Source organism: Ochotona curzoniae, unplaced genomic scaffold (genome assembly GCF_017591425.1).
Source record: "Ochotona curzoniae isolate NIBS_2020 unplaced genomic scaffold, NIBS_Ocur_1.0 contig_3622, whole genome shotgun sequence".
Taxonomy (NCBI): Eukaryota; Metazoa; Chordata; class Mammalia; order Lagomorpha; family Ochotonidae; genus Ochotona; species Ochotona curzoniae.
The window spans coordinates 20118483-20256534 of NW_024465926.1; the positions used below are offsets into that span (position 1 = coordinate 20118483).

Sequence of the window (138052 nt, forward strand, 5' to 3'; positions counted from 1 at the left end):
ATTTATTTGAAAGGCAGAGTTTCAGAGAGAAAGGGAGAGACAGAGGTCTTCATCCAGTGGTTCACCCCGGTGGCCCAGTCACTTGGGCCATCCTTCTCTGCTTTCTCGGTGCATCATCAAGGGAGCTGGATCAGAAGTGGAGCAGCCAGGACTCAAACCGGTAGCCTATGAGATGCTGGTCCTGTAGGCAAAGGCTTCACCTGCTATGCCATAGCTTTGGCCCCCATTGCTCTTATATTTGCGAAAATTAAGCAGGTTTATTTGATGCAGTTTTTTTTTTTTTTTTTAAATTTTGATTTATTTGAAAGGCAGAATTGGAGAGGGAAAGAGAGATCTTCCGTATACTGGATTGCTCCCTAGATAACTGTTGTGGCCAGAGCTGGGCCAGGCTGAACCCAGGAGCTCCATTTTTGTCTCCCATGTTGGTGCAGTGACTCAAGGACTTGGGCCATCTTCCCCTGCTTTTACAGGTGCATCAGCAGGGAACTAGATTGGAAGTGCAGTAGGCAGAACTCAAACCAGCCCGTATATGAAATGCCAGCACTGTAGTCAGTGGCTTAACTCACTATGCCACAATGCTATCCCCTTGATGCAGCATTTCAGCCTGTTGAGCCTAGGCCATTTTGCAGGACACATGGTGTTTATATCTGGATAAAAGGGGTTTTCCAGCCCATGTGTCCTTTGGTGTACATCCATACTTTTCTTGGAATGGTTATACTTATGAAACGAAAAGTGCAAAGTTGACTAAAGAACAAAAGGCTATTCCAGATCTGTGCTGTCCCCTGGCCCCACCCTTCTGGGTTTGGTATCATTCCACGGCAGTGAGGTCCGAACAGCCAGCCCCAGCCATTGGCCACTTCCTTTAGAGGTGAAAAGACCAGGTATGAGGTCTGCTGCCATTCTTGCCACCTCCTGAGAAGTTACGTGGCAGTGAGCTGCCTGCCCCCATGTGCGCACTCAGGGTAAGGCAAGTCTCAGCAGAGGTCCCGCGAGCAGGGGAACAAGTTGGTGTGTGACCCCACATGATTGTCACTGTGCATTCCTTTTTCTGCATCTGACAAGCCAGGTGACCGCCACATGTTCTGTTGAGACAACTTTCCCAGTGAATGGGGCACTGTGACATAGTGGGTTCAGCTGCTAGCTGTGTGACCCCTACATCCCATAATGGTTCATGTCCCGGCTGCTTCACTTCCCATTCAGCTGCCTGCTTGTGGCCTGGGAAAGCAGCAGAGGATGGGCCAAAACCTTGGGATCCTGCACCCACATGGGAGACCCATATAAAGTTCTAGGCTCCTAGCTTTAGCTTGGCCCAGCCCCAGGCACTGCAGCCATTTGGAGAGTGAATCAGCAGATGGAAAATCTGTGTGTGTGTCCTACTCTCTGTGTATAGCTGTCTTTCAAATAAATCAGTCTTTTAAAAAAAGACAACTTGCCCCTCTGGACAGCCAGACTAGAGCCACCTGTTGTGCAACAGAGCCTGCTCTCAGGGCTAACCTGCGCAGGTCTAGAATGCTCACAACTCTGTCCTTCCACATGCCATAGCCCATGATTTGGACTCTAGAGGCTTGTCTCCACAGCTTTGTGGGGTGCAGCAGAAGTGCTAAGTGATGAGCTAGAGTCTGCTGTGGGTGAAAGATGCCTTTGTGGTGGCCAAGCGAGCCAGGCTGGGCTAATTTCATCTCTGCTTGGTGCCAGCACATCCGCAAAGCACTCCTGGAGGTTCAGAGGAAGACAATGAGGCTGTCTCCACACAGAGTGCCTTTTACCCCCGGGCCTCCACCGGCCACACTATGTATAGGGATGACCTCACCACGGGTCCCCTCTGGGGTGGCAGTCAGCAGCTGCTGGTTTCCCAGATGCTTTGCATACATATCCATCTGGGAGGAAATGAGGGGATGTCCAGGATGACCGACACGGTGTCTTGAGCTGGAGCTGGGCCACCCCAACCTCACAGCCTCTTGTCTTCAGCTTCCCAGCCTCTCAAGATGACAATTGCAAGACAAGGCTAGAGGAGATGGGCTGCTGGAGCTGAGATCGGCCTGTGGACTACTTGCTCTGTAGCCAGACTAGAAAACGTTCCCCATCCTGAGGTAAATTGGAGGTGAGTGAGCAGGTTTGCCAGAAAACAACCCCAAACCAAAAGCACCTCAGTGGCTCCAGCCAAAAGCTTTAACTGATGGAATTGACTGCGAATATCCTGTCTGCACTCCAACCTCTCACTTTGTAGATGAGGACTGGCTGCTCCCAGACCCAGAGAGCAATGGGCCAGCCCCCCTCTGAGGGTCATGGTTTGTCTAAGGCCCTAGGGCACCTGTAGGAGTTACACACCATCTCTCCCCTTCTTCCTGTTGGTGTCCCCATTCCCTAATAGCTCAGGAGGGTCTGGCTTGGCAGCGAGGCTGGGCGTGTGCTTGCTGAACTCCCAGGGCCATGGGCGCAAAGCTGCAAGTTGAGGCTGTGTGTCACTAAGGGATCATTGAAGTTATACATGCTCAGGGTGTATCCAAAGTGGATGAAGAATATGGGGGAAGCCTTAAACCTGACTCCAGGCCTGATGTGGATGGATTTCACTGCATTAGTCAACTTCAGTCACCCTCTGCTGCCTTCCAGATCCCTGTTGCCATCACTCTTGTCTCATAGGAGCCTGGGGAGGCTGAGTGCTAAGGAGAATGTCTTCCTTTAATGAAAAAGATTCATTTATCTACCTGAAAGGTAGGGTGATAGAGGGAAAGACAGAGATTGAGGGAGAGAGCTTCCAGGGAGTTGGCCTTATAGCATAGCAAAGCTACACTCAGCAACCATGGCGTCCCATTTCTGGATGCTGATTCATGTCCTGGTTGCTCCATTTTCCATACACTTCCTGCTTGTGGCCCGGGAAAGCGGCAGAGGATGGTCCAAAGCCTTTGGGACCCTGCACCCACATGGGAGACCTGGAAGAAGTTCCTGACTACTGGCTTCAGTTCCTGCTCTGGCCATTGTGACCATTTGGGGAGTGAATGAGCATGAAAGACTTTTTTCTCTGCCAACTTTCTGTAAATCTGCCTTTCCAATAATAATAAAGAAATCTTAAAAACAAACAAACAAAAAAAACCTGGTTACAATGCTTGTGTCCTGCCTGTATCACCATTCTTGGGAGGCAGCCATCGTAGCTCAAGTGCTTGAGTCCCTGTCCCTTACAGGGGAGACCTGGCCTACATTTGCAGCTCCTGGCTTCTGGGAGCCCCTGACATTGCAGGCATTTGGGGAATGAACAAGCAAAGAAAAGGCAAAGTAGAAAGGGGAAAAAAGGCTTAGTCATATAATCCCATCTGCAGAAAGTTTTAAAACAGCCAATACAGTGCACAGCTGTAGGACGCAGGGGGCTTCTGAAGGCAGTGATGAGAGGTGGGACCACAGCCAGGGGACAGCCTCTTCAGTGGGTCCCCCCATGTCACAGTCCCCCTAAGATTTATTGGAAAGGCAGAGTTCTAGGAAGCAAGAGAGACAGAAAGATCTTGTATCCACTGGTCACCAATCTGATGTGAAGCTGGGAGCTAGGGATTTTGTTTTGGGGGGTTCTACCATGCAAATACAGGTTTCCAAAACTTTGACCCATCCTCTGCTCTTTTCCCAGGCCATAAGCAGGAAGCTAGATGGGAAATGGAGCATCGGGGACACAAACCAGGACCCATATGGAATGCTGGCACTGCAGACAGTGACGGCTTTAGTTGTTATGGCATAGTGCTGGCCCCAAAATGACAGTTTTTAAAGATGAAATGCAGATTCCTGAGCTCTAGATTGTTCGGTTAAGATGCACATTCCTCTGCTCTGGAAACAATAGTCTCAATCTGTCTAAGCCAGCCTAGGAACCTGCTGTGAACCCCTTCTGGTGTTTTGTGGTGACTGTCAATTTGTCATGTGAGCAAGTGGAGGCAACAGGTCTGAGGATAGAGAAACAGGTGCTGTGGAAAAAGGGACACAGTGGCTTGTGTCCTCCCGCAAGATTCTACTGTGTAGCTTGCTTCCCTCAGCCTTCTCCAAGACCTGAAAATGCAGGTCCCATGGCACAAACCAGCAGCATGCCCCCCAGGCTGCAACATGGTGTTCCCGGGCTAGAAATCTGCAAAACATTCCACATCTGGACAGAGCGTGAGCCTTGGAAAAACCATGCCTCTTGGTCTCCATGGCACCTGCAGCAAAGCAAAACAGTGTGTGAGGGGTGGGCCGGGAAACTGAGCCCAGCCCCTTGTTAAACCGGTGTAGAATGTTGGCTGTTTTATTGCCTGGGAGGAATAAGTGCGTGAAAGAGCTTTCGTGGGTTCTCTCATCCCTGGACTTCTTCCAAGCCTGGCTTCCCTTGGGTCTCAAGCTGTGAATCCTCCTGGTATTTGGGAGGGAATACAGTCACATCTGTAAGTGCAGTAAAATCCATCCATAAACGCTGGCCTTTGGTTCCAAGTCTTTTCCCCTCCTCCAGGATGGCCCTCGCACTCCCTTAAGCCCTAACTGGCCTTCCACACCTGGGAACTCTTTTCTGGCCTTGGAAACTGTCCTGAACCTCCAGCCCTGCAAGATAGAGAGTTGTGGTTCTTGCTCTGAGCCTGCTCCTGGAAGGCATGCTACTGGGATGGAATGTATTAGTGTAAGAATATGCAGTTGCCCCTGCTCACTCCTATCCCTGAAGCACAGAAACGGGGCCTGTTGATGTCCTCCAAACAAGTGTACATTCATTCCATGACAGAAAGAGGCAGACAGGACCAGCAGGGTGGCAGGTTAAGCCACTACCATCTGTGTTGCCAGGATACAATTACTGATTCAAGTCCAGGCTACTCCAGTTCTAACCCAGCTCGCTGCTAATATGCCTGGGAAGGTAGCAGAGGATAGTTCAAGTCCTTGGGACCTTGCACCCACCTGGGAGAATTGGATGCAGATCCAGATTCCTAGCTTTGGACAGGCTCAACTCCAGCTGTTGCAGCCATTTGGGAGTGAATCAGCAAATGGAAAACCTATCTACCTCGCTGTCTATAACTGCCTTTCAGATAAATAAATAAACAAATAAATAAACCTTAAAAAATTAATAATTCAAAAATGTAGTTGAGTGGTCTTAATGGGAAATCTCCAGTAGGATGTTTCCAGGCTACACAGCTTCCTGTACCCACCTCCCCACAAAGGCCGCTTTGCCATGGGGATAACCTCATTGCCTCCCGCATGTTAGGAAGGCCTGACTCCCTCTTGACAGTCAGTGTCTGTCTCCCATTTATTGTCTTATTGTAAAAATAAGGAAGTAGAGGTTGTTCCTCCCTTGGAGCCCCCTCCTGTCACAATGACAGGAGACTTCTCTTTTATTCTCTCTTGCTTTGCACAGTGGGGAAAAAAAAAATAGGGAAGGGGAAAGACCAGTGCAGTAGCTCAACAGGCTAATCTTCAGTCTGCAAATGCCAGCATCCCCTGTACCTGTTTGTGTCCCAGCTGCTCCACTTCCAATCCAGCTTCCTGCTTATGGCTTGGGAAAGCTGTGGAGGATGGCTCAAGTCCTTGGACCCCTGCACCCATGTAGGAGACCTGGAAGAGATTCCTGGCTCCCAGCTTCAGATCATTTTTGATCTTGCCTTGCAGCCATTTGGAGAGTGAACCAGCCAATGGCAGATTTCTCTTTCTGTGTCTGTCTCTGTGTAAATTTGCTTTCCCAATACAAATATTTTTAAAAATAGGGAATCACAAAGCTCTGGTATTACTACACCCCACAGAAGTGTCTCCCAGGAGGTGGTTGGACTGTAGCTGTGATAGCTGAACCCAGCAGGGCACAGCTTCCGCATCCCCTCTAGCCCCTTTTTCTTTTTTTAAAGATTTTTTTTTTAGGTATCTCCTCTCTCCTTTTGAAAGGCACCCCACCTCCCAGGTTTTCTCTTGGAAGGTGCTTTCCCCTTCCCTCTTCTTTCCCCCACTCACCTGGTCAGTTTGCAAATAATTTTCTTTGTCTGTAACCAGTAAAACCAAATATTTATTTTTCTTGGAAAGGCAGATTTACAGATAGGAGAGTCAGGAAGATCTTCCATCTGCTGGTTTACTACTCCCCAAGTGGTTGCAATGGATAGAGCTGATCTGATCTGAAGCCACGAGCCACAAGCTTCTTCTCGGTCTCCCATGTGGGTGCAAGGTCCTAAGGCTTTGGGCATTCCTTTACTGCTTTTCCAGGCTACAAGCAGGGAGCTGGAAGGGAAGTGGAGCAATTGGGATACAAACTGGCGCCCATATGGGACCCTGGTGCTTGCAAGGTGAGGACTTTAGCCATTAGGCTACTACACAGGGGTCCTGGGCCCTTTTTGAATCTGGGTGGAGTCGACCACCAGTGCATAAGAGGTGGCAGGTGTAGTGGAAGTTATGCCAGGTCAACTCCTGGCTAAGCCTTAAGGAGCCTCCATGGCTTCAACACTTGTGTTCCTGCAAGGCCTGAGCAGCTGCAGATCAGAGGGATCCTGGCAGGAGGCCCTGAGGAGAGATGCTGAGAAGCAAGCCCAACCTTGGCCTTGGCTTCCTGCCAAATGCAGCAGCGCTGCCCCCACCAGCCACAGGGCCGGCCGATTGTTCAGCCACAGAGGGAGGGTCCAGAGCAGATTAAGCAGTGTGGTTTCAGCCATGAAGCTTGGCAGGGGGATTGGGGTGAGGAAGGCGTTCCTTGGGTAGCCACTGATCACCCAAACCTAACACAGGTCTTAGTGGAACACCGAATCCCTTCCCTGCAGCTCCCAGGGAGATGGTAACTTCATACCTAACAGTAATATTTATTCATTTTTTAACAGAGGTCTCCTCTCCATTCCACGAAGGCTGAGGTAGCTTACCAAAACCACATAAAATGAAAGGCTATCTTAAAAGCTGGAAGACAGGGCCAGGCCCTGGAGAAATGGGCTAAGTCTCCACCTGTGGTGCTGGCATTCCATATGGGGGCTGGTTCGTGTCCCGGTTACTCCATATTCATCCAGCTACCTACTTGTGGCCTGGGAAAGCTGTAGAACATGACCCAAAGACTTGGGACCCTGCACCTAGGTGGGAGACCTGGGAGAAGCTCCTGGTTCATGGCTTCAGATCAGTTCTGGCCATTGTGGCTATTTGGGGAGTGAAACAGTGGACAAATAGATCTGTCTCTCCCTAACTCTCCTCTCTGTAAATCTGCCTTTCCAATAAAAATAATAACTAAATCCTAAAAAAAAATATATATCATTGCCATGCCCATGTCATCGTGCACTTGTCTTGATTCCAGCCTGGCCGGGCTCAGACTCCAGCTTCCCACTAGTGCACAGTTCAAGTACTTGAGTTCCTGTCTCTCATGGGGGAGACCTGGCCTACATTTGCAGCTCTTAGCTTCTGGGAGCCCCTGACACTGTGGGAATTTGAGAAGTGAAAAGCAGATCAGAATTCTTTCCAACAGTAAAGAAAAAAAAAAAAAAAGACAAAGTAAAAAGAAAAAATCACCCACATAAAAGTCCCAGCATCTGCACTGGGGACTGGTTCTGGTTCCAGTTACTGCTTCCTGTTAACATACACAGGCAGCAGGCGGAGGCTGGCGGGTCTGGCTCCCTGTCACCCATGTGGGTGACCTGGATGGAGTTCTCAACTCTGGCCCACCTCTGGGTATCGTAGGCATTCGGGGAGCAAAGCAGATAATGCTGTTCTCTGCATGTCTCTGTCTCTCTGCCTTTCAGATAAAAATGAGAGAAACAATAGCAAAAAAAGAAAAGCTGAAAGGGCAGTCACATAGGCTATCCTAGGTAAAGGATAGCAGTGTGAGCATCCCCGGGGTCTACTCCCCTCTAGAAGAAGTCCAGTTGCAGACTGGGGGTGTGTGGCCCAGTAGGTGCCTGGCCGTGTGCAGGCCAGGGCAGGGTGCTGGGTTAGAGGTCCCCTCTACCTTCATGTTGCCCTTACCCCTGTCCAGTTGCCAGGAAAGGACCTTGTTCCCAAAAGCCCTGTGCATGCAGGGGTGGGGTGGGCCCTTTGCCTACTGCCTGCTATCACCACCTGCCCCATCTGGCTGTATAGGGTGGGGAAGGCTGGTGGAGGGGAGACTGCTCCCTCCACTCCCCACCCCTAATCCCTTGCAGCTGCTGTCCTCCCCAGAGCAGACAGTTGTGCCAGAGGGAAGGGAAACTGTTATTTCCAGTTGATCCCTGGCTTGGGACCAGGAACCCTGGGTGGCTGTGTTGGGCCTGGTGATGCGATGGAAGAGCTGGTCCTGGGGGTGGCCCACACCATAATGGGGGTGGGGAAGTAGAGTAAGAAGATCTGGGAGGGGATGGGCAGCAGGCAGGGTGGGAGCTGGTGTCCAAGGAACTGAACAAGCTAATGGGTGTCCACTTGGCCTGTTTTGTCCCTGAGGTACCTGTAACAGCAGAGAAAGAAGAAGCAGGACCCTGTGGCTGAGATGGGGGATTGTGGGAAGTGGGGACAGGGACACTGTTCTAGTCAGGCAAGAGCCCAGTGCCTTCTAACAGACCAAAAGTCAGCAGCCACCAGAAGAAGGAAGAAGCTAATGGCAGTGGTGGCACCAGGGAGTGAGCTTGTCCGTGCACGTGAGCCCCTGGTCATTGCACAGGAGTGAGGCAGAATCCTGCTCACCAGCCATGATGCCTTGGAGTGACTTGTCCAACTTGCCGTGCCCACCCCTGTCCCTCTTACAGACCTGGGACCCTGGCACTGTAGCTGTGCCTCCTGAGAAAGTCTGCAAGGGGTTGGGGTACCCAACACCTGGGAAGCACTGCCATAAAATAGAATTGTTCCCAGCAGCGATGTCCTGTATGGGCTCCTCCCACCCTTCCCCGTTGCTTGCAGAGTGGATGCCAAGAGGGGGTTGCTGGGCAGGAGAGGCAAAATGCTGCCATCTCCCACAGAGACTAAGACTCCATCCATGGTGCTGGATGGAGACAGGGATCAGGGTGGGTACAAGACCATGTGTCCTGGGAAGAATAGGGCCCACCTCTGCTGTCTTCCCTGGGTGTCCCCAGCACTTGGGACAGCACCACGCATGGAGATGGGGCTCCAAGTGCCTGTGGAAGGCAAGAATGAATGGCTGAAGACAGGTGGAAGTCACATCTCTGAGGTGGTCAAGCGCCCAACAGCATGTGGCTGGTGGATTCCAGTTGGAACTAAGACAGAACTGGATAGTGGAGGGTGGGGGCAATAGCATCAGGGGCTAGAGAAGCAGAAATGAGAGCCGAGGGCAAATTGGCACTCCCATTCCTCCCTGCACGGCCAGCCCCTCAGCTGTCTGCAGTGGCCACGGCGGGGGTGTGGGTGTGGTGGGATGCAGGAGGAGAAATTGTTCCCACATAGAGACCCTCCATCATATGGAGCTCATTCCCCAATCTTTCACAGGTATCCTCACATTCAAACTGTAGGTCCTTAGCTGAATACAGGGCTGTGTTGCTGGGGACTGGGCTGAGCCACAACGCAGAGGAAGCCTCTGAACCCAGCCTCCAACAGGTGGGTGGAACAAGTGGGAGTAGGCTTGGCAGGAGCTATGGCTCCCACGTGTGCTGAGAGTTTGGGGATAGCATTCAGCAACCAGGGAAACAACTTCCCAAGCCCGAAGACCAGTATAGGCGGAGACCCAGGGCTGGAGGAGCCCAGCCGATTTGCAAGCTGCCAGGCTGAAGCAGAGGGTAGGGATGGCATGCAGGGATTAGAGGCGACAGAGTGTGAGAAATGGGGCAAGAGCAGAGCCAAGTGCCAGGCCTTGTGGTCCTGGTCGCCCACTGCTGCTTCTGGGTCTCTTTCTCCATTTGTATAGTGAAGGGGCCAGCTTGCTGTCCCCCAAGGTCCTGACCTGGGCTCAGAGGAGACCTAAGGGGTGTAGGGAGGCAAGAATGGTGAAGGGCATGGCAATCTGTAGGCTGATGTCCAATGTGGCCTTTGTGAAGACACTCCTTTTCCAGGAGCTCCTGTCCAGTGGAGGCTGCATATCCAGGCTCCTCCACAAAGCTCCTGGCATCACGGCGTGGCTCTCCTCTGACCCCACTCATGGAGGAAGCCCTAGGCTTCCCGCCCCTTCATCCCTGCTAGCTTTTCAGGGAAGACTGACTCATGGCCTTGGCAGCCCCTAGCTCAGCTTTTCCTCCAGCTGGGGGTTGGGGGTAGAGGTATCAAGCATCCTCTCCCCCTCCCCCCACTTCAGCCAGACTCAGACCTTTACGGAGATGCAGACTTGGGGTCTGATCCCAAAAGCCCTTTCCTGTACCTTGTCACATGTGTGGCTCCCAGGTGCACCTGCTGGGCAGGATTCTGTACTACAGGTGGAGGGGGTGGGGTTAAGGAGCCTTGTAGGTGGCTCAATGAGACAGGGCAAGGCACAGGGAGTGATGCAACTGTCCACACCTCCCTCCTGGAGTCCATAGGCAGGAGGCTGAAAGCTGGCCTGGGCTCTGCCTGCATACGTGGCATTGGAGTCTGTCCAAGTTGCAAGGAGTGATACAAAGAACATCCACAGCAGCATGGTCCAAGGGCTGGGAGAGGCAGTAGGAGCGGGGTGTGAGGTGCCTGTTGCCAGGGAAGTAGGCAGCATGTTGCCAAAGGGGTTGGATATATCCCCAAATAAGAATACTGGTTCAACCTTGTTCTCCTGTGTAACTTGGGGAACGTCTGGCAGTCCCCAGTCTCTGACTCAAGAAAGGCACTGTGGTGTGGTGAGTTAAGACACCACCTGTAGCATCAGTATCGTAAATGGACTCCAGTTTGAACCTTGGCTGCTCTGTTGTAGATCCAGCTGTCTGCAAATGCATCAGAGAAAGCAGAATATGACTTGAATGCTTGGACCTCTGCCACTCACACGGGAGACCCAGTGGAGCTCCTAGTTTCTGGTTCAGCCTGACCCAGCCCCAAGCTCCCATTTGGGGGAGTAAACTAAAAGATGGAAGATATCTTTCTTGGGAGCTCTGTCTTTAAAAAACAAAGCAAAGCAAAACAAAACAACAACAACAACAAAAGCCCATTGTAGCCTAATCAACAACACAGTAGGCTGGAATGTGACCCAGGAGAGGAGATGGGATGGGTATGATCGGAGTGGGCCCCTGAGAAGAAGCACCTCAGACACTTCAGGGAGGGGCATGGTAGGTGCGAAGGGCATCAGGTGCCAAGACAAATAGTGGGGATGTCCCAAGGAACTGAGGATCACTTAACAAAAAAGCAAGGTGGGGATGAGGACTAGGTCAGTAAGGATGGCAGGCCAATGTTCTGCAGTGGGCAGGCAGGCTGCGGGCCCACCCCATTCCCTCTTGCTACCATCAGTGCCCTTCCTCACTTCCTGCCATCACACGGCCCCTTCCTGAGGGTCTTGAGCCCAAGGCTTCACCCACCAAGCCTGTGACCCCAGGGCAGAGCCCTGGAGCTGCCTGCAGCCACTGCCACCACTACCTCCTCTCCTGGGGGAGGGCTCTGTGTCTGCCAGAGCCTCACAAAGGGCCCTTTCACCAGAGGGCATTGTCGGGGGACTGGGAGTGGCTGGGTGCCCTCTTGCCCGTGGGCATAAAGACCCTCATTCTCCTCTGCTGTGCTCACTCTCCATGGGCAGGGGTAGGCCCCAGAATAAGGAGATTCTCCTTGTTTCTCGTCCACTGCCTTGGCGAGCTGGTGGCCAAGCCAGTTGTGTCAGGCATTTTCAGGGGTCAGGATTGGGTGGCCCTGACTGGCCTACAATGCCTTGTCTCACAGGGATCCCCTTGGCCAAAGAGCCTAGCTCAGGGATGTGTGCCCTCCCAACTCTAGGTCTTGTTGGCCAGCTTGAAGTCTTGGGGTCGGGGGCAAGGCTAGGCTGGACTGCTGATCTCAGCTCACAGAGGAACCACACTGCAGAGTCTGCTTGGACCCCAGCAAAGACTTCCGTGTGTGTGTATTGATGTTCTTGCTAGAATGTGGTGAGACCTTCCATTTGCTGACTCTCCCTGCCAGTATCTACAATAACTGGAGCTAGGTCAGGCCCAAGTTAGGAACCCAGTACTCCACCTAGCTCTCACACGTGGGTGGTAGGCATGTCAGTCCTTGGACTGTCACTTGCTGCCTCTCAGGGACATGAGCAAGAAATTGGGTCAGAAGCTGAGCCAGGCTTGGCGCCCAAGCATGCTGATACAAAGTACAGGTGCCTCAAGCAGTGGCCTAACCCACTAACTACAGCGCGGCTGCTACCAGAATTCAATATATGAAGGGGCAGGCTCATGAGGGAAGGGGACTAGGTAGGGGCCAGGACTAGGAGGGGCATGGATGGCATCGCATGTCCCTGGCTGACTGGACCCTCAGTGGAGGAAGGTGGCACTGCTCTGTGATGCAGAGGGGAGCCCAGTGACAATGGCAGGGTGAGGTGGGACCTCTGCAGCCCAAGCAGGGCTGGTGAAGTCCCTGTGGTGACCAGAGAGCCTCCCACTCCTCTCCAGGCCCAGCCTTTGTTCCAGGAAAAGTGGAAAAGCAGCTGGAGGAGAGGGTGGAGGTAGGAGCCGGCTGAATGTTTCCAGGGAAAAAGTGATCCTTCCATGGATGGGCAGCCAGAGCTGCCACCCCCCTAACTGGCCCCCTCTCGCATCCAGCCCATTTGCACCATCACTGCCCCAAATCTGCCCCCACCCCCCCGCTCTCTGGTATGGAGGGGCACTGCAGCTGGAAAACCAGGTCCTTCCAGGTCCCACTCTCAGCAGTGCTAGCCCTCAGGGTGCTTGTGGGTGGGGCAGGTGTGGGAGTGCATGGAATGTACCGTATGCCTGTGTTCATGAGAGTATGTGAGTGTGAGCAAATGTGGGTATTTATGTGTAGGTGTTTCCCTGCAGGTGCATGTATGTTGTGGGAGTGCCGTGTGTGTGTAGAACAGCTGTGAGACTGTGTGTGTGGCGTGTATAAGTGTGTTCACAAGTGTGTATATTGTGAGTTGCTAGAGTGTGTAACTGTGTGCACACACAACTATAGCTGATGGAGCCCAGGTGTAGGTGAGACCAGGAAACATACCTGGACCCAGTGGGGTGGAGGTGGGAGAGAAGCAGGTGTGCCGAGGGGGAGGAGCCCGGTGTGAGTTACATCTCAGTTTTATCACCTGAACCTTGACTGTGGCCCTTGTCCTACTCACCTATGACTGAGATAAGGGCCATGGAGGAGCCAAGGGAGAAAGGGCATGTTCCCAGTCCCCTGCTGTCATGCCACCATAAATGTCCCCCACCCAATAACCCACAGCTGGTAAGTGACTGACCAGCTGCCGGGCCAGGAAGTGGCAAGGACTGCTGCCCCTCCCCAGTACCACCTTTCCCCAGTGCCCAACTCACTTCCTCCCTTCTCCAGAGGCCTCTTCTCCCCTTCCCTCCACAATGGGGACCTTACTGTGAGAGTTTGTACCAGGAAGCTAGAGGACCATGAGAATAACCAAGAAGCAGCTACTTGTGGCACAACAGGTTAAGTCATCACCTGTGAAGCCAGCTGGTTCAATTCCTGGCTTCTCTGCTTCTGATCTAGCTCCCTGCTAAGAATGTGTCACAATCAACTGTATATCTGAATTTTAGGGACTTGGACTTCAAACATACAATGAGCATGAAAAAGCAATGCTGGATGGGAAGTGGGGCCACTGGGGTTAGAACCAGCACCCATTTACAAGGCAAGGACTTTAGCTGCTAGGCTACTGTGCTAGACCTTTGATTGCGTTTTCTAATTCCTGCCTGCTCTGATTGCTGGGAATACGGAGAAGTATGTGAACCAGAAGCATGCCACAAGCAAAGGTCCTGGGGCAGAAAAAGGCAGGGTTTGTTCCAAGAAGGATGTGGCCCTGCAGCTGGAGGGCAGACCTGTGGGAGGATGATAGGAAGTGGGATTAGAAAGAAAGCTGGACTAGGCCTAGAGTGAGAGCTCTGCTTACTGCGGCATGAGCAAGGCCAGCACGTTCAAGGTCACTCACCACTCCTCTATTTTGCCCATGTATGTGGAAGAATGGAATTCAAGCTACAATTTTATTCATTTTTTTTTAAGATTTGTTTTATTTTCAGGCCCGGCGTGGTGGCATAGTGGCTAAAGTCCTCACCTTGAATGTCCCATACGGACTCCGGTTCTAATCTTGGCAGCTCCACTTCCCATCCAGCTCCCTGCTTGTGGCCTGGAGAAGCAGTCGAGGATGGCCCAATGCTTTGGGACCCTGCATCCACATGGAGACCTGGAAGAAGTTCCTGGATCCTGGCTTTGGATTGGCACAACACCGACCGTTGTGGTCACTTGGGGAGTGAATCATCTGAGAGAAGATCTTCCTCTCTGTCTCCTGAAAATGAATTTATTTTATTTATTTATTTATTTATTTATTTATTTATTTATTTATTTATTTTTAAAGATTTATTTTTATTATTTTTTCATTGGAAAGGCGGATATACAGAGAGGAGAGACAGAGAGGAAGATCTTCCGTCCGATGATTCACTCCCCAAGTGAGCACAACGGGCCGATACTATGCCGATCCGAAGCCAGGAGCCAGGAGCCTCTTCCGGGTCTCCCACACGGGTGCAGGTTCCCAAAGCTTTGGGCCGTCCTCGACTGCTTTCCCAGGCCACAGGCAGGGAGCTGGAAGGGAAGCGGGGCTGCTGGGATTAGAACCGGCGCCCATATGGGATCCCGGGCGTGCTAGGTGAGGACCTTTAACCACTTGCGCCACCGCGCCGGGCCCAATTTATTTTATTTTTATCACAAAGTCAGAGAAACAGAGAGGAAGATCTTCTGTCCGTTGATTCACTCCCTAAGTGACCACAACGGCTGGTGCTGTACCGTTCCAAAGCCAGGATCCAGGAACTTCTTCCAGTTCTCCCACAGCAAGGCTGCCGGGATTAGAACAGGCACCCATATGGGTGAGGACTTTAGCTGATAGTCCACTGTGCCAGGCCCCAATTTTATTTTAATACAAAAAATAGATAATATGCAGAAATGCGTATTATGGAAAAACTATGCATGAATTTCAAAATGTCTTACACCAAAATAAAACTCATGTCTTTAATGCCATTTTCCATGAACTGTTGGAAGTCCGCCAGGCACAGTCCTGACGGATGGCCAGCCTGTCTGACACCTTCTGGCTGAGCGGCACGAGCTACCAGTCTGTCCAAGTGAGCGCACTAGATGACAGCCCTCACTGCCTTTACCCGGTGCCAGTGCAGGCTTTGACGGCATGTGCTTTCTGCAGGTCCAGTCTGGAGGTCTGTGGTGCCTGGGCTGTTGTACAGTAGGGGCTTCCCTGGGGATGCAGCCATTGTGGCCCATAAATAGGTTAGGTGGCCAGGAAACAGGAAATCCTGCAACACAATAAGGCCTGATGCGTGGGGGTTTCCTGCAGGTTGAGGACGCCTCTGGGGCCAAGAGCTTTGCTGCCACAAGAAACTCCCTGACAACTGATTGCTGGCCCTGCCTCCCAATCCAGCTCCCAACGCTGGGACAGTCCACCGGAACACCTCAGGGCAGCTCAGGACAGCTGGGGCACCCTGGCTGACAGGCCTGGCTGTGGCCCAGCTTTGACACTAGGTGCCAGTGGTGGGGGCTGGTAGTAGGTGTTCCCACTACACCATTCCTGGATACTAACCGCCAGGCCCCCTGACCCAGGAGCCTCCAGTGTCCAGGAATTCCTGCAGAGCAACCAGCCCCATGCTGGCCCCACCAACAGGGATTTCCTGTGAACTCTTGCTAGAGTACTCAGCAGGCCACAAAGCTGTGGCTAAGAATTTCATTAGCTACAAAAGACAAGGCTAAATCCTGCTTTGCACCTGGTGGGATCCCATGTGAGCTCCAGTTTGTGTCCTGGCTGCTCCAGTTCCCTCCTTGTGGCCTGGAAAAGCAGTCAAGGACAGTCCAAAGCCTTGGGATCCTGCACCCAGGTGGGAGACTTGGAAGAAGCTCCTGGCTTCTGGCTTCCGATTGGCTCAGCTCTGCTGTTGTAGCCACCTGGGGAGTGAATCATCAGGTAGATCTTGTTCTCTGTCTCTCCTTCTCTTTGTAAATCTAATTTTCCAATAAAAATAATAAGTAAATATTTAAAAAAATGACAAGGCAAAAAACACAAAGTCCTAGGAGCTCAGCGATGTTAAATTACAGCAGCAGAGCCACTGCTTGAGATGCCAGCATATTGTAATAGAAGGCCCGTGTTTGAGTCCCAGCTCCACTTCTGCTCCAGCTCCCTGCTGATGCTCCTGCTGGAAGGCAGCAGGAGATGGCCCAAGTACTTGAGTCCCTGCCACCCACCAGGACAATCCAGATGGAGTCCTGGCCTCTGGCTCCAACCTGGCCCAGCCTTTGTGTTATGGGACCTTTGGTGAGTGAACCAGTGGATGGAAGACCTTTGTCTTTCTTCCTTTCAGGTAAGAGTAGAAATAAATTATTAAACAGATGCAAAGATAAATCAGTCTGTATGTATGCCTATACACACAGAGGCATGTGCCCAGGAAAGGCAAGAGAGAGCCAACAAGATGCCATGGAGGAGAAAGGACCCAGAAGTGCTTTTGCCTACTGTGGTCTTTTCCAGACTTTCTAACTTTTCTGTCACAAGCTCAAATCCTACAAAACTTGCTTTCTTTTCAATACAAGATGTCCAGAGTTTCTAGAGCAAGTGGGGAGATGGTGATGACTTAAAGCCCTGGAAGCAGCTCAGACACTGTGGACACCACAGGTGAAGCCAACAGACCTCAGCTCGCACGGTGGCTCAGTCCCATAGTGGACGATACCTCCAGGTCTGAAGGGGCAAGGCCGGAGACCTGGTCTGCCTGGTGTGTGGGAGGAGGCTGTAGGGAAGCTGGTGGTGGCTCGGGGCTTGCCCTGGGCAGGAAGGCCTTGGGGAGTGTGGGTTCCGTAGGCTGATTGGGCTTCCTCTCTCTCTTTCCTGCTCTCACTTGATTGTCCCCCCCACCACCTTAAGGCCTCAGCCAGAGCCTGAACCCGTGAAGCTGCCTGCTCCTGGGTTCTTCCTGAGGAGCCCCTCCCCAGTATTTCAGTTAAAATATCAAGGAGCTAACTGATAACGTTGCCAAGTCCCCAGAAGAAATCACCCTTCTTGTTCTTCCATCATAGATTGGCTTGGCCTGTTCTGGAACTTTCTGTAAATGGGATCATACAGTTTGGATGCATTTGTATCTGCTTCTCTCATTCCATGTTATGCCCCTGAGATTTATCTGTGTTATTGCAACAGTTAATAACTTTTTCTTACTGGATCATTGTCTGATGTATAGACACACAAGTTGTTCACTCCCTTTGGCCATGGATTCGTAGGTTGCTTGTGTTTTTACTTATGAATACAGCTGCTTTGAACATTGACGGGGATGTCTTTCCATGAACACATGTTTTCGAATCTCGTGGAATGCAATTTCTCCAGGAATGCAATTGAGCCAACCTCTTTTCATGTCTGTAAGATGCTTGTGTCTCTTTTTCTCTTGCCTGTATTTTGATCTTTTTCTTATTGGTTTGTGGGAGCTCTTTGATTGCCCATGCTGGCCCCTAGAGATGCAAAAACACTTAAGGCATCCTCTTCCACTTGGCACGTGGTTCCAGGCTTAGACACAGACAGAACTGAGATGTGATATGGTGGCTGCTATGCATTTGTTGATTCCTCTGTTTATTGATCTCATCTCTCATGTGCCCAAAACTCTTATAAAAGGTGCTGCCCATTTGGCACAAAGTCCAGCAGCGGAACCCCACGGGATCACATAGACTCCAGTGCCTGCAGCCTCACCTCTCTCCGCCCCCACATCCTAATCCTCTCCAGCTGCTCTGTTCCTGCCTCTTCCACAACCCGTTGAGCACCACGCCCACCCCAGGGCCTTTGTCTGTGAGAGTCTCTCTGTGTCTCAGAACATTCTCCCCTAGATTTCCACACTGTCTTCTTCCTGTGTTCCACATCACTAATTGCCATACCCTTGGTGTCTTGAACAAAGGAAATCCACCCTTGGGACTGGTGCCATGGCATAGTAGTCTAGGTTTCCTGTATGGGCGCCAGTTCACTTCATGTCCTGACTGCTCCACTTCTGATCCAGCTCCCTGCTTATGGCCTGAGAAGCGGAGGTTAGCCCAAGTCCTCGGGACCCTGCACCACAAGGGAGACCTCAGAGGAAGCTCTTGGCTCCCAGCTTTGCAGCTATATGGGGAGTAAACCAGTGGATGATCTCTCTATTTATATCTTCTCTCTGTATAACTGCCTTTCAAATAAAGTATAAAATAGATTTTTAAAACATTTATTTATTTGAAAAAAAATCACTCTTACAGTTCCGGCAGTCAGGGTGTGATTTTTCAGTGAATTTTTTCATTTTAGTTTCCTCTGTACTCCAGATGGACCAAGAACATTCTAAATCCCAAAGTGCTGATTCCTTTGGCTTAACAGTCCCTGCCTCAGTTTCTTTCTTTTTGTTCCATTCATTTATTAGAAAGGCAGAGTTCCAGAGAGGGAGAGGGAGAGACAGAGAGAACTTCCATCTACTGGTTCATTCCCCAGATGATGTCAATGGCCAGTGCTGGACCAAGCCAAAACCAGGAACCAGGAGCTTCTTCCAGGTCCCACATGTAGGTGGTAGGGGTCATCTTTTGCTTCTTTTTCTGGGCAGTTATCTGGGAGCTGGATGAGAAGTTAAGCAGCTGGGACCCAAACAGGTGCCCACAGGAGATGCTGTCATCTCAAGCAGTGGTTTTACCTGCTACACCCTAATGCAGGCCCCAGTTACTTTCCTTCTTTTCAATTTGACTAGCAGAGAGAGGAGACATAGAGCTCTTATCCACTGATTCACTCCTCAGATCTCCATATCAGCTAAGGCTGGGCCAGCCAAGGTCAGGAGCCAGCAACTCCCTCTGGGCTTCCCACACGGCTGGCAGAGACTCAAGTAGTTGAGCCATTACCTCCTACTGGCTCCCAGAGTCCGCACTGAACTGGGGCTGAACTCAGGCATGCTGATCTGGTTGGGCATCCTCCAGGCATTTTTATTCACTAAGCCAAACACCTGCCGGCTCCATTTACTTTTTGCATCCCACATTTTACTATAGATAGATACTGGGGGCATTTGAAGAGTGAACTAGTGAATGGGACATCTCTCTGTCTCTCCCTGTTTTTTTTTTTTTTAATATTTATTTATTTTTATTGGAAAGGCAGATATACAGAGAAGAGGAGAAACAAAGGAAGATTTCCCAAGCGGCTGCAACGGAGCTGAGCCAATCCCAAACCAGAAGCCAAGAGCTTCTTCCAGGCTTCCCATGTGGGTGCAGGGTCCAAGGCTTTGGGCCATCCTCTACTGCTTTCCCAGGCCACAGGCATATGCGATCCTGGTGCATTCAAGGCGAGGACTTTAACTACTACTCTATCGCACCGGGCCCACCTCCCTGTTTTTTCAAATGAATAAGTAATTTAAAAGGGTAGTGTGGTAGGAGGGGAACAAATTTTACCTACCCATCAGCAGCAGCAAAAAAAAAAAAAAAAAAAAATCTGCCTATTGGGTCACATAATCACCACTGAGCCAATCACATCACTCAGAGACCACTCTTGGTCTCTGCTGATTGGTCAGGCCTGAGTCATATGACCAGTCCCGGCACTGAAGGGTAAGAGGGCACGAGTTGTGAATCTGCCAAGAAGAGTCCCAGAAGCAGTTGTGAGAAGAAGATGATATTGGTTTTAGTAACAGGCGTGACCTCCAGGTCTGTGGCAGGTGTGAGTGGAGCTGCTGGAGCCCAGAGCTCCCTGTGCCAGCCTTGGCAGTCTCTGCCTCTTAGACCCTCGAGGAGACTTCTAGTGGAGGAGGCAGGATGGTAGGGTATGGTGGACAGTGTCGGCCCTTGGCCAGGGCAAATCTGGGCATGTGGACCCACCTAGCCCCTGCTTTTGGCCTCAGGAGTAGGCAGTATCTGTTGTCTCAAGGGAGGGGTCCAGAGTGCACTCCCACTCCCCAAGAGCAGTGGTGAGTGGGGAGCTGATGTGTAACACTAGAGGTAGAGTGGCCTGAGAGAGGGATCCGCACAGCCCATTTCCGGGCGTTCCTGGGCTTAAGTCTTGATGGTATGTATGCCCTTGGCAAGTGTTTCCTGCCTTCCTCTCCAAATTTGTACCTGTGCACTGGAATTCCTAGGTCGCCCATGGCACATAACCTACAGCCGAGCTCCTGGTCTTGGGGGTCCTAGCAGAACCCATAGTAACACATGGGAAGAAGCTGGCAGGTGCTTTAATGGAGTTTTCAAAAGACAAATCATTGGACAACATCTGAGACATGACACAGCATTTACACCAGAGAGCCTAAAACAAATGCCCAGGCTGGGGAGAGACTATTGGGGAAAAATCTTTTTTGGCTGCCTTGGTGGATGATAGCATTTGGCAGAACCTCAGGAAGGGCTGCAAATGAGGCTCTGTGTGTGACCTAGAATAATAATGGAGGCTGCCTCACCCTCCTTGTTGACCCTAGAAGGGGTGGTAGCCTGGGGAAAGCAGGATGCCAGGCAGTGATGGGGCTCAGGTGAGAACTGTGTACACTGTGAAATGGGAGCAATTTGGTGATTTCAAAATGTATAGTACTGGCACCATAGTGTTACAGGTTTAGGCTCTGCCTGTGGTGCCAACATTCCATCTGGGCACCAGTTCGAGTCTCAGCTGCTCCACTTTTTTTTTTTTTAAAGATTTACTTATTTTTGGGCCCAGCACAATAGCATAGTGGTTAAAGTCCTCCCCTTGCACATACTGGGATCCCATATGGTCACCGGTTCTAATCCCGGCAGCCCTGCTTCCCATCCAGCTTCCTGCTTGTGGCCTGGGAAAGCAGTTGAGGATGGCCCAAATCCTTGGGACCCTGCACCCACGTGGGAGACCTGAAAGAGCTCTGGGCTCCTGGCTTCAGATTGGCTCAGCTCCAGCTGTTATGCTCACTTGAGGAGTGAACTATCAGACAGAAGATCTTTGTCTCTGTCTCTCCTTCTCTCTGTATATATCCACCTTTACAGTAAAAATTAAAAAAAAAAAAACTTAAAAAAAAGATTTACTTATTTTTATTAGAAAGTCAGATTTACAGAGAGAAGAAGAGAAGAAAGTCTTCCATTCACTGGTTCACTCCCCAAGCAGCCTGAACGGCTGGAGCTGAGCTGATCTGAAGACAGGAGCCAGAAGCTTCTTCCGAGTCTCACCTGGGTGCAGAATCCCATGGCTTTGGGCTGTCCTCAACTGCTTTCCCAGGCCACAAGCAGGGAGCTGGATGGGAAGTGGAGCAGCTGGGAAATGAACAGGCATCCTTATGGGATCCTGGTGCTTGTCAGTGCTTGCTTTGCACTGGGCCAAAGTTAGGCCTCTTCTGATACAGCTCCTTGCTAATGTGCCTGGGAAAGCAGTGAAAAATGGCCAAGGTCTTTGTGCCCTTGCACTTCTGTGGAAGATTTGGAAGAAGTTTCTGGCTCCTAGCTTTAGCCTGACCCAGCCCCAGCCATTACCACCACTTAGGAAGTGAATCACCATTGAGAAGGTTGCTAGGAGACTGGTGTACACATGTTGGATTCCCTGCTTTTGGTGCTTTGGGAGTAGGTACCCTGCAAGGAAGCGGCTGAATGTAATTCGAGGTTTATTTCTGGACTACTGAGCTGTTCCCCATCAAGCCCAACCCCATTCCCATTCACAGCAACTGTGCACAGGGGTCCCATTGTCTCCAGAGTCTCATCCCTGTTTGCTGTTGTCTGTCCTTTATGTTGTCTCACCCGCCCTAATGGGTGACAATCTGGTTTTGAGGCCCTCTTTGGGAAAGATAAGATGGTCACTGGGGCTAGCGCCATGGTTCAATAGGCTAATCCTCCACCATGTGGTTCCAGTATCCCATATGGGTACTGGTTCATGTCCCGGGTATTCCACTTCCAATTCAGCTTCCTGTTAATGGCCTGGAAAAGCAGCAGAGGATGACCCAAGAAGTTGGGCCCCTGTACCCATGTGGGAAAACCAGAAGTTTCTGGCTCCCGGCTTTGAATCAGTATAGTTCCAACCTTTGCAGCCATTTAGAGAGTAAACCAACAGATTGAAGACTTTCTCTGTCTCACCTTCTTTATGTAAATCTGCCTTTAAAATAGCCTAGTGGCAGGCCCAGTGCAGTAGCACTTGAACGCGCCAGGATCCCATATCGGTGCTGGTTTGTATACTGGCTGCTCCACTTTCCTTCCAGCTCCCTGCTTGTGGCCTGGGAAAGTAGTTGAGGATAACTGAAAGCCTTGGGACCCTGCACCCATGTGGGAAACTTGGAAGAAGCTCCTGGCTGCTGGTTTTGAATCGATTCAGCTCCAGCTGTTGTGGCCATTTGAGGAGTGAACCAGTATATGGAAGATTTTTATCTTTGTCTTTCCTTCTCTCTGTAAACATGCCTTTTCCATAAAAATAAATAAATCTTTAAAAAAATAATAAAATAAAAATAAATATTTTTAAAAGTCAGTCATTATCTGTGAGAAAAATTTCTACAAGTGAAATTCGGATTTGAAGTAGTGTGCTTTGTTTACTTATTTATTTGAAAGCATTTCATCTGCTGGTTCACTCCCCAAATGACTACTTTGGCCAGAGCTGGGCTGGTCAGAAGACAGGAGCCAGGAGCTTCTTCAAGGACTGAGTCATCTTTCACTGCTTTCCCAGGTGCATTAGCAGGGAGCTGTGTTTTAAGTAGCTGGGATTCAAACCAGCACCCTTGTGAAATGCTGACACCACAAGTGGCAGCTTTCACTATGCCTTAGTGCCAACCCCAGCAGTCCAGTTTTTGAGGATCACTCTAGGAGTGAATCTGCTGGGCCACAGACTAGGTGTATGGCGAGCTTTTATAGATGATGTCAGTTTCCCCGAGTTGTTTGATTTCTATCCCCATCAACAGGGTATGAGAGATCTGGTTGCTCTACCTCCTGTCAAACTTGCTGGTGTCTTTCTCTCTTGTTGAGCCTTTCTGTTCCGTGGGTTGTGGTATTGCTTTGTTTTAATTTTCCTTTTCCTGAGAGTTAATGCAGTTGAACATGTTTCCATTGTTGCTTGGCCATTAAGGTGTCCCTCTTCTGGCCAAGTTTTCCCTGCATTTTCCCCCCCCAGGGATCATCTTTTGTTTGCTTGGGTTTTTTTCCCCCCTTATTGTTCTATAAAAATTCTTTATTTATTTAAATATAAAGTTTTAGGTTTTCTCCTACTCTGTGGTGTTTTTGTCCTCTTACTGGTGTGCTGAATGAAGTTTGTAATTGCCAAGCCTTGCTTTTTAAGCAGTCTTAAAAAGGTTTGTTTATAGTGCTACTTAACACTTGCAATTATGAAATCATATCCCCAAGAAAAATTCCTAAATTTGTGTTAAATAGCCTTGTATCTTTTTCTTTTTCTTTCTGCAGCCAAATCTGTTGGGTGACCACAGTAAACATCCAAAATTAGAATCCACTGAGGTCACTCCAGGCTATTGTATCTTCCCCAAATAGTACTTCCTTGTTTAAAATAAAGGAATAAGAAAGCACCAGGTAGTGGGAGAGCCTTGCTGAGAACTTGGATGAATAGGGATGCCCTCTTTTCTAAGGAATTTATGGGGAGAGGGAAAAAACTTTGCTTAATATTCAGGCATAGCTGGTTTATACCAAAATCGTCACTGTCCCATTGCTACAATAGCTAATGACTGGGAATGTCAGGTGTTCTCATTGGGTATATTCTCTCAGGGGAATACTGAGCAACAGCTCAACCAAAAAAACAAACAATAACAACAACAACAAAAAACCAGGGTAAATGTATGCAGGGGAACAGAAACTTGGGAGGGAAAAGCAAAGCATGGAACAGCATGTGTGGAGACCTGGCCCATCCCAGGGAGTGCACAACTAACTGCTTGAGGGAGCCACAGAGGAGAGGGGAGAGTTTCCTGCATTTATTATTTATTTCTAAGAAGCTAATTAAAAATTGGAAAGGTATGACATACAGGGATTTAAAAAGAAAGAAAAATGTGAGAGGTTGGCTTTGGTGTAGCAGTTAACAGGCCTGGTTGAAGTCCCACCTCCATTTCTGGTCCAGCTTCCTGGTCAGGTGCATCCTGAAAGGTAGCAGATGATGGCTCAAGTCCAAGGGTCCCCACCATCCAGGGGACACCCAGAAGAGGTTCCTGACTACTGGCTTCAGCCTGAGCTAGCCCTGACTGGGTCAACTCCTAGGACCCCTACCACCTCCAAGGGAGACCAGGTTAGAATTCCAGGCTTCTGGTTTCATCCAGGCCCACCTCAGCCATTGCAGGCATTTGGGGAGTGAACTAGCAGATGGAAGACCTCACTCTCTCTCTTCCCCCACCCCTTCCCTCTCTGTCTTTCCACATCTCTCTGTAACTCTTTCATGTAAGTAAAAAATTATCATTTTTAAAAAGATTTATTTATTTTTATTGGAAAGGCAGATTCACAAGGAGAAAGAGATATAGAGAGAACAAACTTCTGTCTACTGATTTACTTTCCAAGTGTGTGCAACGGCCGGAGCTGAGCTTATCTGAAGCCAAGAGCCAGGAGCTTCTTCTTAGTCTCTCACCTGGGTGCAGGGTCCCAAGGCTTTGGGCTGTCTTCGACTGCTTTCCCAGGCCACAAGCAGGGAGCTGGATGGGAATCAGGTCCGCTGGGATTTAGAACCAGTGCCCATATGGGATCCCAGCGGTTACAAGGCGAGGACTTTAGTCAATGGACCACTGTGCCAGGCCTAGAACATGGACATTCTAACCCATGCCTTAACTGCTCACCCAGAACCTTCCCTTGCAATCATTTTGTCTGAGCATCTGAGCACTTAGTAGTTCCTTTTGAAGCCACTAAAACCTCTAATGTGGTAAGGATAGAGATGAATGGCTAATTGCTGGGGTTATCTCTTTTGAGGGGATCTTCTGTCAACCCTGCAGAGACCTGGTATGGTAAACTGAGGGCTGGCATTTCTAGCAGGGCACAACAAGCCAGATGCCAGGGGCCCACAGTATTTCTAGGGGCCCAATGGACATGTTCTAATTACTTTGCAATCAGTAGGGAAAGATAAGAACATAATATAGCCAGCGTCATACTTGTGTGTACATCAACACAGTCATAAAAAATAATTTTGTGAGACTGGCACAGTAGTATAATCCTCGCCTTGCATTGCCAGAATCCCACATGGGCGCTGGTTTGTATCCCATCTGCTCTATTTCCCATCCAGCTCCCTGCTTGTGGTCTGGTAAAGCAGTATAAATTTTGTGTGGTAATATCAAAATCACATAATAAAAATTCTCAGTTATAGAAGTGTTATATATACATGAGATATAATGGTAAATATGCCGCTTGATGTTTGTTTCTCAGGCGGGGACCTGTGGAAGCTGCTGTGAAAATTAGAATGGGATTTTTTTCAGGCAAACATTTGCTGTAAGAAGCCAGAGTGTATTCTGTAGGTTCAAACTATCCTCTGCCCTGGTGGCAGAAAGCAGCTGCAAGCATGGGTGTGGTCGTGCCTCAATAAAACTTTATTTACACAGACAGGAAGTGGACAGGGCTTGCTGGGAGGGCTGGAGTTTGCAAGCCCTGCAGTTGGCTTTCAGTACATGCCAGTGTGTTTTGGTGAATGAATGGCTGCCTTGGAGAAGGAGAATTGCTCTTCAGGCCTGGTCCTTGCCTGGTGGTGGCTGAGTGCGGGGGAAGGGAGAGGCAGGGGAAGGGAGAGGCGGGGGCTGGGAGTTCGTTTTCCATACCACCCTTGCTCTTAATTTGCTGTGTGACCTTTGGGGCCAGCTGCAGGCAAGAGGGAACGCCTCCCATTTGCCAGGTTTCGGGCTGTGTGGAGGGTGATGAAATGTAACTGAGGGTATGCAAATATCTGCAAGAGGAAAAGGAGCTTCTCCCCAGGGCCGCCTGGGGCAGGAACTGGCAGCTTCCTGGAGGCCTGGCAGCCTGGGCAATGTCAACTTTGCAGAGGAAAGTGGGAGGGGTTTGGGGACAGGTGACAACATGACCCGAAAGACAAACAGTCCCTAGAGAGCTGCCGAAACTCTCAGGTTGGCAAAAACACACCTGTCAGGTTTCTGTCCTGCCTTCCAGCAGGAAGGCAAGGTAGCCCAACTGGTCTCAGTTGGCAGTGGCTCCTGTGGCTGGCAGCGGCTCAGGGCTCCTCACGTGCCCCTGGGCATGTACCCAGCCAGAAGTGGCCCCAGCGCCCTTGGGTGCAGGCCATCTGTTGGCCAAACACTCCCTCGCTTTATTGGAGCTAAAGTCTGCCAGATCCCTAGCCCTGGGGAGGAAGCCCCAGGTGACCCTGCTACCATAGCGCTGATGGGACAAGCCACGTGGGGACTTGGAAGGACAGTCTGCAGCCTTGGGGTGAAATAGATGCCACACGGTCTTGGCATCTGGCCAGTCTACCTCCCCTGCTGTGTCAATTAGAGCCCAGCAGGACCCAGAACTTCTGTGATCAACAGAACCACTGTAGTGGCCAACATTACTGATAGCACAGGCAGGCAGGGGCCAGCCCTGCAGCAGCCTAGCTGCCTAGGGTTGCATCTGCGGAAGCCACTCCGACCCTACCTGCAGCAGGGAGAGCCTCTTGGTGTCTCCTCCAGGCAGTGTAGCCACCAGTTGGTGTCTCTGCCCTGGGGAAGCCTACCCTGAAGCCAGGCAAGGGAACCTACTGCAAAAATGTGGCCTACAGGGGCTGGGTGTGGTAACCTAGTGGCTAGTCCAGGATCCCATTTGGGTGCTGGTTCTTGTTCTGGAGGCCCCGCTACCCAGCCAGCTCCCTGTTTGTGGCCTGGGAAAAGAGTTGAGGACAGCCCAAAGCCTTGGGACCCTGCACCCGTGTGGGAGAGCCAGAAGAGGCTCTGGGCTCCTAGCTTTGGATTGACGCAGTTTCGGCAGTTCTGGCTGCTTGGGAAGTGAATCAACAGTATGAAAGATCTTCTTCTCTGTCTCTCCTCCTCTTTGACTTTCCAATAAAAATAAAATAAAGCTTAAAAAGGAGAAAGGAAAAGAAAGAAACACCCTACAGAGGTGGAGCTGAGATGCCCATGGAGAAAAGCTGAGAAAGCCTGTGGCTTTGGGCAAAGGGGAAGCCACTAACCAGAAGAGGTCAGCAGCCAAGACGTGGTCAGCGTAGGCATTGCACAGCTGCAGAAACAGCCAGGCTCTGACACCCGCATGATATTGTTGTCTGAGCAGGCCCTATGTGCAGGGTACCTCCAGGTCCTTGGCTCTACAGAGTGGCTTGGATATGCAAGCCCAGCCAGTCCTTCCCACTCACCAGGCCCAGCATCTCATATGGGGGCTGCAGGGGAGCCTTACCTTTTGGGGCAGGCATTTGCCAGGTGGTTAAGACATATCCCAAGAACTTTGTCTCTCTTTCTCTTTGTAAATCTTGCTTTCCAATCAAAATGAATGAATCTCTGTCTCTCCTCCACTCTGTATATCTAACTTTTTATTGGAGGAGAAAGAGAGGAAGATCTTCCGTCCATTGATTCACTCCCCAAGTGGCAGCAACAGCCAGTGCGGAGCCAATTTGAACTCAGAAGCCAGGAGCTTCTTTCAGGTCTCCCATGCAGGTGCAGGGTCCCAAGATTTTGGGCTGTCCTTGACTGCTTTCCCAGGCCACAAGGAGGGAGCTGGAAGGGAAATGGAGCAGCTGGGATACGAACCAGCATCTATATGGGACCCCAGTGGTTGCAAGGGGAGAATTCAGCTACTTATCTATTGTGCTGAGCTCATGTTCCACTTCTCAACATCATTCAGATGGCAATTCAGCGTCAGTGTTGGCTTTGGAGGGGACATTCAGAACCAACAGCCTCTTCTCCCTCACAAACCTGTGGTTGGCCATGTGGACAACAGGCAGGCTGGTGCCAGAACTGTGACCCTCAGGGACACCTGCACATAGACGCCAGATGATCTGGTGTAGCAGCTACAAAGCCAGTTAAGATGACTACATCCCACTTCAGAGTGCTTGGTTTGGTTCTTGGTTCTGGCATGCCAATCCAGCTCCCTGCTACTGCAGACATGGGAGGTGATGGCTCAAAAATTTGGATTCCTGGGCCCAGCGCGGTGGCGCAGTGGTTAAGGTCCTCACCTTGCACGCCCGGGATCCCATATGGGCACCGGTTCTAATCCCGGCAGCCCCGCTTCCCATCCAGCTCCCTGCCTGTGGCCTGGGAAAGCAGTCGAGGACGGCCCAAAGCTTTGGGACCCTGCACCTGCGTGGGAGACCCGGAAGAGACTCCTGGCTTCGGATCGGCATAGCATTGGCCATTGCGCTCACTTGGGGAGTGAATCATCAGATGGAAGATCTTCCTCTCTGTCTCTCCTCTCTGTATATCTGCCTTTCCAATAAAAAAATAATAAAAATAAATCTTTAAAAAAATTTTTTTGGATTCCTGCCACCCTCATAGGAAATGTACATTAAGTTCTCTGCTTTTGGCTTCAGTTCAGGCGCAGCACCTGTCCATCACAGGCACATGAGGGGAGGCCCGGAACAAGGGAACTCTTGCTTAATCTCTCAAATACATGAATTTTACAAAAACCATTGCATGGAAATGTTTTCCATTGTTTAAAAAAAAAAGGCACCATTAATAGGTTTGGAAGAAAAAAAAATCAGACTCAAAGACAAAAAAGCACCTGTTGTCTCTCACCCCAGCACAAGAGCTGATGCTGCCAGCAATTTTTCTTACCATTTTCTCCTGCCTGTTTGTACCTGAACAACCATTAGTGTTCAATTTTTATCCTTTCTGTTTCACTTAAAAGTGTAGCTCATCCACTTCCATGTTATTATACGAGCTAGTTCCAGAAGCACAGTGAAGGAATACCACAATATCTCATCAGAAAATGTGCCTTGGGCCCAGCGTGATAGTGTAGTAGCTAAAGGCCTCGCTCTGAGTGTGCCAAGATCCCATATGGGCACCAGTTCTAATCCTAGCAGCCCTGCTTCCCATCCAGCTCCCTGCTTGTAGCCTGGGAATGCAGTTGAGAATGGCCCAAAGCTTTTGGGATCCTGCACCTGTGTGGGAGACCTCAAAGAAGCTTCTGGATCGGCTCAGCGCTAGCTGTTGCAGCTGCTTGGGAGTGAACTATCAGATGGAAGATCTTCCTCTCTGTCTCTGCTCCTCTCTGAATATCTGACTTTCCAATTAAAATAACAGTAAATCTTTAAAAAATAAATAAAATAAAAATGATACATATTAATAAGGGAAGCATGGAGAATTTTCCTTCAATGTGAGGGTGGGAGAGACTGCTGGCATTTGTAGTAGTCTTTGTATGGTATTTCTGTGTGCTTTCCTTATAGTCCTTGGCGGCTGGTCACATACCCACTGTTGCTCCTGCAGGGAGCGGAAGAGGGACGCCCTGTGGGCCAGTGGGCCAGAGGACTGCTGGGATTGGCTTCCCATGGGGCTCCCATGCATGGCTGTGATCCATGCTGGACCAGCAGAGCCGCTGTGTGCATCTGCTGGGGGCCTGGCTCCAAGGGAAGGAGAGATTGGAGTTTATTTTTAGCGAAAGGCCAAAGTGGGTGAAAAATGTGGGAGCGGAGGTGTTCAGGGCACTTGCCAAGGAAACCTGAGCCTGCAGCTCATAGCCATGGTGATGGGGGTGGGGAGCTGGGCAGCTTGGTTCAGTCCTATGGGTGAGAGTGAGACAGGTGCAGAGCAACTCTGCCCATAGGTTTCCCCGGCACCCCCATCCCCCACCGAGGGCTGAGCCCTAGCAGCTGGGCAGGCAGGGTGTGAGATGGGAATGTGGTTTGTCTGCAGGCTTGCATCTGTCTGCAGGCTTGTCGGCCTTTGACCCCACCCCTCCCGTAGCACTTAAGGAGAGAAAGTAAGAAAGTGACAATCAGGCCCAGCGAGGTAGCCTAGCAGCTGAAGTCCTCACCTTAAATGTGCCGGGATCCTGTGTGGGCACCGGTTCTAATCCCAGCAGCCCTGCTTTCCATCCAGCTCCCTGCTTGTGGTCTGGGAGAGTAGGCGAGGATGGCCCAAAGCCTTGGGACCCTGCACCTGTGTGGGAGACCTGGAGGAAATTCCTAGATCCTCGCCTTGGATGCACAGTACGTGGTCGTTGCAGTCACTTGGGGAGTGATTCAGTGGATGGAAGATCTTCCTCTCTGTCTTTCCTCCTGTCTGTATATCCGACTTTGCGATAAAAATAAAAGAAATTAAAAAAAAAAAAAAGTGATATTCACCCCAGGACTCACTATGCCTCTTTTTTTTTTCTTTAAGATTTATTTACTTTTGGGCCCAGCGCAATAGCATAGTGGTTAAGGTCCTCACCTTGCACGCCCGGGATCCCATATGGGCGCCGGTTCTATCCCGGCAGCCCCGCTTTCCTTCCAGCTCCCTGCCTGTGGCCTGGGAAAGCAGTCGAGGATGGCCCATAGCTCACTTGGGGAGTAAATCATCGGACGGAGGATCTTCCTCTCTGTCTCTCCTCTCTGTATATCCGCCTTTCCAATTAAAAAAATAATAATAAAAATAAATCTTTTAAAAAATAAGAAAGAGGTTCCTGGCTCCTGGCTTTGGATTGGCTCAGCACCGGCTGTTGCAGCCACTTGGAGAGTAAACCATTGGATGGAAAATCTTCCTCTCTGTCTCTCCTCTTCTCTGTACATCTGCCTTTCCAATAAAAGTAAATAAATCTTTGAAGATTAGACACTAGGCTACTGTGCCAGGCCCTTAAAAAATTTTTTTAAGATGTATTTATTTTTTTATTGGAAGAGCAGATTTAGAGAGAGAAAGATCTTCCACCACTGGTTCACTCAAGTAGTCGTAATGGCTGAAGCTGACCTGACGTAAGGAGCTTTTTCCGGGTCTCCCCACGGGGGTGCAAGGTCCCAGGGATTTGAGCCATCCTGGACTGTTTTCCCAGGCTCATCAGCAGGGAGCTGGAAGGGAAGTGGAGCAGCCAGAACATGAACCAGTGCCCATATGAGTTCCAGGCACTTAAAGGCAGATGCTTAGTCAATTGAGCCATTGCACCCCAGACATCTGCTTTTCAAAAGAGAACTATGAATAACTCATTTTTTTTAAAAAAATTCACGTTTATTCATCTATTTGAAAGGCAGAGTGGCAGGGAGAGAGGAAAAGACAGAGTTGGAGAGGGAGAGATCTTGTGCCTGCTGGCTCACTTCCTAGTGGTTGCAGCAAGCAGCTTACAGCAGGGATAATGCCAAGAGCCTGGGACTCCATCCGGGTCCTCCTTGTGGGTGTAAGGGCTCAAACACTTGGGCCGTCTACTACTGCTCTCCCAGATGCATTAGCAGCTGAACCCACTGTACCACAGGGTTCTCCCCTGTAACTAACCACTGAGACCTTCCCACAGTCTGGGGCTTTCCCTGGGGGTATAAAACCACCAGTTCCATCAAGCTCCACAACTGTAGGAAAAAGGCATGGCAATAAGATCCATTCTCCTGATGTGGACTGTTAGCACAGAGAGTGAAGTGACCTGTCCCAGGATGCACAGCCCGCAGGTGAGGGAGCCATGGTCACTGCCCAGGTGCCTGTGACCATGGGCAGGCCACACTCATAACTGAGCAATGGTCAAGGCACAGGAGATAGGTGAGCCACAGGTAGAGAGAGACCAGGAATCTGGAAGAGGTGAGCTCAGATCTGTGCAATGGAGAGAGTGGAATGCACAGGGAAGGGTTGCCTGGGGAGAGGGAACAGCATAAGCAAAGGCACAGAGAAAAGGGCAGGAGATATTTGGGTCAGGGCAAGCAGCCCAGCAGGGACCTTCTGCCAGCACTTTGTGGGTCATGAGGCCATTTAGATAGTGAGCTGAGGGTGAGTCAGCTTTGCCCTGTAAGTGCTGCTAAGCCCAGAACCCCCAGCATTTGCTGGGAATAACTGGAGTGAGCATCCAACTCCATCTTGTGTTACTGACTTCTTGGCTGTGTGGGATCCTCCAGAGGCAGAACAGGAGGCTGTGGAAGGGCAGGAAGAGCTGCTCATGTTGGACCCGTGTGGAGGGTCCCAGTATACCCCAATGGGTGGCTGTGCAAGGACCGGAAGTCGCCACTCCTTCCCATGCAAGAAAGAGAATGGGCTCTGTGTGCGCCTCCACACAAAGCTGCCGGGCCCCAAGGGGAGGAAGCAGCCAGTTTGGCCCCCCACTCCAGCTGAATGGAGCCTCTGTTGGCAGCCCTGGGGTCTTCCAGGCGTAGAAACTGTGTGTGTGTGTGTGTGTGTGTGTGTGTGTGGTGTTGGAGAGGGACAGTCCGGCCAGCTCCTGCAGGAGCACCAGTGGTTGGGGACACCACTGGGCTCTGCCTGGGTCTGGATCCCAACCTAGCCAGGTTCTAATTATGTGACTTTGGCTTGGTCACGTTGTCTCTCTGAGCCAAATATCACGCCGAAGAAAAGCGGTCAGTATGTTCCGCGGGTGCTGGTAGCACCACAGCCCCCACAACCTTGGCCTGGCCCAGCAGCCCAGAGGAGGCTGCCTGACACAGGCAACATGGGGCTGATGCCTAGGCTGTACAAATGCTGAGAAAAAAAGGCTGGAAGAAAATAAGTCATACTGGGGAACTAAGGTGACCTATTTTTTTACCTTCAAAGAATTTTGAGGGGCCCACAGTGGTGGCTCAATGGCTAAACCCTGGCCTTGCAAGTCCTGGCTGCTCCACTTTCCATCCAGCTCCCTGCTTGTGGGCTGGGAAAGCAGTAGAGGAATGCCCAACTCTTTGGGACCCTGCTCCCATGTGGGAGACCTGGAAGAAGCTCCTGGCCCCTGGCTTTGCATTTGCTTTGGCCATTGCAGCCACTTGGCCAGTGAACCAGCAGATGGAAGACCTTTATGTCTCTCCAATAAAAACAAACAAATCTTAATAATAAATATATAAATTTATTTTTTTAAGTTTATTTTTGCTTATTTGAAAGGCAAAGAGAGAACCCAAGACCTTCCTTCCACTGGTTACCCCCCAAATGTCCACAGCAGTTGGAGGGGGCAGGGCCAAGCCAGCTGCCTGGAGCCCTACCCAGTTCTTCCAGGCTGAGCACCTGAGCTGTGCTGCCTCCCAGGGTGCATTAGCGGGAAGCTGGAGCAGAGCAGAGGAGCCGAGACTGAACCAGGCCCTTGGATCTGAGATGCAGGCATCACAAGCAGTGGCAGACAGCTACACCGGCTGCACTTGTTCATCTTTACTGTCTTAATTGTCTCAGGTGGAAATCAGCAAAATAGCAGAGCTGCCCTAAAGATCATCCTCTAGCATCCGGCCTTGCCTCCTTAGGAAGAAGAGGGCAGTACCTAAAGCAGTGGGGGTTTTCGGAGACCCCCACAGGGATGGGGGTGGCTGTTTCGTGGGCAGTAAGGCGGCCACTGCCAAGCCTGTTCTCTGGCCTTTTCTCTTCCCTGCCCATGTCCCCAGGCCCCTCCAGCCCTCCAAGCTCCTGTCTAGCTCTAGGGCTTCCAGCAGTTCTGGGAGGGACAGGAAAGCTGACAAAAAGGCGCCCGCCCCGGAGGAGCCTCCCACCACTCCCACCTCCTACCCCCACCCCTGGCAAGGAGATGGGGTAGGGGGAGCTCCCAGGCCCCCCTCCCAGAAGAGCTGGAGAGGCCTTTGGGGCTGCCCACGCCAGCACTTCCTACTTCACTCAGCCAGGGCCAGACAAAGAGAGGAAGGGGTGGGTCCCAGGGGGCTGGGGGAGGGGGTGCTGGACCCTGCCTGAGGTCTGGTCTGTACCATGGCTGGGGGAGGGTATGGAGGCCGGCTGCAACTGGCTCTGGGCCCACCCCAGGACCCCACAGGCTCGGCCAAGAGAATGACCATGGGGGTCCAAGGCAGACTTCCCAATTGCTGCCATGGCAACATGCACAGCCTCTTTAAAGATTAGGGGGCAGGTGGGGGGGGGGTGTGCCTCAGCCTCTGAATATTTTCCATCTCTCTGTCTAGTTCTGGCTTCCCAACCTGGACCAGTCTTCCTGCCACCAGGAACTCCATCCAGGCCAGTGGGGGATGAATGGTACTGTGAGGCTGTCCTCTCCCTTTTTGAATGACTGGGAACCAAGTTCCACACCCTTCCCCTGTCCCATCCAGGCCTGGCCCTGCCCTGTGATTGACTGCACAGGCAGCTCTGCAAGCCCCACCCTCTTGGGGGGCCTGATTTCCCAAGTTCCCTTCCAGCAGTTGCTAGACAAGTAGACACAGGATCCCCCAGGCAGGGAGAGCAATCCCCAGGTCTGAGGCCTCTCACACACGTGGACACACTCGCCAGCTGTACATTTTAATCGCTATAGATTATTTACAGAAGTCAATGGCTAGGGCAGACGCCGCTTTGCCCTCTCCCACCTGCACCTCAGCTGGCTCTGGGTTCTGCAGAAGTGGGGTCAGGGCTGCTGCTGGGTGAGCATTCGGTGCCAGCCCAGGAGAATCAACCAGGCAGAGAGAAGCCTGCAGGATTCTCCACTCATAGGGACCTTGGGAAGGCAGAGGGCACAGAGCCAGCCATACAGTACCATGTCCCACAGCAGCCACAGCTGGGCACCTCTACCCTCAGGCAAAGCCTGGTGGGTGGGGAGCTCTCTGGCCACAATGGGCCCCACATGGGGAGATGAGCTGCTGGCCTGTCCCTGCCAATGTTCCCCTAGGGAGACTGGAAGCAGAAGCCATATGTCTGATGTACAAGCTTGAGGCGCCATTTGTGAATGTCACTGCCCCAGCCTGGGACCCTACCAGTCTCTTTACTCCCTGCCAAGACCACTGGCAACAGAACTGTGGGGGCTGGGGCAGTTCTGACCCCTGGGGACAGTAGTGTGAGTCCAGGGCAGAGGGGAACAAGGAGGAGGAGGTCCGTGAGGAGCAGATGCATCATAGTTCAGAAAAGGAAATGCTTGGCCTGGCCTAGGAGGCCAGGTCTACCCTTGGGGACCAGCTTCAGCAGGCTCCCTTTGGTCCTTTGTAAGTCAGGCTTGGGGCCCCTTTGCTAGGGAGGGAGGGGATATGGGCTGGAGGGGCATGACAAGGGCAGGGGGGAGATAGGAGCTGGCAGCTACCAGCCAGCTGGGGGTAGGGGAATGGGTTCTTAGGCATAAGGATGAGGGTGGTTGCTGAAGTTATCAGCAGTGGGCTGGGCGGGAAACCAAATTTCACCTTGACTTTGTGTAATGAACTCCACCCCTCCCTCCCCTTGCCCTGCTGGTGTAGCCCCTGGGTAAAAAGTTCTTTCTCAGATAGACAGACCTGGCTAGGAAGGTTCAAGGCCAACAGAGCCCACAGCTGTGGTCCTGGGGCTCAGCCTCATAAGGGGTGGTGGCTGGGTAACATGGACAACCCTCGGGCCACTCTGCCAATACAGGCCTCTGTGCCTCTATCCTGTGGCTGTAGCCAAGCAGGGGTGGTGCATGGAGGGACCTCATTTCCTGTCTGGAGCAGAACTACAAGGTGCAAAAAACAAAAACAAAAACAAAACAAACAAACAAAATAAACAAAATCCAAGGAGGACTGACAGGGGGTCAGTGGGGGGGGGGGTCAGGAAGGAAGGAGGAGAGCCCTTTGGCTCTCCAGAGCCTTGGCTTCCAAGGCCATCCCCGCCCCCACTGCCCCTCAGCACCACAAGTGGGTCAGTGGGCTCAGACCCACTCCTGCAGGGAGCGCTTGCAGTAGAGCAGCATGCGGGGTGCACCTTTGCGCTGCATCTGCACCAGCGCATAGGTCAGGCCCAGAATGCACAGCAGCAGCAGCAGTGGCACCAGCACCATCACCACACTCACTGTCCGTGCCACCTCCTCCATCTGTACCACCACACGGCTGCCCCCATCCTCATCCTTGTCAGTTCCTCCTCCTGTGTCCCCCTCTTGACCGCCGCCCCCATCTGCTCCTGGCTCTGCACCCCCGTTGGGGTTGAAGGGCGGCCTGGCCACATCAGGCCATCGGGGTCCAGGCTCTGCTTGCTCTGGACAGCCCATGAAGTCCCGCAGGATGGACTTGGGGTAGCCGGGCTCCAACCGCAGGCGCTCGTTGTCAAATTTCCAGTACTTGCTGCCCTTGTAGAAGTAGGTGTAGGCTGCGGAGCAAGCAGGCCCAGAGTGGCTTCAGGCTGCAGGTGGCCCCAGCCCAAACAGTCCTCCTTCTCCTAGAGCCACTGCACTTCTACTCCCTGCCCCCCAATGAATCGGAATTGGGCCGGGGTGGAGGGTAGTATTCAGAGGAGTTTAGGTCCAGGGCACTGCAAGATTCCCCTTGGCTGATGGTGACTAGGGTGGAATGTGTAGCAGGCTCTAACAGCCTGTGGTCAGGGAATCCCATGGTGCCACTCTAGAAAGGCCAGTGTGTGCTCCAGGCCACAGGGACCTGGAATGGAACTCCAGGCTGCTTTGCATGGCCTGGCCTTGGGCACATACCTGCTCCCATCAGCAGCATGGGTAGGTTTGTGATATGTGTAGTGCTGTAGGTCAGAGGAGCAGCCGAAGCACAAGCTCACTCCCAGAGGTTGTGTGGCCAGCCCTCAGTGTTGCTGGCAAGGTTACTGCAGGGGCTCCACAATCTTGGGTGCCCAGCCCCGAACCTCAAAAAGCAGGGACCCTGGGCTTTCCCCCACTGCCCGGGGCCTATGAGATGAATAACCATGGCTCCAAGGATCTTTGTTCTCCCCATGGCTCAAGGCTCCACAAGGAGCTGCCTAGGGGGCAGAGGGCAGTCTGAAGTTCCACCTGCACACAGGCAGGCCTGGGCTCCAACGAAATGCACAGCGGATCACCAGCCATGCCACAGGCACAATGCTCCAGCTCTCTGGTTTAGTCTATCTGTAAAATGGGCTGGTAATGATGTGGGGAGGGCTGGGAGGGCCTGTCAGGAGCTCCCAGGCCAGGCCTTCCACTGCCCACCTCCCTATATGCTGAGTGCCCTTGAATAAACCCTGTCACCCTGAATATGCAAGGGGGCATGGTAAGTGCCAGCCAGTACCTGCATCATGGCTCAGGAAGGCCCCCTTGGGGGAGGCTGGGATCCCCTGCCAGACACTGATGGGTTTGGGGTAGCCAGGGTCTCCGTGCTGCGTCTCTTCATTGAAGCGCCAGTACCTGTGATCAGAAGCACCAGGCTGTGTGCAGCCTCAGACCCTGTGTGGGTGGGGCCCACTCCCCCACGGGCAGGGTGAGTTCCCTCAGGGGCCTGGCTGGGAATTGCTCACCTGTCCTCTTGGAAGAAGTAAGTATGGCCTGTGGGCTCCCACCAGATGGCTGTGTCAATGCGGTCATACGGGATGCCTAGGCCATAGCTGGTCAGTGGCTGAGGGTAGCCAGGTTCCAGGTTTGCTTCTCGGAAGAGCCAATAGCGGTTGCCTGTGGGAGGGGTGGAGGCAAGTGTGGGTGTGGGGCTGGGGTCAAGGGCTGCATGTACCAGCCAGGCAGGGGCTCCAGGGCTATCCTGGCTCCCCAAATCCATCCATGTCCACTGCTGCCCCTAACACACAGAATCAGGCCTTGTGTGTCAAGGAGTCATACCTGCGACACACTGATTCCCAGGGTCCCCACGTCACCTGTTCCCACTGGCACACCTCTGAGCCCGTGTAGCCTCTGGGCCTGTTGGTTCCTGGTGTTTAGTGTTTAGTGTTTAGAAACAGCCCAGCCACTAAACATATGCTCTCTCTGGAAGCCCCTGGACCCTGCCACAGAGTGGGCTAGGGGACTCGTTCCTATGATGACCAGAAGTGAGGACAGAGGCTGAGAGGTGGAGCCCTGTGTTGTGGAAGACAGAAACTCACCCCAATCAGGGCAGCCTCTGTTCACCTCCCTGTCCCTACCCTGCTGCCAGGGACACTTCCTCTTCTCCCAGTCCCCTCCCCGATAAGTCCAGCTGGGCTGGAGGTTGGGTCCAAGGTCAGGGCATGAAGGCTGCCTGGCACTTTCCACCCCCACCCTGCCCAACATCTGCCCCAACTCACCCTTAAAGAAGACAAAACAGCCATCATGGCGCTCATAGGCAGCACTGATGTTGCCGGGAAGCCCCCGCCAGAAGTGGCCGATGGGCATGGGATAGTTGTCCAGGACGCGGTTGTGCCGGACACGCCAGAACCAGCGGCCCTGGAAGAGGCATGGGTTTGAGCAGACAGTGTGTCCCCCTTGCCTGGGCCAGGGGAGGCCCATTCTGCAGCCACCCTTCCCGGGTCATAGAGAAGGAGAGATAGCATTAGGGAGACCACCCTGGGCTGGGGGTGGGCACCTGGGCTTGCTCTGTGTCTAGAAACCATTCTGTGAGGGAGGAGCAGGATGCCTGGCAGGTGGGAGCACACCTGCTGGGAGCCTGGGTCCAGGGACTGGGGGAGACCGGGGCAGGGCCAGACCTTGAACACGAACATCTCCCCACGAAGCATGGCCACTGTGTCAAAATCGCCATCGCAGATGTTGGGTCCATACTGGTCAGGCCGCTCTGTGGCTCGGGGCTGGGCTGGAGGGCCTGGCCTTGGGGGCCTCTCTGGTTTCTCGCGTGGGGGTGCTGGCCGTGGGGGCCTGGGAGGCTGCTGGTCTGGTCGGCCTGGTCGCCGGGCTGTCACAGTGGGAAGGGGCCGGGTGGGCTGTGGTTGACCATCAGGGGTGCCTGTGGGGAGGTAGGGAGCAAGAAGAGAAGGAGGGGCAGCTCAGAGACCCAGCCAAAGTGGTAGGTGCCCGCACGCAGAACCTTGGGGGCCCAAGGACCCTCGCTCCCCCAAGCCTGGAGAGATCTATACCCTGTGGAAGATACACTGAGGACAAGGGCCCAGCTGTCCGTCACCACCAGGGGACCTTAATTCTGATCTGCATAGCCCATCCACAATCCCCTCTCTGGGTCTGGGTCACTGCACCTGAGGCCTCTACTTCCCCACAGGGTCATGCCCTGAGGATGCCACCTGCTATAGAGAAGGCTCAAAGAGACAGAGCAGGGCCTTGGTGTCTGATGTCTCCCGACTCAGGCCTGGTCACTGGGGCACAGGGAGGAGGTTCTTGTCAAGGGCCCAACAGGGTGGGTATCAGCAGCCCCTGGGAGGTCTTAGAACTCAGGCCCTGACCCATGAACTTGACCTCTGGTGACTTCACTGAAGGTTTTCTCAGGTGGGGCCTGGACCAGTGGAGTGACCAGCCTGAAAAAATCATTCGGAAGTGAAAAGCCAGAAGGACATGGGTTGCAGGGCCCCCTCTCTAGGGTACCCCCCTGGTTTGTAAGGATACCATTAAGGCTATGGAGGAAAGAGGACCCAGGCTATTGCAGTGAGGCCTGAGCACTGGGTAAGCAGGCCAGCCCCAATGATATCAGCAGGCCCTCCCCAGGCCTGAGCCTCTGCACCTGCAGAATGGGGCATCTCTTTCACAGGCAGGGAGCAGGCATGTGGCTGGGGCGCACGGGCAGCACTCACCATAGAGCTGTTGGATGCCACGGAGGTCATCCTCAGGCAGCTGGAAGTTGTCTGTGTCCATCCATTGGTAGAAGGGTGCCATGATGGCACTGGGGTTGCTTGAGTGCTCCAGGCCCAGGGCATGACCCAGCTCATGCACTGCCACCAGGAAGAGGTTGTTCCCTGCAGGGGAGAAGGACAGTGTGTGATCAGCACTGGCTGGTTCCAGGATCCAGCCACCCAGCCTGTACTTCGTTCTCAGAAGAGGCTCAGTCTTCTGGCCTCCAAGTCCACATCTGAGAAATGGGTACAAGGATCCCTTCCATAGGAGTCAGTGGGATGACAGACAGAGGCTAAGAGATAGACCCTGGAGACCTGCACAGGGGAGCTCTTTCCTGGCTCACACAGCTCTGGGGCCCCGCCTCCACTCTGGCTGGCTTGTCCTCACCATGTAGGTCTGTGCTGGAGAAGGTCCAGGGTTCATCTGCGTCAAAATGGGTATCCCCACCCATGCCGGGACCGGGAAAGTATGCATGAGCCAAGAAGCCCCCCATGCCGTCGAAGGGTGAGCTGTCGCCGTGGAAGCCAGAGGCGAACAGCACCATGATGTCAGCCTCCTTCTGGCGCCGCAGACGGATATCCTCATAGGGAACCTCCTGGAAGACCAGTGGCGTAGCCTGCTCCCATACACGGAAGGCCCGGCGTACCGCCTCCATCGAGTGGTACCAGCCCAGCTTCTCTGTGTAGTTCTGGATGCTGTGGGAAGGGGTGGGGAGAAGACACTCAGCCAGCCCGTCACCCTGGAGCACCCCTGTTAGTATCTGCTCTTAGTGCCCTTTGGTGCAGTGAGAACCTGGACTGGCCAAACTCAAGGAGTCGCTAAGAGACCATGGACTCTGGTGGCCTGTGAGAAAGACATGAGGTCAGTAATGTGACCTGCGGTGGCTCAGGCCTGGCAAACACAGGCCACAAGCTTCTTAATGCTGAGGCAGTTGTCAAGGAAGCCCCAATTTCAAGGCACTTCATTTTGGGCAAGCAACTTAAGTTTCTCTCTGAATTGTACTTTCTCCATCTATATTGTTCCAATTTTAGTATATGTGCTGCCGAAGCAAGCCATTACTTTCTTAATCTGTAAAACAGGTGACAGGGGCAGCTGGAACTCCTTCATGGGATCCCTGTGGGACTCAAATAACATACATAACTCAGGAGAGACACACGGCACAGAGGCCACACCTGCTATGGTGCCGTGGACCTGCTATTAACCACATAAATCAGACAAAGGCTCTGGGTGCGGGCCTGGGAAGGGGTTCCCATGACTGGGTGGACCAGGGATTTACTCCAAGGACCTGGGGGCAAAGTGACCACATCCTAAGCAGATAGTGCACAGTGAGGTGCATGATTTGACCTGAACAGGAAGTGGAGTCCTAGGCAACTGCAGCTTGGGTTGAGGCACTTAGCTCAAAGACTCATCTGAGATGTGGAAGATCATTGGAGCCCAGCATTTCAGGATGAAGACCTCCTGGATTTTGGCAGCCTAGCCCTCCTCTGCCCTTAGCCTTGACAGTACAGGAGCCCATCATCTGGGCTGTGCAAGGCCAGCCCTGGATGACTGGCAGGCAGGAGGCCAGAAAGGGCAGGGTGCAGGAGCAGAAGCAGCTTGCAGGGTGCCCACCTTATCTGGAGGAGACTGCCTGCTGTGCATGCTGGTCCCATGAGCGTGGGAGCCACCGCTGGCTCAGCTGGGCCCTTGGGACACAAGGCTGGGAAAGGAAGCTAGAGAAGCTCCTCTGGCGTGGAGAGTGGAGTGCTGCCTTCCAGGGTGGGCGGCCGGGGCCCCTACCTGAAGGTCAGGTGGTGGCTGCTCCACTTTCTCCCAGTAAGGGCATAGCGCTTCCGCCGGCGCCGTAGATTGGCTTTCACATGCATCCCGAACTGGTCTGGCACGCCACAGCGGGGCCGCTTCATCCACCTGTGACGTGACATGTGTACCAAAAGAATGAGCTCAGGACTTCTCCTTTACCTCTCCCAGATCCCTCTGGGCCCCTGCTCTACCATCAGCCACTCTTCCCATGAAAGGGGTGCAAGGAGACCAACTCAGCTTCTGTTTCTGGTATAACAGTGACTGCAAGGGCGAGCTCCAGCTCACTGTCATCAGTCACCAGCCCTGAAGCCTCCTGCCCAGGCTGTGTCAGGCCTTCTATGCATTCCTCCCAAGCAGGTGGCTCTGGGCCCCTTCATCTTTTAACATTTCACCGGCAAGGCCTGCTCCTAGGAATCCCATCCCAGGCTGGGGTTCTGCAATTTGCTCCTCCCCTGCCCAGGGCAGACATCACCAATTGATACCTATACCAGTTGATCCCTATGTTAGGCCTGGGGCAGCCTCCTCAACACAAGCTGCAGGCACTGGGAATTGCCCAGTAGGGGTTGCCCAGAGGGACTCACGCCTTGGTCTCTTCATCTAGCACACCGGTAACAGGGATCCCGTAGAAACGCTGCATCTCTGAGAGGGCCGAAGCCAGGATCTGGGCCGAGCGCAGGGTGGACATGTGGCGGTTGGGCTGAGGCAGGTAGCCGTAGAGCCGCAGCCAGTTCTGCAAAGGCAGGACCCTGTCAGCCATCCCCACACTGTGGCCTCCATCCAAGCACACCCAGCCTGTACCTGACCTACCCACGTCATGGGCACAGCAGCCACTGCCTCCTGCTGGGTAACAGTGGGCCTCCTGCTCCACTTCCACCTTCCTCGTTGTTAATTCTCACCCAACAGTTGGAACTAAAGGCTTTTTTTTACAAGCCAGTTCTCTGCTAAGCAACTACCACTCCCCCACCAGACTTCCAACTTCAGAGGAAAAGCCCAGCTTTAGAAAGCTGCCAGGCATGCTCCTGCCTCAGGGTCTTGGCACTTGCTGCTCCCATCCCCACTTCCATTTGGGTGGGGTGGGGGGTGGAGGGTGTTGGCCTTCCCGACCCTCCCACAGGGCACTTAGGGGTATATGACTGTTGGTCTTTCCGCATTTGATGCCAGCAGCTATACTTCTGGGGACATAGAAGGACTCAAGTTCTTGAAGCCTCACTGAATAGGACAACTAGCTCCTTGGCACTGCCCCACCCCAAAGGCCTCAATCTCCTGGAAGGAGAGTTCTTGGACATATAGACACCCACCCAGGAGAGCTGGAACAGGACTATGGACCCAGGTCCTACTCTGCTACTGACTTGATTTTCTTAAGGCCTCAATTTGCTCATCTCAGAACAGGGAGCAAATGTGGATGATGCTGGTGTGTATGTTGGGGGGAAGGGCTTGGCACGATGGCTAAATGGGCTAATCCTTCCCATTCAAGCTCTAGGATCCCATATGGGCACTGGTTCATGTCTGGGCTACTCCACTTCCCATGCTGTTCTCTGCTTGTGGCCAGGGAAAGCAGCAGAGGATGGGCCAAAGCCAAGAAAGAGAGACGGAGGCGGTGGTGGGGGGGGGGGTGCGGCAGGGAGGGGTTCGTGGCAGAGAGGGGAGTGAAAGAGAACATCCTGAGTTGAGCATGTGGGCCACATTGGGTGTTAAACTTGCTAGGCGAGCCTCCCCCTGCTTCCATCAGTCCGTTTGGCCAACCATTCACCCTTCCCTGCTGCCTGATGCTGGGCCACCCTCTTGGGGCCAGGGCTATAGATGGCAGGGCTGAACCATCCTCGTGTGCAGGGGAGACCCTGGGGCAAGCATGGAGCAAGGGCTTCACTGGCAGCCACAGCCTGAGGGAGGCTGGAGCCTCCACCTTGCTCACCTCCTGCCCCCAAGACCACAGGGAGAGGCTGCCTCCCCAGAAAGCAGTGAGCAGAGGCTGCTGTGCGCCTTGGTCACAAACACTGTGCCCTTCCTAACATTCTGTGCCCTCCCCCCCAGCCCCACATTCCTGCTCTCTAAGCAGCTCTGGGAGCGGAGGGCTGCACCCCGAAGGCCCACTAAGTTGCAAGGTGGACAGACACAAGGGTTCCTCTGGATTGACAGCCACTGGTCACATCCATGTCCTCAGTCACCAGCTTGCAATCCTGGCACCTCTCCAGTCGGCAAAACAGCCGCTGAGCCATTGAGGGTAGCTGTGCAAAGCTATTGCACTTGCAGACGGAATGCTCAGCCCGTTTCCAGGCGTCTGGGAACCCTGGGACACAGGCATTGGGCAATGAGGTGGAAAGCCAGGACTAGCTGGCTGGGGCAAATCCGGGCTTGCCACAGTGAGGTGTGACCGGGCTGTGCCTGTGCCCCAAGCGTCCTCGGTGAGGGTGGAGACTGTGTAGGAGGACCTGGCTCACTTTAGAGGCCCTGCAGGGCTTCATGGGAAAGTGCTTGGTAAACATGCAGAACACAGGGACCCAAGCCCCGCCCCCATAGGCCTGTCCCTAGGGAAGGCAGCCACTCCTCAGCTCTGCCACAGCTGCAGGGTCCTGGCTTCCCTCAGCTGGGGACTATTCCGGCTCCAATCGGGGACCAGCATAGGACAACTGGGTACCCTGGGACAGCAGACACTGGCAGTGCCCACCACATATGGCTACCTTGAGGATAACTGAAAGGGCGGAGAAGATGAGGGTGGGGGGCGCTTTGCCAGCTCTATTGGGAAAAGGGGTTCTGTCATGGGAGGGATGAAGGGCCAGGCAGGCTGCAGATAGGAGAGGGCACCTTTACATCACCTATTTGCATAGGGTAAAAATATCTCTGTGCGAGGCAATCAGAGGCTGCCCTGGGGCTGATTAGCAACGTCTGCAGAGGCAGACATGAGGGAGGAAAGGTTCAGGCTGGGGCCCCTGGGGAATGGAGGAGGTGGCCAGCTTGCAGTGAAGGTTCCAAGGATACTGTGGACCGTCCCTTCATGGCCACACACTTCTTGCCTCCTGGTGACAAGCCCCTCTCAGCCACTGCTGGAGCGGAGAGCCACCAACAGAACATAGGGAGCAGCCCTCTGGCAGTGGGGAAGAGGTGAACAGAGCCCTGGGTGCTGACTCCGCCCTGGGTGACAAGGCACTGTGGACCCCGCCTGCCTGGCACACACGTGCTCAGGGTGGCTGGATGCCAAGTGTTGGGGCGGCGGCAGCCAGTACCCATCAGAGCCACAGGCTTTGTCCTTTCCCCTGGGGCAAGGGATTAGCTCCCTGCCACTTAGTTGCTGTGCTGTGACATGCTGAGGGTGGAGGGGGGGCAGTTGGGACAGCTGCATCCCAAATTCTAGCTCAGGTGGATGTGACCAAGGCCGTGTCCTTGTCCCCACTGGACAGGGGCTACATCCAAGGCCCCCTGCTATCTTTCCTGGCCACTACAAAACCTGTCCTTCTGTCCTTTTACTGCCGTTACGTGTGGGTCTCAGGGAGGAGTCAACCACGCAGGGGAAGCTTTATTTCTTGAGGTGGGGGCATATTTTGAGGCCCAGCAAGGTCAGTAAGCAGCACAATAGGGGTCAGATTTGAGCCAGGGTGATGTCCTCCTGTATGAGGGCCCAAGGCCCACCCCTACCCTGCACCTGCAGCCCAGAGCTGGTGCTGAGGCAGGAGATTCCCTCCACTGCCAGTTCTCCCAGCCATGTCTTAGTGCCAGTGCCTGCCCCACAGCTATTCACTGAAGCTGCAGGGGAGGGTCTGTCACCTCTGCCTCCAGGACAGACAATAAACTGAAGATCTAGTTTAGGCTACTCTCATCAGCCCATTCAACACTTGTTTGCAACCACTGCTGCTCCTGCTCATACAGCGGCTCTTTTCAGGATGGAATGGCCCACCTGGAACCACACAGCTGCCCTCCCAGGGCCCATAAGCAGCATCAGGCCAGCCTGTCCCTGACCTAGCACTGGCTCTTCTCTGCCCCAGGCTAGGGACACAGGGCTCCAGATCTCCTGAGCAAGGGTGTCCAGGGAGCCACCTCCCACGTCTTTGGCTGAGTCTGGGCATGGAGCCACAGGGCCCTGCTCCCGGGGCCACTCAGACAATCCTGAGGAAGGCAGGCTTGCAGGGAGGTGTGGCCGGAGAGGCAGCAGCCAGATCGATGCTGTGCAGGCCTGCAGGCTGCCTTGGGGGAGGGAAGGGGGAGCCCTATCTAAGGCTAGCAGATAAGAACAATCTCCACTGGGCTGCTTCACCTCTCCTCACCAGAGTTCTCTGCAATCTGAGCGGTAGTGGGCAGCTCTGCCCAACAAAGTACAAAAGGAGCCTTGTTAAGGCTACTGGGATGACCCTAGCTCCCGGTCCCCAGTCAGACCCCACCAGCAGGGTCAGAACCAGAGCAGGTGGACCCAGCAAGGTGCAGAGGACCTCCCTTGCACTCCAGGCCCCTGGGGCCCACTCATCAAGCAGGTGGAGGACTGAGCAGGCCCTGGACACACCATCAAGCCCCTCCCCCAAGGGCTCCGCAGCCCACAGCTGGCCCAAGGATCCCTATGGCCCACCCTGCCTTGGGCAGCAGCAACAGAAAGGGCATCTTCATCCTGACTGCTGCTCCACTTAATCAAAAAAAGAGCATAGCCCCAGGCCAGACAAGGAAGGGCTGCTGATCAGGCCTGCCCCTTCATTTCCAAGACACACCTGCTTACTAGGGGTTCAGCTCTACCTCCTGCTGAGGGTCTTAAGGACTGTGACAAGTGGGGGAAGGAACTCAGGTAGTGGGGACTGTCCAGCCCTGGAGGCAGGAAGGAGGCAGGGGCCCGGTTCCGGCCACTTCTTGGCCCAGCCGCTGCTTGGTCTGCCCCGCCTCCACACTTTTTAACATAGAGGAAAAAACAACCAGGTCCTTTGGTCAGCGGGTGGGTTGCAAAGAGACCTAGTTTGCTCTGAGTTTCCGGGTTGGCTTGGGACCAGAGGGCTGGAGCCTCACCTGGATCCTACCCTGCAGGTAAATGGCTCCTGGAAGAGGCAGCTGCTGGGGCAGGTCTGGCACTAAAGAGCCTTAGCCCAGCACTGGGGCTGGGAGCTTGGGTGTCATGTCACCCTGATCCCAGTTCAAATCCCAGCTCTGCTACTCCTAGAGCCCATGGGTTATGCACTAATCCCTCTCACCCCTCTTCTAACCAGCAGGGACATACAGTGCCCAGGCTCAAAGAGGTGCAAACCAGGGTTAACCGGCTCTCTCGTCCTGACCCCAGCTTCCTGCTATTACCAAGGAATGGGGATCATCCACATGGGAGACCTGGAATGAGTTCCCAGGTCCTCATTTTGGCTTGGGGCTAGGCCTACAGCAGATTTTTAAAAAATCTTAAAAAGGAACCATTTAAAAAATTATTGTATTTTTTGATTAAAAAAATATTTATTTCCATTGCAAAGTCAGATATACAGAGAGCAGAGACAGGGAAGAAAATCTTCCTCAAGCCACCACAAAGGCTGGAGCTGAGCCAATCTGAAGCCAGGAGCAAGGAACCTCTTCTGGGTCTCTGACACAGGTGCAGGTTTCCAAAGCTTTGGGCCATCCTCGATTGCTTTCCCAGGCCACAAGTAGGGAGCTGGATGGGAAGCAGGGCTACTGGGATTAGAGCTGGTGTTCATATGAAATCCTGGTGCATGTGAGGTGAGGTGAGGTGAGGACTTTAGATACTAGGCTATCACGCCAGGCCTGGAACCTTTTTTTTTTTTTACAGTCACGCATAGTCTAGGGTCAAAATTCAATACCATTAAAAGGTGAGGTGACCCAGTGAGATGGCCTAGTAGCTAAAGTCTTTGCTTTGCACGCACTGGGTTTCCATTTGGGCACCAGTTCTAATCCTGGTGGCTCTGCCTCCCATCCAGCTCCCTGCTTGTGGCCTGGGAAAGCAGTTGAGGATGGCCCAAAGCCTTGGCACCCTGCACCTGCGTGGGAGACCCAGAAGAAGCGCCTGGCACTTGGCTTTGGATTGGCTCAGTTCCAGCCGTTGTAGTCACTTGGGGAGTGAATCAACCGACGGAAGATCTTCCTTTCTGTCTCTCATCTTCTCTGTATATCTAACTTTTGGAAGATCTTCCTCTCTGTATATCTAACTTTCCAATAAAAATAAATAAATCTTTAAAAAAAGGCGGCCCTCTCCCTTTTCTTCCCCTCCTTTTCCCTCCCGTAAAAAAGAAAGAAAAAAAAAAGGCAAAGTGACAGTACATAAAACTTTTTAAAATTCAGGCCATAGGATTTGCATTAGATAGTTTCTGAAACCTCTGTGAAGACCTATTGGATGTTTCAGGGGTTCAACCCCAGCACCTATGCGTCTTTGGACCCCTGGTGCTGGCAGTGTTGGCAGGGCACACAAAAGCACAATCAACTTCCCACCAACTCTACCAAGTAGATATTTTTGCAATTTCCTTTTGACAGGGAAACTGGGGCTCAGACTGGTTCCATGATTTGCCCAACAGTAATGAGAGAAGGAACAGGCAGAGCTGAGAATTAAAGGTTAGCACTGCAAAGTGAGCCAGTCCCTGGACTTCAGACTCAACCATCAGATGGCGGGAAGTACTCCACCCCAACCTTCCACCACCACAGGCTGGCTGGCTGATGCTGGCATCCAGGTCCCTCTTGGGCTGTCCCTGACACAGGAAGTTGAATGGGGGCTATCAGCTCCTCCCCTTTCCTTCCCACAAGTAGCCAGAGGCATCCCCTTTAGCTTGGATGTTCTTGCTTAGGCTGCAAATTTTGAGGCCACCTCCCCCCAACACATGTCTTTCCAGAGAATGGTCCCTTAAGAGCCCTAACTCTGAAACCCCTGGACATGCTTGCCTAACTGAAGGCATCCACTGGGTGCCTTGGGTCAGGAGTGTCCAGCTACCTAGGACCCTCTCTGCAATGCACAAATGCCCAAGCAGGATGTCCACCTATCTCCATTTCACAGCCCTGGCTGCGAGGCTCTGCCCCAACCACAGCCACACACCTCAGGCTGATGCTAAGGATACCAGCTTCAATCTGAGCTACACAGACACCCTGTGGTGCCCACCGCAGCTGCAGCCAAGCTCCCAGCTGGGCAGAAGTGACAGTTGGAAGGAACAGCTGGCACATGGAGGAGCAGCCAGAACCAATCACCAGGCAGGGAGGGGCTTTCCCAGCCCTTTAGCGCTGCCATTCTGAATTGGCATCTGTGATCTGGTCATGCTGAGTGAGTCTGGTCGAAATCTGGCACACGCAAGGCTGCTCTCTTGCAGGGTGGTAGTGGCTGATGAGCACACACACATGGTCATGGCAAGGGCTGGTGTGAAAGGCACAGCTCAGACAGACCCTGATTGGACCAGCCCTGCCCGGGTCTCAGAATAGAGAGGGAATGGAGATGTGAGGTGTACTTTGGGAGGGAGCAGAATTGGGTTACTACCCTGAAGCTCCTTAGGACAAGGCTCTGACACCAGTCCCCTCTTCCCTGAGGTGGGCACCTATGGCCCCCAGATTCCTGCTCCCCATCTAGGGATTTGTGAGTAAAGGTGGAGACACAGAACCTGAAGGTCAGATTAGAGGCCAAGTGCCCCCACTCCCCCATTCTGTTCAGTAGCCAGCTAGGGGCAAGGAAGACAGGCGGCTTAGCAGGGCCTCCCCAGGGCCTGGGCGGGGAGCAGGGAAAGGGAGAGCAGAGAGAGGCAGGTGCTCGGTCAGAAAGAGCAGGTCCGAGACTAGAAAGGGGTCTGGAACTTCAGTGACCACCTTCTCCGGGTGGGGCCTGGGTCTGTGCAATGTGCCAAGTACAGAACTGGCTGGAGACAGCTACAGGGCAGAATAGCTCCGGAGTGGCTGCCTTAAGGGATAGCCTTGTCCGGGATCTGGTCTAGCAGGTTGCAAGGGTCTGCCACTTGGATCATGCGGATCATGCGGCAAGCTCCTTGATTCCTTGGCTGGCTGAAGTGCTTGTGTTTTCCCTGGTAGGAAGGAAAGATGGAGGCAAGAGAGAGAGAGGGAGTTGGAGGGGCTCTGGCTTTGGCTCAGCACCAAGCTGTTCAGACAGCCATGACCTGACCGGAGGGCCTGGCGCTGCACGGACACACACATGTAATGGAGGAAGGCTGCAGATACAGGGTGCAGGCCCTGCAGAGCCCAGACCTAGGGACAACTCCCCCACAGCAGACAGGGCTAACTGCTGAGGTCAGAGACGTGCATCCCAAAGCTGTGCACAGACCACCTATCTCTAGCCTTCGCTCCACCTGGCTTCTAAGATATCCCAGAATGTCCAGTCTCAAGTGCTTGCCACGAGTGGGAATGGGAGCAAAGGTGCATCACGGGCTCCCAGCCCAGGGGAACCCCCATCTGCAGCCCACAAGCCTGGGGTCGGGGTTCATTTCCAGGAGGTGCTGAGGAAGAACAGCTCCCATCCTGATCCCATAGGCCCCAGAATTCCTAGCTCTTCACTATTCAGGATGCCCAGTCCCAATGGCCAGCTAGGTCCATTCACTGCCCCTGGGTAGGGCCATCTTCCTATACAATACAAACTCAGGCGTGGGTGTGTAACTGTCTTCTGCCAACGTGGCAGGTGAGCCTCCACAGCACCTTGCAGCACTTGGCCACAGGCAATCATATCGGCCAGCCTGTGTGTGCATAAGAGTGTGGTGGGGTTGAGGTCAGCTAGACTGGACATGGGTGGGACTCCCAGCAGCCTCCTGGCAGGGCCTGGCTCCCCGCAGCTTTCCTTACTTGGCCAGGGATGGAGGGCAGAGCAGGTGAGGAACTGGTTGGGAGGTGTAACTGGAGCCTGGGAGGAATTTTCTACCCTTCCTCCCTACTTTTATTAAAATAGGGCAGGGAAAGGAGAGACTTCCATCGGAAAATTCTCCAAGAGGTGGAGAAGCTTCCCGGTGGGGGCTGGGCAGGAACGCCAGGGCTTCAAATAGAAACGGAGCTAAGGCCAGTAACCCGGCAGCCCAAGGGCACCCAAGCTTCTGTGTCCCCACTCCCTGCCTACTCTTCGCCTGTCTGGTGAGGGGCAGGGAGAGGGGACCCCGTAAGAGAAGTGATCAAAAAGACCCCGAGAAGCAATGGAGTTGGTGTCGGGGATTGCACGGAGGAGGAACGGATTGCACTGCACCGGCTCTACCCGGTCACCCGCAGGACCAATCCAGCAGGTCGGGGTGGGGGGGAGGCGGGCCTTAGGGACACCCAAGACGCGCTTCCAGTGAAGAGGCACGGAGTCCACCCTCCTGGACCCACGCTTGAGTGTAGCGGCGTCGCTGGCAGGAAGCACTGGGGAACAGGCGATCTGTCCATCAGACCCAGCCGGGTGCGGCAAGAAAGTCGCCTGAGTGCCTGGGGCGGCCCCAGTCGGTGCGGTGGCGCTTACCCCTCCCCCCCGGCTGCCAGCGCGCGGTGTCACCGACACCCGAGGTTGCCCCGGCAGGAGCGCAGCCAGGCTCTGCCTGTGTTTCCTCCCCGTCCCCGCCTCAGGGTAGCCCCCTCCCCACGGCCAAGAGCCACGCATGCCTGTCCGGCTCTCGAGGAATTAGCTGTCCCAGAGGGCAGGAAGGAGGGGGAGGCAGGGACTGGGGCTCCTGAGAATCAGGCTGGAGCGGGTCAGTGGTCAGCACAGGCAGTCGCGAGTTCTACGACCCCCAGAGTTAGGGAAGAGGTGCGCACAGGGAAGGGTTAGGGAAAAGGCAGGCGGCAAGCTGGCGAGGGGGGCAGCCTGCCAGGTCCCCATTCTTCTCAAGCTAAAACCAGAAGCGCGTCTCCACTCCCCCACCTCCAGCACCAGGGTGGCAGGCGTGGCTGCGCCCCTCGCCAAGTCCCAGGATCCGTTGCCAAAAGCCAGTGCGGGGGGTCCTCACCTCGGCGACGTGCACTTCGGCGTCCTCAGCTGCCGCGCAGCGGCCCAGGCAGTCCAGGAGCACCAGCAATAGTGGCAGCAGCCACGGGCGCGCAGCTGTCTCCCGGCCACTGAAAGGGCCACCCGCCCGGCTGCGCCGTCCGGGGGCACTCCGATCGCTGCCCATGCTGTAGGCGCCCACTCTGGCCCGCGAGGCTCGCAGTTCCTGGGTGCTTGGCAACTTGCGACGCTGCCTGGCTCCAGGCCCAGTGGACCTCTCTTGCTCCTTGGGTTCCCGCCGGAACAGCGGCTGAGGTTCTCCCCCACCCCAAGGCCCGCCAGGGAGAAGCGGGCGGGCAGGTCCGGGATGGTGTGCGGAGCCCGCCCGCGGGAGAGGAGACCACCAGCCGGAGGTGCCCGACGCGGGGGACCCGTTGCCTCGGCGCTCAGTTCCCGGGCCCGGCTCCCGAGAGCAAAAGCGCCAACTCCGGAGCCTTTGTCTGGCTCAGCGCTCCGGCCGCCCGGGCCCGCGGCGCCCCCTGCGCCTCCCGCTCCCTCTGTCCATGCCCGGGGCCGGGCGCTGCCGGGAGCGCGTGCCTCCCGTTCGGGGACTCTGCGCCGCGCTCTGCTGGAGCCCGGGTCGTTACGCAGTCCCCGGAGAAGGCGCAGGGAGCCGGGCCGAGCGTGCGAGCGAGCCGGGGAGCCGGGGAGCCGGGGAACGGGCGCCCGACGTCCCCGGCGACTTCGGTGCAGCTCCCGACGCTCCCAGCCCTCTTCCCTGCGCGCCGCGGCCGCCGCCGCTCTTAAAGGGCCAGTGCGCTCCCTACGTGCGGACCCGGTAGGGGACCAGGGGCCGGGGAGGGATCCAAGCCCGAGGTTTCCTAGCAGCAGCAGCAGCAGGTGCCTCAAGCGGCACCCCAGCAGGTGGGCGGCCCCTTTACTCCTCCTTGACGCCCTTGGGAAACCTCCGTAGCTCACCGCACGCCGCTCTCATCCTGGCTTCTGGGGAGCAGGGTGACCTCCAAGGCGACACCCCGCGGAGGGTGGGTCGTCTCCCCGCAGGGAGGACCCGAGACTCCTCCTTCCCCCCCTTTCCGCCCCCTGCTTCACTAGGTGGATAGGAGGGATACTGAGGCCGAAGTGGGCGTGGCAGAGGGCTTGGGGTAGAACCCAGAGGTTTTGTTCTCGAGCGGAAAAATCGAGTGTTTGGGGTTATGTTTTTTCCAAACTTTCCTGGTCTGCCTTTTGCCTCAGTTGCAAAGTGAGGGGATGGGCACCTTGAGCACGCCAAGACTTGGACAGACCTGGTTCGAATCCGCTGCTGTCACTTCACTGTGGCTTGGATGCGGGTAAAAGAACCCTTGTGGGCCTCCGTCTCTGGGCGTGTGTGCAGCCCCTGTCTGTGGCCGCTGTATTGTGTATGCAAAGGGCACCAAACCCTGCGTTGAGCCTGAAGCGCTTTCACTGATTCGGTTCCCAAGGAGGACCCCAGGCTTACCTGGTGACTTGAGACTTAAGACTGAGGGCCTGGGGCAGCAGAGTGGAATCCACACAGCTTGTCTTCAGCCCAGGAGGCTGTGCTCTGCAGCGTGGACGCTGGACACCCTGGAACTGGGAAATGGCCAGGGTGACCGGATCTGTCAGGTGAAGGAACCTCACCTAGTGGGGTCTGGAAGTGAGGTGGGGGTGATGCCCTCGGGCCCTGCAGACTAATTTCCCTGTGGGATGCCTCACCTGGGACATGGGTTTCTGCATTCTCTCTTACTAAATTCCTTTTGGGATGTGCACGGTGGTCTTCAGAAATGAACAAGAGCAGGCCGTCTCTGAACTCTGTCATTGAAGGTATTGCAGTCTCTCAAGGCAGTTCCCAAACAGCCGCCTAGTCGGAATGGTTGGGAGTGTTTAGCCCTGATCTCAGAGTGTCTGGGTTCAAATGTGAGATCCCCGCTGCTGCAGAGGTGACACCTCCCTGTTACTCAATGGGAGGCCCCAGTGAAAGCCCAGCGCCACCTGTTGCTGGCCTGTGCAGAGTGAACCGTCAGAAGGAAGACCTTTCTCCCACTGTTTTGTTTACTCAAAACAAAACAAACAAAACACAAAAAGTTTGAGGCATGGCGGGTGAAGCAGCTCTTGTGACGTTGGCATTCTATATGGGCTCATGTTCCACCTGCTCTACTTCTGCCCCAGTTCCCAGCAGCACAACATTATCCAGGCATTTGGGTTCCTGCCACTCATGGGAAGAACCAAATGATGATCCTGGCTGTGACCTGGCCCAGGCACAGCCTTTGAGGCGCCCTGGGGAGTGAACTAACCAATGGAAGATCTAACTTTTAAAATACAAAATAGTATCTTATTTTTAAGATTTTATTTGGAAGGCAGAGTTACATGGAGAAGGGGCTCACCCCCAAATGAAGCTAGGAGCCTGGAAATTCATCTGGGTCTCCCAGGTGGGTGGCAGAGGCCCAAGCACTGGGACTATCTTTCACTGCATTTCCAGACACGCTGGCAGAAAGCTAGATGGGAAATGGAATAGCTGGGATTTGAACTCCTCATATGAGATGCTGGCATTGCAGCCAGTGAGTAGCTTAACCCACTGCACCACAATGCTGGCCAGCCATGGGGCATATTTTTAATTGGCAAGGCAGATTTCCAGAGAGAAGGAGAGACAGAAAGCTCCTCCACCCACTAATTCATACCTCAAGCGGCCACAATGGCCGGAGCTGAGCTGACCCAAAGCCCGAAGCCAAGAGCTTCTTCTGGGTCTCCCACGTGGGGTGCAAGGTCCCAAGGCTTTTTGGTCATCTGCCACTGCTCACTCAGGGAGTTATATGGAAAATGGAGTAGCTTGGACACAAACTGGCACCCACATGTAATGCCTACGCTTGCAAGGTGAAGATTTACCCATTAAGCCATCATGATGTGCCTCAGGGGCAATATTCTTTATTTCTATTTTATTTTAAGATTTACTTTATTGGGACAGTCAGATATACAGGGAGGAGGAGAGTCAGACAGGAAGATCTACCATCCATTGATTCACTCCCCAAGTGGTTGCAATGGCTGGAGTTGCGCAGATCCAAAGCCGAGAGTCTCTTCCAGGTTTCTTACGTGGGTGCAGGATCCCAAGGCTTTGGGCTTTCCCAGGCCACAAGCAGGGAGCTGGATGGGAAATGGGGCTGCCAGGATGAGAAATGGTGCTGATATGGGATTCTGGTACATTCAAGGCAAGGACTTTAGCTGCTAGGCTACTGTGCCGGGCCCAAGGGCAATATTCTTAAAGGCCTGTGGTCAGACAGGTCTGCTGCTTGTTTTGTCTCTTGAGGATCAGTCCTACATTAAGCAGATAGCTTCCCTCCCCTATCCCCAGTAGACCTTGAGACTTCTCTGCAGGTGTAGGAGGGTTTAAGGAATCCACCACCATATGAACTTCCATGCAGTCCAGCCAACAGTCAGGCCTAAGGGGACCGAGGCGAGCCCTTCCATCCATTGGCTTTAAACATCTGCCCCCACCCCCCCTTTTCCCAAGAACCTTTTGCACGGAAGTCTAATTGTGGCCTTTCATTCTGAGATCCAGAAAGCTCTGGATTTGGAGCCAGCTCATTGGGCTCCTTCCCCAGCCTGCATTTCTTGGGGGAATCTCTACCAAGTTATTCCCCTCTTGGGGTTTGCAAAAGGAAGTTGCTGAGCCAGATGGTAGCAGGGTTCTTCTCAGGGGTGTGTGTGTGACTGTGGGGCTGGAAGTAGACCCAGGACCCTCCTCCTCCACTCCCTGCAGCTCAGTGGGATGCACCAGGCCCACCCTCATAGGTGAGGCCAGCCCTGGGACTCAGGGTGCCAAGACAAGGAATAAACAAACAGGCCGAGGTCATTTCCCTCTCCTTGGAAACAAAACCGGGGTGGTCTGGGAAGAGCCAGGGCCAGGTGGAAGGAGGCCAAACAGGTCCTGGGCTGCTCACTGCCCTGCCATGGGGGGCCAGATGTGTTGACTTTGGGCTTGTCCTGGTGTGAGAGTCCCCCGCCCCGCCCCCTCCTGTGTCTCCGGGGTCTGCACCACATCTCCTCTTATGGAAAAGCCCTGACACCTCCAGCGTGGTCAGTGGGAGCTGCACTGAGTAGGCTGCACTCAGGTGCACTCCATGGCTGGGTGCCTGCCGAGCCCCTTCCTGCCAACTTTCCTGCTCCATTGAAGAGCTCTGTATTGATCTTGGCCCATTTCTCTAAGCTGCCACAGTCACCACTGCTCTAATTCCATCCTTAACCCAGAGGGAGGCCTGGAGCCACATCCTCCCCAAGGGGACTGGCTGGTCAGCATTCCTGGACTGGTTAATGGCAGCCCCTTTTCACACTTTGTCTCTCCTAAGATGACAAAATGCCCAAGTTTTGGGGAGTTCCATTTGTTGGGGATGGAGATTGTTCTCTTCCTGCCTGCTTCCAGACAGCCAGACCCAGTGTGACAAGGCAGGTGTCCACGGTGTGGGCTGTACATGGCCATTGCCGTCATGTTGCTTGCAGGGGGCACAAACCTGGCTTCCCTTACCCATTCTGTGTATCCTCAAAAGCCAGACCCGTGGGGGCGGAAGGGAAGACCTGAGTGCCATTTACTGTGTCAGGCAGGGCAGAGCTGAGGGGGCAGAATGGGAGGTGGAAGGTGGGCTGCAGGCTGTGTGTGGCCACACCTGTGCTGCTCTCACTGTCCTTGGGGTGAGAGGTCTTTGGGAGGAACAGGTGAGTCCCTCAGAAATGGCACAGTGTAACAGTAGGACAGGGGCTGGGCATCTGTGCTCACCCTCACTGCACCCAGGCATCGCAAATTCCCCTGGGGCCACCGGAGAGGTGAGAGGTGCTAGTGGCTGCCCCGAGGGCCCTGGTGGTGAGGCATGCCTGGAAAGCTGGCTGTTCATCTTGTTGAGGAAGGGCAGAGCACAGCAAGGTCCACAGTTAAAAAAAAAAATTGTGATTTTTTTTTTTATTGGTTGAACAAACTTTGAAATTACAACATAAAACCACTTCTTCATCCAGCATGGGAAGTCCAGAGGGTGACAGGGAGGACCAGAGCTTTGCCCTGGTGAGGGTTCCGTCGCCACCTGGTCCCCTCTCCACCTGCCCCTCAGACCCCTGAGGCCACGGGCAGGGTAACACTGATGGGGAAGGTGCCTCAGGGCTGCTTTGGGAGAGCGGAGGGGGAAGCCGGGGTCAAGCAACGTTGGCAGGCTGGCTCCTGGCCATGGCTGGGCCAGTATGAAGCATCTGCTCACCTTCCCAGGCACCTGGCTGGGGGCAAGTGGGAGGGAGGAGTGGAGAAAATGGATGCTGAGCTGCACTTCAGTACCACTGTCCCTGAGGGCACAGCAGTAAGATTAGAAGTAAACAAATACAGACTTCAAGGAAGAAGGCTGATTTACCCGCCGTAGGGCCTGGGAGCTGGGCTTGTCCAGGGTTGAGCTGAGCTTGATAGCTTGCAAAGTCCTGGTGTGAGGCCAATAGCCTCCAGATGCAGGAGGGGTGGGAGAAGCTGGGAGGGCCGCTCCTTGGAGGAGCTACCCAGGGGATTCTGGCAGAGTGTGGGTGGGATAACCGGGCGACCTCCCCCCTTCCCCCCACTTTTTTTTGGTATTAGCCAGAGCAAGAATTGGGATGCTCAGGGTACCCTCTACTGGTGGTTTCTGGGAATGACCACATTACACAGCATCCAAACTGTACCCAAAAGGACCAGGAGAGGATCCGACCCCTATAGGATACGCTTCTTGCCAGGCTGGAAGGTGACGAGCGCCTCCTAGTGGGAGGCCGAGAGAACGCTGCTGGCTCTTTTGCTTCTGCTGCTCTGCAGAGGGGCTGGGACTTGGACGGACCCTGTGGTTCACTTCAAAGGCATGGAGAAGAACTTGTTCCCGGACTTGCAGCGGACCTGCTCAGCGAGCACTCGCAGCAGCACCTCCGCATCTTCAAACTCATCCACGATCTCCTACCGCCCACAGCAGGGGAGGAAAGTAACAGTGAAGGGCCTCCCTGGAGCACAGGGCACTGCAAACAGAATCAGCCTCTCCGACTCCTGCAGGAGCCCAGGGCCATGTGGGCTGGCGGCCCCAAAATCTGGAGAGTTGGCTTTATCATCCAGACTGTGAGCCAGGGCATGGATGCTCAGAGACCTGGGTTACATGCACCTGCAAGCTAGAGCAGGGCCTTGATCAGAGGGACCCAGGAACCAGGGCTCTTTGCTGCTTCTAGTATTTAGGCCAAGTGCAAGGTGGCTCTGTGGTGACCCACGGGCCATCTCTGGCCTTCACACGTTCTGTGTGGCTTGCAAAACATGGTTATTGGAGGGTCACACAGTGAGGCATCACTTCTGGCTTTTCTTGGGAACCAGGAGTGGTGGTGACACTGAGCCCACACTCCCGCATGGCACACACATGGTTGCTTCTCCTCCAAGGGCATGGGTGGAAAATTTCTCACCTTCCCATCCAAGTACTTGGGCTCCTTTTGGCCAGCACAGCCCACTCACTTCCAAGCCCTGAGCCCCTGGGTGAGAGGCTGGGCCTGCAGCCTCTTCATGTGCACGTAGCTTTCCAGAGAGCTCATGAGCTGATCTCCTAGGTCTGGGTGGGGCCAGGCTTGGTTGTGTGAAGGAGCTTCCTGGTGCGGCAGCTGCTGCCAGCCCAGCGCCCAGTCTGAGGAGCAGGGCCTGTGTCGGCATGGCCTGCCAGGTTGCAGGGTATCCAGGCATTAGGATGTGGGTGCCTGGCCCTTCCCCCTCCAACATTCACACCATGGCTTCTAGGGCTCAGGGCCCCCCTTGCTCCCACTTACCTGCAGTTCTTGCAGGCACTGCCCTTCCAGCTGCACGCGGGCATCACCCACACACCAGGCCAGACTGATGTGGAAAGAAGGGTCCTGAGGAGGAAGAGTGGGGATGTGGTGACCGCGCATGCTCAGGTAGGCCCAGCTTTCATTGCAGGTCTCCAACCCTGAGTCTGCCCCAGCCTGCATGTACAAGCCTGGACTCTTAGAGCTGAGTGCAGACAGAGCCGGGGCCAGTTCCTGCAGAGGACAGAACTCTGCCTCCTGTCTCAGTTTGCTAGCTAAAGTCCTAGCCTGCTCTGAAAAGGCATTAGGAGGCAGTGTCTTGCCAGGTAACTGGGGTTCAAGGAGGTCATGAAGACGGGGTTCTCTGATGGGCCCACACTACCCTCGTGGGAGAATTGGATGAAGCTCCTGGTTTTAGCCTGGCTGTTGTAGCCGTCTGGGGAGTGAATCAGCAGAAGATATCGCTCCGTGTCTTCTCTCTACAGAACTCTTTCAAAATAAATAAACAAATTTTAAACAGAAAGAATTGTCAAACAGGAGCTGGTCTTGTAGCATAGCATGCTAAGCTGCTCCTTGGGATGCCAAGTTTTCATATCCTAGTGCCAGTTTGAGTCCTGGATGCTGCTTCTCATCCAGCCCCCTGCTAATACGCCTGGGAAGGCCATGGAGGATGGCCCGAGTATATGGGACCCTGCCAGTTATGTGGGAGACCTGTATGAAATTACAGACTTCGGGCTGGCCCAGCCCAGCCATGGTGGGCATGTGGAGAATGGCCCAACAGCTGGAAAGTCTCTCTCTCTCTCCCCATGACTCTCTTGCTCTCACTCTTTCAATCAATCAATCTTAAAATCAAATAAACCAGTGACCCTTTATGGTCAGTAGTGCAGGGCACGGGCGCTGAGCAAGGTGTAGTGAGGCTACAGCCTCCCAAGAGGGTTGATTTGATGAGAAACATTGAGGACAGCAAGCTCTTGTGGGATATCAAACACACAGAGAGGAACACTTTCCCTGCAGCACGGTAAGATGCAGCCCAGGGCTCTGGGAGGTGCTGGTTTTCAGGTATGGTGGCAGCAGCCACACCGTACACCTTCCCCTCCAAGGGTTGGGCACGTTGTATGGACTGGCTCTGGGGATCCTGCATGGGGCAAGTTCTGCAGGGTTTCCGGGTGTGTCTCTTGCAGGCTGACCTGAATCCAGGGCCAGCTGAGCTTACAGAGCCAAACCTGCCATTACCTGATAGAAGGTGGTGAGGTCAAACTCCTCCAGGACTCTGTCCACCTCGGATACCAGGTGCAGGAGCTGGGTGTGGCCTGAGGTGACCTCAAGCCCTACAAAGGTCCTGAGAAGATGTACAGACAGAGGAGTCTAAGGGGTGGCCTCCAGGAACAGCGGCCGCCTGCATACCCAAAGCCATGAAGCCTGAGCCAAGGGTGTCCCATCTCCCTAGGGAGTTCCTCTCCTCTTCCTCCTGTCTTTAAACTTTCCTTCCCTAGCTCCAACCCATGTGCCTCCTGTCTCCAGGTCTACTGACTCCTAGGCCACGTCTCTGGGTCTTCAGGCTCCTGGCAGCAGCCAGGCCAGGGCCCTGTTGGAGGACTCAGTTCTTGGCACCCCCTCCTTTGCTACAACGCTCAGCCATTCCCTCTCCTCTTCAAACCCCTCCTCTGAGCCACGTGTTCAGCCAGCCTCCTTCTTGCTGAAACTTCTCATCTACCTCATGTTTCTGTTTCCCCAGCCCTCTGCCACAAGTGTTTTGGTTGAAGCTGCCAACGAGCCCCACGATGTTCTCCCCCCACCCCAACACACTTCCCTCCTTTTTTTTCTCTTGGCATCTCTGACTCCTGACCTGCGCCCCACTGTACCACCCAGGCCATGAGGCCAGCAGTTCTGCCTCCAGCTGATGTCTCCCTTGTCCATACCCTGTTGCAAAAGTGACACTTTCCCTTAGGGCTCTAACTGGCAGCAAAACTGAATGAGTACAAAGTAGAATTTCTGATTTACTACTGTGGGAAATGGGGCTGATTCTTCAAATCCCAAACTCAGGGATTAACTTGGATTCTTCCCCTGACTTCACACAAATCTAGCTGCTGGGAACTTCAGTGGACGCGGGATATATCAAATGCTGTTTACCATTAACCCGGTCTGGACCACCAGGTCACTGTATCCTGCACCTGGCTCATGCTGCCTGATCCTCTCTGGTCTCCATGTCCCGCCTGTTCCCTTCCATCTCTCTGTAGGTCCAACAGCCATGGGACAGGCTGACAGTCACCAGTTCCCATCACAATACACCTCTGTCGCAACCCCTCCAGCAGCTCCCACCTCGCTGGGATTCCAAAGTCCTTATTTGAACTTGGCGGCCCTGCAGGAGCTAACACTGCTTCCCCACTTGCTCCCTCATGGGCTCAGTGGGTTCCACCTCACTGGCCTCCTTGATGACCCCAAGCTCTTGGCTGCACTGGAGTCATCTCCTTTGTTGTGCCTACCACGGTGGTTTTTCCCACAGCTGGCTCCTTGCCATGTGCAGGTTGGCATCCCCCAGGCACCTTCCCGGCAATGCATGCTGACAACCCACCATATCACATATAAACCCACCACATCACTTTGTCACTGTTAACACCCTGCCTACTCGCTCAGGATCTGTCTCCTGCACACAGTGTAAGATCCCGGTGAGTGAGAGCTGTGTGCACCTTGTCACCGGCCTATCTTTGGCAGCAAGTGCTGGATACAGTGTAGCTGCTACTAGCAACTGTGTCTAGCACAGACCCCTTGGAGGAGTTCAGACAGGATGTTGCTTAGAAAGCCTGTTGGACCAGGGCGCTGGCTTTGAGGACCTGACAATAGAAACTTCTTTACGTATTCCTCTGACACTCCAATGTGTGTGTCTTCTCCAAACTATCGGGTGTCAGAGAGCGTCACATGGGCCTGACAGATAACCTAGGGTGATGCATGCCACCAAGGGGCTGACCCCAGCTAAGCAGAGTGAGGACAGCAGCCAGGCCTTAGAGCTATGACAGGCTCAGTGTAACAGGGCTGCTGACTCTCTGAGGCCCTTTTCTCTGCACTATGAGGGCTCCCCCACTTCGGTGCCTCCCACTCCTGTTATTCCCCACCCTCACCCCAGTTAGTTCTCTTAATGAAGGACTCAGGCTTGGGAATAGCTGCCTTGAGTTGTTTCAAAACAAACAGATAACTGGGATAAACAAGCCAAGAAACAAAGTGCCTCTTAACCTCTGCCCTGAGGAATCTTCTGGAAGGATGGGGGAACTTACCTGGTTTTCTCTTGATTGGTATAAATCTTTACTTGGTTGGCAGTAAAGAAGAATCTGAAATGTGTAAGAGTTATCTCTGGTCAGGAAGAGCAAGAAAACGAATCAGAAAGACATGGCTTGTATCGATGGCACAATGATAATATAATCAACCCGTACTATCATCACCTATTAATCCAGGTAGTAAATTGAACCTTAAAACAGAGCGAACAAGCCTTTCACATCACCCTGTTCAGGTAATACCAGCACCATTCAGAAGCCAGCAGCAATCCTACACTAACAGTTCATTCAATAAACAACTGGAAACGTCAATCTTTGCTGAGAAAGTCTTGTTCATTGTGTAAGCGATAATAGATCATTTTGTGTCCAATTCATTCCTTTCTAATGAAAAAATGTCCAAGCAACAAGGTCAATTCTCATGTGCCAGGGACGGAGCTCAGAGCTTTGCACATGGCAGCCTGCAGAGTGCCCCGGCATCCATGAGGCAGGCACCTGAATATGCCCATTTGAGATAAGGAAACTGACACTTGGTGAGGCTGACTTGGGTGAACCAGGATTTGGGACTCAAGGCTGCCTGAGCCCACCGCCCTTGCTTCTACCTATACTTAATGAAGAGAAGTGGGTTCTGTGGCTGTACAGTTGGGGCAGAGGGGCAGGTCTCTGGCACAGTGGCTGAGATGCCACATGGGTGCTCACTCTCATGTCAGGGTACCTGGGCATCTCAGCTTTTGGTAATAGCTTCTTTAAAAAAAAAAAAGATTTATTTATTTTTATTGGAAAGGCAGATATACGGAGAAGAGGAGAGACAGAGAGGACGATCTTCTGTCCGATGGTTCACTCCCCTAGCGGCTGCAACAGCTGGAGCTGAGCCAATCCGAAGCCAGGAGCTCTTCTGGGTCTCCCAAGCGGGTGCAGGGTCCCAAGGCTTTAGGCAGTCCTCGACTGCTTTCCCAGGCCACAAGCAGGGAGCTGGATGGGAAGTGGAGCAGCCGGGATTAGAACCGGCGACCATATGGGATGCCGGCATGTGCAAGGCAAGGACTTTAACCACTATGCTATCGTGCCGGGCCCCTGGTAGCAGCTTCTTGCACAAAGTAGACCCTGGGGAGACAGTAGGTGACAGCTCAAGGGGCCAAGTCTCTTCCCTCTGCATGGGAGACCCGGACTGTGTTCCTAGTCTCACCTTCAGCTTTGCTCAGTTATGGCTACTGACACTTGCCCACGTGCCGCCTTCAGATCTGCTACAGGCTGAGCCAGGTAAGTGCTGTGTGTTCCAGGACCATAGATACCCCAGAGGGATCACTGTCCTTGGTAGCTCCCTCCGCCAAAGGTCTTCCACAGCCTGCAGGTCCAGGGGAACCCACGGTTCTACTACAGAGGACTTGGGCCCAGTGTCAACCAGGACATGGGGCAGGAAGCACTACCCCTGCAGGGTGGGGTTAGCCCCATCCCCTGAGAGGGTGCCAACCCTGGGGCCCTGGATGAACAAGGGAACAAGCCACATGGGACTAACAGTTCTCCTAAGGGCCTTTGGACAGAGTTCCCAGAGGTCCTGGCAAGGCACTTGCAGGCAGGAAAGCCCCAAGTCGTGGCTTCCCACCAGGTTCAAGTTCACTCCTAGTGCACTCAGGCCTGATACAGGGAGCCTGTCAATCTTTCTTTCTTTTTCTCAATTTTCATTTATTTGAAAGGCAGAAAGAGAAACAGCCAGCCAGAGGAACATCCACCTGTGAATTCATTCCCCAGGGAATCCCCCAATAGCAGCAGCTGGGCTGGAAGCGGGGACCCCAGTCTGCTCTCCCATGTGGGGGACAGGGACCCACACAGTTGTGTCACCACTGCTGCCTTGCAGGGTGTGCATTAGCAGGGAGCTAGGAGTGAGATGCAGAGCCAGGCACTCCAACCTGGGAGGTGGGTGTTCCTGGGGCTTTTTAACAATCATGCCAAGTACCATGCTCCATCAGGTATCTTTCTTTTTCTTCATCAGGTATCTTGGGTTAAGTGACACTGCTGCTGGTCCAACTGTCACTGTTAAGGAGGCTGGCTCTAGCAGGAGCAGGGCCCAGGTCTTCACCTGGCACATGTACCTCAGAGCGGGCTTCTGCCTTCCTCACATGGAGGAAGGCTTTGCAGGTGAACACGCTAGAAAACTGCCACCCAGATGGTGGCTTCTGGAAGGGACAGCTCCCCAGTGGACCCTGAGGGCTCCAAGGAGGATGTTCCAGGCCTGCCTTGTCCCTGCTTAGTCATTCCACAGCAATTCCCTCTCCCCCATGCCTACGGTGAGCATAGCACTTGGAAGAAGGCTATACAGTAACTCACAGACCAACAGGTGTGGCCTGCAGGAGCCCAGGTCCTGGAAGGTGCAAGGGTCTGGGAAATGACTGGAATTGGGGAGGCACCATTAACCCGCAGGAACCATGGTCCTGGACATGGAGGGCTTCCGGGGGAGATGCCGCCCACCCAGGAGAGTCACACTGAACGCACAAGGCTTGGTCCGGTCAGACCCAGCAGGAAAGCTGTTTGTGGTCCGAGAGGAAGGATGGGACAATGGTGGGCAAGACAAAGTAGCAGGGGTTCCAGTTCTGACCTTCCCCAAGGACCATGTGGAGGGCATACATGGTCTCATTTCACCCTCCCAAGTTCTCGGGCAGCTACCACTCTACCATGATCTGTGTGTGCACACAGGTCACTAAGATGCACAGGCGTTGGCCTGCCTGGGCTCCTGACTGGAGGCACTAATGCCCATGTGATGTGCTGGCAGCAGAGAGCCTTGGAGAATCTTTTGCTTCAAGACTGGGACTTGGACTGATGCCGGGTCCCGACAATGCAGAGCTCCTGGGGGGAGTTTTCTGACTGATAGCATCTTTTGTCTTATCAGAGGCAATTCTGGAACTTTCAGCCTCATCCCCACTGCCATCCTGTAAGAGCCTACATGGTCACCCCAGGAGGACAGGCCCACTTATTGAGGTGACACACCCCACAGTAATGCTCAGAGGGGAGTGCGGGGAGTTGGGTGGTTCCAGGGCAGAGCAAGGGCGGGAGGTACTCACTGCTGGCAGCAGGCCAAGCGCTCCTTCAGCGCCTGCACAAACGGGAGGATCCAGTGGTGGCGCAGGACTACACTCTGGGACAGGCTCAGGTGGAAGGCTTCCATGGCCACCAGCCATGGCACATGCACCTGCGCATGGCGCAGCAATGTATCCAGCAGATCCAGAAATGCCTCTCCGGCCTCATCTGCAGGGAACAGTGGACAGGGCGGCCATTGTTAGCTACAGTGTCGTGGGTGAAGGAATCCCAAAAGGCAGAGAGAAACTCTTCTCATTCTGGGCTTAAGTAGAAAACCACCTGTGAATACACCTATGTATTCTAGTATTTATTTATCTTTAATTGGCACATACTAGTTGTATACATTTATGGTATCTCCATGCATGTGTAATGATCAGATCGGGGTAACCAGCACAGCCATCACTCCAATATTTCCTTTTTCTTTGCATTCAGATTCTTTCTTCTAGCTAGTTGGCAATATGGAAGAAATCAGTCTGCATGTTGGGTGTGGTAGTTAAGATGCTGCCTGGCACATCTGCATCCCATGGTAGAGACCCTCGGGTGCAGGTCCTCACTCTGTCTCAGACTCCAGCTTCCTGCTTATGTGAGGCTACAATGCAGTATGCATCTCTACTTCCAGACTAAAGATGGACTCCCAATGAAACTGCTTACTATATGACAATAGGACGATGGACTCTCTGCCATTGTCCACGCACACAATAATGGACATATGAGTGTGTGTGAAGAACTATACTTTAGTAATGATATAGAGGAACTCAGTGAGGGGGGGATTAGGGAGAGGATAAGGGAAATCCCAGGGGCGTATGGAACTGTATCATAAAATAGTAAAAGATTAAAAAAACCCACAAATTATACAAAAAAAAAATAGCATGCCATGTTCTTTCGAGTTAATCTTCCTAGGAAAGAGATGTTATTATTATTATCCTCATTTTAGATGCAAGGACCCTGTCTACTCTTATAAAGCATTGGACATAGTGGAGTGAACCACCCTTTGAAGCCTAGGCAATCTGTTCATCAGGATGGAGGTGGGACCCGAATCCCCTGGCCCTCTTGGACAGCAAATGCCACCTGCACCCTGGGATGGCCCTGACATCTTCCCCATAAGCTCCTGAGCTGGGGGAGAGGCGCAGTATTATACTTAAGGTTTCAGGACATCAATTTTAAGATGATGTCCTGAAGCCAAGAGTTGGGAGAGAAATTTCCAGCTCTCAAACCTTGCTTTCTTGGTTGAGTCAATCTCTTTGCCATCACCAGTGGCACAGGTTTCTGGTTTCCTTCTCCCAGTCACGCCTGCCTTGATTCCTTCCCCACAACACCGCTCCCCCCCCCACCCCCCCACTTTCTACACCGCACTCACAGGGGATGTAGACGTGGGTGGCCCAGTTACCCCGCTCGTGAGGGAAGCTACGGATTCGCCCGCCGTGCTTTGCCCGATCGTCCTGAGGCCCCTCCTCGGTGCCTGGGAACATGTTCAGCACGCTCTCTGGCACTGGGAATCTCTCCTTGGGAAGGGGGCTCCGGCCGCTGCAGGAAGAAAAACAAAGTGAACCTCCTGCCTTGATCGTAGGAATCCCCGACACGGGGTGGAGACGCCCAGCCAGCCGCTGGAGGCAGCTAAGTCTCACTGGGGACTTGCAGCGATTCTGGGAGGCAGAAGTCACTGTGCTCCTGGCCCCCACAGAGGATAGCCGGGCAGGACGCAATGTGTGGCTGCCGGCCACCTTTCCCGGCTGGACAGGACTGTGCTGGAGGGGCGATTCAGGCTCTAGGCCTCATTTTCTTCTTCCTTAAAGTGCATTTCTACCTGATGGAGTCACTGAAAGTTCAACTCTCCTAAAGCACTCGGCAAGCAAGCCTTCAGGACCACGAAGGGAAAGACGGATGCACTGGTGGATGCTCAGTGTGCACTGACTGCATGAATGGAAAACATCTCCAAACGCTCCAGCTATTATTACGATTCTCATTGGGTTCAGATGATTCAGTCGCGCGTTTTAGGAGACTGAGTGAGCCAGCGGCAGAGGCGGGGACCCGAACCTCCCAACCGTGCCCTTCCATTCCCGGAAACCGCCCCCCATGCTCCTCCCCGACTCGCTTGGGTCGGGTGGGCTCTAGCGAATCCGCACCCTAACTTTAAAGAAGACTTCCTCGTTCCTCACCATCGGCGGCCGCCGGCCCCGGGGCTGGCCGGCGGCGCGGCGTCGGCTTCGACTTCATCTTCCGAGCCGCTGCTGCTGTAGCCCACCAAGGGCGCCGCGCTCATGGGGCCGCGCTCGGCCAGCTGGAGACCGTCCGCGCGCAACCTCACCTGCCTCCTGCAGTTCCGCGGCGCCGGAAGTTCCCTGGGGGGCGGGACCTGAGACGGCCCCGCCCAGGGGGGGCGGAGCCACGCTGCGGGACCTGGAGGTGTTGTGGAGGCGAAGCCTCAGTGTCCCGGTTCTCCCGGCTGCGCGCGGGGTGTTACTTTCCGGCTCCCGGAGTCACCCCATTCTCTCCCTGAGTCTGTGTAAGTCCATCTCACACATCCAAGAGTGTCCTTTCCAAACCTGCCCAGAGTCCGCGTCCCGGGGGTCAAGTTGAGTTGGTGAGAAGGTCAATCCCACAAGGCCAGAAGGGCTTACAGAGGTGACAGGTGCAGCGGTCCGGCCAGGGGCGAACCCCCGTCCCCCACCGGAGCCGCTTGGTCGGCGAGCCGGGCGCCGGCCCTCAGTCAGCCGCTGCGCTCGGGCCCCTGGACTCCAGTGTGCGACCCGTCCGGGCAGAGGGGTCCCCGGCAGGGGGCAGCCTCGCTCCGCGCCGCCCGCTCCTCCCGCCGCCGCCGCCGCCGCCGCCGCCCGGACGGCCGCTCCTCCTCCGGCCCCGCCTCCCTGGCCCCCGCGCCGCCCGCTCGTCCGCCGGTCTCCGCAAGGCCGTCCGCCCGTCCGCCCGCCCTCCGTTCCCGGCGCTCCTCCGCCTCGGCCCCGCTACCCCGGCCGCACGGTCGCCTTTTCCGTTCGGCCCACCCCCCCCTCGCTCCCCAACCCCTGCGTCCCGGGCCGGCAAGCAGCCGCTACGCGAGGCCGGGGATTGGTAGCGCTCGTAGGCCGCGCCGCCGCTGATGGAGCCGGAATAAAGGGGTGGCCGAGAGAGCAGCTGGTCGCCGCCCGCCCCGCGCCCGGCCCCCACCCCCCGCCGGCGGCCTGGAGCAGGTGAGCGGTGTGGCGCCCGGGGGCCGCGACTGGGGGCCACTCCCGCGCCCACCGCACCCTTTCCCCAGCCGCCTTGGCTGCTCCCCCGCTCCCGCCCCGCCCCGGCGGTGGCCGCCGCGGCCTCCTGAGCTCCTGGGAAACGCAGGCCGGGCCACGACGCGCAGCTGCTTCCCCGGGCCCGGCTTTTGGCCCTGGGGCCTTTTCTCGAGGCGAGCCGCAAGCCGCGCTTGGGCCAAAACGACCGGGGCAGTGCGGACGAGGGCTGACAGGAGGCCCAGCTGTGCAGGCGGGAGGTGATCGGCTTTCATTTGGTTTCCCAGGGAGGAAGAAGGAAGGGCTGGGGTGGGGCGTCAGGTGGGGGCTTTCCTGGCCTGGTTGGGCAGTGGGGTTGCGGGCACAGCTGGGGAGCCTTCAGCCTGGCAGCCGGAAAAAAAATAACCCCAGAGTGGTCCACCTGCCTCACTGGGTCCTGGAAACTCCTGAATGGAGGAGTGGTACCTGCTTCCGCCCATAGCCTGCAGTTCCCACTCAGAACAGCGGTCCTCTGGCCTTCCTTCCCTGTGGATGCTGGGGTTTGACTCATGCTTCTGTGGCAAATCAGCTAGAGGCTGGGGCCAGGGAATGTGTCTCTTTTCTCCTTCCCCTGCTCAAGGAAAAACTTCAAAACTTTGAAGTGCAGAAGACAGGTGCGCTGGAACCCTGGGTGTGGGTTGCATCCTATTCGAGAAGTTTCTGCCCCTGGCTGCTATTGCCTGTACTGTCACAGAGTGGTGACTTAGGGTTTCTCTTGTCTGGGTAAGAACAGTGCAGGGGGCTGATAACCCAGAACGCGGCCGTCTTGGGGCACCAAAACGTGGCTGTCTCTAGAAGGTAATATTTGGTGGTTAGTAAGTTGTATTCCGCACTACCCTGACAGACCATTTCTTTATTTTCCTGCAAGCTGAGGCTTTAGGATTCCTTTTTTGGGGGAGGTGGGGAAGACCGTTCGTGGAAATGTTCAGTTGCAGGGGAAGGGGGTGGGCGGATTTTGCCATGTGGACCTTGAAGCTGGGCAGGTCTAAGGGGCTGTCTTCTGCCCAGTTCAGGCCTTGGCGCGGGAGGCCGGCTATCCTAGTACATGGAGAAAGAACAGGTGCATGGTCAGAGTGGAGGGCCTGGGGAGAGGAGAAGGAGGGGGTTGGGTAGCCCCATGCAGGAGAGGGTCTTTGAGCCGGTCCTTGGTTCCATGTGTTGTCCTCACTATGAAGCCCAGCAGCCATTTGTCCCTGGGCTGGCAGACAGGGCATACCGGCCAGCCTGGTCTTTTGGGCAGTGGTGTTTTGGGTTGAGACAAAGAGTGGCACCAGGAGGGGTGCCTGGTAGGTCTCTGTACATCAGCTCAGACTCTGGGCTGGGAAACACCTGACTGAGGAAGGCTGGGCCTGGGGGTGTTGGAATGGAGTGAGACCATGGCCACGGCCATCCCATGTGCCTGGAGAAGCTGAGCTGCCAGCGGCTTGTCTGGCCATGTGTTAAGGAGCAGGTCTTCTACCTTCGGGTACCCTAGCCTTCTGTTATATGGCTTACGTGCATGGGCTACGTGCAGGGGGAGGACCCAGGGTGTGGCTGCTTGTTCCTGCTTCAGGCTCACTATTTCTTTCTTCCCTGCAGAACCCATCCCTGGGGAAGGCAGAGAAGAGCAGCCCAGCCTGCTGTATAGACAGCATTGTGTGTAGTGCTGTCTTCTTGGTCAATGACTCGGGTGTCGGCCCAGACCCTCCTCTGTGCCTTGTCTGAGGTGCCTGTCTATCCCTGTTGTTCTTCTCCCTGGGCTGGGTCACTTCACGCAGGAAACTGAAGCCGTTACTCTCCAAAGCCCGCTTCATCTTCCCAAGCATGTCGGAAAGTTGGCAACAGCCACCACAGACACAACCCCAGCAGCCCCAGCCCCCGCAGCCCCAGCACCATGCAGAGCCCCCGCCGGCCCTGGCTGAGCACACACTGCCCCCAGGCACGGCCGAGAACCCCTTGGGCTGTGCCGTGTATGGCATCCTCCTGCAGCCTGAAGCAAGCCTGCAGCCTTCCCAGCACGCACCCCTGCAGGCGGCAGGGGAGCCAGGCCCCAAGTGTGGGGTGTGTGGTCATGACCTGGCGCACCTGTCCAGCCCACACGAGCACCAGTGCCTGGCAGGCCACGACCGTTCATTCCAGTGCACACAGTGTCTCAAGCTCTTCCACCAGGCTACTGACCTGTTGGAGCACCAGTGTGTGCAGGCCGAACAGAAGCCTTTCGTCTGCGGTGTGTGCAAGATGGGTTTCTCGCTGCTCACCTCCCTGGCGCAGCACCACAGCTCACACACAGGCCTGGTGAAATGCTCTATCTGTGAGAAGACCTACAAACATGCCGAGACAGAGCCAGTGACCACGACAGCACCTTCCCTTCCCTCGGCGCCCACGGCCTCTGTGGAGCAGGCCGAGAAGCCCTACAGCTGCCCCATCTGCCAGAAGCCCTTCAAGCACCTGTCGGAGCTGTCCCGCCACGAGCGGATCCACACGGGTGAGAAGCCATACAAGTGCACACTATGTGACAAGAGCTTCAGCCAGTCCTCCCACCTGGTGCACCATAAGCGCACGCACAGCTCGGAGCGGCCCTACAAGTGTGCAGTGTGCGAGAAGACTTTTAAGCACCGCTCGCACCTTGTGCGCCACATGTACGCACACTCAGGCGAGCACCACCTGTTTCGCTGCAATGTGTGTGAGCTGCACTTCAAAGAATCCTCAGAGCTGCTACAGCACCCATGCACACCCAGTGGCGAGCGGCCCTTCCGCTGTGGTGAGTGCCAGAAGGCCTTCAAGCGGCCCTCGGACCTGCGGCAGCACGAACGCACGCACAGTGCCGAGAGGCCCTTCAAGTGCGACCTGTGCCCCATGGGTTTCAAGCAGCAATACGCACTCATGCGGCACCGGCGCACACACAAGACAGAGGAGCCCTTCAAGTGCGGCCTGTGTGAGAAAGGCTTCGGGCAGCCCAGCCACCTGCTCTACCACCAGCATGTGCACACGCTCGAGACTCTCTTTAAATGCCCCGTGTGCCAGAAGGGCTTCGACCAGTCGGCTGAGCTGCTGCGGCACAAGTGCCTGCCGGGTACAACCGAGCGGCCATTTAAATGCCCTGTGTGCAACAAGGCCTATAAGCGGGCCTCGGCCCTGCAGAAGCACCAGCTGACACACTGCGCCGCCACAGAGAAACCCCTGCGCTGCACATTGTGTGAGCGCCGCTTCTTCTCCTCCTCGGAGTTTGTGCAGCATCGCTGTGACCCGGTGCGTGAGAAGCCACTCAAGTGCCCGGACTGTGAGAAGCGCTTCAAGTACGCCTCAGACCTGCAGCGGCACCGGCGCGTGCACACGGGGGAGAAGCCCTACAAATGTCCCAACTGCGACAAGGCCTTCAAGCAGCGTGAGCACCTCAACAAGCACCAGGGCGTTCATGCCCGGGAACAACAGTTCAAGTGTGTGTGGTGCGGGGAGCGCTTCCTGGACGTAGCCCTGCTGCAGGAGCACAGCGCACAGCACAGTGCAGCTGCCGCAGCGGCAGAAGGTGCCTACCAGGTTGCTGCCTGCTTGCCCTGAGTGCGTATGTGTGGACTTTCCTGCCTCGCACTCAGCTACCTGTCCTCCCTCCCCAACCCTGCTCAGGGTTTGGAGTGAGGACAAAAAGTGGAGGGCTCCTGTGCTTAGCACTCCTGGCACCAGCTTGGCAGCAGTGGAGCCAGAGGGCTATGGCCGCACCTGACTCCATAACCCTCTAACCTCCCCAGGTTTTGCTTTCCCGAGAGTCACCAGCCTCCCTTGGCTCTGGGGTACCAGAGCCAGACTGGATGGCAAGTGGGGCAATACCAGCCCAGCCCTCCCAAGTCTTTTGACCTAATTAGCAAGCAGAAAAGTTGGCAAGAGGTGGCTCATAGTTGGGCCCAAGGAGGCGGGCCTGCTTGTTCCCCAGAGGCAGGCTTGGTGTAGGGCTTCCCCCCAGGTTGCTGGTAAGGGATATGGCCAGCTTTGCGATGGAGCCTAGAGACCGGGTAGCAGACTGTGGACCACAGTCTGCCCTTGGCCCAAGTATAAGGGGTCAGGTGTCCCCCGGCACCTAACAGGGCACACCTGCAGGATGGGGGTCCTTGGCCAGGGTCCATTTAGAGTTCTTCTGACATCAACTAGGGACAATGCCACCCATGGGGAAGGGAGGGCAGGTGGCATGTTGGTGGCAAGGGCTGAGCACTGCATTGGCTTTAGAAACCTCTCTCCACTTTTGTGGTGTGCTCGGGCCGGGCAGAACTGCTAGTGTGAAACATGGGAGGGAGGAGGTGGGGTCAAGCTCCAGGTCTCCCCAGCAGGTGCAAAGGAGTATTCCCTTCTCAGTGTGTGAACCAAAGCATCCGGGGGCTTGCCGCAGCCCTGCCTCAGGGCCAAGACCAGGCCTGGGGACCCAGAGTGGGAGAATGGCCTCCTCCTTTGCAGGGCATTTTTCCCCCAACACCACGCCATCTGTCTGCCTACTGACCTGGACCACAGGCTAACCTTGTGTTGCCAGGATGCCCTGGATAGCACCCAGCCACTTTGAAGGCCAGTTATTCTCCTTTGGGTCATCCAAGAGTCCCTCCACAGGTCTCACTGCCTATTGGACTTGTGGGTACAGGGTGTTCAGGCATGGGGAATAGGAGGGAGACTGGTGGGTTACAGAGCCAGGAGGCTGTGTGCCTGGCAGGTGCATGGAGTCAGCTGAGCTTGCTGGCAGCCAAGGCTCTAAAAACCTGGAAAGGACTTATGTCAGTCATGGGACATTTTGAGCCTAGCTCTGCCTCCTCCCTTCAGCCAGCCATACCCTCCCTTGTTTGTGGCTTTTACATGAAGACTGAGGGGTACACATGCAAAGGGCCCGCTTCCCCCTCCATTCTGGGGCTGTGAATGGTCACATGGCCTGCTTGCTGGCTGGGTTCTTTCCAGTGCCTGCAGCGGGGCTGGTCCTTGTCCTGGGGAGGCATCCCCCAGCAGATTCCTGAAAGACTGGGAACTCAGGCTCACAGTGTTCCAACTGCTAGCTTTCCCTTTTCCATTGCTTTCCGAAAACGGTTTGTAATACTATTCATAACATTGTATAGCTGAATTTCATGTCATTTTCAGTCTTCTCCAAAAATGTGTGAATCTGGATTTTTAAAATGAACGACTCCATTTTAGGTAGCCACTTTGATGTCCCTGTGTAGTGAGTCCAATGTGTTTGCTGTAGAAGTAAAGATGCCAACTGCCAGAGAGCCAGAGCACTGCTTGTCCTGCTCCTTCTTCCCAGGGAATGAGTGGTGGGCTGTGGAGAAGCAGGTGGGCCAGGAAGGCCCGAATGGCAGGACAAGTGTGGCATCAGAGAGCCATCTCTGAATCCTGGTGTGTGGCCTTGGACAGGTCCCTGCTGGGAGTCAAAGTTGTCTCGCATGGACAGGTTACTCCTCATCTTGCTTGGTTGTCATAGGAGGAACCAGCATGGGGGGTGTGGAGATACTGATAATGCCAACCGCAGGATGCTTGGAGTCCTTTGGAATGGAGTCCCACCCAGCACTTGACCTCCCTTTTTTATGATGTTTATTTTCTGTTTATTTGAAGGGCAGAGTTAGAGAGGATGAGAGACAGAAAAAAATCTTCTATCCCCTGGTTTGTTATCCAAATGGCCACAATAGCCAGAGTTGGGAGAGGCTGGAGCCAGGAGCCTGGAGCTGCTTTTGGGTCTCCCATGTGGGTGGCAGGGACCCAAGGATTTGGGCCATCTTCTGCTGCTTTCCCAGGTGCATTAGCAGGGAACCGGATCAGAGGTAGAGCAGCCTGGACTCAAACCTGTACCCATATGGGATGCCTGTATGGCAGGGGGTGGCTTAGCCTGTATGCCACAGTGCTGGCACTGACCCTGGGATGTAAGTGCAACCCTGAGGAGGGAGTTGGGCCATGATGGCCCAGCAGGGTGAGGAACAGCAGCCCTAGGGGCCAGGGCCTGAGCCTGGTAAGCATGAGAGCTTATGTAGCCCCAGTGGGAAACTAGAGGCCTTCCTGGAACAGCTTAGGATGCACAACCAGACCTTGCCTCAGGGCTGGTCCAGTGCCTCCCCCCATCCCACTGTGACCCTCTGTGGGCCCAGCCAGCGGCCTCCTACCTCAGCACTCCTCTTCCTTTACCCCATCCTTTCCCCAGGGGCCCCGTGTAAGTTCTTGCATGTCTCAAAAGGCAGACTGGGAAGAAGGAGGAGCAGGCCACTAGTGTGGCTCTGAGAACCAGTACAGCATGTGCTGTGCAGGTCCAAGGAGGCATGAGGTGAGGACAGGGAGTGCCTGCACCACAGCACCTGATGTAGAAGCTTCATGACAGGCTGGGAGACCAGGTGGGACCAGGGCCATGCTCACTATGCTCTGTGGCCACAGGGGAAACCCGCCCTGGAGAAGGCTCCTGGTCCCTTCTCTGAGTCCAGGCATGCCCAGTGGCCCTATGTCTGGGTCAGGTGCAAGTGCTGGCATCTGCCTTGCTGTGTGTAACCGTAGGCAAAACCCACCCTGTTCGTAGTCTACTAGGAAGAGCTTGTTTGTGTTTGGTGCTTCCCAAGTGTAACCTGAGCTTGCCTTTCCCCTAGGGAGGACAGTCCACATGTGGGCAGGAGGAGCCCTGGCTGGACGTGGCCATTTCCTTGACTCTTACCACCATGTCCTATCTCAAAGCAGAGTCCCATAGCTGCTCAGCCTCTGGGCTCTAGCCTAGGACCAACATCAGGGCATGAAGGGACTGTTGGCCTGGGGGCTCCAGTGCCCAGGTTCAAGTCCCTGAACTCAGTGCCCTGCAGCTGCCCTCTGCCCTCTGAGGCCCTTGGCTTGCCTTTGAAACCTGAGCCCTGTTCTCAGTCCAATGTCTCCTGCTGTTCCCTCCTGTTGCAAGCTCGCTGTGCCTGGTTCTACACACCCTGTGGCTTCTCCCCAGAGCCTGCCTTCTATGTCTCATGCTTCCCGTGAGTCTCCCTCTCATAGCACAGAACTTCAGATGTGGCAGGCGAGGGCTTTTTAGTCCCTGGATGCTTATTCTCTTTGCTAGAGCCACTGATAATACCAGAAGAGTGTGTGCCTTGTGGGGAGGGGGATGCTTGCAGGAGGCTGGGACAGAGGGGAGGAGAAGGGAGAATAGGGCAGTAGTCTCCCACGTGGGAGTCAGCAGGGTTGCAAGGAGGGTGTTCTCCCAGGGCCTGGAGGATGGCATGGGAGCAGGCTGGGCCATTAGTGAAGGCGAGGCCATTCCCAGGTAGATCAGCATGCTGACCTCTGTGCTGAGGGGTGGTGGGGAGGACCTTGTGTTTATGAGCCACAATGACAATGGTCTCGTGTCCAAGTTGAGGGTACCAGAGGCAGACGCAACTAGAATTCTGCTTCCATCAGTCATTGGTTTCAAGGCTTGAGGTAGGGCCTCTCTGGCTTTAATTTCTTTTCTTTTGAAAGGATTTATTTTCATTGGAAATACAGATTTATAGAAAGGAGGGACAGAAAGATCTTTCACCTGCTGGTTCACTCCCCACAGAGCTGCAACAGCCAGAGCTGATTCGAAGCCAGGAGCTTCTTTTGGGTCTCCCAGGCTGGTGCAGGGTCCCAAGGCATTGGGCCATTCTCCTCTGCTTTTCCAGGCCAAGGCAGAGAGCTGGATGGGAAGTGGAACCCATATGGAATGCCATTGTGTGGAGGTGGAGGACTAGCCAGTGGAGCCATTGCACTAGCCCCTCTGGGCCTTCATTTTTTCATCTGTGAAATGGAGGTGGTCATGCTCTCTGCAGAGGTGCACATAGGGATGGTGAGGGCACAGAGGGATGACCTGTGTGAGGCATGTGGAAAGCAGAACACTGGGGGTAGAAGGCAAGAGGAAGATGTACCCCGCCCCCATATTGGACTGTCACCATTCACAGTCACCTTCTTTGTTGCTGTCCCTGTTAGGGGGAGGGGGTGCACCTCAACGTTCCCTTCATGCAGTCCCTAAAGAAGTCCAACAATTGCTTCAAGCTACTTGGTTCATGATGAAAATGGCCTGAAATTGTGGGCCTGGCACCTGCACATAGGCGGATAGACCGTGAGGCCAGCACAGTTTTGAACTATGCAGGCCTGGGACCCAGAATCCAATGCACCATTTACAGGTTGGAGACTGGAACAGTGACAGCTCTGGGATGGAAGCTGCTATGCTTTGTCCAAAGGGCCTAGGTCTCCCCAGGTGCCATGGTGGGGGTCCTGGTTGCCAAACCTCCGAACAGATGCTGAAAATTTGCCCGTGGCCTCCCAGCCCAGACCAGGCTGTTCTGTGACAAGCTCCACCTCCTTCCTGTGCATGGTAGTTTCTTTATAAGTGACATATGACCCATGTTTATGGGGTGCGGTGTGACTGGATATACACAGCTGATCAGCCCTTCCATCTTCTGATTTTTGGGGTGGGTCTGTTTCCAGTTCTCCACATGTAAGCTATTGGAGCCTGTGCTTGGCCTGCTGTGCTGCAACACTACCCCTTACTCCTCCCATCTGCGTCTCAGTGCCCTTTTGCCACTCTGGCCTTTTCATAGCCACTCTTCTCGTCTCTTTGAGTTCAACTGTTGTAGCTTCCACATATGAGAACACGTGGTATTTTCTCCCACGTCTGTCTTGTCTCACTTGCCACAAAATCCGGTCCATTTTCAGGCAGGTGGTTTCTTTGTTCCCTGAAGGTCATGCTCCAGGAAAAAGCCTTGGCGGCTATTGATTTTCTCTACTCCACAAAGATTCCAGCTGGAACACTCAGTCCTCCTCAGGGCTCTGAAAAGGAGGTCAAGGAGAGGGGTGGGGGCGGAAGGGGCCTGGGATCACCCTCTCTTCTGTGTGTGTCTGTGTGCCCACCCTGGGGCTGCATTCTTGCCTTTGTTCTACCCACAAACACTCCTGAGACCTGCTGTTTGCCGTGCATGGAACCTGTTCTTCCTACGGGGCATAAAGAAAGGGCTTCAGATGAGAAAGTTTTGAGGGTTTCGTGTATCCAGATGGTCCAGACTCTGATATGTGATGCAAATAGCATGTGCAAGAGTCCTCCTTCACTCTCAGTTCACTCTGCTGTCAGCTTAGTTCCTTATCCCATCCCCTTATCTGCTTGCCAGCCCCAGGTCCTGGGTTAGGCTGTGTATTGTGCATGTCATTTTGTAATAAACAACTCTATTCCTTTGTAGCAGTCCCTTCATTTAGTCTAGATCGTGTGCTGGTTCTGGAAGCCCCCAGACCCAATTCCCGAGACCCAGATCCAGGTAGATGAGGCGAATGGACCAGTGAGCCGAGGACACTAGCACTTGAGTTAGTCCTGGGCAACAGCTACCTTTCCTGCTGTTGTGCACGTGGGGAAGAGTGGTAGAAAGGAGGACTTGAGAGCTGCCTGCTGGAAGCGAGGGTGGGATCTGGGCAGGCCAGAGTGGAAGCACTGTAAGGTGTTTGAATCAAATTTTGGACAAGAGCCTGCAACAACATTAGGAACAGACAGGAGGCTGGCAATGGGGTTTGTGTCTAGATAAAGGATCAGCAAGTGGCTTAAAGTTGACACCACAGGGGCTTGGCTGTTCAAAAGCTGTGTCTGTAGTGAAAAATTATTTTTTAGAAGCTGACACGATATCTCAATTGGTTAATTCTCCTCCTGCAAGCACCAGCATCCTATATGGGCACTGGCTTGTTTTCTGCCTGGTCCACTTCCCATCCAGCTCCTCTTGTGGTGTGAAAAAGCAGAAGATGGCCCATGTGGAAAATCTGAAAAAAGCTCCTAGCTCCTGACTTCAGATCAGCTCAGCTCTGGCCATTGTGGGTCATTTGGGGAGTGAAGTAGCAGGTAGAAAATCTTTTTGTCTCTCTCTCTCTCTGTGAATCTTTTAAGTTTTTTAAGATTTAAAGATATTTTAAGATTTACTAATTTGAAAGAGAGAGAGCATCAATTTACTGGTTCATTTCCCAAACAACTGGAACTAGGTCAAAGCCAGGAGTCAGGAACCTCATCCAGGTCTCTCTCTGTGTGAGTGGCAGAGGCCCAAGGACTTGAGCCATCACCTTGTGCCTCCCAGGGTGCGTGTTAGCAGGGAGCTGGATCAGAAGTGGAGCCAAGACTAAAACACAGGTACCTGATGCAGGATGCTGTCTTCTCAGGTGTGCCACATGCCCACCCCACAGTGAACAGTTCTGATGTGATCTATGTAGGATGTGCAGATAGCCCCTGGAGGCTGAAAAGCATCTCAGCTGGGAGACAATGGCCCTGGCTAGGGGTGGGGCACTTTTTAGCCTCTGTTCTGTCTCTGGCTTCTGGGTAGTAGCTTCTCAACTCCAGGAGAGCTTCCTATTGGGAGATCATCTCCTCCATCTAACCCCTGCCTCCTCTTCCAGGAAGCTGTCTCTGGTTTCCTCCCCACTCTTGGCTTACACCTCTGTCCTAGCAGGAAAACACTGTAGTGGCAGGTGTGGACCTTCTTCCTGGCAAGGGCCATGTGGGTATGGATATAGAATATCTGTTGCAGCCCAAACAAAATTATCCACTTAACGATGATCCTACTCTAGAAATGTTGAGTTTTGAGTCCCAATTGCAGCTGAGCTCTGGGCAAACACACCTCTTCTCTGAGCCATGATTTAGCAGGGATGCTCAGGTCTACAGAATGTGACTCTGACTTCCTGCCCAGTGCCTGCCCAATGTTCCAGCCAGCATGGCCTAAAGGAAGAGCATAAAAAGACAGGAGACTCAGTACCTCCTCCCCAGGTCCCAGGGGTAAGGAAGGAACTTGGAGCTTGCCCGATGCTTCCCATCTGCTGCTCCCCAGGCTGTGTTGTCAGCAGAGCCCCACACGTGAGGACAGAGAGATGGACACTATGGGCCCTCCCCTGGGTTAGAGGCACCTCCATCATTGGAAAAAGTTAAGCAAAAAGAGTACTGTTCTGGGAAACAAGTCATTCTACCAAAATCGAGCACAACCTGTGTGTGGACTTGGGGGATGAGTGCCAAGACCTGCTTTCAGCCCTGGACGCTGAGTCTGGCTTAAGGCTTTTTCTCTGACCTGGGGCTCAATTTTCTTGTGTGTGGAATAGGATGGCCTCAGTTCTCACTTTCTAGAGTGTCTGCGAGGCCCAGAGGAAAGAACTGATCATAGGAGAATGTGTTGTGCACAATGTGATAATAGGGTCCCAAACAGAGGGGCTGGGGGTCTTTGAATTCCTTCTACCTGAGACCTTGGCCTTCAATAACTTCTCAGTAAACGTCAGTGGATGAGGATGAACAGGGTGTAAACTGAGGTCTGCTAACCTTTGCAGGCATGGCTTCCCTGTGATGCATGTGAACACATGGAGCCTTTCTGGGACAGGTTGTGTCTTGGTAGAGACAGGATGTTGCATACCCTTTCAGGAAGTGTGGGTACCCCAGAAGCTCCAGAGCCCAGGACCAGAAGATCTTCAGAGTACTGGCTGCTTATCCTGATCTGGGCCTGTCCTTGCTGCCTGTGCACAGGTGGATGTGGTTATGCTATTTAGAAGGTCTGAGAGTTGAACATACCTACTAAGCTGCTTATATTACATCATCACTATAATGAAACACCTGCCACAGGCTGCCAAGGAAGGAAAGATGTTTTTGCGAGTTCGTGGTAGTGGAGGTTCACAGGGCAGGGTAGGAAGTGGCGGGTCTGGGGTCTGTTGTAGTTGCAGTGATCACTCTGGGGAGAACGTCCTCAGAGCACACCCCCAGTGACCTAAGCACCTCCCACAAGGCTCCCCTACTGAATATCCTTGTTAAATTAAACTTTTGCCCTCTGCACCATTCATTCGGGACCCTGGGGTTTATACCTGTATACAAATTGAAGTGCCAACTCAAACGACAGCATTCCATCTTCCCCTCCCAGAAACTCATGTCCTTGTCACACACACAACACACTTCACCCTAACTCTGACTGACCAGTGGGTTCATGGTGGAAGCAGTGGGGCGATCCTGCATCTCATCAAAGATACCCATGATTACCCCCAGGAATCACACCTTCCTGCTATAAGAGGGATTTAGAGTTGGGAGCAGGTAGATAAGGGCTACTCCCCAAGTGCTGTGGCTATTGCAGATGACCCTTTACTTAGATGCTATACTTATGGTGGTGCCACCAGGAGTGGGTACCTCTGTTCTCTGATTGGGCTCACTCAGCACCTCATCCAGTTTCTGTTCCACATTCTGCTGCTTCGTGGGAAATACAGATCATGACCTGGTCAGCCCCCAGAGGTGGCTTCTCCCCCTCTAGTGGGTTCTGGGGCCCAGGGGTGCCATAGCAGGGTGGTATGGAAAGGGTTTCAGAGAGAGGCTCCTATGATACCTTTTGAGCCCCCTCTCTACTTGGGGCTCAAATTCATGTCCTGAGGGGGAGAAGGAGGCTCAGATGGGGAACTGCTAGTAAGGGGACAGGAGCACAAGGGAACCCCAACACTCAGGCATGGCTTTGCATCTCAACACTGACTGGGCTTAGGGCTTAGACCCTGACTCCCCTATCCAAGGTCCTCACACTTTCTCCCAAGCCCTGAACCTGTCCTCCAGAAGCTGGCAGAACTAGTGAGGGTAGGCCACTGCCACACTGTGTAACACACACACACGGAGAGATTTGCCTTGTGCCTCTCTGAGGGGGCAGTCAGTTTATTCCCTAGGATGGGACCCTGGTGTGGAGAGTGGCAGGAGGAGGGAGGATGGAAGTCCTGGTACCCTATGTCCTCTGCCCACTGGGGGACTTGAATGTTGAGACAGACAGACACACACAGATGGTGACCAACTGGAGGAAGGCAGCTGGCAGGGCCAGGCAGGAGGACAGGGGCACGAGGAAGTAGGGTCTGGGAGCTTGGGGGTTGGCCTTCTTTTCACGGATTAATGCCAGGGAGTCAGATAGTTGACGCGGCTGTGGAAAGAAACAGGCAGGAGGAAGGGTCTAGTCCTGATGTCCCATGAGCCCAACGGTGAACTGCTCCCCCTACTTCTCCATTTGCAGGGAGCTAGGCATCAAGCAGTGCGAAGAACCAGACTTCTCCCAATCCCAAAGTATGCCCGGACCAGAAAGCAACTCCTCCAGGGCAATGCTGATACAATCCCAATGTGGGCGCCCCAGACAGGAGTCATAGAGGAGAGGGAGCTGGTGGGGAAGGGCAGTGGGGGGGCTGGGCTGGGACTTCCGAGGATGGGGGATGACAGTCTAGGTGCGGTCAGCATAGTGGAGGCATTAGGAGGTGTGCCTGGGGTGATGGTTTGGGGGTGCACCTTGCAGAGCCGGGAGAGGAGGCTGAAGGAAACCAAGCCGACCTGAGAAGTGGAGGCTGCTCAAGGTATCAGGTATCACGCCGCTCTTTCCAGCTTTACCTATGAGTGACTCCTCGGGGAACTCTGGCACCCTCTGTCCCCGTCACACCCCAGGAAGGGGCTTCCTCAGGCTCCTCCTCTTTACACCCCTCCAAAGAGCTCCTCCTCCTCCTGACCCTCCCACGCCCGCCCTGACTCAACAGTGCCCATTTTGGGTCCCGGGAGGGTCTCAGGAGTCGCATCCCCTGGGTCTCGGAGGTGAATAGGGTTGAGGGGACGGCGCTGGGCACCTGTGGGGTGAAGCGGGATCTTCCTACCTGTAGTGGGAGCCGAAGCGTCGGAAGGCGTTGCTGGGAAAGTGGGGAAGAAGAAGGCGGAGGGCGAGCTGCAGCGGGGAGGGCCGCCTTTGCCCGCGGTCCCGCGGCACCCGAAAAGTCAACTGCACCCCGCTTCACACCCTCCCTTCTTGAGCAGGTGACAAAGTAGGTAGGCTTCACTGAGTGCGAATAAAACACCCATTTCTCAGTGGCACTTTGCCACGGTTCCCCAGCTCCCAAGTTTTCAAGCGCCATTAAGTAGGGGAGTACTAGGACAATCACCAAGGCCCCACGCCCCATACTTCGTGCGTGAAGCATCACTTACAGGGAATCGAAAGGCAGCGGCTTCTGTCCGTATCGGTCCAGGCTGGGGTTCTGGTTGAGGCAGTACTAGGGTGGGCCGCAGCGGGAGGAAACTCCGTGAGTCTGGGAAGCACGGACCACCCCCCCGCCATGCCCGCGCCTCCCGGCTTCGCATTGCTCCCTGATGGAGATCAAGGCCCTGGAGACGCGGGAAGTCACCCCACTCCCTCCCCACCACCAGGACCTTCCTTACTCGCCAGTTCTGGGTTAATTCAGGCTTCAAGTACCGCACCGCGTAGCCGCTAAAACCTTCCACTGCGGACAGAGACCACCACCGCTGGCATGCCTGGCCTGCTCACCACCCCCCAGCAGGCCCCACCCACAGCCGCCCTTAAAGACCCCCACTCTTCATAAAGCTCTACCCCATGGTTTGCACCTGGCCCCTGCTCTAACCCTGGCTCTAACCTGTCCTAGTTCAGCCCAGAGCCCGCCTTCTGCTCCCATCTCTTCCTTGCGACTCAGTTGCCTATACTGCCCTGGGATGCTCCCATGGCCATCAGACTGACCCCTTTTGTTCAGGCAGAGCAGTCTGAATTCTCCAGCTGAGGACACAAAACGGGACCAGTCCTCGATAGCGCGAGTGAAGCAGGGCCAGTCCACCCGATTAATGCCCGGTGCGATGGGTGCTAGCTTCCCTTCCAGGCACCTGTCGTGCATCCTCCGGCCGGTGGCCGTGATGTCCTGCCAGGGCAAAGGCGGTCAGGACCTGGCATGCTGGGCTGGGCGAGCTGGAGCTGACATTTGGCCGGTGAGATTGGGAGGTGGGGAGAGGAGGGTGCAGGATGGGAGCATTATAGAGACCTCGAGATGGGGAACAGACCTTGGGGGCTGTGCCTGAAGTTGGGTGCAGAACTGGAGGTGCAGCTGGGGGCCCCCTGAGCAAACCCAGGGCCAGGACTAAGGGTGCTCACCAGGCACTGCAGGGGCTTGTTGGGGATCCCGAGGAGGGTGAAGTGGGCGTTGTCAAACTCATCTGTTGAGAGAAGGGAGAGGAAGTGTTTCCATACCAGCCACACATTCAGAGAAGGGTGTGGCCCACACTGTACTTTAAATATGTTTCAGGGAGCTGTGGATGTTTTGGTGCAGAGGGTTAAGCTGATACCATATCCCACCTCAGGTTCAGGCTCCTTCAGTTCCTACTCACATACCTGGAAGGCAGCAGATGGTGGGTGGTTCAAGCACTTGGGTCCCTGCCATCCATTGGAGAGACCCCAATTGAGGTCTGGGGTCCTGACTTCAACCTGGCTCAGGCTCAGCTGGTGTGAGCATTTGGGGAGTGAACCAGTGGATGAAAAATCTCTCTGCCTTACAAGTAACTTAAATTTAACTATTTTTTAAAAAAAGATATTATTTATTTTTATTACAAAGTCAGATATACAGAGAGGAGGAGATATAGAGAGGAAGATTTTCTGTCTGATGATTCACTCCCCAAGTGAGCGCAATGGCCAGTGCTGTGCCGATCCGAAGCCAGGAGCCAGGAACCTCTTTCCAGGTCTCCCACATGGGTGCAGGATCCCAAGGCTTTGGGTCATCCTCAACTGCTTTCCCAGGCCACAAGCAGGGAGCTGGATGGGAAGCAGAGCTGCTGGGATTAGAACCGGCGCCCATATAGGATCCCGGAGTGTTCAAGGTGAGGACTTTATCCGCTAGGCCACGCTGCCAGGCCCAAAAATAAATAAATCTTAAAAAAGAAAATAAAGATGGGTAAATGCATCAAGCATAGGTACTTCACATAAAAATACAGCAGGTACAAACCTCAGCAAACCCATGAAAAGACACTGCACCTCACGTGTAATGAGGTGAATACATATTCAAACTATGTTGAGATGCTAATTTTCTCCTGTAAGATTGGGAATAATTCAGACTGGTGCACTTACCAGATAATAGGACAGAGGGGATTGATGCCTGGGGCATTATAATTATAAATACCCTCATCTTTTGACCCTCCCAGGCCTATTTTTGGGAATGTGTTACACTCAGTACTGCACAGCGATGCGGTGTACTCTGTTCAGTATGGTTTGTAATATCAATATTTGCAACTGCTTAAAGAGTTTTTTTTTTTTAATTTGGCAAAAAAAAGGAGTTCTAAAAAAATTCTGTATAAGAGCCCCAAGGTGCAGAAGAGTGTATTCTGCATGCTACCAATTGTTTTAGAGCTAAGATTTAGATGGTTGGAGGCAGAAGAGATTGTGTTCCACTCAGCATTTGAATAAAGTAATCAAACATAGCTGCACAAATGATAGAATAATTGTGTGCCTCCTGCATCAGCCTGGCCAACTGGGCGACCTGTGAAAGATGCCTACCAGCAGTGCTGGGTATGGCTGAACAAGACTCTGCCCCTGGCTTCCAGGGTGCTATGGGAACAAGAGTAACAAGGTACCCACCACAACTATGGGGAGCTCTCAAAAGGCCCAGCACAGTAACCTAGTGGCTAAACTCCTTGCCTTGCAGCGCCAGGATCCCATATGGGTGCTGATTCTAATCCCAGTGCCCTGCTTCCCTTCCAGCTCTCTGCTTATGGCAACTGAGGATGGCCCAAAGCCTTGGGATCCTGTACCTGCATGGGAGACCTAGAAGAAGCTCCAGGCTCCTGGTTTTGGATTGGCTTAGCTCCAGCCGTTGCAGCTGCTTGGGGAATGAATCAGTGGATGGAAGATCTTCCACTCTGTCTCTCCTCCTCTCTATCTTTCAAATAAATAAATATTAAAAAAAAAAAAGGGAAGGCGAGTATTTGGTACGGTAGTTAATGCACCACTTAGGACATCCATGTCTTGTATTAGAGTGCTGGGTTTGAGTCCTGGTTTTGCTCAGGATTACAGTTTCCTTGCTGTAGATGTACACCTTGGGAGGCAGAAGGTCATGGTTCAAGTGCTTAGGTCCCTGCCATCCATATGGGAGACTCGGGTTGGGGCTCTGCTCCTGTCTTTGGCCTGGCTCGGCCCTGGGTGTTGCAAGTGTTTGGGGGAATGATGATAGTAGACCTCTTTCCTTTCTCTCTCTTCCTCTGCCTTTCAATAAATAAATAAATAGATAAGCCAAACACTACTTGAAAAAATAAGATGCTATCGCTCATTAATAAAATAATAATATGGGAGAAAAATGGAAAATACGTGGACTCTGAGTCTAGTACTAGAGATGTCATGATCAATGGCAACCCTCAGTGACTCCTGGCTCCTCGGCCCCGAATTCTCTGAAGCTGTGAACACATATTCAAGGTAACTGGAAAATGTTAGGGTGGACTGGGTGTTAAATGCTATGGAATTACTGTTGACTTTACTAGGCATGATAGTGTTGTTGTGTCTTATAGGAGGGTGTCTTGAGTGCTGTTTACTGCAGAGAGAGAGAAAACACAACAAAACATCTGTTGAAGCAGACTGAAGATAAGGGGTGAGTGGTCATGGTAGTTCTTTGAACTTTCCTTTGTCTGAGAATTTCATAACAAGGCGTGGGGAGGGACAAAAGAATGTGTGTGCGTGCACACGTGCGTATCAGTGAGCTACGGGAAGACACACTGACACTAAGAATGGGCACCTAACAAAGGCACAGAGTGTGCATTGTCACAGAGCTTTACATTTTCGAATTGTGACTGTACTGCTTATCAAAAGCTTACGGCAAGATGCGTATCAAAATCAGAGCTATCTCTGGAAATCCCTACCCTTTCTGGAAAACAGGAAATTGGAAGCCCTGATGACCTCACTGACCCTTGCCACGCAGCACTGGCAGTGGGAGGTGGTGCTGGCCCTGTCTGACGGGTCTCTGCACTGTAGCCCTTCCTTCCACACCCACTTCCTGTGTTTGAGGGGCCCACCCTGGCCTGCAGGGGTCTGGATGGGGCGTCCTGTGATCTCCGTATGGGCTCTGACCCTCTTCCCCACCTGTCGCCCCAGATATTGCTGTGGCCTCTCTCTCTGCCCTTCCTCCCCACCCTGGCACTGCATCCTGTGGACTTGGCCTCCTAAAGACCTTCCAAATCCTCCCTGGTGGCCAGGACGCTTATCACATCCTGCTGGAAGACTGGCCAACACCCCCATTCCCCCTCTAGGCCACCCTACCCCGTCAGAATGCTCAGCCCTCCTATTTCCTCTGGGAGAAAGCGAAGTCCCTGGGCTTAGCCACAGGACCCTTCCTGAGCTTTGCCCACAGCTCAGGCGGTCCCCACCACCCCCCTTCCTGCTGCTGAACCCAACCTCACACCATGACTCAGTGTCCTGCATTATCCATTCCCGTCCGGCCCCTGCCAGGCATCTTGTCAGCTGGGCTGCTCTCTGTTCCCCTGGGGATCTAGCACGGGTTGGGCATGGAGCAGGTGCTTCCTCCAGGTGCGGATCTGAACAGCTGTGCAAGTTTGGGTGGCACCAGCTGCTTAATCCATGCAGGGTTTGTCCCAGGGCCAAGAAAACCCCTGGACTCCAAAGCTTTTGTGTCCTCCTCTTGTTCATGGGAGATGTGAAACGGGGTCTTTTCCTCCCTCCTACAGGTGGGGAGATGGTGGGCATGGTTGTAACTCCTGCTGCAGTCGGTCCCCACTCTGCCCACCTCTCTCTCCACAAACGATCGTAATACACCAGCAATAGCATGTGTTACAGGCCAGGCTTCACTCTAAGTGCTTTTCATCACTTTCTCATTTTTCTGTTGTTATTTTAAAACTATGTAAGAGACAGATGCAGAGAAGGATGCCCAGGAGTTGGAAACTCAATCCAGGTCTCCCATTGCTGCTGCCTTCCAGGGTCTTAAAATTTAAGAACCAGGGGTGGATATTGATTCACCCAGGCATTCTGATGTGGGATGCAGGTGTTTTTGCGAGAGTCGTCACTGTTACGTGGGACTCTGGCCTTGACTCTCATTTGAGCCTCACAGTAGCCCTGTGTGGCAGGCACTGGCATCATTCACAACCAGGAGACTGAGGCCTCGTCCTCGTGGAGCCCCTGGCTGGGTCCAGCCCCTCTCACCTGTTACTCACTACCTTTCTCTTTAAGGCCTTCCCTGGAAACCACCCACTCTGTCCCTCCAGGTCCCAGAGAGCACCCAGTGCTTTTGGTGAGCAGGGTGGTCTGACCTTTGCGGCAGTAGGTGGAGGACTGGCAGTGCTCGTCCGGAAGGCAGGCCCTGACAGTGTCCATGTCCATGCGGCGCAGCGTGGGCAGAGCCGGGTGGTAGAGTTGCTGTTTCACACCGGCCAGTGGGTGGCGCTGTCGCTCCATGGGGAGCAGGATGGCGGGGGAGGCATATACGTGGGTGGAGCCGTCATCCCAGGGTACCAGGTCAATGATGCGGGCCATAGCTGGGGAGCAGAAGGGGTTCCAAGTGGCTCACCCTGGGCTCAGGCTGGCCAGACACTCATGTAGCAGTACAACCTGGGACACTGCTGGGAGTGTCTACTTGTTAAGCATTTATTAAGCACGTGCTGTGTGCCGGGAGCTCAGTCAACAGGGGGTTAGTCCAATCCTGTCACCCCCACCCACCCCTACATACCCCTCTGGGCACACTATGTGGTAGGTCTACAAGAGGTGTCATCTGAGTCTATTCTTAAATCATGGCCATATGCCATGGGGCAAGTGATTTATGAATCAGCCTTTGTTAAGGTAGCCAGCGTTTCTCCCAGATTCTACCAAGATTCAAACAAGAGTTTTAAAGATGGGAAATGATAGATCTGAAGCAGGAAAGTATGGCTGGCTACCCTGTGCCTCAGTTTCCAAAGTAGACATTTCCAGGGACCTCACAGCCATTTACACTTCTGTGACAATTTGTGGCCTCTGCTTGCAGGAGGGGGGTGCCTCAGACTGTGGGGGTGCAGGGAAGGCCACGACGACAAGCAGGGTGGGTGTGGGAGAGCTGCCTCATGGGATGGGACTTTGTCGGGAGGGAGGGCAGGGAAGTGGAGTGCTGGGAGGAAGGGTGTCCCCTGCTTCCAACCCACGGGCAGCAGCTACCTTGTCTGCAGGGCACGTCCTGGGTGCCGGACTGGAGAGGACTTGCCGCTGTGCTTACTTCTCAGTGGGCTGAGAGCAGGGAGGTGGCCCAAGGCTGATGGACACTGGGGATAAAGGAGCATTGTGTTAGGACAGCGCCCACTGCAGTCTGATTGTGAGGGCGCCACGCTCAGGCACCTGGCAACCACACCTCTGAGAAGATCCTGCTGCCAGGGCTTCTGGGCCCTCCTGGCTCCTAAGCCTATATACACAGGCAAGGCCTCCTGGAACTGGAGCACCCTGGAGGTGGCTAGACCAGGAGCCAAGGATGGCTCTGAGCTCTTTCTGGCCGGTGTGACTCTGGACTAGTTACTGTCCCCCTCTGGGCGCTTGTCTCCACCATGTGGGGGTGGGAACTGGGAGAACTCAGTTCTTTGGGGAGACTCAGGAAAGAGGCTGCTATGTTCTCTGCTAGTCTTCTGGCCTCCAGGGATGGAGATTAAATGTGGCTGGGATCCTGGGTCAGCGTGCTGATCAGGGAGAGTGGTGGCCTCAGCAGGCCAGGGATTAGCAGGTGATACTATATGCCCAGCCCCCTCCCCCACCAAGGCAGCAGCTTTCTCCCTCCCAGGAAAGCCAGGCTGTGCGTGCAAAGCCTTGGGACTGTCCATGCTCTACCTCCCCCTGTCCCCCAAGCTGAGGAAACTTGGAAAGAGCCAAACTTAGTTGCACGTATTAACGTCTACCTTGCATACACCTGCTCAGATGCTCCTACTGGAACCTGAAATTCCTGCTATGAGGCTTACATAGGGTTTCTTTCCCAGTCGCTCCCATACAGTTCTCTGTGTAAGCCATACCGCTTCTAGAGGACCTGCCCAGGGTTGACGCTACTCACCACCACTCTTTTTTAGATGATTTTTTTTTTTCATCTGAAATACAGTTACAGAGATTAGAGGCTAGATATCAATCTTTTAAAAAAATGATTTATTTTATTATATATATATGTTTTAAAGATTTATTTATTTTTGATGGAAAGGCGGATATACAGAGAAGAGGAGAGACAGACAGGAAGATCTTCTGTCCGATGGTTCACTCCCCAAGCGGCCGCAATGCCTGGAGCTGAGCTGATCCAAAGCCAGGAACCAGGAGCTCTTCTGGGTCTCCCACGCTGGTGCAGTGTCCCAAGGCTTTGGGCCATCCTCAACTACTTTCTCAGGCCACAAGCAGGGAGCTGGATATGAAGTGGAGCTGCCAAGATTAGAACTGGTGCCCATATGGAACCCCGTGTGTGCAAGACAAGGACTTTAACCACTATGCTATTGCGCTGGGCCCAAATTTATTTTATTATGTTTTTAACTGGAAACACAGATATACAGAGAGGAAATACTGAAAGATCTTCCATCCATTGGTTCACTCTCCAAGTGGCCACAACATCCAGAGCTGAGCCGATCCAAAGCCAGGAGTTTCTTTCGGGTCTCCCATGTGGGTGCAGGGTCCCAAGACTTTGGGCCATTCTTGACTGCTTTCCCAGACCATGGGTTGGGAGCTGGATGGAAAGTGGAGCAGCTGGGATAGGAACCAGCACCTATATGAGATCTCAGTAAATGTAAGGCAAGGATTTAGTCACTAGGCTATTGCACCAGGCCCTAGATATCAATCTTGCATTGACTAGTATTCTCCACAAATGGGCACAATGGCCAGAGTTTGGCCAGGCTGAAAGCAGGAGGCTGGAACTCCCTCTGGACCTCCCATGTGGGTGCAGGGGCCCAAGGACTTGGACCATCACCTGCTACCTCCCAGCTGCATTAGCAGGAAGCTGGATGGGAAGTAGAACAGCTGGGGCTTGTGCAGGTGCTCATTTGGGATGGCAGAGGCTTAATCTACTGTGTCACAATGCTGGCTCCACTTTGAACTATTTTAAGGCCATAACATAAAGGAAAATACAGGAAGTATCTAGACATTCATACAAAATATTAACTAGTAATTTCTACATTATTTGCTACTACCAGGTCAGGACATGGGATAGGAGTTTGCAAAGCAGCTTCCCAATTTGGTAAAAAGGAAAAGACACATTTTCTCCAGGGTTGTGTCGTATTGAATGGTGCAGCCCTAGGAGTCTGCCCAAGAAAAATGAAAATATGAGCCCACACAAAGGGCCAAGATAGAAGCTGCCCAGTGTCCACTGGTCAGTGGATAAACAGGCTGTGGAACCTCGTAGACAACCCTAGTGAAGTACCATGCATGCTACTATAAGGCAATGAACTCTGCGAACTTTATTGCTATGTGATTTGGGCGGCGACGCCTAGGCAGTGAGAATCGCCATTCTACCTCCCCAGCCTTGCGTTCAAAGCCCTGCCCAGCAAATGTGCAAGTCTCCAGGCGTAAGAAGACAGCCACGGCCTGAGCACTCAGCTTCCTCAGGGTGCAGACACAGCCAGGGGGAAAGAGGGAGCCATGCATGCTGAGGGAGATAGGCCCCTAGAATCTGCTTCTGGGCAAGGAGCAGTTGGCTGGCGTGGATACCTGGGTCTCAGTGAAGGCAGGAGGGCCCGGGGCTCAGGCTGTCCCTCAGGCCAACTCTCCAGCCCTGAGAGCGCTTACTGGAAACGCATGGTTGAGGGGCCCAAGAAGGAGATCAAAGCCACTGAGGGGCCAAAGGGGAGACTACTAGAAATCCCACCCATAAGTCCATCACCAGGATTCAGTGTCAGCTTTATAATAAACAGTGCTCATAGGATGTTAAGGTTCAAAAAGAGAAAGATTATTACTGCGCCAAAGAAACCGAAACATGAGCCCTCAATGGATGGCCTTTATCATCTGTTTACACGTAATGTTCAGAAAAGGCAAATTAATAACTGCCTGAGGTGGAAGAATGGGAGTGGAGAGTGACTGCAATCCAGCAAGATGAGGGTTCTCGGGGCGAGTGGGAGAGTTCTGACATGTGGGTCGCAAGTGGCTGTTTGGCAACTGCTTGGACTGTCCACATTCCATCCCAAGGTGCCTGGGTTTGAGTTTGGCTGTGCTCTCAATGGCAGCTGCCTGCTAAGGAGCACTCTATGAGGCCACAAGTGGTGGCTGGACTCCTGGGGTCCCTGCCACCCATGTGAGAGACCCCCTGCTGAAGTGTCAGCTCCTGGTTTTGATGGGGTCTAGCCCAGGGTGTTGTAGACATTTGGGTATGAACCAGCAGAGCTAAGTGTCTCTATCATTCTGCCTCTTAAATAATTCAGCCAGTGTCAGACAAATCCAAAACAGATGCCAAGTAAGGTCATGAGGGAGAGCAACCTTGCTGGCAATGAAAGTGTCATTTTGCTTAGCTGTGTGACTGCCTGTGTTCCCAGCCATCGCTCAGGGGTTATTTGTGTCCTTTTTGAGTTTGATTAAAGGAACCCTGGGGGGGGGGTTTGAATATGGTTCCTTCCCTACCTCACAATATATGCACAGGTGATCCACTCATGCCATGGGGGTGGCTGTGGTTTGATCCTCTTTCTTACCTGAGAGCCCCTCACTGTTTGCCCAGTTCTCTCGCACCTTGTCTTCTTCCTTCTCAAGTTGCAGAAGACCCAGGTTGCCTCCAGGTTGCCCTTACCAAGTGCATATCCTAGGCTGTGGCTCACAGTGGAGAGGGAGTCCCTCCACCTGCTGCCCACACCCCAAAGTGGATGCCCCTCCCCTCTGGGCTTTCCATCCCACATTCCTGGTTCTCTTTCTCCATGGCTGGTGTTTCCTTCCATCTCCTTTTGTATCCTCTTTTTTTGTGCCATGGTGTTCCAGGGGCTCGCCTTGATCCTCTTGACACTGGACTCCACATAGTCTCCCATAGTGACTCCCAAGTGAGCTCCCATAGTCTTGTAGCTTTAACTATCACCCACACGCAGATGCCCCCTAAATTCTTATGTCCAAGTCTGCCTCTTCATGAGACACACAAATGCACACACACATCCTGCTGACTGCACGCCTGCCCATAGGACTTGCCTTTTTCATAAATATGTTGCCAGTTCCCAGTCACCCCAGCAGACTCTTTGCCTACCTCTCTTTCTCCCTCTACCACCAGCAGTCTATCTTAAGCCCTGGCATCTCTTTCCATCAGGACAGAGATAACTCACGCCCATCCCGGTTATGTTTGGGTCTTCTGTGGTTCTCAGCATACTTTCCCATATTATTTTGATTGTCATTCATCATCTTCATGTTCATCTTTGTCAGCAAGTTCTACATCCCTCTTGTTCAGTGCACCAGTCTTGGTCCATCACCACACACAATGGGAGAGGTCTAGAATGACTGCAGAACACAAAGGCTGGTTCCATCCCTTTGCTATGCATGCCTGGACCCCTCTACTCACCCAGACCTTGACACTTTGAGCCCTTCTGCCTGGGTCTCTGTCTCCCCTTTGGTGCACCTGGTTGTAACAGGCCAGACATAGCCAATACTTGGATCCATCCTGAAAGCCTCGCTCTCTTGGGCCATGGCCACAAGCTATTTAATACTCCCAGTCAGAGGAGGAATTGCCTGTGCCCTGGCTTTGGGGCAGAGCACAGGGGTGGGCCTTCTGCTTCCATTGACTAAGAGCAGACCAGCCCTGGCACCCTGTGGAATCTTGTACCTGGGTAGGTACCCCGCACCAGAGCCACAGAGGTCCCTTTCGGGGGGCCCACGTTGTTGCTGGACCCTGGGAGAGCTGCTGCTGCATCCCTGGACATCAATCACCTCTTTTCTCCCCTGCCCCCATTTGGCACCTGCTAATCCTTTGCACACAGCTAGACACTGCTCATTAATCCGCCCTGTGTTTTGAAAGGCCAACAACTGTGTGTGGCAGCGAGAGGCAGCTCCCAGTCGTGGCTGGCATCTGAGCAGGTAATTCAGTGGGACCCCTGGTGGGATTATAGCAAGGAGTTCAGGCAGATGTGACAAAATTGATAAAAGGCAGCAAACCTGTGGCTCCCCTCTCCTCTGGGGGCTTAGAGCATGCATGTGTCAGAATCTTTGGAGCAGCTGGTAAAGTGCTGATTCCAGGCACCCCAAAGGGCTTGGAGTTCCCAGGGCTCTGCATTTTCACCAGTTCCCCTGAAGATTCTGAAAACACCTGTGGTCTAACCCCATTGTTTGCTGAGCTGCTAGAGAACTCTTAGGGCCCACTGCCTGCCAGGGCCTCCCTCATCCAAGTAGACCCATCAGGGACCTGGCAGAAAGACAGAAGAGAATGACAAAAATCTCTGTCCAGGTGGAAACAACTGAGTCAAGGGGAAGAAGCAAATGGAGAGAAAGTGGGGAAGGAGGACATCCTTAGTCATTTGTAGAAGGCTCAGAAAGTCAATTCAAAATTGTTGTCCGCTGGGAAAGGCCGCTCAGGTCTGGCCGGTGGAAGAGACCAGCACTTGACAAATGTCAGCTGCATCGAGGGTCGAGATGGGGTGACTGGTGTGAGTAGCTCTGAGCATGACCCTGGCCTGGCTGCTCGGGGGCTGTGTGGCAATGCATTTCTACACGCTGTGACAAGCAGCCTTGTCTTCCTGGGAGTGGGGGTGGAGGATGGTGGTGAGCACAAGTGCACCTGCCGGTGGACAGACAGACACTAGGCTCAGAACTAGCTGCCAGGATGGTGGGTGGGTGGTGCTGCCTGTGAGTGGCTGAGGTTCCTGGAGTCTGCCACCCCGATAGCTTGACTTTGGCTTGTTGTTACTTGGGAAAGTATTTGCACTGCCACATCCAACAAGGTAACAGAAGGTAAGAAAGGTCCAGTGTAGCTCAAATCTGTCATCCAGGAAGCTGAGCCTGGGTTCTGACTCCCCGACCAGCATCTCTCCCACCAACAGGTGCTCATGGCAGGCACATAGCTGCAGAGGCCAGGCCAGGGACAGGCAGAGGGCCGTGAGTAGAAGGGCGGGTAACATGGACCCCAGGCTCCCAGGCACTGGGGCAGGAATCCTTCTCAGCCTGACCCAAGAGATTGTTGGCCAACTTCTCAGCTGCAGTTAGCTGGAGAAGGGTTGAAGCACAACAGGTGCCTTGCACACAGAGACGTTATGGTGCCTGGTGGGTCGGGCAGTGGCCAAGGATAAATAAATGAGAAATTGAACTGGTGTGAAATAGGACTGGAACATTATATCATGCCATGAAAAAGGAGTTTAACTAGCATTGTGTCTTAAAATTGAAGGTGGCTTACTTTAAAACAGATTTTCTGGGCCCAGTACATAATCTAGCGGCCGAAATCCTTACCTCACACGTGCCAGGATCCCATATAGGCACTGGCTCTAATCTCGGCAGCCCTGCTTCCCATCCAGCTCCCTGCTTGTGGCCTGGGAAAGAAGTCGAGGACAGACCAAAGCTTTGAAACCCTGCACCCATGTGGGAGACCCAGAAGAGGCGCCTGGCTCCTGTCTTCAGATTGACTCTGCTATAGCCATTGTGGCTGCTTGGGGAGTGAATCAACAGATGGAAGATCTTCCTCTTCTCTCCTCTCCTCTGTATATCTGACTGTCCAATAAAAATAAATCTTGAAAAAACCCAGATTCTCTACTCATATGTTACCTGTAATGGATATTTAAAATATTTGTAATGGGATGATACAGTAGTCAATAAATTAATATTTTTACTAATGCTACTTAATAGTCATAGCTGACATCTATGCATCTCTCAACACGTGCCAGTCACTGTTCTGAATATGCTGCAGTTACCACTTCTTTTTATCTTCATAATTGACCCATGAGATTGGGTCCATTAACATCCCCATTTCACAGACAGATAAACTGAGGAACAGAGTTCTTTACTCGTGACTGGACCCTAAGGCATGTACATCTGATATAGCTTCACATAGATTTGCTTCTTTTTTTTTTTGACATTTCCAGTTTTAAGAGATTTATTTATTTATTCATTTTAAAGGTAGGATTCAGAGAGAGGGAGGGAAGAGAGAGACTCTCCATCAGCTGGTTTACTTCCCGGGTGGTTGCGATGACTGTAGCTGGGCCAGTCTGACACCAGGAGCAAAGGAGCTTTCTCCGAGTCTCCCACATGGGTGCAGGTTTCCAAGGATCATCCTCCGCTGCTGTCCCAGACACACCATCAGATAGCCTCTTGTTTTGGTTCTTCAGGGCTTTTTCATCTTTTACTCTAACAGCATTGCAGCTAAGCTCTATCCACATGTGCTTATAGCTTTGTGTAATTCTGTTAAGTAAATACCTGGAACGTTCATGGCTGATGTATGTTTAAAGGTGGTGAGGGGGAAAGGAAATGAGTAACACACGGAAGTGGCCCCACACAATGGGCGCTCTGGGGAAGGCCAAGAATGCTGTCTGTTCCCCACAGGCATCAGGATGCTGGGCTGGGTCCAAAAGGTGCTGCCTCAACCCCCGGGGACTCCCCAGAAGACCCAGGCGGTGGAGGAGGAAGCAGAGGATGCAGAACCAGAACCAGAGCTGGAGTCTGAAGCAGCTCCCGAGGAGGCTGAGCTGGAGGAGCAGAGCCCGGTGAGAGAGGTGTGGGCGAAGGGGGTGTGGTGGAGGGTGCAGAGGGCTTCCCAAGGCCTTTGCCACTTGGAAAAGGCTATCTGGTGGACATTCTCAGTATTGGGGGTCATGCTGTCAAGTAACTCTACTGTCCCAGCTGAGGATGAGGTGTAAGCAAATGAGCAAGCCATGCGCCCACAAAGCTTTCACTAGGCAGAGTGCTGGGTTGAACCAGGCAGCACTTTGGTCAAGCTCTGGAGTCTGGGGCAGGGCTGCTCGGTTGCCAGTACGTGTTGTTGCTGAGCTCCGAGATAGGAGCCTGTTACAGGATATCCATTGCCCCTCTAACAAGGGATGCAACTGGATTCTGAGGTGTTTTGGCTGAGGAAGCAGTGTGGTCAGAGGTTCTGGTGCAAACTGTGATGGACTGTCTCCAACCCTGTCATCTATGCAAATCAATGAGTGTTGGAGCCCATCCTGATCCTGCCCACCACACACTTGGCCCTTACTCAAACCAGTGGGAACTACAGCCTAATCAGAGTGACCCACAATAATTCCCACCAGGCCCACCCCTGCCCTGGTTCCCTACTTGCCAGTATATACTGCAGACTGGTCCAGTCTGTCCTCCATTCCCATTCAGCTCTCATGAATGTCAATAGGCACCAAAGCCCAGCCCCACTATCCAGCCCACACACCTGCCATCAGTGCCACTCACTGTCTAGCCATACCTGCCCCAGTCGTGGTTCCCATGCTCACCAGTCAGAGTAGCAATCCAAGAGGGAGAGGCCCACTGTTTCCCTACTGGTCCCACTCCCACTCCTGGACCTTACACTCTCCAGGTGGTTCTACAGTTTAACTTGACAGAATTCACTCCCTGTGCCAGCCTATGGCAGCTAGTGCTGTGGCAAAACCTAACCAATGCACACCCATTCTGGCTTGTGTGTGCACCAGTAGCAACAGTCAAACCAGCCTGGCTTTCCCCTGATCTAGCTCACATGCAGACCAACAGGTGTTGTGTCTGTGCCCAACCTGGCCTGCCACCGTCTCAACTCGTGCTCTCCAGTGGGAGTGGTGGTCCAGCAGGGGAGCCCCACGCAGCTCCTTTGCCAGGTTCACCCCCCTCCCTGCCGGGTCTCATGTGTGCTGGTTGGATGCTGAGGCCCTGTCTAAAAAATATTTTTTAATTACTTGAAACACAAGTTACAGAGAGAAAAGAGACAGAGGGATCTGCTCTCTGCTGGTTTACTCTCCAAATGGTTGCAATAGCCAGGGCTGGGCCAGGCCAAAGACAGGAGCCAGGAGCTCGTCTTAAGCCTCCCACATGGGTACAGTGACTCAAGCTCTTGGACCATCTTTCACTGCTTCCCCAGGCCGTTAGCAGGGAGCTTATTTAGAAATGGAGCAGTCAAGTCTTGAATCTGGGTCTCCTTGGGATACTGGATTTCAAAGAGAAGCCTAATCTGATAGACCACAACACTGATTTCACAAATATGCTTAGATGCAAAAGTTTATATATCTGCATAAGTCTGACATGAACATCCATCTAGACACATGAGCACATACATTTGTATACAGATGTAGTCACATATACATATGCAGACACAGAAATGTATGTACATATACATACTGGATGTTCAGCCATGTGAACAGGCATGTGTACCTTTCTGTGTCTACGTATGTGTATCCTTATATGCATATACATATCCTGTGTGCACATGTACTTCATTATCTGTCAAGTGCATGTGTGTTCATATGTGTGTCTGTGTCACTACATGAAATGTGTGCACCTCCATATCTGTGTGTCTGTACATGTGTAGGTACATGAGAGTGGAGTGCCCATTCCATGTCTATGTGCATACAGCAGAAGGAGCAGGCTTGGTGGCAGGGCTTGAACCCTACCACCTGCTAGCAAGGCAGGGAAAGTTTGGGTTGGCAGAGAGGGAGTCCTGACTGGGGTGAGGGAAAGAGGTGAGTCCTCTTTCCCTCAGCTTGCCCCACACCTGCATCCCTCCTTCCCTTCCTCGGGCCTCCTGGGAGGCTGGGAGGCTGCACTGGGGGCCTGAATAAGGAGCACTGGGGCTGGGAGGAGGAGGGGGCTTCCCAGGTGGAAGGTGCAGCTGTCAGGATTTAGGGAGATGGTCAGAACAGAGCTGCTCAGTCCTCTGAGCGGGTAGGTACAGGGCCCTGAGGGGTTACTCAGGGGCTCTCTGCCCCAACTGGCTGGTCTCCCTTGGGGCTAACAGAGTCTTCTCTGGATCTTTTAGCCCCCTGAAGAGACACCTGCAGAGCTATTTGAGGGGTGTGAAGTGGCTGCAGCTGACCCAGGCCTTCGAGGTGAGAGTGCTGACGTCTGGCTGCATTTTCCCTATGAGCTCTGCAATAGCCCATTTCACAGATAAGGGAACTGAGACTCCTTGCAGCTTAGGGCAGGGGTGGGCAGTGGAGGAGACTCCAGGCTTTCAGCTGAGCCCTGGACTTCTCTCTCCTCCTTTTTGGGCTCCGTGGGCTGCAGTAGGATCCCTTGGGGCCCTGGAGCTCACAATGTAAGGGATTGTTTTCCAGAGACACAGGAAGCTGCACCGATTCAGCCTGCATCCCTTCAAGCTCAGTTCACTGGGGTCCTGGAAGTTAACAGGTATGGCACCCAACCCCCTCTCTGTTAAGGGCCATCACCCCCTCTCCCAGTGTGGACATGGCTGGAGGGAGCATCAGGCAGGGGTGGGAAACTCAGTATTGGATAAATGTCGGAAACTTCTCAAAGGTGGGGTGAAAGTGAGTTCCAGTTCTCCCAATTGGACATCCCATGTCAGTGGCTGGCCTCAGGCAGGGAATACAGGCCCTACACAGCTAGGCCAGTCAGCCTCAGTCATGGAGGACACATAACATGGGAAACCATATCGCTGTTAGTATGTCATGTGGTGCAGGGCCGTGAAGTCCTGCAGGTGGCTGAGCTCTGGTGTGGTGTCTGGAGGCTCCTCTGGGAGGCCATGTGACATCTGACATCCTCCAGTGGGCAGACAGCAGGACGTTGTGGATGCCCTCAGAGGATGGGAGTTGAGGGCAGGCAGCTCTCCCTGTCCCCAACAGTCCTGGCAGCTGGGTGCTGACATTACTCCGGAAGGGCATGGAGAAGGTGGTCCCGCAGCCTGCCTGCAGTGCCAAGACAGCCCAGCAGGGGGACCCTGAGCAGGTACTGCCGGGCCGGAGCTGTACTGTGGTGGTGGTGGGGAGCGGTGGAGGTTGCCCCTGCTTCCTGCCCACATTTGTTTGTCTTTAGCAGGATGGAGCACTGATCTTTGAGCCCTGTGGCCCTGGGGACACAGGTGAGACCAAGAGGGCACAGAGGCTCAAGGTTGTGTGAGTGAGCCCTGCCTCTGGGGAGGGTTCAGACCAGAGTGGCCTTGGGTTGGAGTCTGGGTTTGAGCTGGGCTGTCTGGATGATGGCTGACTGAGACAGGAGGGGTGGTGCAGAGTGTGTGGGAGTGGGGAGGCCTGGGCTCTGGGCAGATCTTTGCTGCTGATTTCTTTGTCCCTGACTCTGCAGGGTGCACCCATGAGCCCAGGGAGACCCTCAGGGGGGCCCAGGATGCTGGGTGAGTCCTTGCCACCTACATTGAGTGTGTGACAGGAGGAGCTGTATGCCTGGAGCTGAAGGCCTTAAGTTTATGGTAGCCCCCTGGGGTGTGGCCCTGAACATGCCTCCTGTCTCTTCTGGGCTTCACTTTCCCATTTGTAGAACGGGGGCAATGGACCCTGTGTCATTCAAGGTTGATTGTGAGTTTTCCTGGTGGATCCCCAGAGGGGGACTACCCAGGTAGGCTGAATGGGCAGTGATTGGGAGCGTGGCATGAGGCTTACACAGGAATGGTTCCTGTAGGTGTGCCCAGATTGGCAGCAGCATCTGTCTCCGCAGGGCTGACTTCTGGGGTGGGAATGGCAGGTAAGATGGGGATGGTGGTAAACTGGGGAGTCTGTGCTGGGGGATCCTTGCTCAGTTCTCACTGCCTCTGCTCCACAGTGCAGTCAGATCCTTGCTTTCCAAGCAAAGCTAGGAGAAATCCAGTTGGTTTTGTTTTAATGGAAGCCTATGAAGTGTTACATGTGACCAACCTGTGGGGACAGTGTGAGCCCCCAGAGTAAGCTGCCTGCTCCCAGGCTGTAAATTTTTGGCAGAAATTTAGAGTCAAATGTTCCTCACCCTTCTTGCCATTCTTTCACCCCTGCATTGGCCAGGCTGTCGGTCCTTGCAGGGTCCAGCAGGGGCTCCTGGCCTGGTCCCACCATGGTGCTTACAACGTGGTGTTGTAGTACCCTACAACACAGGGATTGATGGGTGAAGGGGAGGCAACCAGGACCCGTGCACTCCCTGCAGTTCTGCTCCAGGGCCCTCAGTTTCTGTGGTTCCCCCATTTGTTTCTGGGGGGTGATACCCTCCCTGGCACCGTCATAGTGATAGAGGTTGAGGACACTGCCACTTGCCCCTGTGAGACCAGCTCTGTAATTGGTGGTGTCTGGGACAAAATGAAACGCCGAGGCTTCTGGGAACAGGTTTCAACTGTTTTCAGGATGAGGTGGCAGAGTGGTAACCCCTAAACAAGAGCTTCTGAGTATGGGGCCCCACCTGGTTACCCAGATCCCACAATCATCACACCAGCCCGGTGTGTCTCCGTCATGGGGCGCCCACCCCTCTCTTGCTGTCTGCAAGGAGGTCCAAGCTGGGTGTGGCTCTGGGTCAGAATGTGAAGTGGGCTGAAGTTTCCCTGTTTCCCTGGGACCCTTGGGATGGATCATGCACAATCCCTCCAACCCAGTGCAGAACAGAAGCTGCATGAGGATGGGTGCTGAGGGGTGAACCCCCCAGTGGGCAGTCAGGACAGTGGGCCTAGTTGCTTCCTCCACGCAGCTTACCTGGGTGACCATGGGTCCCCTAACACCGCCCCCCTATCCCACTGTAGGCCTGGGTCTTTGCTGCTCCGATGGCTTGAGCAGAATCTGGAGAAAGTGCTGCCTCAGCCCCCGAGGGCCTCCTCCCAGGTGAGTGGACTGGGAAGGGCAGGCAGCACTTGACTGCTGGCAGGGCGGAGGGGGCGGTGGGAGGCAAGGGATTGAGAGGCAGGCTAGAGCCTGTCTGGAAGCCTGGGGCCAGACTGGGAGTGCACAGGGCTTGCTTTGATTGATGCCCTTGACCCCTGTTAATGACCTAGGACTGGAAGGATGAGCTTGAGGATGCTGCCTTGGATCCAGGTATGAGGAGAGACCTGGGAGCAGGCTGCTGGGGATGGGCTGTCCTGGAGGTGGGAGGTGATCAGGGCTGCCTGGGAGCAGGACATTGCTGAGGCCACTGGAACCTTCACCCCCAAACTGGAAGGCCTGGGATAGACTCAAGAGGTCTTGGTCCCTCCCCCTCCCCCATGCCCCTGGTGTGTTTGGTTCATTGGAAGGAAAGGCTGCGTGGCTTGCTCCCAGAGATGCCCTGTGCTGATGCAGCCTTGCTGAAGTGTCTTAAACACCTGCTCTTGCTGCTGCTTAGAGCCTCCAGGATGTCCACTGGAGACACAGGCCAGGATGCAGGTCCAGGACAGCATCTCCCTGCCTTCCCCAACCCCAGAAGAGCCAGCTCCAGAGCCTCAGGCTGGCTTCCAGGTTTCCTCCCTGCTGCCTCCGAGGGACCCTGCCAGGTGAGGCCCCTAAAAGCTACACTGCCCAAGGGGAGCTGCCCAACACTCAACTGTTGACGAAAGCAATTTCTTCAAGGACAAAAGTAGCGCTCACCTCCCTGGGCAGCTTTAGCCACTTAACCCAGTCCTGGCCAGTGGAGGCCACGCCCATTCTCCACACCTGCCTGTCCTCAGGCGCTCTTAGGGATGGTTTTAGCAGAAAGGAGTGTTTCATGACCCAGTAGCTGTTCACTAGCTCACTGCTCCTGTATGTGATGAACCAACTTCAGGTAGCCACACAGTCGACAGGCTTGTAACCGAATCACACCCTTTTTTGGTGTGATTAGTAGCTCATGCACAGGTGGATCTGCAGGGTAAGTGTGCAGAAATGGAGTGGCTGGGCTCAAGTGCCTTTGAAATTCAGACAGGTGCTGCTGACAGCTCCCACTGACACTGTGCTTGGACCTGGAAATGCACCTAGGGGAGGGGCGGACCCTAGAGGGAGCCTGAGCAGTCAAGAGGAGGGACAGGAAGGCTTCCAGCTGCAGACCCGGTTCTGCTGCCCACATTGGGAAGGGCATGATTCTGGCCTCAGTTTCCCACGCAGACACAGCCTGGGCTGTTCTGTCCGCAGGTTGATGGCCTGGCTCCTACACCGGCTGGAAATGGCTCTGCCTCAGCCAGTGCTTCACCAGAAGGCTGGGGATCAGGTCAGTGTTGGGGACTGGGGTGGCAGCGGGAGGGGTCTTAAAGCTTGGGTAAAAGTAGGATGTTAGCCTGTGTCCCCAAGGAGTAGGACACAGCAGAAGAGCAGCAAGAGGGGAGCCGTCAGTGGGAGCCCAGCTTCTTTCCCTCTAGTCAGCTTGGCATACAACCATACCATGAATGCCTTCTCCATGGCCACAGGGCTGAGAAGTGATGGGCCAGCTCCGCTGCCAGGAGCTCATAGTCTGAGAGGGAAGAAGAGAGGCTTTGGAGAGCAGAGGCAGAGTCCCTGGGAGCATCAAGGAAGGCTTCCCAGTGGAGGGGACTCCCACACAGATGAGACCTCTGCCTGGTGCGTTGGGGGAGCCAGACCTGTTGTTCTCCTATCCCTAGAACCCTGGTCCCCAGCCTCCTATTTTTATGATGGAATCTTCTTGTAGTGTCACTGGTTGCTCGGCGCTGGACAGTGAGCATACAAGAGACAAGAGCATATGCAAGGTGGTACCCTGGACAAAGGTGCTCTCTGTGGTCCCAGATTTGCTCCCTTCCCTAGCCAGCAAGGCAGCAGGGAGGCTCTCACAGGAGAGAGGAAAGCTGGTAGAGATGCAGGGAGTGATGGGTCCAGGGGATCCATTGCCAGATAGGGTCCGAGGAATGGCTCCCTGGACACGTCCTGAGGACAGCTGGGTACAGGCTTCTTGGGAGAGCACTTTGCTGTCTGCTATTGCTGGTCCTACGTTGTTTGCCTTCCCATGGCTGACATGCCAGCCATTTCCCTTCGGGGGGCCCTGAAATCCTTAGGCAGGCAGGGTGGAGCTGCCGAACATACATTCTGATCAGTCACAAGATGAGCTGTCAGCTCTTGCTAATTAGAAGGTAAAAAGGGAAAGGAAGGTATGGACTTTACAGACACAAATAGTAGCACCTGAAACAGAGAAGCAGGCAACCTGGTCTCAGTCCTGGCCCAGTCCTTGTGGGGCCTCAGTTGTCCCACCTGAGCAACGGGTTAATGAACCTCTATCTCCACCCAGGGCTGTGAGACTGCAGGAAAAGGGCTGCATCAAGGAAATTGTCCAGGGCCAACTAGGGTCACTTGACCCCTTCAGCAGGTGCAACAAGATGCGCCATTCTTCCTCACTTCAGCCAGAACTCAGGCTCTCAAAGCCCCCTACCCTAAACCTTTTCCTCTACTTCCTGGCACTCCTGACACCAAAGTGGAGTGGGTCAAAGCCATGGCTGGAGTCTGAGCTAGGTGTCTGGGCTGTGCCTGGGCTCTCCCAGCCTTGGTACCCTGCCCTTTTCCAGAGTGGGCTCCTGCCCTAAGGGGGCTGTAATGGGAGGCAAGTAGGAAGCCTAGGACCCCATCCTCTTTGCACCATGGTCTGTTCACACAGTCTGTGTGGTCAGTGAAAGGGGTCAGTTCAGAGACCTCATGGCAAGGGCTGTCAGTGATGAAGAGGCCTGAGAACAGGGTGGGAAGTGCCTCGGTGGAGTAGGTGTACAGAAGAGAGAGATTCAAGGCAGAAGGCAGGGCTGAGCTGAGGTGCTGAGGTTGGAGCAATGGTAGCCCAGAAAGGGTAGGCTGTGGGGCAGGACAGCAGGGATGATGGGCACTGCTGGGCCCAAGTCCTACTGGGGGTAAGGAAGCCTTCTAGCACCTTGTGCGCCAGGAGCAGGTCACAGTAGCTCTTCCTTTTCTCCTCCCCATGTAGGAGCCTGACTGTCCCGGGACATGTGACGTGCAGACCAGTGAGTATTATATGAGTGGGTCCCTTGGGTATCTCTGGAAGGGTGGTTTGGCACTCTCAGGGCTGAGCAGGTTGCACAATTGGGGTCTCGTGACCTGCAGCTGAAAGGGAGCTGGACAAGCAGGTTTAACTGAGTGGAGGAAGTCTTTGGCAGGGGGAGAGCAGGGTGATGAAGGAGCGGTAGGCCTTCTGGGAGAAGTTGATCCCCCATAGACCCCAGGTGCCGTGAACTGGCAGGGCACCTTACCTGCGGTTGGCTTGCAAGGGGCAGGGAGGAAGGCCAAGATATTGCTCTTCTGTCTCAGCCTCTGAAAAGGCATGTAGTAGACATTCATTCATTTATCCACTCATTCACTTGTTCGTTTATTCACTACACTGTCATGGGGGGCACTAGGTACCAGGCATCTAGGGAGCAAAGCAGCATTCATGGCTTGTGAGCAATGCCAGCCTCTGCTCTCTCCTGGACGTGAGGTGTCCCATGCTGTTTGTAAGGCTGTGTCTGACCTGGGTTCTTGTGAGCTTACCATTGCCAGGGTGACCATAGTGACCCAGGATGAGGCAGCCAACTGCAGGCCTGACAGAGTCAGAAGGCTGGGAATGTAACTGGGTTAAAGCAGTCTTGGTGACCAGAGGAGAGGAGGGGGCCCAGCTAGCCTTGGGGCAGAACAGTTATACTTCCTTTTGGAACTCTTGGCTGTGCTGGAGTGTCCGGTGTAGGGACCTCTATGGCTGCTAGGGCAGGCTGTGACAGAGTTCAGAGATAAGAAGGCACCTGTCCTGGGTCCCAGAGCAAATGTCATGGAGCTGTGACTATGATTCATCTGGCCTGGCAGGAGAGGCTCTGTCAGGCAAGGGTTAAAAGATCTGTAGATGCTTTGGGGCCTGGGGGGCAGAGAGGGTTTCAGGATGCTGTGCTACTGTTCTGGGAGCTTCTCTGTTTCTCTAGTGATTCCTGAGCAAGTGGGTCACGGCTGGGGGTCAGGGATGGCACAGGGGACTGGCTCGACATGGGGCCCAGGAGTCCTGAGGGTTCATTGCCAGGGCTGCCAGCCACTGAGTAGTGGTAGCCGTGGATGATAGGATTCTCACAGTGTAGGTGCCCAGGGTGGGAATTAGTATCAGCAGTGGCCACGCCCTTTGAACCCTCAGGGAGAGAGTCACCCCCTCTGGCTTCCGGCTCCCAGGGCTGCTGGGAACTCCTGGCCTCCCTTGGCTGCCAGTTACTTCCTAAACTTCCCCTGCATGGGCCTTTCCTCCAGCTGCCTGTGCCAAATCCCCCCTCTTTGTTACAAGACATCTGTCATTGGATTTAGGATCCACCCTAAATCCAGACTGATCTTGTCTTGAGATCATTAACCTCGTTACATCCTCTAAGACCCCATTTCCAAAGAAGGGCGCAGACCCGGGGCAAGGACTCAGATGGATTCTTTGGGGGAGACTCCCTGCTCAGTTCCCTAGCTATCCTCTTCACTCACTCACTTGTTCATCCATCCATCCATCCATCCATCCATCCATTCCCTTATTCATTCCCTCCATCTTTCCGCCCTGTCGCCCACCCTTCTATCTTCTCCTCTGTTCCAGGGGCAGTGGCAGCTGGAGGCCTCTGAAACAAGGGAGAAGGGGACCTGGGAGAGTGCGGCCGGACAAACGGATGGATGGATGGAAGGGATGGAGGCTGCTCTGGAGAGAAGACCTTCTGGAAGAGGGTGGCTCCTGACCCCCACCCTATGTGAACAGTATACCCTGCTCCTCCCCACACCCCCAGGCAGTGGAGTCCTGCCAGTCCCAGCAGTGCAGGACACTTGTCCAGGTGCAGCCTGAGAGACTTAGGCCAAATAATAGGAAGACTTCTCTGCTGTGTCCCCAGTAGAACTCCTTTAGGAGTGTGCTTGTCTATGCCTGGCCCTTAGCCTGGCTCAGCAGACAGGGCCCTGACACAAGTTTTCTTGGAAGCCCGGGAATGTGGGTAAACAAGGGACAGGTAGTGAAATGGACATTAAAAAAGCATACACTAGCTGTATCAACTTATGGTTGCATGTTGTTGCTTATAAGTAGGCCGTGGTGCATGCTGGGATTGCAATCAGGAGAGGATTGCTTTAAGGAAGCCAGGTGGCAGCTGGGGATCCTAGCTGCCCCTGGAAGTCATTGCACAAATTAGAGTTCATGGCCACCATTGAAAACTCAGCTGATGTGGCACAAGAAAGTTGGCTTGTCTGAAATACCAGGAAGATGTAGCTGTGCTCATGAAGATGGTCTGAGGATGATGGCACCTGCTGTTTTATCATGTCCACCTCCTTCCTTTAGTTAGGCTCTGAGACCTCCCCCCTGGGTATAAGGCAGTCTAGCAGAAGGGTTAAAGTGAGCAAAAGCCTTGAAAAAGTGAGCTAGGCCAGAGCCCAGAGTCCTGGACACAGAAGATGAAACCAGCAAGGCCAGGGCCTGTCTTCAGGGGACCAGGCTGTAGGCAAGGGGGAGTGCCTTCATGATGGGCACTTGGGGGCTGAGTAGCATAGAGGGCTGGCAGGGCAGTCAGTGCTGGAGATGGCCTCTACCCAGACTCCATTTAGAGAAGACAGAGAGCCTGGGAATCGGCTTTTTCCAGAAGCACTCAGCAGCCAGGGATTCTAATTGTGGGTCCCTTGAGAGATGCCTGGGGAGTGAGAGATCAGTGCTTCAGGGCACAGTGCAAGGAGACATGGAGCTGGCCCAGGGAAGTGGGGGTCAGGAGCCAGGCCTGCCAGAGGGGACAGCTAGGAGCCGGGGCTGGGGCTTGGCCAGGGAGCTGGGAATAGATTGTTGCCATTTCATGGCTGAGGACGGAATCCCTTTTGGGGAGGGACTGGCTTGGGATAGCCAGGAGTGCGGAGAATCAGACACCTTCAGTGTGCTGGCAGCTCCAGGGGCAACACAGCTGCTGCCCCGCAAGCCCTGCTGGGGCCTTGCCACAGGGACCAGGGGCAGAGCAGCTCAGGCCTGCCATTCCCTGTCCTGTCCTGGCCTGGCCAGGGAGCTGCACATCTCTGAGATGCTGCTCACTACATGGGACCTAAGGAGAAGATGTTAACCACCAGGAACACCAGCCCTGCTATCGAATGCTGCTGGTGCCATTAAGCCACCCCCAGGAAGCACTTAGCATTGGCTGGGGGTTGTGTACCAGGAAAATTGGCATCGGGAGTACTGGCTCCCTGGGTGGTTCCAGATGTGTGGCTCAGCTGGGTGAGCTAGCACCTAGGGCCCCATAATAGGAAGAGGACTAGTCTTGCTCTTCAGGGCTGCTGTGAAAGCCAACAAGCTCACTGTCGGCCTGGTTGATGCTTTGTATCGTGCTGTTCCCAGCTGAACAGGGATGTATGCGACCCCAGGGGTTTCTGGGAGCAGCGATGCTGCTCCAGTGCTGGATGGCGACAGGGAGTGGCACATGCAGTGTGTCCCACTTCTGGAATCAGGGGCACACTTGGAGGATCATTGCAGTGCAAAGCTCAGGAATATGTGTAGGGCCCAGAACCCATGCAATATGAGCTACTTTTGAGGGTACACATGGAGGCTTCCTTGCCGGGCAGGCAGTAGAACAGGGGTAACCCCTGGACCTGGAAGCTGGGAATCCTGTGCATGGCACATAGGAAATACCCCAGGAAAGAAGGCATTAACCTGTGCTTCAGTTAGCTCATCTGTAACATGAGCAGCAAAATATACAAGAGACAAAATAAAATGAGGAAAATAATTATTTGGTATACCTCACAAAGGTGAGGTGCATGGCCATCAATCACTTAGCATTGGACCTGGCACATAGTCACCGTTCAGTAACCCTCACTATTGTCACTGTAAGAAAAATTATGATTTAAAAAACTATTTATTGGGAAGGCAATCTGACAGAGAAGGAGGGACACAGAAGGACATGTGGCATCTATTGGTTCACTCCCAACATGGGCACAACTTCCACCCAAGCCAGGAGCCAGGATCACCACCCAGGTCCCCGATGTGGGTGGGAGAGACTGAAGTTCTTGGGTCATTTTCATAGTAGTAGGGAGGTGGATTAGAAAGAGGAGTAGCCGGGACTCAAACTGGCACTCTGATTGGATGCTGGTATTGCAAGTGGCAACACTGACCCCTATAATGATTATGCCACAATAACCTCTGAAGTGAGAGGGGAAGACCTAAGTCTAGCTTCCATTTACTGTCTGTTATTGATATGTACAACTTGTATTTTATGGTTCTGTGCTAAAAATTCAGTCTGTTATGAATTCTTGCTTGACTGGAGGGCTACCAAGACCCCTGGAGCTTGATGGAGCGGGGTACCTGCTTTCTGGGCAGTCTGCCCTATTCTCCCTGACACTTTCCTGGGGCTGAGCTGGGGCTCCTGGGAGACTCTTTGCCATTCCTGCCTCCCTCTACCACCAGGCTCACAGGCTTGTGGTTTTGTATTGTCAGGGGCAAGGGGAGAAATATGGAAAATCATAGACTCCTTCTGCAGGTGGGACCATCCCTATGAACAAGTGGAAGAAGGAACTTCTAGGCTCAGGAGTGGAGAGGGGAAGGATCCCCAGAAGCGAGTCCTGGGCTTTCAAGCATGCTGTCACCACGGAGGAAGCATCTGGAGCTCTGAAAGTGGGCAGGCTCTGCCTGCCTCTTTGGAGCAGGCCAGCTACTGGGCCCCTGTTGGTGACAGGTGGACTCTGGGTATTTGACACCACCTGTGGTGCTGAGCACACATCTCCAAGAAGGTTTTAGTGAGAGTCAAATGCGATCTGCAGTGACAAGGTTCTGGATTGGGAGGATCCGGGATGTGTATGTGGGTGGGGATTCTATCAGGAGGAGGCCAGGCAGATACTGAGGACTTCCCACATTGCTTGAGTGTCTGTCTGGCTGTTCATGGTCTCCCTACACTGGTGCCGTTTCCTTACTGCCTGGGCTAAGAGCTGACATACTTGCTGGTGACTGTCAAGGTTCTCCTGGACCACAGGGGTGCACGCTTTCCTGCCCCCCACATGCACCAATGGCTCTCCCCGCAGTCAGCATCCACCCTGGAGAACAAATGGAGCCTGACCTTGTCCTGGAAGAGGTTGACCCTCACTGGGAGAACACCCACCGGGATGGTGGTGGCAGCAGCCCATGGGAGACAGAGGAAGTACCGGCTTATGAAGAAGAGGACTATGCCATGGAGGAGGTGCCTAGGTAAGGAGCTGGAGAAGCCCTCCACTCCCAACAAATTGATTATTGCTTAAGAAGGTAACAGGTATGTGGTGCAGAATCCCAAATGCAGGGAAGGGTACAGAGCAGGAACCTCATCCCCTCCCCCATTACCCATGCCCCTCTCCCACTTGGGTTCTTATGTACCACCCCAGCGATGACCTGGGCGCAGCACAGTTGGCCTCTCTATGTTTTGCAAACTTCATGCCCCTGTCTGCACCTTGCAACAGTTGTTCACCCACACACCTGGAGGCCACCCTCATTTTCCATGCCTGCATAGTAGTTTGTGCTATGAATGCATCAAAGTCTATTTAACCTGTCCACTTTTGATGAACATTTAGGTTGATTTCAAAGCTGTATTTTTATGAACAAGGCTGCAACACACACTGTGGCAGAAGGAATCAGGTGGACCTTCAGGCACAATAATAAGGGTGGAAGAGGTGATAGTCTCTCCATGGGGACGCTGCCCTCCACATCTCTGCCTGTGGGGCTTGGTGATGGCTTTATCAGCCAAAAGGTTTCCAGTCCTCAAGTTCATAACTGACATTGCTGTGATGGGGGAAGTTGAGGCCCAAAGAGGCTCAGGGACTGACCTGGGGTCACCACCAGCCCCATGGAGGCTGGAGCAGACCCTCCAGTGGTGATGTGTCCTTGTCACTAAAGAGCCCTCAGCTGCTTGAGTGGGGCACCTGGGTGGAGCTTGGGGTCATGGGGAGACAGGTACAGTTTTAGGAGTCCTGGTAGAACCTCACCTCCCACCTCTGCCCCCAAAACAGGCAGCTGTCCCAGATTCAAGAGGAGAGAGAAGAGGAGGAGGAAGAGGAAGGAGAGCAGGAAGAGGAGGAAGAAGAGGAGGAAGCTGAGTAAGTTGCTTGTCCATCCCTGGGAGCTGTCCTAGGGATACAGGTTTATAGCCCTGACTGCTGGGATCCTGGGTTGGGGATTGGGGGACTCTCAAGGATTCCTGAGAGTTCCTTTGTGTTCTTCTGTGGAGGCTGGGGACCCCCAGTGTCCTCAGAATGAATGACAGGAATCATAGCCCCTACCACTCTGCAGCCTTCCACACCCATACTCTGGCATGGAGTTCCTTGAGAGATAGAACTTCTTCCTGTTTTCTCTGCCCATTCTCAGAGCCTAGAAAGTACCTGGTACACAGCAGGCACCATGCTTGGATGGAGACACAAATAGACTACCAAGCAGGCTCTCAGCTCTCTGCACTCCTTAACAATGCCACGACCGTCTCCTCACTTTGGCCACCCTGGCCACCTCCTAAGACTGTCCTGAATTCCGCTGACACCAGTAATGGTGAACTCTCTCACCTGCAAAGTTTCAGCATTTAAAAACTCATGGGAGTGCTCAGTTCAAATATAACTTTACCAAATGGAGACCAGTTAGCTTTAGAGAAGGCTGTTAGCACAAGTGGTAATGGAGGGGTGTGCATGGTGAATGTAATTAGGGAGGAAGAGGCAGTGGTAGGCACGCACGACTAAGCCTTGGATTAGGCATGGGTGGATGGGCCAGATCAGTTGGTGGCATTGGGAGCTGTGGGACTGCGGGTGAGCGGGGGTTGAGGAGAGACCCCAAGACCAGAGCAGAAGCTGGGGCAGTAAGGGGAAACCAGAAGGCCCAAGCAGTAGGTGTGGAGGGGTAAGAGGGAGAAGAAGAGTGCGGGACTGGGAGGCCACATGAAGTGTTTCAGGTAAGAGGGACGGCCTCCTAAGCAGGTTGTAAAGCCTTTGAACTTGACCTCCTAGTAGCACTGGGAGTCGCTAAAGATTTGGAAGCAAGAAGGAGGTATGAGCTGGCAGCTTTGCTTGGGAAAGCAGGAAGATGGCAAGGGGGTTGGGTTCATGGGACAGGGAACAGGAGTTAATCCAACCTCAAGCTCCAATCCCTGTCCTTGGCACCTGCCCACATCCACCTTCTACCCCTCACCAACCTGTCCCCATGGTCATGGCCTCAGGCAGGGCAGTGTCATGCTTTTGAGGAAAACAGCCACTTGGCTCCTTCCTGTTGGCATAATATCTTGGGCAAGTGGCACAGCCCAGAGCTGCTCTCATGGCTATAAGATGAGGGTGGGAGCAGTACCCTGCTCCTGGCTCCTCAGGGCCTGGTGGTGGTGATAGATGCCCATCCCTAGGCAGTGATGTTGCTGTCCCCAGGGAAGGTCACTTATAGTCCCAGTGAGGAGATAGTGAACTGTGAGACCAACACAGGTTTTCAGAGATGGCACCTATTTGGTATCATCTACTGAGTTTAGCTCAGTTCAAATGTCGTTTTTGCTCACACAGTAGGGGCCACAGTCTCTAGTAATAGGGAGCCCACACCCTCTCAAAAATTGTTGTTCTTTTCTTACAATTTATTTATTTGAAGGGCAGAGAGAGGGAGGAAGAGAGAAAGAAGAGAGAGAGAATGAGAGAGACTGATTTTTCCATCCATTGGTTCATTCTCCAAATAGCTGCCAACAGCCAGGGCTGGAGCAGACTGAAGCCAAGAGCCTAAAACTCCATTCTAGGCTCCCACGTGGGTGCAGGGTCCCAGAATTTGGGCCATCTCCCATTGCTTTCCCAGCTGCATTAGCAGGGAGCTAGATGGAAAGTGGAGAAGCTGGGACTTAAATTGATACTCAAATGGGATGTCAGTGTTTTTGGCCTAACCCACTGCACCACAGTGATGGTCCCTTACTCCTCCAGAATTTGAAATTCAGGAAATTTGTGGGCCACAGGCCCAGGGAGGTAATAGGACACTGAAGTGACTGAGCCAGTCATTCCAGAGCCAGGGCCAAAGGAGTGAGGACCAGGGCAGGTGGAGTTGGGAGCCCAGGGCTGAGGGAGGATGTGCTTGGCCAGCTTTGCAGAGGCGGCCCATGTTACTGATGATGCAAAGGTTCTGGTAATGCAGGCAGTTGCCTAGCAACCTGGTCTCTATAGGCTGCTGCCAGGTTTTGCCTAGCAACAGTGGCCTTTTGGTCCCCACCTGGCCTCCCGGGGGCTTTTCTGCAGAGTTCCCTGCACACCCACTTAGCCTGAGGAGAAGTGGGCAGGACAGGTGCTCACACACTGGCAGGGGCTGGGCCAGAGCTCTTCACGTCCACTCGCATGCTGTGGCCCCAGGCTTGGGGTGAAGGTCACAACCCCCAGCTGAAGTCTGGCACCATGGGCATCCTTGCTGGCCGAGACATAGAGACCCAAGTAGGTGGCTGCTTCTGCGTGCAGACTCCTCTTCGTCCTCCTCCTAGACTTGGGTTTTAGGGGGAGGAGTCCATTGAAGGTCATAGCCAGGATCTTGGTTTTAGGGGGTGCTGCTTGGGCCCTGGGGAAGGAGAAGTGTGCTGGTAAACTTCGAGGTTCTTGGGCCTTGAACTTGACAATCAGGGTCTCTGAGAAGGTCTCATGTGACTTGGGAGCTTTCTGGAAGTTGATGGCCAGATACTCTGGGCTGGACAAGAGGGAGCTGTTAAGCAGGAACAACATGGCTTTGGACCATGGGCTCTGAAACAGCTCACCAAGTACTCGGTGTCTTGAGAGCTGAGAATGTTTGTGCAAGATGTTCCTCAGTTCATGGGGTGATTTCATAGCCCCCTAGATTGCCACCTCTTGTGGGCTGAGTCATGATCATGGCAAGAGCAGTGTTAGCAGCAGCTGCCTTCAGGTGAACACCATTTCCCACACCAGACATGGTGCTAGGGCATCCCATTTCACAGATGAGAGAAACTGTGGCTCAGAGAGGGTGCTGTGCCAGAGAGCACAGGGCTGGGATTCTGTCCTAGGTCAGCTGACCTCAGAGCCAGCACTCAATTCTGCAGTTGAGGAGGGTGGCAGGGCAGTGCCTGGAGGGGGAGAAGCCTAGAGAATCTTTTCTGTCTGGCATCTGGCAATCCTTTGTCACTTACACCAAGTTCCAGTCGCCCCTGCTGACCTCACTCATAAGCCAGGATGGGACAGGCCTTGTTGCACAGCAGGTTCTGCTGCTGCTTGGTAAACCCACAGCTAGTAGAGGAGTGTGTTTGAGTTCTAACTGCTCTGCCTCTGATCCAGCTCCCTACTAATGCACCTGGGAGGCTTCGGGTGATAGCTTGAATGCGTTGGCCCCTGCCACCCACATGCCAGACTCTGATGGAATTCCTAGCTTCTGGCTGTGGTCTGGCCCAGTCTTGGGTGTTGCAGACATTTGAGGAGTGGCTCCCTGCTTGTGGCCTAGGAAAGCAGTGGAAGACGGCCCAAAGCCTTGGGACCCTGTACCTGCATGGGAGACCCAGAAGGAATGCCTGGCTTCTGGCTTTGGAATGGCTCAGGTCTGGCCATTGCAACCATTTGGGGAGTAAACCTAGTGCATGGAAGATCTTACTATCTCCCTTTCTCTCTGTAATTCTGCATTCCCAATAAAAGTTAAAAAAATTATTTTTAAAGAAAGAATTCCTGTCTTTTTTTTCTTTCTCAGTCTCTTTCTCTGCCTTTCAAGTAGCTGGAAATAAGTTAAAATTTAAAAAAGAAAATCTACAGTCAAGCTACCCTAACCTGTCCCAGTCTTGACTTTTTTTTTAAAGGCTTATTTTATTTGTGTTTGAAAGACAGGTTTACAGAGAGAAAGAGAGCCTCAATTGGCTGGTTCACTCTCCAAATGGCCACAATAGCTGGAGCTGGACCAATCCAAAGCCAGGAGCCAGGAGCTTCTTCCAGGTCTTCCATGCAGGTGCAGGGGCCCAAGGCCTTGGGCCATCCTCTGCTTCTTTTCCAGGCTGTTACAGGGAGCTGGGTCAGAAATGGAGCAGCTAAGACTCGAACCAGCGCCTGTATTGGATGCCAACATCGCAGGCAGAGGTTTAACATGCTATGCCATGGTGTTGCCCCTACCTCCCCCAACCTACCATTTGACAAGCAGGCCACTTCAAGGCTTCTGGGTGACTTACTTCAGGCCACACAAGGACTTCCTGACCCCAGGATGTTTATTTTCTGGGCCTTTGTGCTATGGGTGTTCATTTCCTGGGTCTTTGTGCTAGAGGCAGGGAGCCCAGGAGGACCCTGACCTCTGTTTCCTCCACACACCTGTACAGGACTGACTGCTTGGTGGAGTAGGCACAGCACCCAGAAGTCTTTTAGTGACTCATGTTTCCAGGTATTATGTTAATGTCTTAACCTTTTTCTTTAAAAGAAAAAAAAGGATTTGTTTATATATTTGAAAGGCAGAGACAGAGAATCTTGCATCAGCTTGTTCGTTCTCCAAATGGCCATAATGACTGAGGCTGGGGCTGGCCGTGGCCGAAGTCAGGAGCCTGAAACCCTATCCAGTTTTCCACATGGGTGGCAGGGGCCCCAGGACTTGGATCGTCTTCTGCAGTTTTTCCAGATGCATTAACAGGGAGATAGATTGGAAGTGGGGCAGCTGGGACTTGAACCATTGCTCATGGGATGCCAGCATCATAGGTGGCAACATAGCCTGTTGTACCACAAAGCCAGCCCCAACATATTATTCATCATACAAATACAGTCACTGAAAAATGTTTTCTAAATACATTTATAGGGAGGAAGGGGCCCATGAAAGTCATCGTGTGACTTTGCTCTTGTGACTTGAACCTCTACAAGGAAACCAGTCTCTCCCTGGGGAAGGGGGGAGTTTATTACTTTGACAAAGGACAGGTGCACATGATAAAAATGAAGAAAAATAAAGGGAGGTGAAAGCCTGGGTCATGTGAATCTGTCTTATTCCTCTATGTCACTGGGATGGGATAGACATGTGGAGTCAGGTCATAGAACAGAAGGGCAGCACACAGCCTCAGGTCCTGCTTGGCCTGTCCACACTGGGTAACTGTGGCTGACTGTGGGCCTCTCTGAATCTCTGCCTTTGGTTTTGGCTTTGGCCTCCCAAGCTTGGGTGCTGTGGGACAACTTGCTGTGTGACTGTGGCCACGTCTGTTTGCCTCTCTGGTCCTCTCTCTTCTCACACTTCCCTTGCTCTGCCTGCACCACAGAAACCCCCTAGGGGCAGTCAAGGTGGCCTGGGACTTGTGGCTCACTGTTACACGGTGCTCTTCGAGTGACACCTCAGGGGACTGCTCCTCCAACCATTCTCCATGTTGGTCTGTGTATATGCTGATCCCCCTTCTAGGACACCCTCTCTATCTGTTCTTTCTGTTAAAATCATTATCCTTGTGGCCCACTTTGCTGTCTACCTCCTTTGGAAAGCCTTCCTTCCCAGCAGAGTTGTAGCTTGTCTTTTGCAGGCTATTGCGGGTGTATTTCATTGGTACTAGGACACAGCCCTGGAAGCCCCAGGAGAGCAGGAGTGCCTCTGTTCCTAGCATCTCTGTGCCCCCAGCTCCCAGCACTCACAGGAGTCAGAAAGCACTGAACCCTCCTAACTACTCTCCTTTCTTTGCAGTGTCCTGCTGGATAGCTATCTGGGGGTGCAGGCAGACGTGGATCAGAGCGAAGGAGAAGCCCAGGACCTGCGGGACTCAGACCAGGTACGGAGAAGCACAGAGCCCCCGGGGGCCTTGAAGGACTGGGCTGGGGTCCTCTGGAAGCTGGGGCTGTACCCATAGGGCTGGTTTTTAGTGGGTGAAATGTCTGCGGGATATGGGATGGTGGGTCTTGCAAGTCCCTGCTCAGACTCGGGTCAGATGATGCAGAAATGTCCTTGACCATGGCTGGGGAATTGGGTGGCCCTCTTGTGAGAACCATGGTATGGAGTCAGGTGCATGTGGACTCAAGTCCACCTGCTCACACTGGGTCTTATGGCCACTGGTGTCCAAGGGGGCTAGGAATGCCTCACTGGGGGTTGTAGAAAGATCTGAAAGTAGTTGTACACTGTGGAATGCTGTCCTTGGGGGCAGCATCAAGCGATGGCTGCTGCTTTAGTTGCTTAGTCCCCAAGGCTGCAAAAGGGGACCATACAGAAAATTCTGGTGTCAGGGCTGGGGATTTCTGTGTGTTCTGCCTTCTGCAAGCTGTAGGCTACCCCCTACCCTAGTGGGCTGGCAGGGCAGGGAGAATCCCAAGACAGGGCTCCTGGCTGGGGGGTGTGGCGGGGAGGGTCACAGATTCCTTTTCTTCTGCAGGAGCTGTGGGAAGAGGAGGAAGAGGTAGCAACAGCCAAGAGCCCAGGAGGTAGGTGTGCGTGGTAGCCAGGGGTCTCCCTCCCTTCCTTCCTTCCTTCCTTCCTTCCTTCCTTCCTTCCTTCCTTCCTTCCTCTCTCCACTGCCTCCTCCCCCTCAGGCCAACTCCACCTCTTGGGGTCTGTGTTGGGGATGGAGTGTGAGGGCCCCAGGTCTTCCATGGGGCTGGGGAGTCCCACATTGGTCAACCACCCATCCTGTCATAGCCTCTGGCTGGGTAGGCAGCTCTGTGAACAGCTTCAGGAATACCTGTAAGGAAATAGCCTGCTGGTGGTGGGCCCTGAGCCCCATATCTCTGTGAGCTTTGGGGGGCTGCTCAGACCCCCAGGGTGGGCCCAGCACATAAACTATGACTACATGGTGGGGCAAGAGACCAAGGAAGCTGAGCCTGGGAAAATCATTCAGTGCTCTGGCTTGTGAGTGTTGCAAGCCTTACATTCCTCTGTGTCATTAAACCACCTCACTGTGGCAGCAAGACCATTACACAGATGAGAAAACTGAGGCTCATGTGCCAGATTGGTCCAAGCCGTCAAGGCACAAAGACCTGCATTTCACTCCTGGCTCCTTTCCTCTCCTTGCTCTGTGACATTGAATCAGTGCTGTGACCTCTCTGAGCCATTGCTCCCAAATCAAGACAACCGGGGCCACAAGTAGCAGCAGTGACCCGGCAGGGAGGCTGACTCTCAGCCTGGCCACCAGCATGGGGAGAGGAGTCAATTATGAGGGCTGTGATACATCTGTCCTAACCAGTGACCGCAATGGGCCTGGACTGTGGGGTAGTGATCCTGGGTGGCCTCAGCTTGGTTCCTACTTGGTCATTGAAAGTGTCTTCTGGTGGCTTCCACACACCAGAGAAAACCCATGTCCAAACCCAGTGCTGGCCCCCCCCCATTGTGGATAAGAGCAGGACCCAACAGGTACAGGCAGATTCTGCCAGTGGCTCTGGGTGCTTTGGAAGCAGGTGCTGTGGGACCTGTGCAAAGAAGCATGGGGGCATTTTCCCCATTCCTTCGCAAAAGCACGGGCCTGGGGAAAGGTGTTTAAGATGGCCACATCCTTCATGGCAGTGCCCGGGTTTGGTACCCAGCTCCAGCTCGTATCTCCAGCTTATGGCTCCAGCAATGGCTCCGGTAATTGAGTTCCTGCCTCCCCTGTGTTGCCTCCCAGCTCCAGGTCCTGGCCCTGTTTTTACTGGCACCTTGGGAGCCACCCTGCGAGTGGGAGCTCTCTCTGTCCATCTGTATGTCTTTAAGCCTCTTCAATAAATAAGTACAATTACAAAAAAAAAAAAAAAAAAAAAGTGTGGCCCTAGAGCTAGTAGCTTTGGCTTGAGCTGGTTAGAAATTCAGATTCCCGGGCCTCATTGCAGGCCTGTTGGGCAGGAGTCTGCATGGTGACACCACCTCCTGTGGATTTGTCTCCACACGCATTAAATATTTGCAAGACAGTGGCCTTGAACCTGCATGGTGCAGTCGCCTGGGGAGAGATATAGACATAACTGATGCCAGGCTTCCTCTTGGAGCAAGAAAGCATATTAGCTGGGAACACTCAGCCCTTCCCCGAGTGATCCCAGCACACAGCTCAAGCTGGGGAGCCAGGTCCTGGGAAAAGTGACTGCTTGGGACCGGAAGTAGAATTAATTGGCCTCCAGGGGGTTTCTCTGGACTTGAAAGCCTCCCCTGGGTTAAGGGTATTTAGTCTGGGGCTTCAGGAACCTGAATCTCTGGGTTCTGGGTTCTTCAATGCTGACTCTTTGGAGTGTGTAATGAGAAAAGCTGCTGGTAGCTGTGAGTGTGAGGAATGAGGGCGTGGGGCCCAGTGTGGCCCCTCAAAGCCAGATGGTGAGACAGGTGTGCCATGACTCAACAATGCCTTAGAAGCTGACTTTGGGGTCAGGAGGGATGGCTCAGACCCCAGGGGGCTGCCAGTAAGCTGTGGGCTGCCCTGTGCAGATGCTGGAGTGGAAACTGCCCCCCAGTTACCAGGTCTCCCACAACTCTGCCTCCCGATTGCAGCCCCTAGGTCCCATCTCCACCTGTGACTTTCTAGCCTCAGCCCCACAGCTGCACAAGGCTGGGACATGGAGCTCAATCGCCTGGTGCAGGACCAGCCACCCAGCCTCATGGGCTCTGGAGCTGTCCCCCAAAACCCGGCAGAACACCTCCCCAATGTGCCTACCTACCGGCCCCCCATCACCCGCATCCCAGTCCTCGTCTCCCGGAGAACCACCTTGTCCAACTCCAGCTTCGCCAGGGAGACGCGGAGCTCCATCCGCTGCCTAGGTAGTGTGAGCTGGCTGCCCGGTGTGCTCGTTCCTGTGGCATGTGCTTGTGCATGGCTTGGGCAGTCTCCCAGTACCGGGCCCATGGTCATGGTGTGGGGCTCTTGGCTATGCTTCTGGCAAACCAGTCCAGCCTGCCCTGCTGGTCAAAGGCTTCATCCTGCTTTGTGAGAGAGACTTGAGGGGTTTCATGTCTAAAATTCCATGATTCTCAGTTTGTATCTTTCGGATTAGATGTTACTTTCCGTGGGTGATTTTTCCTATACAAAGTAGTCATTTACAAGCTAGTCTAAAAAAGACCTTCAGCTCTCCAGGCCAGTAAGCTGAGACAGGGACTGGGAGTAGTGTGAAGGGCCAGAAAGATAGGAAGTTAGCTTGGGGAGCAGGGGGATTTTTTTTATTTTACTTCTTTTTTTATTATTATTATCATTTTATGATACAGTCCCATAGGCCCTGGTAATTCCCTTATCCCCTCCCCACTCACTGAGTTCCCCTATATCATTACTAAAGTATAGTTCTTCATACACAGTCATATATGCCCATCATTGTGGGCATAGACAATGGCAGAGTCCAGCATCCTATTGTCAAGATATAGTAAACAGTTTCATGGAGTCCATCTTTGTCCAGAAGTAGAGATGCATACTGCATTGAATCCTCACATCTAGATACAATAATCTTCATTACACAGTTACAATACATTGGAGCAGAGGGATTCTTTGCACACAGTCTACTGACTGAGCTTGCTGGGACCTGGATCATGTAGAGGCAGTCAATCCCTGCAGGGCAATACCACTTCAGGAAAAGTCACTCCCAGTTTCAGCAGGCAGACCAGGGAGGGAGGCGACTCAGGGGCCCCTGCGTGGGTGGATCCTCGTAATGGTCACAGGGTCTCCTCAGGACAGCGAAGTGCTAGGGACAGTCCCTTTTTTCCTTGGCTCAGGCCAGACCTGGCCATCTTGCTTTCAGACTTGTTGGTTTAGTTTTGGTTGATGCTGTGCAAAGATGCTCCAGATGTTAGTACCAGCAGGTGGAACTGAGCATGCCCAGCCATGGGGGAGGGCCCCTCTGGGTCTCTTGCCTCTTCCTGGCTGGGGTGGCCGCAGAGAAGGGATGAAGGTTGCAACCACAGCTCCTGCCTTCTGGAGTTCAGGGCTTAGATATATTGCCATGATCTCCCACTTCAGACCCCATGTGTCCCCTCCCCCATGGTTGCTTTTGTGCCAGCTCTAGTTCATTTGAGCACTAGTTTTTCTTTCACTTGATTCTCTTTTCTATGTATCAAAGAGCATGGATCACTATTCAAATGGAAAAGCAACACTGGTCTGTTGTAAATAGAAATCAGCCAGGTCTCCAGTAAGCCCTGGTGGGGAAGGCTGGTGTCTGTGGGCCAGCTGGTGGATGCCCTCTGCTAGGAGGGAAATGAGGCCATTGCATGAGGAGTACAGTGCAGCAGCAGGACCAGAGGCTGGGTCCTTTATGCAAAGAAAGGATTTATTTAGCTCATAGTTCTGAAGACTAAGGGGCACAGCGCCCAGCATTTCCATGGTCAGTTGAGAGCTTTCTGGCTACATCGCAGCATGACACATGGGCAAAGGTCACATTGCAAGACTGGAAGTCAGAGACTCAGAGTCACAGCATGTAGCACACTCCTCTGGGAGCCCACATGTCATCCCTGGGGACAGCGGAGTGGCCGGGTTGCAGAATGGTACATGATGACCTGGCTGCTGCTGAAGACAAAGGAGGCGAAGCAAGAGCAAGAATGTTACCCTTGTTTCGGGGATGCCATGTACGCCTTGCATGCTGGTGTTTCATTTCTGCAGAGGCCTCACTGAGCTGGATGCCCACAGCCAAGTCTGGCTCCTCTGCGGCTTCCTCCACCTCTCCATGTCTCAACTTTCTTTCCTGCAAAGTGGACACACTTAGAAGCCACACTCTAAGTACTCTAAGGTTGCAAGAGTGACCGTAGGGGTCAGCACTTATCAGTGGAGACTCTGGTTAAGATGGATGGGTCCTGGGCTGGTGTGGTGGCTCAACTGGTTAATCCTCTGCCTGCAAGCACCAGCATTCTGTATGGGCACCAGTTTGTGTCCCAGCTGCCCATCCAGCTCCCTGCTCATGGCCTGGGAAAGCAGTAGAAGATGACCCAAAGCCAGTACCTATGCGGAAGACCCAGAAGAAGCTTCTGGTTCTTGGCTTCAGATGGGCTTAGCTCTGGCCATTGTGGCCATTTTGGGAGTGAAACAACGGATAAAACGTCTTTCTCTGTTTCTCCTTTTCTTTATAAATCTGCCTTTTCAATAAACAAGCAAATCTTTTAAAAAGATAGAGAGGGATGCCCGGGTCTCACCCACCTTGGACTACCCGGGCCCATCTCCTGACCCCAACTTCCCACCAAGGCACACCCTAGGTGGCAGCAGGTGATGAGCCAACTGTCTGGGTTCCTGGGGAGGCCTGGCTTGAGTTCCTTGCTCCAGTTTTTGGCCTGGCTCAGCTCCAGCTATTGTGGGTGCTGGGGAAACGAGCCAGGAAATGGGACTCCTCTCTATAGCTCTGTCTCTCAAATAAGTAAGTAAAAACATATTAGAGTTTATATAAAGTACTTAGAGTTTATTAAAACAGATGCATGGCTGGCATGATGTAATTTACATGTTTAATATTTCTTTTTCACTTCAAGATCTTCCATCCACTGGGTCACTCCCCAGATGGCTACAACATCTGAAGCCAAGCCAGGCCAGAGCAGCAAGCTTTATCCAGGTCTCCCACTTAGGTGGCAAGGGCCCAGGGACTTGGACCATTTTCTCTTACTTCTCTCAAGCCATTAGTAGGCAGCTGGATCAGAAATGGGGCAGCCAAGACTCGAACCTGCACTCCTAGGAGATACTAGCATTGCAGGTGGCAGTTTTACCCACTTTACCACAATGTTGGCCCTAGCAATATGACTTCTATCTTGAGTTCCCACTCTGTAAAGCTGATGGGGAGTGGAATACCACTCTGAGGGGCTTTCCCTCCTTTACAGGGAGGACTAAGGTGGTAGCATCTTCCCAGTGTTGGGGGCAGGGGGATGGGGTATGCCCTCCCCAGCAGGCTTCCAGAGCACAGCCTCATGGATGCCAAGGCCAGGCCGCTTCCTGCTGCCTCAGAATATACCGGGGCCCTGAGCATTTTGGAGAGCTCAGAGGTCCCAGACTATACTCTGTAGTCTACTGGGGAATAGCTGGCAGCATTCTGCCTCTTGCTGTCTTTCCTCCTGGATCCCTGGGGTCTCTTGCTGGCTGGGCAAAACTTCTCATCAAACTCGAGAAAACATCTCCCTTCTTGCCCATCTTTTGCCCTCCAAAGTTTGGGGTTCAGTCAGACAGATGCTGGGATTTAGTCTCTGCCTAGGGTGTTGCTTCCCACATGGGAGTACCTGGGTTCACAGGAACATACCTACTGGGAGACACTAGTTTGGTTGGAGAATCACCACCAGTTTTGTTTCTGTTTTTTAAAAAAGATTTATTTTAATTGAAAAGGCAGATCTACAGAGAGAAAAATCTTTCATCCGTTGATTCACTCCCCCAAGTGGCCACAGTGACCAGAGCTGAGCCGATCTGAAGCCAGGAGCTTCTTTTGGGTCTCCCATGTGTTTGTAGGGTCCCAAAACTTTGTGCCATCCTCTGCTGCTTTCCCAAGCCACAAACAGGAAACTGGATGGAAAGTGAAGCAGCTGGGACTTATATGGGATGCTGGTGCTTGCCAATGGAGCCTTGCCCTGGGCCCACCACCCAGGTTTCTTGCTGGATCTGCCTCCCACATTTAACTCTTTCCAATCATTGCACTTGTCTTTCCTATATGCAAGACAAAGTCCTGACTACAGAACACCAGGATCATTTGCCAGGAAAGTAACAGATAAAACAACACCCCACCTGCACTGAGAGGAAATCCAATACAAATGGCACTAAAGGCACAAAGAAAAACTTGAGATCCCAAAACAGGTCCTGATGGGGAGAGGGGTAACACTTGCCACAGAAGCTGTCCTTGCCTTGGTCTAGGGGACATCTTGAGGTCACTGTCTGTACGTCCCAGCTCCTCCCCGTGCACCCGAGAAGGTGGTGTTGCCCTTCCTGAGCCCCAGAGAGGAGAAGCGGCTGGTCCAGGCTGTGTTAGGCCAGGCCCCAGGTCCCCATTCCCCATTCTCTATGCCCTCTGTGGTGCTGTAGTGCCCCCCACTGCCCAGGCTGAGAACAATCTGGCTGTGCTTTCTGGGGTGAGACTGCAGGCTGGGTTGGAGGTGCTGTGGCTTCCATCATGGCTGTTGTGCTGATAGCTGGGGTGCCTGAATTTTGCAGCACTGCCTTCTTTCACCCTCTTGCATGCAGCTTTGAGTGGGGCATGAAGCTGCTGGACAGGCTTGCGTGCTTGCCTGCCTCCTGTGGGGCCGTGGTAAGTATCCTGGGATCAGGCTTTTCTGCTTCTGACTCTCCTTTGCTTCCTCTTCTCAAGTGCCTGCCACGAGAGAGCATCCCGAGGTGCAGGTGGAAGACACAGATGCTGATGGCCAACTCCTTGTTGTGGAGGAAAAGCCCCCATCGCCCCCCAGGCTGCCACCACCATCGCCTGGGCTGCCACCACCGTCACCCACCAAGACTGACACCCTTGCGGTCCCACGCTCAGCCTCAGCGGCCCTCAGGTCACCTGGCACTGCTTTTGGGCTTTACTTAGCACTGTACCATCTATCCACTTGGCAGATGGGGATACTGAGGCTAAGGAGGGAAAACAAGTGGCCTAAAGTCACAGCATGAGCTGGTGTGGAGACTTGGGACCACAGGCCCCCTACTCCCCTACTTCTCCCCAGTTTTGGGGTTCCTTACAAGAGACCCCTGCAGTGCTCTCAGCTGTAGGGCTAATAGAATAATACACAGCAGAACCACATGGCATAAATGACACCACTCATTCGACCCCCTCGATTTATATGTTAGCAAGATAAGTTCACACTCATCTGTTTCTGAGAAGCAAAAAGACAGATCCCAGGTGCTGATTCATTCCCCTAAATGCCTGCAGCAGTCGAGGCTGAGCCGGCAGAGGACAGGAGCTCAGTGCTGCTCTCCCTCATGGGTGGCAGGATTCTAACTCCTTGCTTAGCCATTGCTCGCTGCCTCCCTGGATCTGTATTAGTAGGAAGCTCGAGTCAGGAACTGGAGCTGGGTACCAAACTCAGGTACTCCAACATGGGATGGGACAACTTAACAGCTAGGCTAAATACCCACCCAATGCCCACTCCTTAAGCTTTTAACAGAATGTTAAATATATACTATAGCATCACTAAGTATGCCTTTTGGCATGCCAAAAGTCTTTATAATTTCCATCTTGCATAACTGAAACACTTTATTCACCATACAACAGCAGCTCCCCACTGCTCTCACTCTTCCAATCCCTGGCACCCACGATTCAACTTCCCATTACTACGAGTTTAACTATTTCAGATAATTTGTGCAGAGAATCATGTAAGATTTATGTGATTGGATTATTGCTGGATGGGAAGTGGAGCAGCTGGGATGCATGCAAAGTGAGGATTTAGCCACTAGGCTATCGTGCCAGGCCCAGTTCTGTTCTGTCTTAAGCAGGATTCTTTCTCTAAAGTTGGAGTTGACTTTCTTGGTAGTAGTAAGGTATTTTTCCTTCTTGATCTCTTATCTTCTTTCCCAGGCTTTTTCTTTTCCAGGAAAGCAATGCATTGTCATCCAACAGAGGCTAGGAACATCCAGGCAGTTAACTCCCAAAGCCTAATAGGAAGTAGTTTCCATGAAGCCTCTCCTACCAAGCCATGCTTCTCTGGCTCCAACCCTAACCCTCAGGCCAAAGGCAGGCTGACCAAGAACTTCCTTGGCCCGGAAATCCAGGCGGATTTCAGACCAAGTGGAGGTCAAAGCCGAGAGAGGAGTGGCTCTTGAATCCACCTACCTGGATCTCCTGAGTGACAGCAGTGGCCCCAGGAATTGTCAGACATTATCCTCCAGAGAGGCAGCCTGGGACTCAGCAGGGGTGGGGTTTGCTCCAGACCACACACACAGGCTGCAAATGACTCCCCGGCCTTCTCTGGCAGCTGAATGGGTGGCATGAGGGGGAGGAGGGGAAGAAGTCGCAGTGGAGTCCTGCCTCAGTGATATAGACCTTGTGTACCTGAGTGGCCTTTTTTTTTTTAATGGAAGGGGAAACTGAGGCAGCTCTGAGCATCATGGAGTGATTATAAGTACTTTTCTAGGGTCGCTGAGTTATAAGAGGCAAGACCGTAATGCAAACTCAGGTTTGCCTGATTCTGGGTCGACCCTGCTGTCTCTATTCTGGCCCCTTGAGTGGATCCAGAGATCAGAGAGTGGGCAGGGCCCTGGGTTCTCCCTTTCTGACTCTTTCCAGACAAAAGAGGCTCCTTTTGGCAGTATCATTTTCTCCCCACTCCCCTGCACCCTCTAAGTGACCTTGGCAGGGGTCAATGTCATTTCGCTTTTCCTGGGCCCCTCTGCTGACACTGAAGTCCCCTTGCACCTCTGCAGGAGGAAGCTGCCCTCTCCAGACGATGAGGCTGAAGAGCTCAAGGCGCTGTCACCAGCTGAGTCCCCAGTGGTGGCTTGGTCGGAGCCCACCTCCCCGCAGGACCTTGAGTGAGTAGGGGTTACCTGTGGCATCCCGGAGAGGTGGGTTGGGAAGAGGGTAGACAGAACTGGGTGGTCTCAGAATGCCTCTCTGCCAGGCAGTACCTGCCAGTGGCTTCCATGTGAAACAGGGTAGCATTTCTTTCTTGCTGAGGCCACTAAGTCAGAGTGCCAGTGCCCAGCTGCACCTGTGCTAGTCATGTTCAGGAAGGGGACTAGGAGAACCCTCAGCAGGGGCTCCACACATGGGACCACTGAAGGACCAATGAGAGGAGGGAAAATAACAAGAATCACCCCGGGGGGGCGGGAGGTCCTGCCCCAGGGGACTTGTTAAAACTACAGGTTCCAGGGGCTGGCAGTGTGGTGTAGTGAGCTACTGTCCTCTATGGGTGCCAGCTTGAGGGCTTGAGACTCAGCTACTCCACTTGCCATCTGGCTCCCAGCTAGTGAGCCTAGGAGAGCTTCGGAGGATAGCCCGGGTGTTTGGGCCCCTGCTACCCATGTGGCATTGTGAGTGGCGCTTAACCTACTGTGCTGCAATGCCAGGTCCTACACACCCTCTTTCATTTCTCTCCCTGTGATGGCTGCCTCCAGCCTGGCTTCCTCTATTGGGAACAAGTTGACTTTGAGTTTCTGTGCCTTGCTGTATGCAATGCTGGACAGACTCCCTCTCATTCTCTGATTGTCTGACTCTCATTGCCATTAATTCCCAATGCAAGTACGATGTTATATTACATCCAAGTTGCTTTCTCCACCAGCAGCTTCCTAAGCCAGCTGAGTATCCCCGCCCCTCTCTGCTGCTCCTGGACCGCATCTCCTATCATCGGCTTCATACTGGGGGAACTGTAGCCTGACTCATATGGGCTCTAAGTTGAGCTGTCCCTACCTTACTTGTGTGGCCCCAGGGTGCTGTTTCTAGGTTGAGCTCCCTCCTAGGAGATGCCATGGTGGGTCTGAGGCTGTCAGAAGGAAGCAGGACAGCAACTCCTCCCTTCATGCTCTGTGAGGCTCCTGGCCCAAGGGAAGGGAAATGTGCAACCCTTAACCAGCTGAACCCACTCAGTGGTGGTGCTGCACCTACAGTGGCCAGGATCGAGCAGCCTCCACGGCCAGCCAGAACAGCGCCATCATCAACGACCGGCTCCAGGAGTTGGTGAAGCTCTTCAAGGAGCGCACGGAGAAGGTCAAGGAGAAGCTCATCGACCCCGATGTTACCTCTGAGGAGGACAGCCCCAAACCATGTGAGTCTGCAGCTGGGCGTGCGTGGGACCCCCACAGGCTCCTCATGACCTGCCAGTAAGGGTGGCCAAGAAACGCTTAGGGTGCAGGAGAGACACCTGGGTTCCTGCTCTGTGGATATTAAGTGCCATATGTCCAGGGCTGGGAAGATGGCCAGAGTCTCACTCAGCTCCTTCTGCATAGGGCAGATCCCTTTCCTGACCCTTCCACAAATTTCCCATCAACCAACAGGTGGTGCCGATCTGGGACATGTCTTGTAGCCTTGGCATCAGAAAACATCCCTGGCTGCCTCTAGAACCAGTTGTGTCTCAGAGCCCTCATGACCTCGAGGGCTCTAAGGTGCTACTACTCAGGCTTACAAGTGTTCTTCCTGGTGAAAGAAGTAAGGATCACACATTTGCCAGGGAGATTTTCTGGGTCTCAGCAGAGGAGGACTGTGCTTTGGAGCTCACAGGATGCTCAATTGATCCAGCCAAGCAGGCTATGCAATCCTAAAGCCAGATACATTGATATATTGAACCCATAAGTGCCAATCCCTAGGTCAGCAAGAGGATGTTACAGATGCAGGAGGCAGCTGTGGTCCCATCCAGTCTCTCTCTGTTAGAGATGAAGGAGCTCTGAGAAGCCAGGAGCCACAGTGCCCCGACTGTTAGGCCTGTAACCTGTTGACCTTACATAGGGGAACCCTGAGTACAAAATGTCCCCCAGCCCCTCGGGGGAACCAAGGAGACCCAAATACATACACACAAGCAGACCCTGGGCTGCAGCATCAAGGCTGCCCAGGAATGTCTTGTCCTGGGTAGCTCCTGAGAAGCAGTGACGGACAGGTAGCTAGTGGAACACATGGGTGAGTGCCCATGTTGCTGAAGAATGAGGAAGAAGTGGCGGGATTCATATGGGGCATGTTGCACAGGGGTCCCCTCAGCTTCTGTTGTGGGAACCCTTCTCTGTCTCTTCCACCTATGCCCGTGGACTGGGCCAGACAGTCACCCATGTCATCCCCACAGCCCCAGCCAAGAAAGCTCCAGAGCCAGCAGCGGAAGCAAAGCCAGCTGAGGCACAGCAGGCGGAGGAGGAGCACTACTGCGAGATGCTGTGCTGCAAGTTCAAGCGCCGCCCCTGGAAGAAGTACCAGTTCCCCGAGAGTATTGACCCCCTAACCAGTGAGTCCTGAGACTGTAGGCATCTCTGCTGTGTAGTAGGAGCGGGCAGGAACGTGGCTGGGATGGAAGGAGGCCAGGGCAATGCTGGCGGCAGCGTGGGCGGCCACCGACATCCCACATTCGCAACTACTTATACTTTCCTTTCTTTTTGATGTAAGATATATTCATTTATTTGAAAGACATAGTGACAGAGAGTGGGAAAGAAAGAAATCTTCCATTTCCTGGTTCACTGCCCAAATGGCTCTAACAGTCTGGGCTGAAGCCAGGAGTCTGGGGCTTTATCCGGGTCTCCCAAAAATGGGTACCAGAGCCCAAGTACTTGGGCCATCTTCTGCTGCCTTCCCAAGTGCATTAGCAGGGAACTAGATGAGAAATGGAGCAACTAGAACATAAGCTGGCACTCCAATGTGTTGCTGAAAGCAGGTGTGGCTAGCTTACTGCCCCATAGTACTGGCCCTGACCACTTATATGTTTCAAAAGGATTGCACACTTGCTTGCCCAATTCTGACACCACAGCAATAATAGGAAGCCCTGGAATGGAACCTAAAATCAGACCCATCTTACAGATGAGGGTACAAAGGCATACAGGAAATGTCAGCCTTAACATGCAGCTTGCTAGTTCACCCTCAGGACTCCTGATTCCTGGCCAAGCCTTCTCCCTGGTCAGGCTGGCTCTACCCTGGGCTTCCGGTTTGGAGCACAGAAGGATGGGAATTCTTCCAGGGTCTCCTGTGAGTCTCTCATACTTCCTCTTGAGCCTATCCCATGTTCTCAAGAATGACACACCCCTTCCTCCCTCCACCAAGGGACCCCCTGTTTGGGACTTCTCTGAGATGACATGGCAGGTGCCAGAGGTGGGTTCTGTCTCAAGCTCTTACAAAAAGTCACTGGGTGGCAGGGATGGAGTGGGCAGGACCCTGGTATCTGCTGTGCTTCTAAGATGACCAGGTGATCTACAGCATCCGCTGACCCAGCTGTCCATCACCTGGCCCTCTCCATACATTATGTCTGTGATCTGGGAGGTACTAAGATAGCACATGCATTGTGGCAGGAAAATGTCAACACAAATGAAAGCCCAGGGGCTTTTTGGGAAGCTGTGTATTACAACACTGCCCTGTGTTTGCCACAGAGCGCAGACCTCTTAGGGTCGAGCACAGACTTACTTTTAAAGTAAAGGCAGTTTTATATGTGCACGCATGCATTCACACATACACACACAAGTTCCAAAAACACTCTGTATAGATCTCAGACAAAAGCATAGCCAAAAGCAAGCGCCTCCCGCCCCTCGCCCCTGCAGACCTGATGTACATCCTGTGGCTTTTCTTCGTGGTGCTGGCCTGGAACTGGAACTGCTGGCTGATTCCCGTGCGCTGGGCCTTCCCCTACCAGACGCCAGGTAACATCCACCTGTGGCTGCTGATGGATTACCTGTGTGACCTCATCTACCTCCTGGACATCGTCGTGTTCCAGATGCGCCTGCAATTTGTCAAAGGCGGGGACATCATTGTGAGTCCCTGGCGGGTGTGAGGGTTGAGAGAGAGGGGGCCTGGCCCTTGACGTTGGGGTAGATAATAAAATAAGTGGACACAGCAGTCCTGGGAGCAGGGTCCATGTGTGTTCAATGGTATGGCTACTCACCGTGCCCTTCCTTTGTGTGGTCCGATCATGTATGTCAACTATTGTTCTGGACCACCTGGTGCAGTTAAAGATGGGCACATGGTTCAGAGAATGGTCTTTAGTGCAGGTGCACCTGGCTGAAACCCGAGCTTCCCCCACAACTACCCGAATCAGCCCCCCACTTCTCAGTGTTCTTGTCTGTAAGATGGCCATAGTAGTAACTCCCACCTGTAACATTGCTGTGGAGACTGAATTGAGGTGACAGGTGCACTGCACTCAGTACAAGCAGCTGCTGCTGATACCACTTCGTGTGGCTTCAGCTTTGAACCCGGGGATGCTCCCGGGACCAGTTGGAAACCTCCAGCTGTGATCCAGCCCACAGAGGAAACAGAGACCTTGACCATGGTGCCACAGCAGCAGCAGTTCCACTCCCAGTTTTCCTGTGCTGGTCACTTTCCACAGTGGCAGCACTGCAACCAAGCTAGACTCAGGCCTCTAAAACAACACGGAAGGAAGAGCGCTCTCTAACCACCTTCCTTCTGGGCACACTCCTCAGTAAACGAAGGTGTAAATGATGCAGTGAGGACCACCATCCTGAGAGCCAGATCCAGCTATGTGGGCCTGGGCTAGAGCCCTCTGCAGGCGGCAGGGGCAGATGTCCCACAGAGCTCACTTGGAGGGCAGGGTCCGCTACTGCCCCTGCAGGACTGGGGACTGAAGTATAAGGCCGCGGTCTCACCATCCTCATTTCCTTCTGCAGACAGACAAGAAGGAGATGAGGAACAACTACCTAAAGTCCCAACGCTTCAAGGTTTGCACCCAGAATGGCTGCGCGGTAACTACGGTATCTGGAAGGGAGGGCCCATGTGTTTCCTGAACAGTTGGAGGTTGGACTCAGCTCCCCTGGGGGAGTCCTCAAGGCCACAGGCTCCAGGTCCTTGGGGTCAGCTCCTTGTGTGCTGTTCCATGTTGGCGCCTGCTGTGCAGCCCAGTGGGTGCCACACATGGGGCTGTAGCTGCCCTTGGCTTTCTGCCCTCAGCCCTGAGCCCTCACAGTGTGTGTGAACCGCACTCCGCCAGGTTGAAGGGACACACCCGCCCTCACTCCCCTCTCCCACAGCCCAGGGTTCCCTGCTTTGCAAACCGCTGTGTCCCATTGAATTCCAGATGGACGTGTTCTGCCTCCTGCCCTTGGACTTCCTCTACTTGAAATTTGGCGTGAACCCCCTCTTTCGCTTGCCCCGCTGCTTAAAGGTAGGACTGGTGGATTCCTTGCCCATGGCCTTCAGCTTCCCCCTCTCATGCCCTGGCCAGCCCTGGCATCTTTATTACCCACCTGAACATCCTGGAGAAGGGGAGGTGACCACAGAGGGGGTGACCTTGGTGAGTGGAGGAATTCCCTGGCCTATCACTCCATACTGTGCTCTGAGGCTAAGGTGAGGGGTTTGTCCCCACAGTCCTGCATCCAATGATCACCTGGGGATGGGGGAAAGAATGGCAGGTGGCAGACCTCCCGGTGGCCATCTCATCCCTCTTCCCAAATATCAGAGCATCCACAGGCATGGAGATCCCAGCGTGGCATAGTGTAGGTAGAGAGCTTGCAATCTTGTGTTTGATCTGGGCTCAGGGGCCGACTCTGTCGTGTGCCTGCATGGGCTGTGGACAGGTTGCTGGCTTCCCTCCAGGATCCATGTGCTTGCTGGGCTAAGTGGTGATAACACAGATCTCCCTCACACAGAGACGATGCCCCTCGGAGGCACTGCCCCTGGGATGGGTGCACAGGGAGAACGATAGCTGTTGTTAATTTTAATTATGGTAAGAATGCCTGTGGTGGGTATGAGAGAGGGTGATCATTTGGGTGCTGTTTCTGCTGAAAGTTGGCTTTCTCTGGAGGCCAAAATTCTGAACAGGGTCCCTCATCTGGTATGTGTATTCCCCCAAACATTCGGTGGAAAAAAACACAAAAGGTCTCAGACTCTCCTGAAATTAAACACAAGTTGTGACAACAGGATTCTAGGATTTTTTAAAGATTTATTTTTATTGATTTCAAATGCAGAGTTCGAGAGCGATCTTCCATGTACTCATTCACTCCCTACACCAGGCCATAACAGCTAGGGTCTGACTCCAGGCTGAAGCCAGGAGCCCAGAGCTTCTTCTGGTCTCCCACATGGAAGCAGGGCCATCCTCTGTTGCTTTCTCAGGCCATTAGTAGGGTTCCAGATCAGAAATAGAGCAGCCAGGACTCGAACTGACGTCCATATGGTGTCTCGGCATTACAGGTGGCAGTTTTATCCACTGCACCGCAGTGCTGGGCACAGTGTCTGTAATTTCTGCAGGAAGATGGGCTCTGACTCTTGGCAGGTTCCTGGCCCCACCTAGAACTTGCTGTCTAGACCCCTTTCACACCATGGGGCCTGCACAGAGGGCCCTTGGTCCTCCCCCACCTGGGAGACAGGCTGAAGGAGGAGCAAGAGCCGCGGCTACCCTGATGCCTGTTCTCCCTCCCAGTACATGGCCTTCTTCGAGTTCAACAACCGCCTGGAAGCCGTCCTCAGCAAAGCCTACGTATACAGGTGAGATGCCCACACGTGCACAATGTGACACATGCATGACACACATGTGCCGGGACAGGACAGGCTTTCTCTAGCCGATTGTTCTCCCTTATAAGCATCCTGCCCTCAAGGTCCCATTGCGATGGCAACAGGCCCCTTTCCGACCCCACTTCCTTCCTATTAAGGAATGCCTATTTCCTCCCATTGTGATTAGAGCCATGAAGGTAGTGTGTGGCTCCCGTAGCTTTTCCAGCAGCTGGGCCTCACTTGGGTCCCAGCACTGGGACCTAGAATTGCCCTTTGCTCTCATGGAATGGGGCCAGTTCCAAGGACACAGTAGGCATTTCATGAGTGTCTGAGCAGCGGCATGCAAGACTGGCCAGGCCACACTTGGGGACTCCATGTCTCCCATGGGCGGCCTCATGGTCCGTTCTCTTCATCCACCTGTCCCCTCCTGCCCCTGTCCACAGATGTGTCTCCCCTCTGGCCCCTTTGCTCTCCCAGGTTTTCTCTGGAAAATTGCAGATCAGGTACCTCCACTAGAGGGCGTGCTGAGGTGAGCAGGGTTAAGGACTGGCTGATTCCTTGCAGTCCTAACCCTGGGCCAGCTGTCCCCACTGCCCCTTCCACACTGCCTTCCTGATATCCTCATCTGTAGGGTCATCAGGACCACAGCCTACCTGCTCTACAGCCTGCACTTGAACTCCTGCCTTTACTACTGGGCGTCTGACTACCAGGGCCTCGGCTCTACTCACTGGGTTTATGACGGCGTGGGGAACAGGTGAGCTCTTCTCAGCCCAGGCCTGGGTGACGTGCCTGAGTTTTGTGACAGCAGCGTTGTGGGGTCTGCTCGCTCCTGAAGAATCACTGACGTACTAAGACTCAAGGCCAAGTGTTCCTTTTCTTACAGAGTTAGGTTTCCTGAGCACCTGCTATGAGCCAGGTTGGGGTGGGGAAGATAGGGACCTGCTACAACGACACTGCAACACCCCAGGAACTCACAGGGTTGGCAAAAAAGGAGTGTTTCCCCAAAGGCCCGTGGGAAAATGGAATATGCAGATGAGTTGGTTGGGGGGCAAGAATTTTTTAATCTGTGCTTAGTTTTTTCACAATATGCTTTTTCATGAAATTTTTTGAAGCTCCCTCAATACATGGATTTCAAAACTACTTTTTTAAAAAAAGATTTATTTATTTTTATTGTAAAGTCAGATCTACAGAGAGAAGAGACAGAGAGGAAGATCTTCTGTCTGATGATTCACTCCCCAGGTGAGCACAATGGCCAGTGCTGTGCCGATCTGGAGCCAGGAGCCAGAAACTTCCTGCAGATCTCCTTCTGTGTGCAGGGTCCCAAGGCTTTGGGCCATCCTCGGCTGCTTTCCCAGGCCACAGGCAGGGAGCTGGATGGGAAGCAGAGCTGCTGGGATTAGAACTGGCGCCCATATGGGATCCCGGAGTGTTCAAAGCGAGGACTTTAGCCACTAGGCCACCTCGCTGGGCCCTCAGACCTATTTTGTACCAAAATAAACTTTGTGTAATTCCATTTTTCGCGAACCTTAACAATTTTATTTAGGATCTGGTGCAGTAGCCTGGTGGCTAAAGTCCTTGCCTTGCATGTGCCGGGATCCCATATGGGCACTGTTTCATGTCCCTGTGGCCCCACTTCCCATCCAACTCTCTGCTTGTGGCCTGGGAAATCAGTTCAGGATGAGCCAAAGCCTTGGGTCCCTGCACCTGCTTGGAAGACTCGAAAGAGGCTCTTGACTCCTGGCTTCAGATTGGCACAGTTTTGGCTATTGTGGCCGCTTAGGGAATGAATCATTGGACAGTAGATCTCCCTCTCTGTCTCTCTTCCTCTCTGTATATCTGACTTTCCAATGAAAAATAAAAATAAATCTTAAACAAATTTTATTTAATATGTTCGTTTTATTTGAAAGAGAAACAGGAAGAGGGAGAGAGAAAGAGAGAACATTCCAGGTCCCCATGTGGCTTGCAGGAACTCAGGTCCTTGACCCATCCATCACCTGCTATCTCCTGGGGTGCACATTAGCAGGAGATGGGAACTGGCAGCAGGACAGGGGCTTGAGCCAGGTCCTCTGATGGGGGGCTTTGGGCATCCCAACATCCTAAGAGGTGTCTTAACTACTGCACCAGGTTTCTGTCCCTGTAGACATCCGAGGTCTCTATTAACACCCCCTGTGTGCATCCGCTCCTCTGCCCCACAGGTGTGACTGGGGGCAGGAAAGAAGCCATTTCCTAGCACAGCTCCTAGGTGCAGCTGGACAGCCAGTGGCTGCCAGGGTGACATTGGTGTGTCAGCCTGGAGAGAGCTGCTGCCCCTTACGGGACATGCAAAAATAGTGATAATGACAATGGCCATGATAATATTGTCACTGACCTTGTAATACACTTGCTAAATACCAACCCCTTTCAAAACAACCCAAGGGGTCCATCATCATCCCCACATCACAGAGGGGACAGCAGAGGGGACTCCCCAGGCTGCACACATCACAAGTCCCAGGGCTCAGAGGAGGAGCAGCCGGTGTGGACGGCCACACAAGTGCCAAGAAAGTGCCAGTCCGAGGTCCAGAGGGCATGGGGGAGATGGATGTTGACATGGTCACTTCCCCTGGAAGTTTCTTTTTTTTAATTTAAATATTTTTAAAAAAATAATGATTACATGGTTTATCAGGGTGGGAAAGATTGAGATTTAGGGAAAATTGGGTGAACTTATTACTTCCAAATTTGCTATTTCTTCTGCTTTTCCCTGGGAGTTTCCAAAGCGAAGTTTGGGGGCCAACCTAGTGTTTGCCATGCCTGCATCATTTCACATCTGAATGCCAGGGCCAGCCCTCCTGTTGGTGGTCCAGGGACCTGCAGCCAAGGTCCTGGCTCCCAACTGTTGAAGCCGACTCTTTGCGCCCTCTGGTGGCCAGAACAGGTATGATGTGCTGGATCCAGGTCTGTCCTGAGACTTCAGTGACCTGTGATAAGGGGTGTGGAGATCCCAAGCGACACACCAGGCCAGCCAGGGCCGCTTGGGCTCCAAGTCCTCCTGAGCTTGCCTTTTGAAGGCTGGGAGGACTCGGCCTGCAGGCAGGCTCAGGTGTGGGAGGACTCTTGCTGCTCTGTGATATAGCATTAGACTAGTTTCGGGTTTTCATTTATAAAGTGCCCTTCAAAAGGCCTGTGGAAAGTGGATTTGAAAGAGAAGTTTAGGGAAAGGCATTTGGTGTGGACTGGTTCAGTGGCCACTTGGCATGTCCACCCCTATTTTCAGAGCTCCTGGTTTGTGTCCGGCCCCCTAGCTTCTGATCCAGATCCCTACTTAGGCGTGCCCTGGGAGACAACAGCTGGTGACTTGAGTGCTGGGGTCCCTGCCACCTGTGTGAGATGCCCAGACTGAGTTCCGAATTCCTTGCTTTGGTCTTGTTCAGCCTTGGCTGTTGGGGGCATTTGGAGGGGTGACCAAGATGACGCCTTGATCCTTGTATCCTCATAGTGGAGGAACCCTGGGTGTTCACATGAGGGGAGGTGGCAGGACAGGAGGGGGCGGTCCTTCCTGCCTCCAGCCATCTCACGATGGCTTCAATCTCCCCTTGCAGCCTACAGGGCTTCCCCAAGGCCCCGCCCCTCCCAACTTATTATTATTTTTTTAAGATTTTATTTTTATTATGTTTTCATTGGAAAGGTGGATATACAGAGAGGAGAGACAGAGAGGAAGATCTTCCGTCTGATGATTCACTCCCCAAGTGAGCGCAACGGCCAATGCTATGCCGATCCAAAGCCAGGAGCCTCTTCCGGGTCTCCCACACGTGGGTGCAGGGTCCCAAAGCTTTGGGCCGTCCTTGACTGCTTTCCCGGGCCACAGGCAGGGAGCTGGAAGGGAAGCGGGGCTGCCGGGATCAGAACCGGCGCCCATATGGGATCCCGGGCGTGCAAGGCGAGGACCTTAACCACTTGCGCCACTGCGCTGGGCCCAACCCTCCCAACTTATTACACTAAGTTGTGTATGAATCTGCAGTCCGTGAACGTGGGGAACACATTCAGACCGTGGTGCTAGGCTCTGTCCTCTGCCTTTTACTGCCCAGTGGGACTGTCTTCCTCTCCCTCACCTCTCTTCCAGATTGTAAGCCTGCAGCTGTGGGAGGATGGGGGGAAGCTCCTGATGATGGACCATGGCTCAGAGATATGCACAGGGCGCTGGGCTCTGGGTCCGGTCCTACCACTTACCAACTGTTGACCTCAAGTACTCCCTTTCCCCATTGGACTCAGTTTCTGTTTCTGGAAAATGGGTGCAGAAGCGGGTCCCAGAAGGGGGTGGTGCCCAAGGTCTGTTTAACCTCGCTGCTGCCCCAGTTTCATTTGAACCAACCAGAAGGACAGGGACAGTTTTGAGGAAGGACAAGAGTGTGGCAATGGAAGGGATGTTGGGGACACTGAGGGAGCATGTTAGCTGGAAGTCAGGGTACCCTGGTTCCTGCTCCTGCCAGCACTCCTGGTTCTCATGTCTGCATTTGGGCAGGTCACCTGTCCCTGAAGGATGGGGACAGAACGTGACTCACCCAGAAAGGTTTGTAGAAAGGGCTTGGCTCGTGGCAGGCTGTTGTTTCTTGTGCACGGGCTGGGAAGTGCATTGGCTGTTGGAGGCTACCTGGGGGCTGGCTGGCCACTGTGTCTCTCCTCTCTTCAGCTACATCCGCTGCTACTACTTTGCCGTGAAGACCCTCATCACCATCGGTGGGCTGCCCGACCCTCAGACGCTCTTTGAGATTGTCTTCCAGCTGCTCAACTACTTCACGGGGGTCTTTGCCTTCTCCGTGATGATTGGACAGGTCGCTGGGGTGCCTGGCCACCATCGCCACAGCAGTGCCCCCCTCCGTGCGGGTCCCTTTGGACTAACCCTGGAAGGGAGCATGGGAGCTGGAAGTTGGAGCTGTAATGCTAGGCCCTGTGGGCTGAACGGGGGCAGGGTTTCTGTGTAGAGTGTCAAGTCCCCAGCAATTGCAGAGAGCCCCACTGTGACCGGTGGCCCCGTGCCTGTTCCCTTCCCTCCTCCAGATGAGAGACGTGGTGGGGGCTGCTACAGCAGGGCAGACGTACTACCGCAGCTGCATGGACAGCACGGTCAAGTACATGAACTTCTACAAGATCCCCAGGTCCGTGCAGAAGCGCGTCAAGACCTGGTATGAGTACACCTGGCACTCGCAAGGCATGCTGGGTAAGTCCTGGGGCCAGCGCCCACCGTGTGTGTGTGTGTGTGTGTGTGTGTGTGTGGTGGGGGCCTGGCTTTGCCTCTGACCCTTGCCAGGTCTGGTTGGCAGATGAGTCAGAGCTGATGGTACAGCTCCCAGACAAGATGCGGCTGGACCTGGCCATCGACGTGAACTACAGCATTGTCAGCAAGGTGGCGCTCTTCCAGGTACACCCGCCTGTGTGCTTGTCCACAGCCCCCAGTTCTGGGGGTGCCGGGTCCTTGCCTTCCTCTCATGGGGACTCCTTTCTCCCGCTGGCCTTGGGCAGGGCTGTGACCGGCAGATGATCTTCGACATGCTGAAGAGGCTCCGCTCTGTTGTCTACCTGCCTAATGACTATGTGTGCAAGAAGGTGAGCTGGCATGGCTGCTGCCACACGCTGTCCACCACTGTCTGGGAACCCTGTGAGGTTTGTGGGCCCCAAGCTGGCAAGAGGGGTAGCTCCAGCTCTGCTGGCTTGCCAGAGAGCTTCCAGGCTGTTTAGAATCAGCTGCAGTGGCCACAGATATGCCTGAGCTTTACCTGGCGTGTGGAGCCAGGGCTGGGGGTTGGGAGCCCCACCTCACAGAGAAGGCAAGTGATGAGCCTGCACCCCACATGGCCTTCCCTGCACTGACACCACGGTTTCTAGCCTCACAACCTCATCAGCAAAGAGGGTAGGAGAAGAGAGGTGGGTCAGGGTCAGAAACTGCCCACCCATTCACTCATACATCCATCCTTCTACCCGTGCACACATCCACACACCCACACACCCACACACCCACCTGTCTACTCATCCACCTACCTACCTATCCATCTTCCCATCTATCCATCCACTCAGTCACCCAACTCATCCACCCTCAGGTATCTCCCCACCTGCCCACTCACCTATCCTTTCAAAATATCCTCCCACTTGCCCCCACCCCCTTCCTCCCCTGTTCTCCCATCCTCCCATCCTCCTGTCTATCTGGTTTAATTTGGGGTTGAGTCCCTTGCATTAGTTTGCTAGAGCTGCTGTGGCACAGTACAATTGTACCACAATTGAGCGGCCTCTGTCCTGGCTTGGAGGTAACCGTCTTCTCATTGTGTCAGCCATTAACATCTTCCTTTGTTTTCATTTGCAAGGCAGAGGGAGAGGGAGGAAGGGAGGTTAGCAGGGAGGAGAAAGATAAGAGGAAGGGAATGGATGGATAGATGGATAAGAGGGAGGGATAGTGGGAGGGAGTGAGGGAGATAGATCTTTTATCTGCTGATTCATTCTTCAAATGACTGCAGTAGCCAGGGTGAGGCCAGACTGAATTCTGAGGGCAGAAACTCCATCTGGGTCTTGCACAGGGACAGCATGGGCCTAAGAACTTAGGGCATCTTCTGCTGCCTTCCCAGATACATTAGTGGGGAGCTGAATCACAAATAGAGCAGCTAGGTCTCAAAAAAGATGCCAGTGTTTCAGGTGGCAGCTTAACGCACTGCATTACAACACTGGCCCCAGCAAGCTTCTCTTCTTGTTAGGACACCAATCCTGCTGGATTAGGGACTTACCCCACCTCAATATGACCTCATCTTCATTTAGACAATTAGGTTTGAAAGAACCTTTTACCACAAGGTCATGTTGGGAGGTCTTAGGGGCTTAGAATTTCAATACATATTTCAGCCAGCAACAACCATGAACTCCAGAGTCAGGCTGGGTTCAAATCTAGGGGACAGCTCGGTGGCACAGCAAGATAATCCTCCACCCTGTGATGCCAGCATCCCATAGGGGCTCCAGTTCAAGTCTTGGTTGCTCCATTTCTGATCCAGCTTTCTGTTTATGGCTGGGGAAAGCCACAGAGAGTGGTCCAAGCCCTTGGGGACCCTGCACATACTTGAGAGACCTGGAAGAAGCTCCTGGCTCCTGGCTTCAGATTAGCTCAGCTCTGGCCATTTGGGGATCGAACCAGTGGATGGAAGACCTATCTCTATTTCTCCTTCTCTGTCTGTAAAATCTGCCTCTCAAAAAAAAAAAAAAAAAAATCCCAGATCCGCCTGTTCTGGCTTTGGGACCATGGGCAGAGTAGTGCTGTGCCAGAAGCTGTTGAGGTAAACCTATGAGGTACAACTATGTCACAGGAAAATGTAATGCTGGACCCTGTAGTCGATGCCACTATTCCTGTTTTGGTAGTAAGTGCCTACCACGGTCTTGCTAAAAGGCTGGCACCATGATAGGTAGTTATGGTTGAACCCCTGTTCCATTTGCTGGGCTCTGCCCACGGTTACAGTTGAGAATTTGCAGAATACAGTTGCACCTGCACTTCCCTGGCTTGCTGGCATCTTGTTCTGTGGCCCCACAACTCCCTCACTGCTCTCCCACTGCACTGTGTCAGCCAGGC

At 53.6% G+C, this 138052-nt stretch overlaps 5 protein-coding genes across 8 annotated transcripts in view; 2 read left to right on the forward strand and 3 right to left on the reverse strand.

The window, feature by feature from the left end:
* Nucleotides 1-35429: 35429 nt before the first annotated feature.
* MMP15 (matrix metallopeptidase 15) lies at nt 35430-51425 on the reverse strand. Its single transcript, XM_040982110.1, has 10 exons — nt 50913-51425; nt 41646-41794; nt 41044-41172; nt 39652-39959; nt 39225-39386; nt 38178-38431; nt 37779-37917; nt 37026-37176; nt 36800-36915; nt 35430-35900 (listed from the first exon to the last, which is right to left on the reverse strand). The coding sequence occupies exons 1-10, from the start codon at nt 51075-51077 to the stop codon at nt 35467-35469; spliced, it is 2007 nt and encodes a 668-aa protein (XP_040838044.1). The 5' UTR covers nt 51078-51425; the 3' UTR covers nt 35430-35466.
* Nucleotides 51426-55828: 4403 nt separating this feature from the next.
* Nucleotides 55829-66724, reverse strand: USB1 (U6 snRNA biogenesis phosphodiesterase 1). Of its 3 annotated transcripts, XM_040982625.1 has the most exons (7): nt 66180-66722; nt 65381-65547; nt 64008-64191; nt 60958-61011; nt 58922-59027; nt 57692-57775; nt 55829-56849 (listed from the first exon to the last, which is right to left on the reverse strand). In XM_040982625.1, exons 1-7 carry the CDS (start codon nt 66281-66283, stop codon nt 56745-56747), a joined length of 804 nt encoding a protein of 267 aa, XP_040838559.1. In that variant the 5' UTR covers nt 66284-66722; the 3' UTR covers nt 55829-56744. The 3 variants fall into 3 exon arrangements, with proteins under 3 accessions (XP_040838559.1, XP_040838562.1, XP_040838561.1); XM_040982628.1 differs by lacking the exon at nt 58922-59027 and having other exon boundaries at nt 66180-66724; XM_040982627.1 differs by lacking the exon at nt 60958-61011 and having other exon boundaries at nt 66180-66723.
* LOC121158049 (testis, prostate and placenta expressed) lies at nt 59368-86496 on the reverse strand. Of its 2 annotated transcripts, XM_040982630.1 has the most exons (9): nt 86272-86496; nt 82127-82188; nt 81722-81896; nt 81409-81470; nt 81178-81242; nt 80853-80885; nt 80107-80140; nt 64590-64594; nt 59368-59380 (listed from the first exon to the last, which is right to left on the reverse strand). In XM_040982630.1, exons 1-7 carry the CDS (start codon nt 86492-86494, stop codon nt 80110-80112), a joined length of 651 nt encoding a protein of 216 aa, XP_040838564.1. In that variant the 5' UTR covers nt 86495-86496; the 3' UTR covers nt 59368-59380; nt 64590-64594; nt 80107-80109. The 2 variants fall into 2 exon arrangements, with proteins under 2 accessions (XP_040838564.1, XP_040838563.1); XM_040982629.1 differs by lacking the exons at nt 59368-59380; nt 64590-64594 and having other exon boundaries at nt 80094-80140.
* ZNF319 (zinc finger protein 319) lies at nt 68267-72486 on the forward strand. Its single transcript, XM_040982624.1, has one exon. The coding sequence runs from the start codon at nt 69084-69086 to the stop codon at nt 70815-70817; it is 1734 nt and encodes a 577-aa protein (XP_040838558.1). The 5' UTR covers nt 68267-69083; the 3' UTR covers nt 70818-72486.
* Nucleotides 86497-94431: 7935 nt separating the features above from the next.
* CNGB1 (cyclic nucleotide gated channel subunit beta 1) overlaps nt 94432-138052 on the forward strand; it is a 52675-nt gene continuing 9054 nt past the window's right edge. The window contains exons 1-28 of the mRNA XM_040982179.1: nt 94432-94584; nt 96828-96897; nt 97126-97198; nt 97651-97753; nt 97844-97920; nt 99519-99597; nt 99768-99807; nt 100172-100241; nt 100855-100930; nt 102638-102674; nt 107683-107845; nt 108637-108723; nt 114239-114323; nt 114918-114966; nt 117131-117256; nt 121738-121924; nt 123786-123893; nt 124968-125125; nt 126131-126286; nt 127584-127792; nt 128664-128714; nt 129071-129157; nt 130412-130476; nt 131114-131236; nt 135146-135287; nt 135514-135673; nt 135777-135874; nt 135976-136059. Coding sequence (XP_040838113.1) covers nt 94432-94584; nt 96828-96897; nt 97126-97198; nt 97651-97753; nt 97844-97920; nt 99519-99597; nt 99768-99807; nt 100172-100241; nt 100855-100930; nt 102638-102674; nt 107683-107845; nt 108637-108723; nt 114239-114323; nt 114918-114966; nt 117131-117256; nt 121738-121924; nt 123786-123893; nt 124968-125125; nt 126131-126286; nt 127584-127792; nt 128664-128714; nt 129071-129157; nt 130412-130476; nt 131114-131236; nt 135146-135287; nt 135514-135673; nt 135777-135874; nt 135976-136059 — 2916 coding nt within the window. The remainder of the gene's footprint in view (nt 94585-96827; nt 96898-97125; nt 97199-97650; nt 97754-97843; nt 97921-99518; nt 99598-99767; nt 99808-100171; nt 100242-100854; nt 100931-102637; nt 102675-107682; nt 107846-108636; nt 108724-114238; nt 114324-114917; nt 114967-117130; nt 117257-121737; nt 121925-123785; nt 123894-124967; nt 125126-126130; nt 126287-127583; nt 127793-128663; nt 128715-129070; nt 129158-130411; nt 130477-131113; nt 131237-135145; nt 135288-135513; nt 135674-135776; nt 135875-135975; nt 136060-138052) is intronic.

Excerpts from the sequence above, each read along its gene's own strand:
- LOC121158049 (XM_040982630.1), bottom strand. The coding sequence starts at position 86,494 with ATGGCCCGCATCATTGACCTGGTACCCTGGGATGACGGCTCCACCCAC. Across the intron at positions 82,189-86,271 it reads CTCCACCTACTGCCGCAAAG|ATGAGTTTGACAACGCCCAC; the intron begins GTCAGACCACCC and ends TTCTCTCAACAG. Across the intron at positions 80,886-81,177 it reads CCGCTGCCTTTCGATTCCCT|CAACGCCTTCCGACGCTTCG; the intron begins GTAAGTGATGCT and ends CCACTTTCCCAG.
- ZNF319 (XM_040982624.1), top strand. The coding sequence starts at position 69,084 with ATGTCGGAAAGTTGGCAACAGCCACCACAGACACAACCCCAGCAGCCC.
- USB1 (XM_040982625.1), bottom strand. The coding sequence starts at position 66,283 with ATGAGCGCGGCGCCCTTGGTGGGCTACAGCAGCAGCGGCTCGGAAGAT. Across the intron at positions 65,548-66,179 it reads GGGGCCGGCGGCCGCCGATG|CGGCCGGAGCCCCCTTCCCA; the intron begins GTGAGGAACGAG and ends TTCTTCCTGCAG. Across the intron at positions 61,012-64,007 it reads CGCTTGGCCTGCTGCCAGCA|ATTCTTCTTTACTGCCAACC; the intron begins GTGAGTACCTCC and ends TACACATTTCAG.
- MMP15 (XM_040982110.1), bottom strand. The coding sequence starts at position 51,077 with ATGGGCAGCGATCGGAGTGCCCCCGGACGGCGCAGCCGGGCGGGTGGC. Across the intron at positions 38,432-39,224 it reads TGGCATCCAACAGCTCTATG|GCACCCCTGATGGTCAACCA; the intron begins GTGAGTGCTGCC and ends ACCTCCCCACAG. Across the intron at positions 37,177-37,778 it reads CTGTTTTGTCTTCTTTAAGG|GCAACCGCTATTGGCTCTTC; the intron begins GTGAGTTGGGGC and ends CCCCTCCCACAG.